At 42.8% G+C, this 132803-nt stretch overlaps 3 protein-coding genes and 1 pseudogene across 6 annotated transcripts; 2 read left to right on the forward strand and 2 right to left on the reverse strand.

The window, feature by feature from the left end:
* Positions 1–10747: 10747 nt before the first annotated feature.
* FOXC2 (forkhead box C2) lies at positions 10748–81409 on the reverse strand. The gene is made up of 2 exons (XM_038368366.2): positions 79493–81409; positions 10748–11122 (listed from the first exon to the last, which is right to left on the reverse strand). Exons 1-2 carry the CDS (start codon positions 80801–80803, stop codon positions 11084–11086), a joined length of 1350 nt encoding a protein of 449 aa, XP_038224294.2. The 5' UTR covers positions 80804–81409; the 3' UTR covers positions 10748–11083.
* FOXL1 (forkhead box L1) lies at positions 67389–70448 on the reverse strand. Its single transcript, XM_038368367.2, has one exon. It carries the CDS (start codon positions 69656–69658, stop codon positions 68405–68407), a length of 1254 nt encoding a protein of 417 aa, XP_038224295.1. The 5' UTR covers positions 69659–70448; the 3' UTR covers positions 67389–68404.
* A 5225-nt stretch (positions 81410–86634) lies between the features above and the next one.
* LOC119841501 lies at positions 86635–86788 on the forward strand (annotated as a pseudogene).
* Positions 86789–89350: 2562 nt separating this feature from the next.
* Positions 89351–113631, forward strand: MTHFSD (methenyltetrahydrofolate synthetase domain containing). Of its 4 annotated transcripts, none has more exons than XM_038368258.2 (8): positions 89351–89520; positions 90148–90251; positions 91907–92020; positions 92834–92947; positions 96140–96230; positions 96937–97049; positions 97768–97893; positions 111801–113631. In XM_038368258.2, the coding sequence occupies exons 2-8, from the start codon at positions 90189–90191 to the stop codon at positions 112320–112322; spliced, it is 1143 nt and encodes a 380-aa protein (XP_038224186.1). In that variant the 5' UTR covers positions 89351–89520; positions 90148–90188; the 3' UTR covers positions 112323–113631. The 4 variants fall into 4 exon arrangements, with proteins under 4 accessions (XP_038224186.1, XP_043350831.1, XP_038224183.1 ...); XM_043494896.1 differs by lacking the exon at positions 91907–92020 and adding an exon at positions 91743–91856 and having other exon boundaries at positions 89400–89520; XM_038368255.2 differs by having other exon boundaries at positions 89434–89591.
* The last annotated feature ends 19172 nt before the right edge of the window (positions 113632–132803 follow it).

The raw sequence follows: 132803 nt of genomic DNA on the forward strand, positions 1-132803 counted from the left end.
GCTGAAAGAGCTAATTCCCCAATGACCAACAGGAGGCGCTGCAGGGGTGAGTCCGCTCCTTTACATGGGCCCATCAGGAAGTTTGACTTCCGTCCCTTCGGCCTTCGTCATACAGCCCAAGAAAACATGGTGTTGAGTGTTTCCAGTACAAAACCTGCAGCAAATTGAACATGCAAATTTTAGGGGCAGGGTTGAAAAATGTTGACTTTATTACAATGACACAAAATGGCTGCCAATCACTGCCCACAGCAGTCTCTTGAGATTCAAAAGTGTAGTGCACAGAAAGAGAGTCATACTGGTTAGATAGCTGCACCCATCACAGAATGAAATAACGGGATTGTGTCCTCAGTATTTAGTCCATGATTCCATTTCCTCCTCGTCACTTGCTGATCCTCATTAAGGTTTAATCCAAAACTCCCATTGACTTCACTACCCTTTAGATTGGCCCCAGGCACCAGTCCTGCAACTACAGGTGGACTCCTGAGTTTTCACAGTACCACACTGAAGTCAATAGGGTTCACTGCAGGTGCAGGGGTTTGCCCATGCAGATGGAGGATTCGGGACTATGGGTCTGTGATGGGGTGGCCTAATTTAACCTGCTCAGCTGCACCTAGGAGGAGATTTAGGCTTGAAGGACTAGCACTAAATGAAGATGAAGCCCAGGTGGGAAGGAGCAGGTTGGGCCTGTTTAAAGGAAGGAAGCTGAGAACAGAAGAGGGCCATGGGGAAGTAGTGTGCAGTTGTCCTCTAGGAGAAGGGAGGAGTGTTTGTGGCTATAAAGTCTGGCAAGAAGCCAAAGAAAGGAGTAGTCTACACTAACTCCCTGGGAGGAGGAAGTTTGGGCTGGTAAACTGGAGGCAGAGGAGAGAGTAGGGAAGTAGCAAGGAGTCCAGGGAAATAGTGACAGTGTCTGGGAGAAAGCAGACTAGAATTGCTAAGTCTAGGGTCCCTAGACTGGAACCTGGAGTATAGGTGGGCCTGAGTTCCCTACCAGCAGCTGGAAAAGTGGTCCCAGACCTGGCCTGGCCAACTGTCTGGAAAGGCAGGTGGACAACTGATGTGTGGGACTTTCATAGCCCAGAACAGGGGGACTATAGTGACCTGACTGGAGGGATGAGTCACGAAGAGGGAGCACCCAGTGTCCCAGAGAAGGGCCACAGTGCGAGGAAGGGGGCATCAGACCCGAGTGGAGTTTATCCCAGACCCAACCACAAGGAGGCACCTGCACCCAACAGGGTTCTATTCAGCTTCCATTTAAATCAATGGTAATCGTTCAGTTGACCTTAATCACCACTATAAGGGACCCCTAAAGGTTTTCCTCTTTAGGCACGTCATTTAGTATCTCAATCCACACTCCCCTTATCTTTATTCCCTTGGTTTGCTTTCCTCTTGCTCACATTCAGAGTTCAGAATTGGGCTGTAGGGGGGTAGGTACCCTGCTCCTAAAAATAAAAGGGGTTAAAAGCAGCCCTGGAGAGGGCTGTGGCTGGGGATGGCTGATTGGGGAAGCGGCTGCAGCTAGGCCATGCCCCAATCAGGCCCCAGCTGGCCTGTATAAAAAGGCAGTTAGCCAGAGGCCCAAGGAGTCTCTCTCTAGGCTGGGAGAGAGCAGGGCCTGGCTGCCTGACAGGGTACTGAGGGTGGTGCCGTGCTGGGGAAGGAGAAGGCTGAGCGGGGGGCACTCCAGGCTGGCAACTCCCTAGGCTGTAGGTCCTGGTCCAAGGCCCGTAGAGGTACTGAGAGGCAGAGTAAGGCAACAGGTCCGAACCCCCTTGCCTATGATTGAGTGGCCTTTACATTGCAGTCGGCCCCAGGGAGCAGGGGCTTGGTGATGACTGGCAGTAGCCCAGACTGAGGAAAGGTGGGAATAGTGGGTTGGGGGTTCCCCAGGAAGGGGAGACCCAGAGGCAGAGTGTGGGGGTGCTGCCAGGGGGCAGAACCCTGAGAAAGGGACACGGGGGGCCAGAGCTGTGCGGATCACCGGCCTGCAGAGGGCGCTCCGTGCTGAAAGAGCTAATTCCCCAGTGACCAACAGGAGGCGCGGCAGGGGTGAGTTCGCTCCTTTACATGGACCCATCAGGAAGTTTGACTTCCGTCCCTTCGGCCTTCCTCGTACAACCCAAGAAAACATGGTGTTGAGTGTTTCCAGTACAAAACATGCAGCAAACTGAACATGCAAATTTTAGGGGCAGGGTTGAAAAATGTTGACTTTATTACAATGACACAAAGGAAGGAATTCTGTACTGCTTGCTTTATGCCCTTTAATAGGTAGCTCAATGTAAGTTTAATTTTTACCTGCCGCTGCCGCAGAATTTCCAGCTTGATGCACTCAAGTACCACACAACACAAAGAACCATGGTGCAGAAACTAGATCGTTTGCTGTAGAAAACACAAAGCCTGGAGTATGTTGCTTTTGGCCTTTGTAGGAATGTTACCTTAAAGGAGGAATGTGGCTAATATTAGCATAATGAATTCTGCCCTCTAGTGCTGGATGTGGTATATGAAGTAAGGAGGAGTTTGGCCTGCATGAAGCTAGGGATAAAGAAGTCTATTATTGTTTCCTGTATTCAGGAAGATATGCCGCTGAATTTTTAAAGTTCAGTGTCGAGCCCATAATCTGTTACCATCAGAAAATGAAGATTGTTATATCTCTTTGTATACCATAAGCAATAATCCAGAAAATAACTCTAATGGTGGAAGGGTAAAGGCTGACCTTTCATTATGGGGAGGTGACAGGAATTTAGATTGGCCACCCCCAGACCAGAATAAAAAGGAGGGTTTACCAGGTAAATGGCATCAATTTAACAAGCTGGGGCAGGGGAGACAGTCTCTGAAAAGTGCCCCTCTGACCAAACAGTTCACTGCAGCTGGATACAGCGATTCTACAAAGAACTCAGCAGGTTCAACACCAGGTTACTTTCCCACACATAATGTTCTCTGTTTGCACAGACAGATCCGTCTGTCTGCATCTATATTTAACTAGCCCAGAAACAAAGTGAGATAACTAGTTTAAAGTTAGTAGTGTGTGTTGTATGTGTGTCAAATACGGTATCCTGATTACATAATTAAATGTTTTCCTGTTAGAGCAATTAGGAGAGACATGTGGAGATTTATAGACCGCTACTCATGCTAGACATTCTCAACCTAGTATCTATGGACCTGGGCCTGTAATTATGCCAGATTCACTTTTCAGCTGTGTTCTCATGATTGTAAAATAACTTTTAAAAATACAACAGATGCAGTGCAGTGGCACAGCTTTGCTCATGTGGTAGAGAGAGTTGTTTGTGTTCTCCATTTGCACTGTTCTCTTCAATTTAAAGTGACCAGATAGCAAGTGTAAAAAATTGGGACAGGGGGTGTGGGGGGTAATAGGTGCCTATATAAGAAAAATTGGGACATCCGGTCACCCTATTTCAATTGCTTTTATGGACTTTGTTTATGTCTTGTTACTTTTTAAATCATTCTCTTTTTTCCCTCTCCTCTCAGTGAATAAGCTTAAGGCCAGATGCAGCTACCCTTACTTCAGCGGTAGTATTCAGCTGGAGTGAGGGTGACAGAATCTGGACTGGGCCTGTCTCTTGAGTATTAGAGAGAAACTGAAGATCGGCATTCTTATAAATTCAGCTGGGCAAACTGGAAATACATAGAGCAGGGATGTTCATGCTTGCACTTAGGGTCTGACATAAAGTCCATGGAAACCTAGAGAAAGATTCACATTGAATGGGCTTTGGATCAAGCTTTAAATAGCACCTTTCACTCAAAGATGTCAGAGGCTGCAGCTACTCAAGAGCATTTACAGCGGTGCAGCTATGCTGATGCAGCTGCACTGTTGTAAGCTCTCTGATGTAGCCACTCTAAGCCCCCATGAGCAGCAGTAGCTATGTTGGCAGGAGACACTCTCCCACCAACATAGCACTGTCCACATCAGCACTTAAGTTGGTATAATTTATGTCACTCGGGGGGTGATTTAGTCACAAGTTACGCTGATATAAGCTGCAGTGTAGACTTAGCCAGAATGGTTTATTTCCTCCATTTTACAAATGGGGAAATTGAGGCTCAGAGAGGTTAAATCCAAGATGTTTCAAAAATGAGTGCCCAATATTAGGCTGTTAAGTCCATATTTAGGCATCAAATAAGAACATTCAATGGGAACTTCTGGGATCTCAGCACTTCTGAAAATCAGACTACTTAAGTAGGTGCCTAAATATGGACTTAGGATCCTAGCCTTAGGCATCCATCACTGAAAATCCAAGTGACTTCCCCAAAGTTATACAGGAAACCAGTGAAAGGGCTGGAAATAGAACCCTATTCTCCTGATTCCATGCCGCCTGCTCTCACCACTAGAGCACACTGTCTCATGTGTTTTTCTTCATGTGTGAACATTAATTCCCATGAGGCTTAGTAGCAATGGCATTTCTCTCATTTTTAAACTTAATTCAAGACTGGGGCCTGATTCTGGCCTCACTTTGGCGAGTGAAAATAAGGAATAATTCCATTGGCTCCAGTGAAGTTACACTGGCAATTAATGCAGTATAAAAGGAGAATCTGTCCCACAGTATGTGTGTGTATGTTGTGGAGTGAGAGTTCTTTGTGTAATTTTGAATTCTGAAATCTTCTGGGTCTGTTTTGGTGCTCTAGTGTGGGTTTGATCTAGTTTGATATATGAAAACAGATGTAGTCAGGACTTTCCTACTTCTCTTTGCAGGCTGACTTCTGAAATCCTCAGTGCACTGATGTTTCTTTCTTTTCCTTATATACATGTAACATCTGCCAAGTTATTGAAATTTGATTTAATTTCTCCTGCATGTGATCCTGACATTAGTATTCCGCATCAGTGCCAAAAGCTTCAGATTATGCCAAGTGGTTCCTGGAACCCAACGGTTAATTGAGAAAAAGTCATCTTGGCAGCATAAATAGACTAATAGGCTGGTTAGAATATATTAAAGGTGAAATGCTTTGCAGTGGGGAGGATGCCTCTTTCCAGCACAAGCTTTCAAGGTTGAGTTTCCTGATTTGCATTCGTTTGAAAATATAGATAAAAGGTTGGAGCATTTTCTGCTTCCTTTGCTATTTTGAAAAATCCAGTGTGCAGGCATGTCGACACCAAGCAGTGTAGCCAGCCCCCCCGCCCCAAATAAAAACACAAGAGGAAAGGAAGCTTGTAAGGATTCCTGCCCCGCTTGCCTTTCCTTTTCTTTTTCTAATGCTGCGTGCTTTGCCTGAAATGTAAACTAACCTCTTCAGAAGAATCTCTGATCCCACACCACAGTAATTCCATCAACTTTGGTCAAATATCTCCTGGTGTGAATGAGAGAAGAATCTGGACTGTTGGGTCCAAATTGTCCCAGTGCTGTCAGTGGAGTTCCATGAGGAATAAAGCTGGACCCCTGAGTTGTTTTCAATCATGAATTTATCTTGGCTGCATCTCTTGTTGCATTTCACCCTTCCAACTGAAGCATGTGGATGCTGTGTGTAGGAAGAGCAGAGTCCCTGTGCAATGGTTCATTGGCTTCTACGCTAAGTGAGATTGCCCTGGCTTTTCCAGAAGATTTATTAGGGGGTAGTTACTATAGAAGAAAAAGTTCCTGTTTAAAATGTTTCAGAGTAGCAGCCGTGTTAGTCTGTATTCGCAAAAAGAAAAGGAGTACGTGTGGCACCTTAGAGACTAACAAATTTATTAGAGCATAAGCTTTCGTGAGCTACAGCTCACTTCATCGGATGCATTTGGTCAATGCAAATGCATCCGATGAAGTGAGCTGTAGCTCACGAAAGCTTATGCTCTAATAAATTTGTTAGTCTCTAAGGTGCCACACGTACTCCTTTTCTTTTTGTTTAAAATGTTGTAATTTACTTTTTAGCGTCAGAGTCTTGCTGGCCTATTTTCACACATTCAATAGTGGAATATGATAAGTAATAATCATTCTTTCAAGCCTGATTATTTGGCTCTCTCCTATCTTATTGGCAGCCTCCCTGTTCTTCTCCTTTGAAGTGTATCTAAGCTTCTAGTAGCTATAAGATGACACTTAAGTTACACCTCTTCTGCATTCTTATCTCAGTCAGCGGTCTTTGAATTGCTGACACTTTGGCAGCCCGATGGCCCTTCTGCTGAGGAAATTGTCCCTTATGTGACCTTTTGGCTTTCTGAAGAAGACACCTGAAACCTCAAATGGAAGGGATCAGAGGAAGGGGGATCCCACCTCTTCTTCGCCTGCCAAAGAGCAGTTTCTCATTCCACAGGAAGCAGCATCTGTCTTATCTCTTCCTTTGTCTCTCCTTTTATACATTTTCCTTTGGACACAGGGTCTTTTGAAATACTTTTTTTTCTGCCCAACATGTCTTTGAATCCTCTCTCTCTCTCTCTCTGCGCCTGTATGCATGCGTGCACATGCTGTATAAAAAGGGAAAAAACGAGTGTATGTTACTCAGGGAGACAAAGCTAAAGATGTGATTCCAACATCTTCTGGAATCATTAGCAAAGTGGAAATATTTGGCGCTGAAAATGTGGAGGTTTGCTTGAGACAAATGTGGGAATTCTGATTCTCCCCAGGAAAGAAGTCATACTTTGTTTGACATCCCATTGGGTAGCTTCCAAATGGGACTGCTTGAAAATAATATCTGCATATGAAAGTCTCCTATGTTTTCATTATTTTATTTTTTTAAAAGTCCGTTCTGCCTTGGGTTATTCTGTATACAGCAGAATTAGTCTCCTCTGTGTACCTACCTAAAACCATATCTAGGTTCTTATACCATGCCCATAACCATGATATCTCTAAGTAGCTTTTCTCAGAAAAGTTTGGGGATATTCCAACTGGAAAATATGGCCCTTTTTTCCCATTGTTGCATCTGCAACATTTCCATTTTGTTTGGTGACACTGAAATTCATAAAGAGCCAAAACTCAATCTTCCTGAAGAAAAGGTTTATGGCGAAGTCACTTGAAGCCTACAAATGAGCCAAGGGTCTGATTCTGGCCATGCAAACTCTTATCACCAGGCATAGTGCGTCTGACCATGAGATGCCCCAGTGACTGCTGGCAGTATAGCAAGCCCGTTGGCTGGTGATAAGAGTTTGTGTGGCTGGGCCTTAAAGGTTTGGTTCATCTACAGAAAGTGACTGGTAGTTAGCAATCTAAGGGCTCAATTGTGGAGTTACCGTGAGGCCTGGATAAGAGGCAGCACATAGCTGCACTGCCCCAGAAGCAGACCAGGGACTGAATTGTAACTCACAGTCCCAGAAAGGAAGGAACTATACCATGTCTTTACCTGGAGTAGATTACTTGCTCTGTCATTGCAGTTCCCCTGCACTAGGTAAGGCACTGGGAGAGGAGTAGACTCGAGGTAACACATGGTCTATAACACACCATATGCTCTCTTACCTGTGCGTGAGCATAGGGCAAGCCACAACTTCACCTTAAATTAACAACTTTACTAACAGCATTATACTGGCACATGGTGCACATCAATGCCATTTGCTGCTGTCAATGTCTAGCTCCTTAATCCGGTCACAAACCTGTGTGTAAACTTCTTCTGGTGCTGGAGAGCTTCAGCAGAGTAACAAAGAACAGAGAAGCTGCAGTGACTGGCAGCATTGATTCAACTCTTGATGAATTTTGATGAAAGGGAACTAGACTTTCATGGCCAAGTTATTTAATGAGCCTTTAAAATTATAACCACAAATTATGCACATGCAAAACTATGCATCTGTGCACTAAAGAGGCAAATATTTCATACAGGAAGCCAAAGGTCCACATTAAAAACATGTATGTGTAAGTACATCCCCACATTTGTGCATATGATTATTTAATCTACACAACAAATCAATTGATTGAATGCACAAATGGCTCTTTAGTTGCCTAGCTAAGCATTTGCACATACACTTGCCTCCATTACATGTACATTGCAGAATTTGTGTGCACAAACACAGCTCCTCATACAAGTCTCTTTTCAAAATATGGCCCTAAGAGTGCTTTATGTCTGTGAATCAAGCTATTAGCCATAAAGTTGTCTAATTTGCCTGTTTCCTCTGTCCGATGGGAATTTCTGCACACAGAGACAGGCACATGCTAGCATTTCCATTGCTAAATAACATGATTTGTGGTTGCAGCTAGGTAGCAAGAGATTTAACTGCCATGATTTGTGCCACCAATCAACTTCACCCATAACTATTTGCAAGTGCAAAATGGGAAACAGGTTTAGAAAATTAGGCCCTTCATACGTAGTCTTCTCCAAAGCCCAGTGCAGTCAACAGAAAAAACTATAATTGACTTCCATTCTCTTATTCACAAGCCCACAACTTGTGAATAAAAGAAGAATTGTCCCCCAAGAGCTTACAGTCTAAGTTGCAAAGCAAAAACATTAAGTGTTCCGTTTTCTTTCCACAGAGGATAGGGTATCTGGCTACTTGAAGAACCCACACCCAAAACATTTTGTCCCTCTTACCCTATTTGCCTTTGACAATGTGAATTGCATAGTGCAATATGAGAGTGGTTGTGTGATGAATTTGCAATAACAACCTGTCACCAACCTGAATTAAAGGGGCAAAATTAGCGATTTGGGGTTATAATTCTACTTCCCGATCATTTTACATGTATTTACCATATATATTACTTTGCTTAAAGGGTATACATGAGGTAAAGGGTATACATGAGGTACAGAAATCAACCATTCAAATCCCAGCTACTAGTCCATTGGGAACCTGAATACATAAGAATAAGTTAATGATTTACAGACAGAAACTGGCATTTTCATTTCATGATGCATTTGAATTCAATTGAAAAAGTAAAACTGTTAGTGTAAAAATTCCAGTAGGGATCCTATTTTTGTCTCTCTATTTATTTGTATTGCGGGAGCACCTAAGCCGAGCAATAGTGTTGCCATTGTCCTGGGTGCTGTGCAAGCACATTAAAAAACAGCCCCTGCCCCAAAGATCCTAAGTGTGTTAGGAAAAAAAAAAAGCTATCTAGATGAATAGAGAGAGGGGCTTGGGTACAATATACAAGCAATGTCGTTGAGAGGTGAGGCAATGATAAACACACGTTAATGCCATTATTTTTAATCATGAAACACCATCTTTCACTTTTCTTGAATGGTTAAAGTGAATCTGTCATCAGGAAGGGATTCAGTTGTTTCTCCCCTTATCTGTTAATCTATTTGCTTCTCTTCTTCAGGTTAAAAAAAAGGCATTTTAAAAATCTGATTGGACATTAATGACAACTTACCTGTTTTCTTGTCTCAGTTTAAGTGGGTTGTTTAAATGCTTTTCAAGATTAGCACAAAAGCACTTTGTATACAGGCCTGTTATTTTACACCTGGCAGGCAATCTAACAAGATCAGATCAATTTCCAACATCCCTCCACTTCCATGGCTCCATACTTCATATTTCATAATGTCACCCTAAACACAGTGTCAGGGTCTCATCAAACTAGAGCACAATCGTGGTACATATTGTCTTCAATCCTCCACTCTATCCTTGCTTCCTAGGATTAAGTCAATTTAAAACAAAGAAATAAAGGCTTGGATTAGCTGTCAGAGCTGGGTTTTTTCTCATGTTCCTTTTTGTTCTTCTGAACTCAAAAACCCCATTTAAAACCTCTTAGAAATAGAAGAGGAAATCAATTCTGCTTTCAAAAGTGAATTTAGTGCCAGAGAACAGTGCTGGATTGACAGCTCTGAGGACTGAAGACTTCTGACTCCATAGAACATGTGAAGCATGGGGACAGCACAAGCCAATATACACTATCCTGCCAATGTACATGAACTCCTCTCATATTCTTGCCTCGATTCCTTTTCTGGAGAGACCATAGCTGTGAGATGCTAGTTTCTTTTTCATTCCTATTTAATCCTTGGCATCTTTGCTGAGGCTGCCAACAAGCATTGAAAGAGTACAAGTCTGTCACGCAAATATTATCCTGTTAAGAAAATGTCGACATTGGCCACATTTTTCATGAAACTGGATCATTTCTGCAAATTCATCTTGGAGTTCCTAAGTTTTCAAACTTTGTTTGAGTATTTTACACAGCCCTAATTGGCGTACAGTAGCGTATATCATTAAAGCAACATGACACACTATGATATATGATATATGATATGTATGATATAGAGAGCTGTAATTTTTATTTTGTTGTCTACCACACTGTGCTATTGTACAACAGATCATAGCTGTTTCTTTCATTATATATCTCCTAATTAAATGTATATTTTTATTCAATCATATTTTTTCCTTTTGACCCGTTCTTTGCATATTTCGACAATTTGCTTCCACAGTACAGTTGTTATACAATCAAAATCCCAAAAATGTAGCTGCCACTCCTTTTGGGACAAAATCCAAAACTAGAGCTAGCTAGAAACCAGAATTTCCATTCTGTGGGATAGTCTGACATTTCAAATATTTTTTTGTTTCAATAATGTCAAATAACTTTGCTTTCATATAGTTGACATTTCAAATATTTTTTCAATATGTCAAATAACTTTGCTTTCATGTTTAAACCTTTTCTTTCAAAAGGTAAAAGTTTAATTTAGACTATCATAGTGATTATTTTATTTGCACTTACATAATATTGTGTAAAGATTAAACATTAATTTATACTATATTACTATATTACTATTAGTATATTACTATACTATATTAATTATAACAATAATTTATTTATTTATACTATATTTTAATATAATATAAAAGTCCAAACAAAATGAATGGAAATGAAGTCAAAATGACATTATCAAAACATTGCAACTTTATTTAAATGAAACACAAAAGTTGAAAGAACTCATTTTCATTTTTTCCCATTGAAAATTTCATCAAATCTATATGTTCCTGTGAAACATTTGATTTCAATGAAACAGTATCTTTTTTTTTTTTGCTACTTTAAACTGTCATGTCAAAAATTTTGATTAGCGCTACCTAAAACCCAATGAAGTCAACAGACTCCCATCAATTTCAAATGGGCTTTGGATCAGCATCTTACTGAACAAAAATCCATATCAGTTCCAGTCTGTTACTTGTGGCCATGTTGGATTCTAATATGCAAATCTGCCATCACCTAAGCACCACTTCAATGCCAGTGCCAATCCTCATTTATGAACATCTTCAGTTTTGCTTCTGAATCATGCATTCACAGCCATGCACCTGTGAAAAGAGAAAAGGGCACTGTTTGTATAAGCATTTCGAAGGAATCCAGTTCAATAGAATGTGAATGTAATGTGGGATGTTTGAGACCGCAGGGGGAAAAAAGGCAATTAAGGTACTAGTTAGTATGTGCCAAATATTTACCACCATGTAATAAGAATGGGAGTGGATTTTAATTTGAAGGATGTTTGAAGCCATGCTGTGTGCTTCTCTAAATAAGGAAAACCCAGAGGCACAAGTACTTCAGGATGTATAAAATGTGGATTTTCCTCCCAATAGTTGATGTTCATAATAGTGTTTATGGCTCTTACAATACTGCATGGGCTTAGTATGAGAAGGAAAAAGTTTCACTTATTTCCAGAAAACTTGCCAGCTTCCTATAACTTTCCATTTCTTTTAACACTAAGCTCAGGAACAATAGCCTAGAAGTAACAGCAACAACAACACCACAAAGCTGTTGGACTTTGAACCATGCTGTTCCTAAATGTTGCATATAGACTGATTCCCCATATTTATTACAGAACAGCGTAAATTTGCTCAAAACTGTCCGTTCAGCAACTTCTGAATCATAATAATTAGCGCTCTTCTAGCACTTTACATCTTCAAAGCACTTTACAAACATGAACTAACACCCCTAAAATGTAGATATTGTAAATATTATCATCCTGATTGTTCGTGACCAGCTCAAGATCACAAAGTCTGTTCCAGAGTCTGCGTTAGAAGTTAGCAATTGCCAGGGGTTCAAATAAGCAAGAATGGGGGATAGAGGCTGAGGAGCTGTGCTCTCCCCTTGTTTAAAAGAAAAAGCAAAACACAGAGAGATCTCCTCCCCTCTCTGGGTGGGGAAAGCAGTTCCCTTCTTTGGCTGTTGCAGTCAGAGTTCCCCTTTTTGTCTTAGTCTACTTCAATGCCTGGGAATTCCTAATTCTCATTCCTGTGAGATTCTGCTCTCACTTGCACGAGTGTTAAACCACAACAACCTCCTTAACTTCGGTGGCATTACTCCCGACCAGATCAGAATCTTAGTCCATCTCTCTCTCTCTCTCTCTCTCTCTCTCTCTCTCTCTCTTAATTTCCTTTCCCTTCCCTCTCTCAAGCTTACAAAAATAAATTGAACTTAGCTTTCATAAATGCTGTTGATAGGCCTTCGTGTCATTCAAATGGCTGGGATGGCATCTCAATTAAATCATGATTGACTCACATTTTTCTGTTCTGAAAGAAATGAGCTCTGTTGCTGTATTCATTGAGATATAAGGGAATGAGTTGCCACATTTTAGGAGTTTATTTAATTCCCAGCCAAGTGGGCAACGGGTTGGGGGGAACCTGATGTGGGATTTGGGCACGTACAAAACATCTGAAACCCAACGTTTTTGGAACGTCTAGTTAATAAATAAAAAAAGAAGTGATTTTTCAGTGTTTATATTTGCTTGTGTCTGTGAGGATGTTTTTGGACTTTCATCGCTTTTTGAAGGTGTGTCACCTAATTATGGTCTTTCATCCTTCTATTCCCTAGTTAGAACATGCCAATCCCTTTTATGGCAATTGATTATGACTTGGAGATTTCCACATTCCAGCCAGTTCAGAGAGTTTGGATATTTGTTAGTACCTGAATAAACTCCTTTAATCCAAAAACAAACTCCACCTGAAAAAGACTGCATGAAAAGGCCTTTCATATGGTGTTTTCAAACTTACTGGTTCATGATTTCTTTGGATTTGACCCTGCTTCCTGTACTAATGGTCTCTGAATGCATTCCCAATTGTGGCTTCTTGGTCTATAAGGTACCCAGCATTAATGGGGAAGAGGAAAAAGAGTCATACAGCAACTGCTTACACAGAAAATGCTGTCTGCATGAGCAAAAATGGACATGAAGGTGAATGGAAACAAAGTGATATGAATGTCAGGCTACTTCAGCTAAATTTTTTAAACAAACTATTTCCTTGATATTAATGCTTTTAAAAGTTTTTGGCTTCTAACAGATTTACAATACCTTTAAAGTTGCCTTTAAAATTGTCTTTCCCAAGTGTGAGAATCTACACTTTGCTGATTAATGTGTTATTGTGTTTAAGAAATATGTAACAGGACTGTAAATGTGCTGATGAGGCCACATTGAAAGATTTCTGCTCCAGAGAGCTGAGTATATGGAACTGGATCCTATGATGGCTCTAAGTATCTCCACTTCCACTGAAACCAGAGACAGGTTTCAGAGTAGCAACCGTGTTAGTCTGTATTCGCAAAAAGAAAAGGAGAACTTGTGGTACCTTAAAGACTAACAAATTTATTCAGCATAAGCTTTCGTGAGCTACAGCTCCCTTCATCGGATGCATCCAATGAAGGAGCTGTAGCTCACGAAGCTTATGCTCAAATAAATTTGTTAGTCTCTAAGGTGCCACAAGTTCTCCTTTTCTTTTTGTGAAACCAGAGAGGCACTCAGCACCTAATAGGATCAGGCCTTTAGCTTGGCTATTTACATTCACTAAGACACAATCTTTCTTAGGTTTCAGAGTAGCAGCCGTGTTAGTCTGTATTCGCAAAAAGAAAAGGAGTACTTGTGGCACCTTAGAGACTAACAAATTTATTAGAGCATAAGCTTCCGTGAGCTACAGCTCACTTCATCGGAAGTGAGCTGTAGCTCACGAAAGCTTATGCTCTAATAAATTTGTTAGTCTCTAAGGTGCCACAAGTACTCCTAATCTTCCTTAGAAGTGTCATGTTTATTTTAATTTCATGTAATTGATAAGTTTAGGCCAAAATGTTCAAACTACTGCTGCAAATGAAGTCTATATTTTGGCACCTCAATAAAAGTTGTTTGTTTTAGCCCCCACAGTTCCCCCTGTAGTTAGCTGTCGTGTATTCAGCACCTCTGAAAATCAGGCTCTTTAGATTTAGGATCTTGAATATGATATTTAGTGCCTAGCATTAGTGCCCCAGATTTTAAAATATGGGCATTTTCTCTTCCTTACAAAAATGTTTTAGTTGACACATTGGATTATAAGATTTAGCGGGTGGAACTAATTCCTTTTGCTGCAATATGATCCTCTCCTACCATCCTGATCAGACCCTTTTCCTTCCTGTAAGTCAGTTGTGCTTAGTTTGATAAACTATGTTTATGGTGCAGGACTTGCCTCGACTAACTTTTTTTTTAATGAGTTATTAGGATTTTTTATCATTGATATAGCACCTACTGCTTCATAAAACTTGACCATAGAATGTCAAATGTAATGTCCGTGGATATTTGTCTACATTTCATTTCCACGATTTGGTGGTCTGAATTAATTTTATTTATCTGTGAACACACAGTGCCTTGATTTCAGTATCCTGTGAAACACAGCATCTAATGAGGCAGAGGAAAGAAGTGACAGACTTTGGCTTCCTGCAGCCCATCCTCAGAGATGGAAACTACCGGTGTTGACTGACTGGTTTGGCGGAGTGATAAGCCAAGCAGTGGGCTCTGAGCCAAGATGAGGACTGTAACTCCTTCAGTGCAAGATTAATGAGTGTCTGGAGGGCCAGATCCTGAACTTAATTACTCCAGTTACTCCTGATTTATACTGGTGTAACGGATTCAAATTTAGCTGAAGGGGTCTTTACATCACATGCGCACATGCTTCCTGGTTGCCATCTGACTTTGTATTGCAAATGACAAGCCAAAAAACCCATCCCTGGAATATAGACATTCCAGCCAGGAGCTGGCAGTCCTTCACAGACAATATTGGTGCAGTAGATTTTGTTGGATCATTTACCTACCATTACTTGCTGGTAGTGGCTGTTTGCCTTCAAGATCAACAGTACTAGAAAATGCCTCATTACAGTCACACAGCGGGTTTTATTTTTCCTTGACGTTCAAGAGGTGCAGCAGAAAATGAGATTCTCTCCAGATTGATTCACACACTGTCCAAAGAGGTCACTGCGGCTGACAGTAAACTGTGTGACCTACCCATTTCCCAGTAACATTCCAGTTGTTGGTGCCAGCACCCAGACAACGGGAAAAGGGATGGTTGGGTCTCCAAAGAGTGTGGATTAGAGGTTTTGGTTTGGAATGTCTACGTTTGGATAATCTCTGAATTTAAAAAAAAAAAAAAAACAACTCTGAGACAAAGTTTAAATTAAAAAACCCAAACCAGCCTTTGATTTCTTCTCTGAAATGACCTCACTGCGTACCCAGTGCAGCCACAAAGCACGACTGCCTTCATGGGCTTGACTCTGGGAAGATGTATCACTTCCCTTTGAGAAATATGGAAGGTATTGTCACTAATCACAGTCTATTCTGAGCCAGCTTTTTTCCAGTGGGATCCTTCTGCGCTTTTTTTGGGTTTTTTTCTTTCACACAAATTGTACTACTCCATGTAAACTGGAAAGCTACCCGCAGTGGCTAAGCGTGTCCACAATCATAAAGCAGAGGAAGGTCAGAAGAGGATGAGATTTTTAGAAAAAAAGGCCTGATTAATGCGGATGTGGCTGCTAGCGTTCCGAGATGACTGGAACTATGTCGCCTGATGCCATCTGTTACTCACTGGCAGTCACATTTGATCTCCTTGCTGGTTAACCCCCTGTGTGCCAAGCCTTGGCTATGTTCTCCCTCTCGCCATCCATTCATGACTAAACCCCATTATTTCCTTTGGTCTCCAGTGTGTAATATTAATAGCATATGTTCCAGTGGTAGAGAGTTTATTCTTAGTCAGGGGCAACCAGGAAATGCATTTATTTGTATGGTGAGGCAGTGAGGGAGGCTCAATTTTATTTCTACAAAACATCTTGTATCAATGCCAAAACAGGACACAGCAGAGCATGGAAAGTAATATGCAGTTCTAGGGGCAGTAAAATAACTTTGGTCCAGTGCTTCAGACACCCTTTAAAGTAGCATTCTCATCCAATCTCAGTTTGGCTATAAGATTACAAACAAACCCCTCTCAAAATCATGTTCTTTACTTGGTCATTCGCCTCTGGTCACTAATCTGCAAGAACATGCATCTATTGTCACTTGAATGACGAGAGCTAGGTCAAGGGAAGTTCACGTCAACATGAGCAGGATTCGGCCCTTACCCACTCCACACACTGCAGTCTGTGCAAACAGATGGACATGGGCATAAAACAATAAAGATGGACATAGGAATCTGCATCTGCAAGATTTAGGAGGTGCGCAGATCGTATTTCATTCTTCCAAATCAGCTGCATTACTGAAATCATACTTCATAGTTTAATAGCTTCTAAGGCCAGAAGGGACCATTAAATGTCTAGTCTGACCTCCTGTATAACGCACACCGTCGGATTTCATCCAGTTATTCCTGTATTGAGTCCAGTAACTTGTCTGACTAAGTTAACATAAAATGTTAATCAGAACACTTTTAAAATCTGTTATACTTTAATGATCCATATTTTAGGAAGGCTTTAATAGTAACTTTTTCCCTGTGTCAATAGTAGCTTGATTTTTATAAATGGCAGTGCTGCACAAAAAGGACAAAGGTAGGTTAAAAGTCTGTTTTGAATGCAACTTGGCATTTGGCAGGCTAAAGTGAAACCTGAAAAATAAAAACTCGTCACCTCCCAAACATATGTTCAAGGTACAGCTTTGCAGCGAAAGGAGACTGAACATGACCTGTGAGCAGTGGCGGGTTAGCCACTGGGCCAACAGGGCCCATACCCAGGGGCCCTGGCCAATTGGGGGGCCCCCAGAAAAATGGGCACCCCCATGACCTGACCTGCTCTGACTGCCCAGCGCTCCTGCCGGGGAGCGGGGGAAGCCCCACACCCCAACCCCACTCTCTGGCAGGAATGCTAGGCAAGGGGGTGGGGCAAGCCCCCGTGCCCCAACCCCATTTCCCCAGAAGGGGGGTGAGGGCGGAACTGCAGGTGGAAGGGTTGAGGAGGGGCCTCCACTTGCTCTGGCCCAGGGCCCCACAAAGGTACAACGTTGCTTGTGTGAGTGCCTTTTATAACTTGCATTTGTTTCTTTCCAATTTAGCATAAGGTACACAAATGCTGTGGCAGTGAGCATTGAAGGAATCTTCCAAATAAACTATCATTATGATCGCTATTTAGTCATATAAAAGTAGCACTTACTGGCACCAGATCAAGGCCCCATTTTGCTAAGCACAATAAAGACATATAAAACAGTCACTGCCCAAGGAGCTAACAATCTACATAGATAAGACTGACAAATAGTTGGAGAAACAAAACATTATTAGGGTTGGTTGAAAATTTTAGTATTTTGAACCTTGAAAAATCAGGAGAAATTTCCACACATTTTTCAAAAAAAATTTCCACCAACTGATCAACATTTATTGGACTTTAGGGGATGGGGGGAATCTGGAAAATTTTCCAAAAAAAATGATTTTTTCCAATCCCCTCTAACTTTTCTTATCCCCATTTTACAGATGGAAAACTGAGGTACGGAAGGACTTTGCCTACAATTAAATGCACAAATGCATTTGCATGTGCAAAATCCATAATCCATACACAAATGGGTGCTGTTGAAAATATGTAGGAGGCTTAATTTCTTTTGATTAATGGGACAGTCTTTCACAAATGACTATCAATTTTTCAACCACTCTTCCAGTACTGCTTCTGCTTTGAAAATGGTTGTATACATTAGACCCTGGCTATTGCCTGCTAGTCATTACCAGTGGGAAGCATGATCAGAAAGAGAGCATTTAACCTCACAGCCAGTGGTTGGTTACTGTCTGATGGCCATTCAATTGCCTATTTGAAATGATGTGGTCATTTCAGCCCAGTTCCTTACAGACAGGACTAATTGACGCTAATTTGCAAGGTTGTCCAGGGTTCTCATTCTGGCAAGTTCATCCAACAATGGAATCACCCCTTCAGCCCAGCTCAAAAAAAAAAAACCTGTAAATACCATTCAGCATAGCAGTAGACTGAAGAAACTAGCTTTTACCACCAGAAGTGCCTTTAAAAGTGATAGGTTTTAGTTGCTCTCAATCAACTTGGGGGGGATTAATTCTCAGTTATCATGAAATGTGACAGAGTTGTCTTGCTTATGAACTGCTGCTGATTCTGTGTGTACTGATCTGTCGAGCAGAAAAGAGCCAGAAGCCTTTATTGGCTTTAGCATGCCTAGCGAAAGTGTCTGCCCTCTTACAGAAGATAAGTTCAGCCTTGTTTATTTTCATTTTGGCTATTCAGAATGCTCTGTTATGCGCTGTACCAGACAATAATCCTGTGCCTTTAAAAAAGGAAAGGAAGTGTGGTCCTGGCAAACGTAACTAGAGCAATAAAATATAGATCTTTGTAATTGTTGTGGAGACAAAAAGCAAAACAAACTGCATTTAAGTACATTGTAAGAAAATGTCAGAGATTTGAGGGAATGGTTATTAGCATAAAAAATCATTTATCTCCCATGAGTTAGGCAGTTGGATGGAGACCAACTCAATTAATTTTCTGTATTTTTTCCTTTTGGGATTTCTTGGAATGTCAAAACTACTATTTTTCTTCAGAAGGACGATATACTTTTAAGATGATGGCAAAACACTACTGAAACAAGTTGCACAGAACTGCCAGCTTCTACAGTAACTTTGTGCATGTGTATAATGTACATATGAAGAAATACATGTGTGTACAAGCATAGGTTCCTGTGCACATAAGTGTGTGCAGAAAGAAATGCTCAGCCTTTGTAGAAATATTCAGTCTGTGGCTTTAGAACAACACGTAATTTTCATGGGTCTTCTCTGCTCTACCTATTATATAGTGCATTTCATCAGTAGATCTCAAATCACTTTACAAAGGAGGTAAGTATCATAACCCTCATGTTACAGATGGGGCAACAGAGGCATAGGGGTAAAATGGCTTGCCCAAGGTCACCCAGCAGGCCAGTGGCAGAGCCAGACACAAACCCAAGTCTCCAGAATCCCCACCCTTACTCGAGCCACTAGAATCTTATGTTAGTAGCTGTCGCTGTAGTATTTGAGCACCTGGAAAGATCTGATGTGGTTCCCTTAGCATGCCTGTAATATACCTTCCTTCCACACATGAGTGTCCCCAATGATGCACAACCATTATAGCAACCAGCTGTGTTAAATTTGCTTAGATCAATAAGACTCCTCTCGGTATACAATCCTTCATTGTGCCAGTCTCTACTAGTGTGGAAAGCTCACTGGTATAATAGCACCAAAGATACAAACAGTCCTTCCACAGTCATCTCAGAGGGTACCAGTCACTGCTTAGTTGGCATGTGTGACTCCTTTCTCTATTCCCCTGCCCAGGGGTAAGGTTGGCTGGAAGACACTCATGTGCATACTCAATTGCACACTATTTTCAAAGCAATCAACTTCTTCAGCTTGTTTGACTTAGTCTTATTCTAGCACTAGTATGTCTCAGAGGATGCCATAAGCATTTTTCATTTAATGCCCTATCCTCCTCCCATTGAAATTCATAGGGATAGGTTTATATCAAAGTGCACTGCAAGCACTATGAGATTGATTCATAAATTCGAAACTCTCTTAGTTGTATTGAAGTGAATAGTAATAAATGGCTTTCAGCACCTAACAGGATCAGGCCCTAATGATTAAAACCTCACAAAATGCCTGTGACATAGTTAAGTAATATATGCCCGTTTTGCAGATTGGGAAACTGAGACAGAGATATTAAGAGCTGGTCAAAAACTAGGAAACAAAATTGTGGCACTTTTGACAAATTTCAAAAATATTTGTAATTCCCTTTGTATTGTGTCATTTTCCAATTTTTCAATGAAAATGTTAGATGGATCATATTTTTTATTTTGAAAAAAAAAAAGCCACCGTGTAACTAACCTGACCAATCAAAACTGGCAATTCTCTCCCTATATAACCAATTGTAGAACAAAGTTTCTTTTTTTAAACATTTCCATTAAACTTTTTTTTAAGTGAAATGCAGAAAATTTCTTTTTTTTTTTTAGGCTAAATTTTGTTGGAAAAATTTCAACCAGCTGTAAGTTGTCTCTTGACCTAGGACACAAAGAGTCAGTGGCAGAACAAGGGATAAAATCTGGCCCGGAAGCTCCAGGTCAGCAAAGCACTTAAGCACATGCTTTATTTTAAGCAGATGAGTAGACCCACTAACTTCTAGGACACTAGTCATGTGTTTAAAGTTAAGCACATGCTTAGCTGAATTGGGGCCCAATAACTAAAACCAGTGGTTCCCAAACTTGTTCCGCCGCTTGTGCAGGGAAAGCCCTTGGTGGGCCGGGTCAGTTTGTTTACCTGCCGCATCCACAGGTTCAGCCAATCACGGCTCCCACTGGCCGCGGTTCGCTGCTCCAGGCCAATGGGAGCTGCGGGAAGCGGCAGCCAGCACGTCCCTCAGCCCACGCTGCTTCCTGCAGCTCCTATTGGCTTGCCAGCACCGCTTCCCGCAGCTCCCATTGGCTTGGAGCAGCGAACTGCGGTCACTGGGAGCCACGATCGGCCGAACCTGTGGACGCGGCAGGTAAACAAATCGGCCCAGCCCGCCAGGGGCTTTCCCTGCACAAGTGGCGGAACAAGTCTGGGAACCACTGCACAAGAACATACCCTCAGGGCTCAGTCATGGCTTTGCCGCAAACTTATAGGGGCAGTGCGTTGTTAAACTGCCCCTGGAGCAACCTAAGAGGCGGATTGTGACTCACTGACTTACAAACCTCTCATCTGGTCCCCACTGCTCCTGGGAAGCAGTATCTCACCCTTTCTGTACCAAGCCCAAGGCTGTAGCATAGCTGCATCTCCAGGCACATTGGCTTGGCTCCATTCACCTCCCACCAGCATGCACAGAGAGGAGATTAATAGATTTGTGGTATCTGCATCCCCTCCTTCCCTGATACCTGCAATACGGGTAGCCAGCACAGGAGAGTCGCCTCTAGACCATGTTTCAACCCTCAGTGGCAAGAGAAACTATGAATGGCAAAACTTGACATAAACTGAGAAGATGATGATGAAAACCCAACAAGGAGATCTTGCGCCTACTCCCACTGGAATCAATATCAATGAGATGAATTGGTGTCCTGCTGTCACCTCCCGTACATTTTGTACTGATCACAGGGGATTTATTGTCCTAGGCATTTGGCTGGCATAGAATTCAGTTATGGAAACCTTTGGATCTCCTGAGCCTTTCTCTGCTGGATTTCTGTCCCAATCAAAAAGAAAATGGAGCTCATCTTCTGGGATTAACATAATCAGAGATCAGCACTGAATCTGGTGGGAAAACTATACTTTTATTATTATTTTTATTACTATTTTGGTTCCACGGTTAACTAACTGCTTCCCTCACAGTACACACCATGATACCACGTCTCAAAGCCTAGCCAGCTTGGAGGTTTCATTAATAAGGTTTATTCTTTTAATTTCAGCACAGGAAAATCATGTTTCAGCTCCCTAGCAAGACCGTTCCTAGCAAGTAAGCACTGAACAGTATCAAATGCAAATATCATTTTAAAATATGAGGAGGTGGTTAAAAGGCGTGAGGGGAAGAAGGGATTTTGGAAGTCTGCATTAAGTCAACAGAACCGTTAGCAATGGGATAGTAAAATTTCACAGCTTTGCTTTGATCAGTATTTCAGAAAAATGAAGCTATAAAGGCAGAATGTCCTATGAACTGCAACTAAGGGAATCTTTATTTCAAACATCCATCAAGAAAATTAGAATGATATTGAAATGTTGTGCTGGTTACATTTTATTCCCAACTTTGCAAAATGAGTTGCATATGATTTCTCAATGATAGTAAAAAATCTTGGCATGCTTCAGTAGTTTGTATCATTTTAACAATGGTTCAAAGTAATTATAATCTTTACCATTTATTTACTGATTTAGACATGAATGGCAAAAATCTGTCCTCAGATACAAACCCTACAACTCCTTTGAAATTAAGGTTTCAGAGTAGCAGCCGTGTTAGTCTGTATCCGCAAAGAGAAAAGGAATATTTGTGGCAACTTAGAGACTAACAAATTTATCTTATGCTCAAATAAATTTGTTAGTCTCTAAGGTGCCACAAGTACTCCTTTTCTCTTTGAAATTAAGGGCATTCAATGTTGTTGGTTTCACTTTTCATTTAGAAGGGACTTTGAAAGACAGAGCAGCTAGGAATCCCAGGGAGTGGATTTGCGGGTGAGGGGATGTTTATTTTTCCTCACTAATTTTTTTTTTCTCTACTCTCACTTCTCTGCTCCTTTTTCACAGTCTCTCCTAAGGGGAATAGTAATTTATGATGATTGTATGAACTCAAATGCAAGCAAAATGAGTTCCTCCATATGAAGTAGAGCTGTGACAGAGACTCAAAGTTCAGATTGCATCTGGATCTAGAGTTTTGGACCTGACCCTTATTCAGGGAAACACTTCAGTGTGTGCTTAAATCTTCATTGGGGCTTTAAGACTTCAATGGGACTTAAGCACGTGCTTGAAATTAAGCATGTATTTAAACATCTTTCATTGATAGGGTTGTTTTCCTTGCTTCAACCCGTTCGAGATAGCAGCCAAGAGCAATGCTTAGATCCGGCTCTGAACCTTCCCAGCATTTGGAGATATTTGACTGTGGCTCTGGTTCAGGCCCATCAGTTTTATAATGGATGTTTATTTGCTCTCCAACCATGGTCAACATGTCCATCACAAGCATTTCCACTGTAAACCCCAGAATGCCTCTACGCTATTTGAAAGGCAGCATGAACTGATGAATAAATCATGATTGAGAGATTGGTTGACATCCCTTTTGTCATAACTCATTTATTCTAAAGGTCTCCATTGACTCTGTTACACATTTAGACATTTTGTGCTTCTTAAAAGTTTCTAAGGGGGTGAGAACCTTTTCTCACGGGGGAGAAACAGTGAACCAGGGATCAAGCCTGTATAAGGCAAGGGTGAAGAATTTTGCTCACCATGAAGAACAGCTTCAAGATTTGTAAAACAGAGGATTAGGAAATTAGTTAAAGGTCAGAAATGGACTTTTCTTCTCTCTTATTCCATTTCCATATACTCCATTTCAATTGGTTATTATGGACAGTGGAAAAGTTGCCAGTCACAATGGATATCAAAATGCCCACACCCCTACAAATGACTCAAGGGCAAATGCTAACCAGCTTCTCTATTTGGCAAGGGAGAATCTCAAGTGGCACAGTGGTTTTGGTTCTTATCCATGCCTCTTCGATCTTGAAAGAAGATTGGACTGTGCAGGAGGTCACATATACTTTTCTGACTGTCCAATGAGTCTTGTTAGCCAAGGCAGAAGTATCCGGAGAGCTGCGTTTGTCCAGGGTCTTCCAGCCACCAGAAGGGAACATACTCAGTGAAGAGTTGCAAAGGTTTGGTTTTTTAGTGACCCAACGTTTTTGAATCTTCTTTAAAGTTCAGGCTAAGCATCATTTATCCCAGAAGCACTTTGAGCAATGAACGACTAAGACAAACTTGTTACGGACAAACCTCCAAAAAATTCCAGAAAGAAAAAGAGACAACCAGGGACATTTCTAGAAAACCAGAAGACAAAGTTAAATAACAGCTAAAAGAATAAGTCTCGTCCTCCTTGAAACGCTTTGCTTCTAAACTTTAAACTTCATCAATCAATGCCTTTGCATATCAAACACCAGACTAAACCACGTTACAAAAAAGTGCACCAGGGAGAATAGGGAACAAAATCTATCTAGTTTGGTGGGGCAGTGTGATGGGGTGTCCCCCCACACAGGAGTGGAAGGGGTTAATGGAGGTCAGATGGACCAATTAACCTAGTAGATTGAACGCTGAGAGGAAAGCCCTGATTAGAGGAATAGGCTCACCTGTGCAGGAACAGGCAGAGCCTGTATAAAATCAGACAGCTCACTACAGTTAGGGGGTTGCTCCTGGGAAAGGTTGCTGGGAAGTAGGCTGCAGTCACTCCCTGAGTGGAGGGCATTGGTAAGTGGGTAAACCCAGAGAGTGGGGAAGTTAGGTAGGAAGAAGCCCAGGGAAACAGCAGCAAGGGGTAGGATGATACAGAGACCTTGACTGCCTGTTATAGTGTCCCTGGGCTGGAATCCAGTGTAGAAGGCAGGCCTGAATTCCCCTACGAACTGCTGGGGAGTGGCAAGGATGTTGGAGATGCTAGCCAGACAGTAGATCTGGAAAGACTGTTAATTCTCTGGAGGAGGAGAGACTGAGTGAACTGGCCAGAGGGTCAAGCCATGAAGAGGAGACAGAAGATCCAGGAATGAGCAGGACCACAGAGCAAGACAGTACAGGGGAAGATGGCACCAGAGGGGGAACGGCAAGCCTAGCAGAGCTAATTCTCAGGACGGTCAGTAGGAGGCACTGTGAGCGGGGAGTGGACCCAATGACAGGCAGCCTCTTTTCATTTGTGGCCATAGACTTTCTGTAGTCTTTTCTTAGATCACTTCACAAATCTACCATACGCCGGACCTGCTCTTGCCAACCCCTACTCATGCAAGCTGTCCTGGTGACTTCACACAGGCGAATCATGCAAGCACAGGCAAGGACTCCTCAGGAGAGAAAGGACTGGCAATATAGGATCCTTGCTCTGGTACCGTTCTACAGGATGAGTTATCTTCTTGAGAGAGGTCCAGAAATGATATAGTCCGGTGAGTATTCAAGCTCAGTCCTGAGGTCAGAGCTGGGCATATTTGCTTCCACAATCTTCAGTTGATTGAGTTTTACTAGCACAAAGGTTTACAAGAAAGCAAATTTCTACAATTGTAGGGCAAGCATTCAGGGAAACTGAATACTAAGTTCGAACTGCAATTATTCTCACACACAACTGCCTGCATGCTCATCTAGTCAGGGAACATACTTTGCATGGGTACTGTTTATCTGACAGCGCTCAATCCATTGAGTAAAATATTGAATAGACACTTGCTGAAATAAATTTGAACAAGTACATTTGAGAATCAGCTCATGGATACACTGCAATCAGCTTGTGGATATTCCATGAGCAGAAAAAGAGGTTAAATCTGACAAATGATTTGTTATCAATTATTGGCTCACTTCTAACTGAGATGCATCCACAACCCAGGGAGAACCCAGGAATAGAATAGCAAGAAGTGCTACAGATCATGATTGTAAAGCTTAATACAAGATGGTTTGCACATTGCTTGACGACACTATCCTTGGGTCAAGCCACAGCTCCTATCCATTCACTTCGTTGAGTACAAGTAAGCATTAAATGGAATATGTCAATGTTTTCCTTAAGTTTTTCATTTCATATTGAAAATTGCTATTCATAAGGGCTCTGTGCATGGAACTGCTTGCAGGTCAGTTCCATTCTGTCACATTTCACTTTTTTTTTAAATTAGATAATCAAGTTGGGTTTATAGAAACCTCCTAATAGCAGTGGAATCTAATGAAAACCTTTCTGTTGAGAAATTTTCCATCGCAGATGTTCTGGGATGACAGGGTTCTTTTGCCAGGGGTTTCGCCACAGTGGAAAATTCATTAATTCTAATTTAGCTTCACACCAAACTGTGGCCTCAGGTTTTGGATGAAATTCACCCCATCCTTTTACTTTTGTACCATATGCCCATTGTGAAAAGCTGGTTGGGGAAAGAATTAGTGTGTCACACTCTTCTAGCCAGAGTAATGGGTGACTTGCCCCTTTTAAGGCTGGTGACCTGGAGCCAGCCAGACCCAGATTCTAAGGAGGTACATCTGAGCAGGCATCACTTGCTTCCCCTATAAAGACCAGCAGGAAGGTGCAGAGAGGGATTCTTGGTGAGACCAGAGTTGGGATGGAAAGAAACATGGAAAGGGTTCAGAGGCTGCTATGGAGTCAAACAGACTTCAGCAGAACAGCCTGGGACTTGGTGACTGAGACTACAGGAAGAAAGGCCTGGGGTGGCCTGTAAGGAGGTAAATGGACAGACTTGAGAAGGACTTGAGAACTTTTATTTTGAATGTCGGTTGATTAAAAATAGAACCCAAGAAGGGGTTTCCATGGACAAAAGTGTTAGTGAGTTATTGAAGAAGCCCCTTGAAGTGGTAAACTAAGGCAGGGGCCACTTGGCAGGCTGCCATGAGGCACTGGTGGGTGGGAGGCATCTCATTTGATGGCAGTCAGTATTATCGGAATTCACAAAGTACTGATTAAGGCACGTACTGTTTCAGCAAGACACTTAGGAACATGCTTAACTTGACTTTCAAATCCCATCTAATTCAATGGGACTATTCACACACTTAGAGTTAAGTACGTGCTTAAGTGCTTTGCTGAATCAGGGCCTACAAACATGATCTAAAGCTCATTGAAGTCTACCCATTGATGATGTCAATGGTCTTCGAATGTATCTGGGGACACAATATTTTTTCCCTATAGCTTCATGGCTGTATGTGTGTATATGTTGAGATGGTTTGTATCAAGAGAGAAACATACTTACTGTAAAATCCAAACTACCAGCCACATAAAATACTCTCCCTCATCAGCTAGTCAGTGGTGTTGGGAGAAGCTCAGTTTAAAATGAAATAACAGTTGTAAATTAAGAAGCTAATGTACATGCACAGTGAGAAAAATATATCTCACTGTACCTCTCTTTTAAAAATGCAGATGAGCTAAAAAGAAAATCAGCAATGACTCTGCAAATAGTGACATTTTGATGCTCTTTAGCCCTCCAGCCATGGATGATCATAAAAACTTGTTCAGGTCATAAGAACAGTCATACTGGGTCAGACCAATGGTCCATCTAGCCCAGTATCCTGTCTTCTGACAGTGGCCAATGCCAGACGCTTCCAAGGGAATGAACAGAACAGGTAAACATCAAGTGATCCATCCCCTGTTGTCCACTCCCGGCTTCTGCCAAACAGAGGCTAGGGACACCATCCCTGCCCATCCTGGCTAATATTCATTGATGGGCCTATTCTTCCTGAATTTATCTAGTTATTTTTGAACCCTGTTATAGATTTGGCCTAGTATCCCATCCACCAGTGGACTGTGGAGCACATAGACAAAAGTCACTTGTACTTTTCCAGGCACAATTTCTTTCAGCAGAAAAATTATTTAGGACAGACATCAGTCAAATCAGCCATGCAGGAAAACCAGTGGCAATGATAGCACTTTGTGTATCATCTTGGTAAGTATGACATTAGTGACAGCTATAGCCAAACTTTAGTAACATAGTATAACAGTCTTCTCTTTCTTGTTACAGAACATGTGTATCTTTTGGATATGTTGGGTGTATGCCCTCAACAGTCCAATATTCTTCCATATTCCAAGCTGGCTCTTGGGAATTCACTTCACTATAATCAGTTTTGGTAGTAATAAAATAAAAATAAAGAAAGAAAAGCTTCCCATACTGCAAAGGCCCTTTGACAGCAGAATTCAGACAAACAGATAAGTAAATAAATAGCATCTTTTAGATTTAGTTGGGTGCCCGTGGTTTTTTTCATTCGATAAAATTAGCTGAGAGCAAGAGTCCGTGTACATTCACATTCCCAATCTCAACCCATACAAACGAAGTTGTTTCCTGGGAACAGAAACCACATGAAAACCCTGCGGATAGCTCCTTACTTCCTCTCTGTTTAGTGTGTTGCATGTAAACTCACCAATAGAATTAGGCACCTGGTCCCTGGTTCAAATTTACTAAACCAGCTGAAGGAAGAAAAAGAGGATTGTTGTCGATATTGCTCACAAGCCAGCAAACTCCCAGCCTCTATAACCAGATTCACCACTGCCCTAAATCCTAGAACCTGAAGACCTGTAGTGTTTCTGTTTCAGATGGGCTCCAATCATGGCAAGTCCAATGATGGTGGTGGTGGTGCGAGGTGTTTTATTTAAATAAACAAAGTAAAAAGGTATCTATCTCAATTCTGAGGTATCTGCCATTTATTAAAACTACAGTTCATACTAAAAACCCATCATTGTAGTGACTAGATCCAGTTTGTTTGTCTCCTTCTAGTAACACACATGAACTGAGCTGTGCAGTAGTCAATACTCACCTGGCATAGATTTGAATTATCAACCTAGTGGTGCAAGGCGTTATGTCTCATTACCAAGACCCTTAAGCTACTTGTTTCCCTAAAATATAATGCGTATTTAGAATTTCAGTGGGATAAAATAAAATATAAAACATTTCAGATATAAATTCTCCCTGGATGACAGTGGTTAAAAGACACTGAGGGAGTGAAAATTCCCATTAACTTCAATGGGGCCAGGATTACACTGTGAATGTCTAATGTGCTGCTATGTTAGTGTGACACTAGTATATGGCTTACCTGCTTTCAGGGTACAAAGTGCTTAAGTAAATGCTGTTTATGGATGTTATGGAAGCTTCATGAAGAAACAGATGGAATATGAATATATGATGAGATATGAATAATTGGTCAGCTATTAAAAAACTAAAGGATTCTCTTTCCAATATTTAAGCAACAAAGCCTTCCATTTTAAATATAAGCAGGTGGATTTTTTTGCTTTTTGTTACCACTTTCTGTTTTAAAAAATCGTAAGTTTCTATTTTGCACACTCATTTAAAAAAAAGTAAAATATAGTCAACTGACAACTTGAAATGTTAATGATCAATGTTTTTATATAGTCTTTTATATCTTGAAAATTAAGCCCTCGACATGTTTGAATCCTAGAAATTCAGCAGTTTCAGCTAATTAGAAAGCTAAAAAATGCAACTTAATGAATTCAATGCTTGTTTATGTTAAACTGCCAAGGAGTTTAGCAATGAAAAAGTGTGATTTGGGGAACATCTGATTACAGGCCATGTGGAATTCCATATGTCAGACAAGCTGGAAAGCATTTTTATTGAACTATTGTCTAGAATGTGAACTAATTTCCTACTACCTCATAAAGGCTTCTAAGCAGAGTTGACAAAGGATTTATCATAATTATTGCTCTGGCCAGGATCATGTTTATAAATGATACTTGTGTATATTTTGTTTTTAAAGTTTCCAATTCACAATTAAAACATCCTGCAATTTTTTCTTTTTTTTCTTCTCTTCAGAGACTGATCTTAAAATCTTCCATTTGTTTTCAAAATTAATACCTGTCAAATATTTCTTTTGATTTACAATGCCAAAAAAAGAAATGTTTGACAGATTTTAATATAATAACATAAGTATTGATATTGTAGATAATACGGATGCATGACATTTATTACAACAAAGGCTGCAAAAACTTTTAGTTAATAGTTACTTAAAATGTTAAGTGCCATATTCAGATTCCCTAATTCATGTTGCCCATGAGAGCAACCCTGGATTTTAATAGGATCACTTATGGGGTACGTGAATCTGACCTTACATGAATTAATTTTAAACATGCTTGCACCCTTTGTGTTGCCAAGTGCTAAATGCGTGTGCACACTTCCCATTAGAGAACAGAAACTATACTGTATAACGTATCTGACCAATGACAACTAACCGATGTGGATATTAAATACTCAGAGTATTTATTGTTCATGAATATTCACACATAAAATTGCAAAATTATTTCCAATAACAAATACATTTGAGGAAGTTGTGATCTGCTCAAAGAGATTCCATGAAAAGAATAGGTGGATAAACTGATCAAGGACTGTGTGAAGTCTGGATGGAATCTGAGTATGTAAGTGGCACTTGCATGTTGCATAGAACTTGTTCTGGCCCTCTGCACAGAAGTGAATGTAGTTGCTCAGCTCTACCGCTTATATAGTATCTATATACTATGGTATCTACATACTATAGGTATATAGTCCTGCCATGAGTGCAGACTAGACTAGTTGACCTCTTGAGGTTCCTTCCAGTCCTATGATTCTATGTGTGAATAGCTATATTTTACAGATGGAGAAAGTGAAATGAGGTTAAATGGTTTGCTCATAGCCATGGAAAGAGTTGGTGTCAGCTCTGGGATTAGAAATCAGGAGTCCCTGACACGAAATCCTATGCTCGTACTTTAGTGACGGCAGTATAGACACCTAAAGCTTCAGTCATCAGCCCTTATTATAAAGCCATTTACAGTAGCCAAGCATTTTAGATGCTCTCACAAGGAACACGTGAGGTAAGATACCACTGGCACCTAAAGTTATTTATCCTCAGAAAAAGTTCATCACAATTAGTGGAAGTGCAAGCTTCTCCGCTTTGTTAATGTGCTATAGCCTTGCCTTGGAGGACACCACTTCTATGGTTGAGTTTCCATGGTCAAAACAATCCTGGGCCTCCCTGCTGCGACCGCAACAAGGAAGACAGTTGGTCTGGTGGCTTCTGTGATGCAGAGATCAGCTTGCTAGAAACCAGATTTATACCACCTATTTGTTTTACAAAGGCACCAAATAGCCACAGTGAATTTGAAACCGTGATCTCTAGAGGCAAAAGGATCCATATTTCACCACTGATGCCAAGAGCCATCCAGTCCCTCCTGGCGACTGGGGTAAGGACAAAGCTTGTGAAAGGCAAGTTGAGGGGGAAAACTAATATCTTTTGGTATATTTAATTTTTTTAAGTGCACAAATTATTAACAAGACATGACCTAATTTTAGAGACCACCTTTCTCACCTTGCTATTCCTCAGCTATCAAAGTTAGCTTGAAAACTCGAACTGACAGCCGCCAGATTTGTGTATCTGGGGGGCCAAGGGCAGGAAGTTCTCTGTGAAGGGCTTAAAATCTATAATTTGTTCCCTCCTTGGTCAGAGAGATCCTGAGTTTACTGATTGGCAGCTCGCACTTCAAGGCCTAGCTGCTTGATTTGGAAGGTTTCTAAGGAGATCTCATTTGCAGTTTGAACATTAGGCCCAATCCATTAAAGCGCTCCTGTGAATAGCTGAGCACTTAAAATTTCAACTCCATTTGAAATCTGCATGCTAGTTTACAGGTTCAGGCCCATAAACTGGTGGCAGCATTATAGTGTTGCTGCTATTGGTTTTGTGGTTGACAGGTATTTCTTATAAATGTTAAAAATAATAAACATAAGTTAAATGTGAATCAAGTTTGGCAAAAGTATATGGTTGTGGTTCTGGAAAGAGCTGATATTTTCAATCCAAAATAGCATTATGAAAGCTGCATAATACCCACCACAGTGACAATTTTCTACTTTGTATACGGTAGCTTTGTGTCTTTCAAGTACATTTTACCTATTTGATAACATCTCTCATTTTGTAATGAAAGTTGCAGCCATCCAGTGCTACTTGATTAAGGTATAAGAACAAATATTTATCTAGACTAGGTCTAGATTACAAGTGACTTCTTTGTATGAGTACAGTTACAGAGATTCACAGATATGACATGAATGCTATTTTCATAATTACAGCACATGGGGTAATGAAGCAACTGCGGTATGTATAAAACCATAGTTCAGTATCCTGGAAAATACAACTTAAATATTACAGCAAAAATCAGTGATGATGCATATCCCCAACATGGTCCATTAAACATAATAAGCTTCTATGCAAAATATGTTTCCCCAGTAAATCAACTTCCACTTTTCCATGCACTGAATTTTTGTGTCTGTGTCATTTTGAAGTCAACTGCTTTGGATGGTGTTCAAACATCCATATATTTTTATCAGGTTTTTTTCCTTAAGAAAGTTAACAGCCTAATGGGATTGCAGAGCAGAGATTGAACGGTTCCAAGGGAGGAAGTAATATAGGATAAAAAGAGGGGTGTTTAATTTCAAAGACTTCTAACAGAAAGTTTCAGAAGACCATGAATAGAAAACACACTAATAATGCCAACTTACATTATGTATATCAAGTCAGATAAAGCATTTTTCTTTTTTAAGCGCTTGGGGGGAAATACAGAGGAATATACAATGTAACTGATTGTTTCATTCATATTTAATAGCAAAGTGGTGGAAATATGATTTCATATCAGCGTAGTAAAACAAGCTGGATGGATTTTGGTGCAGACATAAAGAGTGGGCCACATCCTGACCTCAGTACTGATGTTACTCCACTGATTTCACTGATTTACACCAGAATGGGATCGGAACCAAGCTTGAGACATAATGAAACCCTTTTTCATCATTTTCAACATGTGTGTCATTTTTAAATGCACATCTCATTCCTTTCCTTTCTTATTTGAAGTGATGTTTTGCAGAGCATTTTTACGTGGTTGGGTTTCTGAGTTCCCCCTGGAAATGGGATCACGTCCATTTTCCTGTGAACATTTCTTGTTAGTTTCTTAACTCTGTTCATTCCATCTCCATAAGCTCATACAGGCTTGTAAACCATACTTTATGGCAGGCCAGGCTTTCTGTCTGGGGAAACGATATTTTTAGCTTCTATGGAAATGATAAATAAAAGGTATTTTTGTATATTTTTTTCAGGGAAATGGACCAATATGTGTGAAATTGGATTATGTTCTGTGGCATTCTCTGAAATGTTCCTGAAATTCTGCATTTGGAGGCATTTGAAATGGTTGTACAAATTGTTCAACTTATTGGACTATTTAATTTTTCTATAGTCAGAGCTGGGTGGAAATTACTGTACAAACTTGCTTTCTCCTGTGCATAAAAGTGATCTGCAAAGGGAAAAGATGGGGTTCTGCTCCTTTTGATGCTTTGAGTATGTTTTTTAAGCCTGAAACTAGGTTTGTTTGAATTTATAGAAGTGCTCGTCCAGAGCTCCGAGGACTGTACAATCATAAAATCTTCAACTGGGATAATCAAAGAAGTCCATAAAACGAACTCCTCCCCCCAGCCGCCGCCTTGATACTGACTGATACTCTTCTTTCCACCCCAAACCCTAAATAAATTCCCCCAGAGAAAGCATAGGGAAGGTCATGACCTTTGTAACATGTACACATATGGGTTCTGGCAGGATAAGAGGGAAAGTCAATTCCCGAATACAGGGACCCTCCCCAACAGCACCTTACCATCAGCCCCTTCCTACTGAAACCAAAGAGATGTTAGCTCTAGTGCACCAGCTGGCTTCAAGTTCTGCAATATCACAGGAGAGGAAAGAGCTGGTTTCTAAGGCATCAAGCACACAAATCAATTGGTGTTATAGGGTCAATAAACCAAGAAATCAACCGTCAATTAGTAATCAACAGTCTTTCTGGTGATGTAGTCCGCTGGGCATCTCAGCTGTTACTGTCTGGAACTCAGTGCCTAGAATTTGAAACTTTGTGTCTGGCATTGGAAATCAGCAACCTCACTCTCAGTAGGAAGATCCAGTTTTGGAAACTCACTCCTCCTGATAGGTAGTCACAGCCCAAGGTTGTCAAGCTGGCTGCAATGCTGGGTTTCAGACAAGCTTTATGGTTGCATGTTATTATTTTGTTTCTGTATTTTTTTTCCAGATTATGTGGATGGTTTAGGCTATATCACTCTCTACAAAGAGCAGGCTTGTTTATAAGTTTGGAGTTCTGTGCCAGCCAAATCCTGAAGTCCTAGCTCAGTTTTCACTCAGTCCTTGCAAACACGAAGTCCCACTATGAAATTACCAATTGCTGTGAGAGCCACCCTAAAAACTGTGCAAAGATGTCCACATGCAGAATTATGCTTTTTAATTAGTATTGGTTAGCATATAACTACTGTCGTGATGGGCATAAAACAATAAGCAAATGAAATAGTCAGATGATACCTGAAAAACAGATTTTTCTCCATTGTGGTATGATGTAGTAAGATAGTTATTCATGTAGGTCCTATGTAAATAGCACAAAAATATATTCACAAACATGTTGCTAAATCTGACCTGCAGTTACAGTCAAGTATTTTTCATAGGCTTTTTTTTAATCATTTTTCTGCTAATTATACTGTGACCAGTATTTGTTTTGCATGAATGATTGGGGAGAAATTTTATTCATGTGAATATGAGTGTTCAACTTGCATAAATGAGGACTGTAAATTCTTACCCAGTCTCCTACGTATGCATACAGTTAACTGATGGGAATGTGACAAGAGGAAATAAAATATAAAGTCTGCTGGACAGCCAATAAACCAGGTTTATATCTTTCTCCCTGCCTCAATCAGGAAGGAACACAGCTATTTTTAATTCTGATAGAGAGAAATATGTAGCCAGTGCTGTTTCTTGAGCAAAAGAGAATAAGATTTTTAAATTATAATTTCTTTCATATCTCCCATGTCTCTCTATAAAACACTCCCCTCCTTGTTCCTGAGAGATTCAATATCCTAATAATCTATTCAAGTACTGTTTCTGTTTATAGAGATTAGATCAGACAGTCAGGATACAGAAACCTTACCATTTCACTTCAGTGGCCCATCAGACAGACCAATCCCCCAGATTCTGAATACTCAAACAGCAGTCACTATGAACAGTTTGCTAAAGCCTATAGGCACAAATACATTAATAAAACTATTTCTAAAACCATCACAAATACTCTAAGAAGCAAAATTGTAAAAATCTACTTGAAAATCAGGAAAAAATGTCTAAATATGACAAATTGTTTTCAACAAAGAATGTGACCAGTTTTAAGTCTCTTTAAAGTAACATTGCTTTTTCATAGGATATTTGTAATTCATGTAATATGTTATTCATACATGACCTCATAAAGACTGCTCAGTAGAATTAAATCAGTCCAAGTATAACTAGTTGCAAACAATCCCCCAAAGTGAATCTTTATTGATTAACATTTTCATTGGTCTTCACTTTAACAAGCAACTTGCAGCTGATGAGAAGTTTGGGAATTCTTAAGTTTCTGAAAAAATAAATTAAACATTCCTATTCAATTTGCTCTGGGTGGACTTACATTGTATTACCCTCAAGGTTGCTAATTTGAAAACTTGCTCTTGTGATTTTTTTTCCCTGATAGAGCTCCAAGTGCTAACAAGGAGTTAAGTTACATTAAAGAGTAAGGTTTCTTCACTGCCAATGCTGGTTGTTACTTGAACAGTTTAGAGAGATTGTTGATTATGTCAGCTTGAATATTATTGTATTGAATTCCCTTCATAATAACTGGAGCTTTCATTCTAGAGTTTTGCACCATATCCCTAGCTTCATTTAAATTGGCTACCATAATAACTACATGGATTAGGATAGAAATTAGATATACCAGTACCATGGTGCCTCTCCTGTGGATACCTCATTGTGAGGCTTTGCAAAATGGGTTTTGTTTAACAAGCATTCCTATTTTCCAATAATTACAGGGTAGATTTTTCAAAAGCACCAATGGGAGGTAAGCATTGAACTCCCATTGATTTTTTTTCCCCCCAACAAACATTGGACACCTCATTGCCTTTTTTGGCCTTTGAAAATCTTTTCCCCGTTATACTTTGTGGGATTTTCAAAAGCGCCTAATGGACTTTGAAAGTCAATGGGACTTGTGCCTCTAAATCATTGGGATTTGTGCTCCTAAGTCACTTAGGTGTTTTTCAAAATCTGACCCTGCATGTCTATAGCACCTTCCATATGAGGCTTCAAAGTGTTTGAATAATAAATAATAATAATGGTTAAAATAGAGCTCTTCTTTCATAGCTCTCAAACATAGTTGAAGCACTTAGAAATGAATCCTCAATATGCCTGTGACTACTGTTGCCTTCTGATTAAGGGAATTGAGACATCAAAGGTGAATCCCCAAATGTTCAATAATGGCTTCTAATTTTGGGTTGCATTAGTTATAGAGTGGTCAGCTTGAGACAACAAGAGCCTGATTTTCCAAAGGTGCTGAGCACCCAGTTGTAGGTACTCTGTATCTTGACTATCAAGCCCTAGAAGTCCAATCCCAAGCCCACTGAAGTCAGTGGAAGACTCTCATTGATATCAGTGGCCTATGGTGTGATCCTCAGTGTCTCATATTTGGCACCTGAATACTAAGGCTCCCAAATTTAGGGTACATCTACATAGGGATAAAAAGACCTGTAGCACATCCGTGGTTGGCCTGGGTCAGCTGACTGAGGCTCTCAGGGCTCGGGCTGCGGGGTTAAAAATTGTATAGATGCTCAGGCTGGAGCACGACATCTGGGAGCCTCCACTCTCACAGAGTCCCAAGCGTTTACATAGCTAACCAGGATCTCCTGATCCCTACTGCAGCGCTTTGACCACAAGAACATCTTCTGCTAGCTAAAAAACACCAGAACTGTAGGAGAAGACTGAGTTATTCAGAGCTAAATGCTCCAGTCCACCAACAGGCTATGGATTTGCTACAAATGCCATGAAATTAGTGGGGTCCCAGCTGCCCAGCAATAGGGTAAGATGAAAAGAGCCTACACAGATATTGGTGCTCTTTCTGTATGTGGCTTGTAGTTTGTAAAGTTGATGAGATGTTTATAACCCTTTGTGACAAAAGACAATACATAAATAACAATTCTCACATTTACAATGTTGTATGCAAGAGATTTGGTAGTTTACTAGAAAAAATTATGAGATGAAATGCAGATTGACCTCTTTCGTAGAACTCCCATTCATGCTGAGTACTGGGAGGAAAGAAAGTACAGATTTTCACTCTACATGTAAAGAGCAGAATGCTTTTAGGGTCAAATTCACCTCTGTGCAGAGGCCAGGCACAAGGTCTATGTACTTGGAAGGCTTTAGTGGGATTAGTCTATGAAGCTGTTGGTGATTTTAAGTAACAAATCATGAGGCAGATCCTCAGCTGATGTAAATTGTCTTCAATGGAACTATGACCATTTAGACCAGTTGAGAATCTGTCCCCATATACCCGAATGCATTTTTAAAGCAAGCAGATACAATAGCCCTGTGCAATGGTGAATTTTGCCCTTTGAGAGAAATAGGGCCTCGCTCTAGTCTCACTGGCACCACTGATATCAGGACTAGCTCTGCTGAAATCACAAAACTTACATCAGCATAAAACCAATGTACCTAAGTTCAGAATCAGGTCTCCAGCATATTAATAGTATATTGTCCAGCTATCTCCTCAGTTATATATTTGCAATTTTCCATTTGCACACACTTGACATACGATCTGTCTCTTAAAATCACCAACAGCTTCGTAGACTATTTGTTCATTTTGAAAAATGGTGTCTCTGAATGTACAATATTACCTTAAGCTGCAGCTCTCATTTTCTCATATATCAGCTCATTAAGAATACAATTCCTTTTGATGGGGCTGATGCAGATGATAAGAGACATCAAGTAACAGGCCATGGCAGAAGCAGTGTGCATAATACAGTACAGTCTGATTGGACTCAGCTGTCATTTCATCCCAAGTCCTATGCTTTGAAAGGAGTTCAGAATCATTTTCATTGTTCATTTTAAAGTATTAGTCTCACCCAAGTTCAGGATGGTTTTTGAAGTGAATGTATGATTTTATTCCTATATTGGTTTATAAGTAGCTCTATGCCCAGAATGTGTAGTAGTTGAATTTGAACTCTTCCACCAAGGAAATGTGTTTCTAGTTTTGCTGGTGTCAGTGTCTCAGAAATAATTTTAGTATGAACTTTCCTCCCAACTTATCCTGCTGTTCTCTGTCTTGTTTTCAGAAGAAGAAGGATTGAAAACCTTGAAAATGTCAATTTTCTGATTTCCTTCTACGGTATAACAATCTTTTTAATAAATATGATAAGTACTAGTATTAAAGACAAGAAAAACCACTGCAGTCAGCTTCATATTTCCACTGTCTGGGGTAGGCGACAGGAAAGAACAAAAGATTGTTTATATCTCAAACAGCAGCAAAGAAGGTTTGATGGATCTATAAGACTAATGTAAATGCTAGGCATATACTATGGATACCATTAAAAATGGACATTTATCACACAGGTGTTACCATGTGTAACACATGGTAACACCAAAGTATCACACACTTTACCATGGTGTTAGCAATATTCCCTAATTCTATAGGTGTATAGTCTAGTTCCAGTTTGCAGACTGGGTTTTGTATATACCATTGTATCTTATGTCTTCCCTCCACGATAGGGGAAAAGAGGTGGCCTTGTGTCTAAAGCATTAGACTGGGAGTCTGGAGATCTGGATGAAATGGGCATTTTGGTGTTGATTTGCAATGAAAGCAGGATTTCACCCCGATTTCTGTTCCTAGCTCTGCTACTGTCTTCCATCGTGACCTTGGCCAAGTCACTTCACTCTCTATAACTCAGTTTCACCATCTATAAAATAGAGGTAAGGAAGCTGCATTAGTGCTAGAAAAGCAGGGTGAGATCCATGAATGGAAGGTGCTGCCTAACAGCAAAGTATCATAGTATTTATTTTATATGCACAGAAATATTTTGAACAAGAGAAATTGACTGGCATCACTTGGAAAAATAAGCACGCCCTTAGTGCAGGCGAGAGAGATCTGCTTTTCTCTTTTTCATTAATGGAATGATCTGTTAAGTCACTGATACAACTATTGACTCTGAGATTAAACTGTGTCATTCATTCAATTTATACACGAGGGTTTTAATATGGCAATTCAAGAGTTGCAGCCCTTCCGCCCTCCTGAATTGTAGACATGTCCACATACAGTATGTTCTCTGTGTGTATCTAGTACGTAAGTGCTGACTCCAAGAGTGCTCTAGGGCTCAAGCACCCATGGAGAAAAATAGGGGGCATTCAGTTCAGCACCCACCACCCACAGCTGTTGGGCAGGCCCTGGGGCTGGCCACTGATCAGCTGTTTGGCAGCTGATGGGAGGCGCTCGGGGGAGGGTGGAGAGGAGCGAGCAACAGGTAGGCATGGAGGTCTCGGGGAAGGGGGCAGAGCAGGGGTGGGAGAAGGCACAGTGAGGATGGGGCCTTGGGGGAAGGCGTGGGATGGGGCCTCGGGGCTCAGTGGGGGTGGAGTACCCACGAGGAAAAATAAAAGTCAGCCCCTCTGATCTATTAAACTTTTTTCAGTCGTGTTCCTCCTAAGATTCATGGATTCCAAAGCCAGAAGGGACCATTATAATAATCATCTAATCTGACCTCTTGTGTAGCACAAATCACTGATTTCACACAGTGCTTCCTGGTTGAATAGCTTGTGGTTGAAGTAAAGCATTTTTTTCATTTTTTTTTAGAAAAGCATCACGATAAAATTTTCAAAGCACCTAAGTCATGTTGTCAAAAGTGATATAGGAGCCTAAACCTCAGTGGGATTCAGGTTTTTAAAAGGGATGTAGGTGCCTAAAGATGCAGGGAGGCAAAATGCCCAGACACCTAACTCCCGGTGGACCCCAGAGGGTAGGTATATATGGGGATACAAGCCTCACAGGATGACCGCAGCTGGCCTGAATCAGCCGACTCCGGCTCATGGAGCTCGGGCTTCAGGGCTAAAACCTGTGGTGTAGACATGAAGGTTTGTGCTGGAACCTGAGATCTGGGACTCTCCACCCTTGCAGGATCCCAGAGCTTGGGCTATAGCCTGAGCCCAAACATCTACACAGCAGTATTTAGCTCTGCAGCAAAAGCCCTATGAGCCTGAGTCAGCTGATCCGTGCCAGCCGTGGGGTTTTTATCCCCATGAAGACATAAACCTAGGGTATGGCTACACTGCAATTCAAGCCCTGGGTTAATAGAACTCAAGTTAGCAGACCCTGGGTTTGTTAGCCTAGGGCTTGAGCATCTATACTCATTTAAAACGCTAAATTAGGAATTGATCAACCCTGGGTCCCAATCTCTGGCTCCAGTGTCTACACGACATTATGTAGGCCTGAGTCCAACCACTCATATCTCAGACTTCCTAGCACCCTCCCTAAATGTGGCCGCTCTAGCCCTTTGTTCATAGTGCTCTTTTGGCAAATGGCTCAGGCACAAGTCCAGTGGGGCTTCGTCTACACTGCAAGGCAACAGATTTTAAACACTGAGTCCCAGCTTGACTCTGGCTCTGATCCTTCACCCCCATGAAGTCCTGGGACCCAGGGTTAGCACAATTTGTCTGTAGACAGAAGGGGTGGGAGTCAGTATTGAGCCCGAGTTCAAATCCTGGACTTAAACTGCAGTGTAGACGCACCCAAAGTGCCAAAATTACTTCTGATAAGGGGACTTAAGTTCCTTAATTAGCCATAGCCATTTTTGAAAATATTGCCCCAATCTTCATTAAAGACTCCATGTGATGGAGATGTACCACTTCCCTTCATAATCCATTCCAATGTTTAATTACCCTCAGTATTAAAGAAGTGCATCTTATTTCCAGTTTGAATATTGCTGACGTCAACTTTCAGCCATCGGATCTTGCTAAAACTTTGTCAGCTAGATTAAAAAATCCTCTGGGATCAGACATCATCTCCCTGGGTAGACAATTTCCCAGGGTATGTATTTGTACACAAATATTATTATTGGTATTTTCTCTAAAAGTTTTTAAAAGACTTTTCTCAGGTTAAAAAAGTTCCACTGACAAATTTTTCCATCATGGGCCTAATCCTTCTGCAATTGAAATCGGTGGCAAAATTCCAGCTGACAGCTGGAAGCAGGATCAGATCTCATATAATGGTCTAATTTGTTTTACTGCTTTATTATTATTACCAGTGACTCCTGCACTACTGAGGGCTTATTCATGCTCCCTGCCGAAATTCTCTCTCTTCCTCTTTATTTTTTACTTCTCTACCCTATTCTTGGTTAACCAAGCGAGATCCCAGAGCTGACTGTGCACTTTTAAGTGTTGCTTTTGGACTATTTCACACCTTATCAGATTGGATCTGAATATTGTGTCTATTTGATGAAGCTGCAGCCAGCCATTTCATAGGCTCTGCTCTACTTTTAGCAGATTCTGAACTCTAATGATCAGACTATTTACTTTTATATTGATCTAGATGTGTATGTCCTGGGAAATCTTTGTGTCTGGAATGTTATATTTCCTTGACACATGATCCCATGCACCATGCTTTCTGCCCAGATTTGGAGAGAGCCTCTTTTAGGCTTTAGTTGGCCTGTGTAATAAGAAACTAGCACAGTCCAGGAAGTGAAAAAGGAAAGATGCCAAATTTGATTGCAAACTGTATGTAGCAGCAAATTCAGAGTGGTGTGCTTTTCAGTTCTGCTGGCATCTCTTTTCTCAAACTTTAACTAGGGATGGTAAAAAGGGGTGAAGGGTTGCTTTTTTGTCAAAATCCATAATATTTTGACCAACATTATTGTTAATGTATAAAATAAACGTGTGAAAACACTGCATAACCCATGGCAGTCTCTTAAAACAATGATCCTTTAAAAAGCTGAAACAAAATGGTTTCCCCATTTCTGCTTCTAAAAAAAACCCAACAACATAGGTCTAGATTCATGCTGGGTGTATACCAACTTTTGGTGTACACCTTAATATGGAGCTCTGGCTGTGCAAACTCCATCAGTAGACATTTCCCTGCACTGGAGGAGAGGAAAAAATAGGAGGCACTGACCAAAAAAGAGAACCAGAATACCTGAATAATGACAGGTTTCAGAGTAGCAGCCGTGTTAGTCTGTATTCGCAAAAAAAAAAGGAGTACACTTCATTAATGAAGTGAGCTGTAGCTCATGAAAGCTTATGCTCAAATAAATTTGTTCATCTCTAAGGTGCCACAAGTACGCCTTTTCTTTTTGAGAATTCTTGAAGAAATTCCCAAACTGTCTTTTGAGGAGCAAAGGTACTATTCAACAGGAATAAGGATGGCAGAATATGGCCTTCAGGGGCCTCACGTATCTGGCTGAAGTTAACAGATGCAAGAGATAAAAGCAAAATAATAATAATGTAGTAAAATCCTCTAACACAAATGGGGCAGCCCTGGAATGGCAGGAGAGCAGCAGGGAAACTGGCCAATGAGTTGGTCCACAATAGAAGGACCTCAGAAGGAACAGCCTTTGATGGAAAATCCACAAGACCTTTCAGTAGCTTAGCAAACAAAGGCAGCAAAGACTGGCTTTAGTTTTGTTAAAAGAAAAGGAGTACTTGTGGCACCTTAGAGGCTAACAAATTTATTAGAGCATAAGCTTTCGTGAGCTACAGCTCACTTCATCGCTTATGATTAATAAATTTGTTAGTCTCTAAGGTGCCACAAGTACTCCTTTTCTTTTTGCAAATACAGACTAACATGGCTGCTACTCTGAAACCTTTAGTTTTGTTAGTTTCTGATATCCTTGGATATAGCTAGCTATGTATCCTAGGATTTTGAACTGCTGCCCATCACCAAAGTATGAGCGCCTTCCATGTAATACAGATTGGCAACGGTGAAGTACCAAGTGGATCTCACAGTCTCTGGCTCTTCTCCCTTTTCAAGTTACAGGAAGCTCTGCTTGGGAGCAGAGTATCTTGCTGATGCTTTGAATGTTCTTCCAGTTTTGGTGGGAAAAGGTTTTGCAGCATTTTGGTGGGAAGAGGTTTTGCAAAAAAGGTTTTGCAGCATTTTGTAAAAGTGGACAGACTCTGGATTTGTCTAATATTCTTCAGAGCTTATATTAAGTGACTTACTAGAGGCAATATAGCTAGCAATTGGTGAACCTCACCCTCTACCCATCATCCAAAATTGACACCAAATAAAACCAAACTTTATTGGACATTCAATAATGTTCCACTTTGTTTCACACTAGCTCGGCATTTCCAACTCCCAGCAAAGACTGAAAGCACCAAAATGCCATAAGAAAGGCCCAGAAATGCTGTCTGAGGAATAAAGGCACTACTGAGCATGAATAAGAGGAGCAAAATGTGACCTTTAATGACTATACCCTGCAGCAAGCAAACTCGTCTTTCTGTCTCCATCTTTCCTCTGCTGTGATGCACCAGTTTCATTTTTCATAAGCAAAGAGCACATTCTACTTCCAGAATCCACATTTGCTTAAAAGATTTGCTTTTAATTGAAGTGCTAGCAAAAAGACCGATTTCACCAGCATTCGTTAACATATGCAGTTTAATTATTTGTAAAGAATATTCCAAAATAGAGCCCTGATTCTGCATTGACTTCAGTTGGACAACTCACAGTGCATAAAGTTAAGCATGCAAATAAGTCTTTACTGAATTAAGATCTAAGAAAGAGCATAATTGTTTGGTGCCTCTTTGCACTGATCATTAAGATGTGTGTGACTGGCTACTACATTTCCATGTCTCATATATACCAGTGATTGAGTCTTTATCAGGGCTGGCCCACAACATTTTGGCACCAGAGTTCAAATGATTCCCCCATACCCCTTCGCTTGGGCCAAAACTTTGAAAGTTCTCAATTCTGCCTTCTTCCTGTTCTACTCCTCTCATGGTACTGCTCTGCTACCTACCCCGATAAAGGAGAACTAACAACTTAAAATGCCTTGTTCAAAAATGTTAAGTAACACTTAACTTTCACAAGCCTGAACAGCAAATGTAACTTTTCTTGTCTGCAATAGTAAACACTGGCATTTTTATCTGTTTGAATAATCAAAGTGGTGTTTTCCGCGCCTTCTTGGTTGCAAAGATTTGAACTGCTTCCTGCTGAAGATCCACAGTCTGGGCCAGCACATGCTCTATTGAGATGGTTGCAAGGCTAACCAGCCTCTCCTCTGTCATTGTCGAGTGTAGATATGTTTTTATTAACTTCAGCTTGGAGAAGCTGCATTCTCCACTGGCAACTGTTACAGGAAGTGTTAGAAGTATGTGCAGAGCAACAAAAGCATTTGGAAAGAGGGTAGTCATCTTATTTGTGCACATATATTCCAGAACAGCCTTTGGAGTTGATCCTGCTGAAATGTATCTTGAAGGGGCTTTCAGTTCATCACCTAAATCACTCGCATCAATATCGCGCATGTCATCATGTGTCAACACTGTCTCTAGTACCCTGCATTGCTGGTGCAGGTCTTCTTCAGGTATAGTGAGGAGTTTTGGAATATCATACAACATCCAAAATATACTGCTGTGTTCCTTGAGCTGCATGAAACATTCTTCAACTGACTGTATGGAACAATCTAACACCTGGTTAAAGAATTCAACTTTGAATTGTTGTTTGGGGTCTCTTATGGGATTATCCCATACCTCGTAATCAAAATGTCTTCTTCGATGACTCTTGTATTCTTGAATGGGTGGGAAAATAGCTTCAGTGTGAAGTTCCTCTGCCAACTTCTGTGCACTCTTCAGAACGTTTTGAAATCCCTCATCTGACCGGTAAGATTGTAGGTATGGCTTTGGTTTGTCCAGATGTTCCATTGCTCCAGATATATCAAGGTGAACACCTTGGAGTCTCTTGCTTACAACATTTATTTCAAACAGTATGTTATGCCAGAACCCTAAGCCACACAGAAATTTGAAATTATGTATGTGTCTGGTGATTCCATTTCTCTCTGCCACTGTTCTCCAACGAACAGTTCCTGTCATAGCTTTATCCTCCATAATGGCAACTATGGCATCATCTATCTTCCCAATTTGGTGTTTGATAGGCTTTATCGCCTCCACTTGACTTTCCCATCGTGTGGCACTCAGTGGTTTCAGTGTCAGAGAGGATGTTCCCAGATGTTGCTTCAAAATTTGCCATCGATGAGTTGAAGCAAAGAAAAATACGTAGATGCTTTGAATTACATTAAAAAATTCAGCAGCCTCACTAGAATAGCTGATGTTGCATCACTGACCACCAAGTTCAATGAATGAGAACTGCATGGGAGAAAAAAAGCTCGAGGGTTTAACTCTTGGATCCATGTCTGCACTTCTCTGTTCTTTCTTCTCATGTTGGCACCATTACTGTAGACCTCTCATGTCAGTTATCGCAATTCCCGTATCTTCCAGCTTTTTAACAAAAACATTTGTCATACCAGCTCCTGTAGTATCATCAATGTCAATAAATTCTAGAAAATGCTCTCTGACAGTCACCATTGCAGGGACATTTTCAATAGGTTCTGTTATTGTTACAAAATGCACCATTAAAATCATTTGTTCCGTATGGCTGATGTCAGGTGTGCAGTTCAGAATAAAAGAGTAATATCTTGCTGACTTCAGATCTGCCACAATCTTCTGTTTGACTTTTGTTGCCAGTAACTGTATGATCTCATTTTGAATTGTTTTTCCAAGGTAGTGGTGTGTGTACATTTCTTCGGTGGTGACTCTTCTTAGATGCTCCTGGAGTACAGCATCAAACTCAGCTATCAGCTCCACAATTTTAAGGTATTTCCATTGTTTGGCACATACAGCTGATCTGAAGTGCCACGCAGTGCTAGCTTTTGGGTAGCAAGCATTCTCACAATGGCAATGAGCCTTTTCAGAACATTTTGCCAGTAAAGAGACTCTGATGCAATCTTCTCTTGCTGCTGATCATCTATGGTGGCCTTTAACCTTAGTCTCATCTCAAGCTCTTTCCACCTATGGAATGCTCTCTGGTGATTTGCTGCCTTCTCATGGCATGCCAGATTTCTAGTCAGATTTTTCCAGTCCTTTGTTCCTGTAGAACCCAGTGTTGCTGGAACATTAGACTGGAAGAGTTTGCAAAAAAAACAGTATGCAGCATTCTGGGTTTTTGAGTACATAAGCCATGGCCTCTCCACTTTGTCACCATTGGGGATTTCACGCCAATAACGTGTTGGATGGAAACTTCTATTTTCATTGTCTTTGGGGAACATGAAGTTTTTCACTTGCTGTGGCCCATGCAGTACAAGGAAGTCCCTCAGGCTACTGCTCAAGTGGGTCCACAGTCCTGGATCATCTAGACTTAAGGAACTAAACTCAGCAGCAGCTGTTTCTTGTGCCTCCACCACTCTCTTCTCTGATCTATTTTCTTCAGGAATGTGCTTGGTTCCATCCATTTGAGATGGAGATATGGATGCTGCAGTAGCTGCCAGGTCACCTGCACTCTGACTAACTGGAAGATCAGGCATCTCATCACCACTCACATCCTCACTGGGACCACCGTGAACATTTGTGTCTATGTATCTCAGGAGAGCTCCTTCCTGCTTAGATAGAAAAGCTTCCTTTGCTTTCTTTCTTTTTATGAATGCTGCCCCAGAGGGGAGTTTTCTTCTTTCACTCATGGCTGCTGTTCTGTGCCAGCTATAGTGGCTCTCAACACTCAGTTGAAGGTGACAAATAAGCAGGCTGGTAGCAGGGCCTGAGTGAGGGAAGATATCAGCGTCTTAAGGGCCCAACTGGCTCCTACTACTTCAGTTGACTGCCTATTCTCCTCAAGTGGGTTCAGGGAAGCAGCAGGAAACAGAACGCTCCCTGAGAAGCTGGTGTTAACAGGCCAGGATCCTGAGGGGGCTGGAGAGGTACATAAGAGGCTCCTCCTCCTCTCTCTCTCTGCAGTTCCTGCTGCTTTCTGTTATTCCCTCTCACCTTTTCTCCTGCCTGCCTGTTATGTCTCTTGTGCCCTCCTTCCTCCAGCACAGCACTCCACCATCTCTGTGCATCTAGAGCAGAGAGAATACATATGCACCAGCAGCAGACACAATTTTCTACACTCTGGATTCTAGTGGCACCCCCTCTCCCCCCAGTCTGGCACGTGAGGTGGCCACCTCAGTTCGCCTCATGGTAAGGCCAGCCCTGGCCTTTATACAAACACCACTACACCACTGTGCCCCAGCACCATCACCTGTCTATGTATGTATTTTTTCCTGAACCTATGAATTACGGTTAACACTACCCAAATCTTTATAGTTTTTGTGCTTATTAAAAATGCCTTAACATGCACATTTTTCCACTTCTATTTGTTTTTCAGTAGGAATAACTGAAGGGAGGGAGAGAGATGGCCTTTGGGCTTCTCGTTTGTTTCAACACGATTGGAAATGAAGGCAAATGTGAGATGACACTGTTCAATAAGGGATTTCCATGTATGCAGTAGATTTATTGATATAATTCCCATCTAAATCCACCAACACATTGCATAAATGGGAACTGATCACACTAAGTCAGTGCTTTTGAGGTTTGTACGAGTTTTCTTTTACTGCCGATACAATACAACTTTTAGATCGACACTCTACAAATTCAGGCTATGATTTTATCCAGTCTCTCAAACAAAGCAGGATTGGATTGGAGACCTCCAAAACTCCGGTAAGAAGAGATGCTGTTGACCCAGTAGGGGGCGTTCTTATCTGAGAAACCCTTGATGTTCAAGGGTTTTGTATTTCATTTCAAATTTGCTAACATGGTTCAATTTCAACAACAACCACAACAACAAATAGACTCATGTTAATCTCTCTAAAATGGTACCCAACTGAATAAAAACAAAAATTCATACTAGTCTTAAGTGAAAATCTCAACTTTTTTTTTTTAATTTAATATCATCCGGATGATTTTGGTTTCACATTAGAGCATGCAAAAATGTAAATGTTTCCACATTCAGAGCCAAATCAGCTATTTCACAAAATTATTTGTGTAGTGTATAGCAGCAGTTCTCAACCAGGAGTCCAGGGCATCCTGGGGGGCTACAAGCAGGTTTCAGGTGGTCCCCAAGCAAGGCCAGCATTAGATTCTCTGGGGCCCAGGGCAGAAAGCCAAAGCCCCGCCACATGGAGCTGAAGCCGGGGCTCCAAGCCCTGCCACCCAGCGCTGAAGCTGAAGCCTGAGCAACTTAGTTTTGCTGGGCCCCCTGTGGCATGGGGCCCCATCCAATCACCCTGTTTGCTACCCCCTAACATCAGCCCTGGGTTTTATATGCAGAAAAACAGTTGTTGTGGAACAAGTGGGGCCTGGAGATTTTATAGCGTGTTGAAGGGGCCTCAGAAGGAAAAAGGATGAGAACCTCTCGTGTATAAGAATTGTGCAGTGTCCCTTTAAACACTTTGTGATTGTACCACTGAGCCTTATATCCCGGTGTCAACTCCGACTGGCCCTATCACTATCAAGCAGAAGGATGTTGCTGATATAGCTACATTAGAAAGTAAATCCACTGTTCCAGATGCTGCTAGGATGCCTAGGAGAAGTTATCCAGAGAGAAGTCATAATCCATCTCTCAGACTAAACTTGTAGCGTGTTGTACTTTTAATGAGTAATGTATTTATAAGTTTTTAATGTCCTTTTGCATTGAAGGGGGAGGAGAATGTAGTATATAGGAATTCATAGTATCCTTTAAGTCATTTGTGAATTTTTTAGCAATGCTTACTGTGTTCTATGTTTAGAAACCTGCCAGAGCTGCAGTCTTTATAGTTAGCAAACACAGTTATTTGACCATTGTGTGGTCCCTTCATATTATGTTTGTTGCGTGAAAAGCAAAAGACATAACTGTTGATTAGTCCCAGGTGAATAATGGATTTTTTTGTTCTCTGTCAATTCAACAAAGAGAGAGAGTATATGGAGGGGTCAAAAAACTTGTTTGAGCAAAAACTAAATATTTCATTTCAATATCAAGCATTTCAAATGTTTTCAAAACAATAAATTAAAACATTTCACTTCAAAAATGTCAAATGAAACATTTTGATTTTTTCAGAAGTTTTGATTTCGCCCCCGAAGGTGAACAATTGAGCAAAAGTGAAATTAATTCATGAATAATTTCAGTGTCACCAAATTGGCATTTTTCACTGAAAAAATGTTTTAGCCAAAAATTATGCCCAGAACTACCGGTAATCCATTTTTTTGTTGATATGTTGCACTTATTTGTCACTTGAGTACAACTGCTATTACATGTTAGTGCTTAAAGTACTAGTTGACCATAATTAGTGTGTTTGCTCTCTTCACCACAGACTATCCAGAATGTAGAGACCCTGGGAAGCAAGACATTTAGCTTCACCCAGTTAGATGCTCCAAAAAGGGGGTGGGGCTGGCTGGGAACAGAAACATTGTTTTTGTGAGTTCTGCTGGAGCCTGCATGGATGGGAACAGGTCTGGAGTAAAGACTTTATCTAAACAAATCTCTGTTAACCATCATAAGCTCATTGCCTGATGTAGGAATGCCAAGAAATGGACCCTTCCAAGTTACAGGAGCCATTTCTCATCATTCAAAATTATTCCACCAATAGCTACCACTGAAATGACTCAATCACCCACCTAGTGGTTGTTCCTTTGGGGCATAATTTCAGACTTTCTTATTTTATTTTATTGTGTGTTTATTTTTTTTTTAATTTGGCATATGTTGGGAAACAAGTACATTATCTCTGGTTTTGGAAGTGCATACAAGACAATAGACATGAGTTGTGTGTGCCGCTAGAAACCTAAACCTAAGCCTGGACACCAGAAACTCCTGACTTCTAATCCTGACTATGATACCGACTTACCTTGTGACCTCAGACAAGTCCCTTCATCTCCCCGTGCCTCAGTTTCCCCATCTGCAAACTGGAAACGATTATACCTGTCCACCTCAGAGAAGCATTGTAAGAATTAATGTGTGTGTTTTAAAATGCTTGGCCATGATAGCTAAACACAAAGGATTATTACCAATAAACTATTTGGAGCTTGATCCAATCAAGGGAAAGTGGTCCATTTACTTCAGTGGACATTGGATCAGACTCCTGATTTTTTTAGTCTGCATACAGTTGACTAGCAAGTAGATTTTCTATAAATCTCAGAATATTACTTCATCTATCTTGCGTCTCAAATATCTTGGAACTGATCCGGCTACAACTACATTGCATGCTATGCCTTACCATCTACTACAAAGCATTGGCACAATCTGTTACCAGATGGCCACTCCCACCCCTAAGGAACACTCCCTCCCTCTCTCCCTCCCATTTTTATAAAGAAAAGAAAACAGTGGGAACTGAGTGAAAGTACAAATACATAAACCTTTGAAGTGTATTGTTAATCCCTCTGGTTCCCTAAGAACGTAAGGCACAGGTTCATAAAGTGACACTGCCTCCCTTGTGGATGTGTGGTTGTGTAGCTCATGTGTTTTGCTGAAGTTCCAGCTGCGCCAGCAAACAAGCCAGTGCTTGGGAGGAATTGGTTAATAATAATTAACGCTAATTCTGTGTGCATAAGTAACCAGTACACCCATTTATCACTTTCAGGCAGGCCCCTTTTCCCCACTTTGGCAGGGGAATGTCATAAACATTACACCCCTTTCACTGGCCTCCTTTGACACACAAACAGGGGTCAATAACAATTATAGACCCCGTCTGGCTATTTAGGTATGGCCCTGCCTTGGAGGTGACCAGGGGAGTATGCCCACTGCTACAGGGTTGTAACGTCATGCCTGGCTACCTGTGGTGGTTGGTGCATTGATGGATGCCATGGCTTTACCTCTTCTCTGCCCCTTCCCACTCCCTGCAGGGGGATGCGTGGAAGATGCAACCAGAAAGCACAGGGCCTATAGCTGTGCCTGCCTGGTGTATGAAGGGTGCACCCTGCACCTTCTCCCTTCCCATTCCCCTCCCCAAGCACATTGGCAGAACATCCTGCCCCAATCTGTTAACACAGCGCTTAACACCGTGGATGTCAATGTGGAGATTTGTTCATAACCCAATTAAATAGTTCATCCAGCTATGACAAATCAAGTCCAAAAGAATGGTGTGTGTTTCTTTATTGATCAGGATAGTCTAAGTCGGTGTTGCTCCATCTTACTGCATGTAAAATTATGTTCTTGTGGTTTACAGAGGTTAAACACAATGCAGTATAACTATGATGATAGGAGACAAACACAGTCTGCAGTAATTAAGCAATAACACCTAGAGGTTTCTTGGCATATTTTTTTCCTTTCGGATCCGTATGGGAGCTGTCTTCTAGTGAAGGGTTCGATTGGATTTATTAAATTACATGTGGCAGGGGATCCTCTGAACCTTTCCAGCTTCTGATCCACTAGATGGCAGAGAAGAAAGCCTGGGGACCCTTTGTGAAAAATTCTGCTCTTCAAACCAGAAGGGGGCAATTCACCTAGGGTGAAATTCATCCCTGAGTAGAGGGCAAAATAAACCTGTGCACTATCAAAGTCCTCCATAAGCCTCGTTTGAAGGTTTAAATGGGATGTCAGTGGTACATAGTCTTTGTCATACCCTGTGCACAGAGGTGATTTTCCCCCTAAAGACTGTTTACGCCCAGCTGAGATCAAGGCCAAGTTATTGTTATGCAGCAGAGCTTCTATCTGAGCTAGGAATATTCATGTCTACTCATTGTAAAGTCTCAGTCCCACCCATCCCAGCCAATGCTCTTTTTGATGAACTCCTCCATCAGTATTTGTGCCCATTTTCAGGGAGTATCAGGTCCAAATTCCATTATATCAACTACTGGGTACTTGGTGGTGGTAATGTGAATTGTTCTTTCGTGGTTTAAACTGGGAACAGCTTTTTATTTCTCTATATTCCCAATATTGTTCAATCATGGCATATCACTCATGATTTAAGAAGATTCAGTGTTGCCTAAAGTGATTTTTAATTTGCATTAAACAACTCTTGCATCCCTATTCTGCTGACTTCCGCAGAAGATCTAAGTTTTTAAATAGGCAAGGGACTAAAACATGGCATGTAATGGTTTATTCTTGGTTTGGGTGCAGAGGAAAATTAAAAATAACATTTGCTCCAATGCATTATTACATATCCCCCTGTGCAAAGGATGTGCTTGATATTTATGCAAGAAGTGAGTATACCTCAATGGCTAGCCAGTGCTACATACCAGGAACCAAAGACAAAAGGGGTGTGAGTATGTAATAGGCCCAAGGCTGAGCAATTCATACTACACACAAGACACCATCAAACACAGCATACAGGTTGCTCTGAGGAAAGCCATAAACACCACACAGCCTGTTGGGCCATCCAGATGTGCCATCATGCCTTGCTCTAGTTGGATTTCTCTTGCACCTATCTAGATTGCATACTGTTACCCGCACTGTGCTGGCTTTTAGGTGCATGTCCAAGATTTGGCCCATAAGGAAGTTGATTTCCCCCCCTCCCTTTTAGGAGAGGGGGATTTTATTTTTATAAAGCAAAAGTGAGATTCCCTCAATGCACTCTCCCTAAACATAACAAAAATGTCTTGCAAAACTTTTAAAACTATCTAGCTGCTAAACTTCTCTGTGTTCTAAACTGAAGGTTCTGGGCAAGATGCTCCACTGGTGTAAATCAGCATAGCTCAGTTGACTGCAAGGACCTTCAAGTATTGGGCTGAGGATCTGGCCGAAGAATTTGATAGCTCTATATGCTGAAAATAAAGCAGAGGTTTGTTGTCTGGCACTGCTGTACCAAAGGGAGATATTAAATAGCTATGGTTATGTGACTAATGTGTGAAAGGTCACATCAAAACTGAACTGTGTGAGAATTAAAAGCTCTTGTTATAAGATTAGGATTAATGGCAAGATCAAGGAAATTAAACAAACAGGGATTTTAGGGAGCCTGCTTCATGTGAAAATCAGTTCCAGCAAGTTCTTGTCAAATATAGAGTACTTATTTTAAAAAGCTTCTATTTGTTTGTACATATGCTTCAAAGTGGCCTGATTTCGGTATCACAGGGATCCCTTCACCACTGCCACAAATGGAAAGTCTTAACAAACATCTCATCATAAACTGCTTTGTCAGTGCTGACTCATGTGGTGTGATGACTAACGCACAACCCTGAGCTGCAGAAGCTTGTGGGGTCAATTCTGCTCTCCGTGTGTCAGCTTCTCCATTCATAAAACAGAGATGACGGTAATGCTTACCTGTCGCACAAGGTTGCTTGTGAGGCTGACCTTGTTCATGTTTGTAAAGTGAGCTGAGATCCTTTGGTGAGAGGATTCCCCCCCCCCACCCCCGCTCCCAAGTCTGAAAAGCTGGCTTTCTGTTTCTTCCTGTTGCTGGCAGTCAGTATTCTGGTGTTGGCTACTATTGATAGGAAGTGAGTCAGAGCTGGGTGTATGTAATTTATCATATGTATCTATTTGTGTATGTCAGTTTGTGTCATGCGTGTTCAAAATGCACTGTCTGAATTTGACTTGGATTGCAAATTCTCTGAGCCAGAACTGCTTCTTCCACTGTGGACCCAATCCTATGCGATACTGAGCATCTGCTACTCAGCTATACAGTCCGATGCAATCTCTTCCTAAACCAAAAGAATTGAAAGTCAGGTTATATGGCCTCAATTCAAGAAAGCATCCCTACTTTGGAAAGCATGTAACTATGTGCTTGAGTCCAATTGACTCCAATAAAGTTGAAGATTTAAAGTTAATATTAAGCAGGTGCTTAAGGGCTGTCCTGAATATAGGTATTGACTTAGGCACATCCTTAAGAGATTTATTGAATTGGGACTGTGACAATGGAAAAAGTCATTTTTCCCTATTTTTGCAAACAGAATTGCATTTTTATATAAATCCGTGATAATTGAAGTATTCTTAGATCTTTTCATTGGCTAGATACATCCGCTAATCATTAATAATTTGGATCAACTGTCTTAGCACTCTTTCATTCCCAAAGACTAGGAAAATATTCTTTTCTTTTTGTGAGGGTATTTGTGTTCCCCCAGAAGTTCTTCAGGTGATATATGAACTGTTTTCAGAGAGCTTAGCAAAGCTCTTAAACACAAATGAAAAAAAAAATCCTAAGTGAAAACATTGGGATAGCAATGTACCAGAGTGTGAATTTTTGTTGTTTGATTATTATTTCCATTCAAATTTCTTATATTCCTGGCCTTATATAAGCTTTCTGAATTTATATTTTTTATGTCCAGTATCTGCTTCGCTTTATGTTAAGACAGAATCTTTGGGATCTGTCAAGGTGATGACGTATTTTATGGTGACCAAATGAAAGATATGAAAGAAAGAATCTAACTTTGGAAGAAAGCAACATGCTTTTCTTCAACATAGGATTTCCTCCATGGAGGCATCATCACAGACTGTCAGAAGCTGGGCAAATCTCCAAAGGTTAGAGGCAAGGCCAAAACATATAATTTCTGCTTTACACAGGGCCATTTCTGTCTCTGAGATCTTAAATACTGTCTCACCGCAGATGTGAAATTCAGAACTCTGAGTGCAACTGAGAACAGTTCTTGCTAGTTACCACTTCAGTATATTTCTTTATCTAAAGTCTATACAGATGACTGCTATTAGCGTTGTTAAAAATGCATTTCAAAACACATAACATATTCATAAAAGCCTGTACCCAGAAGTTGTCAAATACGTTTCCACAAATAACATTTTTTTCTTTTCTTGCAGAACAAAGTGAGTGTGGTCCAACCATGAGGGCACATAGCTAGGAGCTGGGGTTCTGAGTTGTATTATTGTTATTAATTATTTGTATTGCCATCCAGAGCACTCCAAAGCCTGAATCAGGAACCCATTGGGTCAGGCACTGTACAAACACAAAGAAAAGCCTGCAGTTTGCCCCAGAGTGTTTATACTTGAAGCCTTCCTGGCAATGACTCTCAGCCTGTGGCAGCAAGCCTCTCAGCCACTGGCTGTATAGGCATACCCTGAGTGAACCTGGGGCAAGCCACCCAGATTTTTAAACACCACATGCAGATGTGTTTGTGTTGCACATGCAGGAGCTGCAGATGCGAAAGCCCCAATGCATGCATTAAAGTCAGAGATCTGCAAGTGCATGTAACTTGACACATGCATCTTTGACTTGCCCACATGTACCATGAGCCTCATCCAAAGCCCAGTGAAGTCAATTGAAAGACACTCCTTTACTTCAGTGGGTCTTGGATCAGGCCCCATGTGTTCTGAGCATGCACTTTAAGGTGTGAAGTTTGTAAATGGTCCCATTTATCCTTGTGGCACCTTAGAGACAAATAAATTTATTAGTCTCTAAGGTGCCACAAGTACTCCTTTTCTTTTTGCAAATACAGACTAACACGGCTGCTACTCTGAAACCTACCATTTATCCTTGATGCACCTCAATGGATCTGTGTAATGATGGATCCATTCACCCAGCACAGGCTATATTTCTTCCACACTTCCCACCACAAACTGCCCTGGAGTGACAGGAGCTACTGCTCCAGGCACACACACACACACAGATGAATCAGCAGTTCAACTGTATGCATGTTCCTTCATGATCTCCCAAGAGAGGGGTAGGATTTGCCCTTAGTCATTAATGATATGAGAAAGTTTGGGAGGGAAAGCACAGAGCCCCAGTTCTGATCTCATCAGGCAAGGAGGGGATAGGTTGCTTTTCATCTATTTTTTAAAATACATTTATTTAAAAAATTTCAGCCCAATGCATTAATGATTTGTGATCTTAAAGCATTTCCTTTTAGTTTTGGTTCACTTTTAAAAACTTGTCAAATCCCAAACAGTTGAAATGATGAATGTTCCCTTGTGTATCTGACCATTCCCAAAGATGAATTTTAACTCTTAGCCCTGTACAGATTTTTTTCCTTACATATTTGCTTTCTAACTGGAAAGAAAGATGATATCTGTTGAAGCAAGCAGCAAGAATATGCAAGGAAGATAAATTATGGAAATAGCATATCTCATTACGAGGCTGGATGCTAATATCCCAGTGTAAAAATCTGGAGGAGTGATGCTATAGTGACTTTAGCTGAGCTGTAATGTGATGTGTGCTGGAGTCTTGAACTCTGGTGAACTTGAAAGGTTATAAGGTCGCTGTCATTCATCATTAGGCTCAGAGTGACAAGCAAGTCAAAAATCCTGATGCAGAACTGAGGCCGTTGAGCCACCTGGGTGGAAAAAAATCTGTTTTCCTATGAAGTACTAATTTCAGTGAGGTTACTGTGTCAAGTGCCCATTCTGAACTGGATTAGGGTTGGGCGGATAGTGTGTGTGCGTGAGTTTGTATGAGAAGGAGAAGATAGTGTGATGATAGCTAACTGGATAAATAGAGAGAGAGAGAGAGAGAGAGAGAGAGAGGAGGTTAAATCATTAGAGGCTGAAAGAGTAAAGCAGGGAAAAGATTAAAGCCAGTAGAGAGGCTTAAATGAGAATTTTTAAATATAGAAATATATCTAGAGAAATAACTGACCTTCTAGGCTAGTGGTTTTCAAACTTTTTTTCTGGCACCCCAATTGAAGAAAATTGTTGATGCCCATGACCCAGTGGAGCTGGGCATGAGGGGTTTGGGGTGTGGCACGGGCTCCGGACTGGGCCAGAGGGTTCAGGTGTGGGGGTGAGGGCTGTGAGGTGGGGCCAGGAATGAAGGGTTCAGGGTGTCGGAGGGGGCTCAGGGCTGGGGCACGGGGTGGGGGTGCAGTGAGGGTGAGGGCTCTGGAATGGGGCTTCAGGCTCTGGGGTGGGGCCGGGGATGAGGGGTTTGCGGTGCAGGAGGGGGCTCCAGATTTTAGGGGGGCTCAGGTCTGGGGCAGGAGATTGGGGCAGGGGGGTGGGGTGTGGGCTTACTTCGGGCGGCTCCCAGTCAGCGGCACAGCAGGGGTGCTAAGGCAGGCTTCCTGCCTGTCCTGGCACCGCAGACCATGCTGCGCCCTAGAAGCGGCCAGCAGCAGGTCCGGCTCCTGGACGGAGGCACGCACATGGCTCCGTGTGGCTCTCGCCCACTGGCATCGCCCCCTCCCCCCCACACACACACACACACACACTGCGCACCCTAAAACGGCACAGCTGTGCCACTGCAGCCGCCCCATTGTAAGGCACGCAGTTTAGCCGCTCTTTGTCACCTGAGGGATCTCCTGGTGACAAAATAAAACCACCCCCAACCAGGGATGGTAGCGTCATTGATGGGAGAGCAGCTCCCGCCAACGAAGCGCTGTCCACACCGGCACATTTCATTGTTAAAACTTCTGTCGTTCTTTTCACTTCCTGAACCAACAAAAGTTTTAATGACGGAAGTGCAGTGTAGACACGGCCTAAGGCTAGATCTTTTGTCAGTCAAATTTTTGTCGGTCAGGGATGTGAAAAAAACACACCCCTGACTGACATAAGTTTCACCGATAAAAGTGCTGGTGTGGACAGCGCTATCTCAGTGGGAGACGCTCTCCCACCCACATAGCTACCACCGCTCGTTAGGTGTGAGTTAATTATGCCAGCAGGAGAGCTCTCTTCTGCAGGCAAAGAGCAGCTACACGGGAGACCTTGCAGATGTCTCCCACAAATGTCTGTTTCTTCCATGCTGCCCTTTACACAATGAATGTCCTCCTTGAATTAACCACTACACTACTACTCTCCCTCCCTTCGAGCGCTTCAGGATGCACCTCTGCTGCAATGCCAATGAATGATGGCTGGGTTTTGCACCTTTCGGGCTAGATGCCAGGGGGGTTTTCTCTTAATGATTTAGAACCATCTAGTGGTGCACCTAGCTAATCTCTGAATCCATGTGATCTTAAGGCTGCTATCTTCCTCCTCCTCCCTCCTTTGGTTTGTTACGCTTATGGCTCATCTACCCACAGGTTTTGCACTGATATGACTATACTGGTTTAGAAAATAATCAAGTTACATCAGTACAACCCCTGGTGTGGAGTCAGTTGTGCCAATATAAAAAATGTTTTGATCATTACCGATCTAAACACTGTGGATTCAGTTATACCAATGACCACCTTTATACTGGCCTAGCTACATCCACACTAGGGGTTGCCTTAACATAACAATATGAGTTCCTAAACCAGTGTAGTCAAATCAGTACAAAAATCACATAAAGAAGCCCTTCCTTGTTGCATCTTGTTTCAAATTGGACCCTGAGCTTTCTGGAGCAGGAACTGTGTTTGCACCTAGTTTAAGGCAATGGGGCCCTGATGGTCTTGTTGCCCTTGGGCACTACCAAATTAATAATAATGGCTTCCAATTCAGCAAGCACATGCCGCATTTTATGGACTTACTGAAGTTAATGGGACTACTCAGATACTTAAAGTTAGGTGCGTGCTTCATTACCTTGTTGAATAAGGGCCAATAGGAGCCAAATTTCAAGCAGCTTGTCTCAGGGATGCTGTTATCATTACAGAATCTTATTGATTACTTAAGCCCTGATCCTGTAAGGGACTCCATGTATAAACAGAGATCCATGCACATGGAGCTCTTTGCAGAATCAGAGCCTTAGAAGAAGAAAAAATTCTTTCCCACATGATATGGCATTTTCTGTTGTTCAATTAAAATACATTTAAAAATACACTGGAAGTTGCTCAGGTCTAGATCCCCCTTAACTAAATGTCTTCCAGTCTCCTTAGCTTCTTGTGTCATTGCTGAGTTCCACACTTAAGAGGTAAGACAGAGAGAGAAGGAATCAAACCTGAATCTTGGGTTCCCAACTTTCTAAGACACCCAGATGTCACTATAAGGGACACAATATAAAAACTAACCAGATCTTTCTCATGGTAGTGATGGTCACTAGGCCACTGGCCTAGAGCCTAACCCTAGGCCTGGCTTAGCCTGAAGTGTTTTTCCAAAGTATTTAGGCACCTAACTCCTATTGATTTCAATTTTTATTTGTCTGGTACCGCAGATACCACAGTGATGAGTCTGGAACAAGAGCCTGAATAGAACAGAACAAATTATAGTTATTAAATACTAGCATTATATTATTATATGTAATTGGGGGGAGATAATCCCTATTGCTTGTGAATTTAGTCCACTGGCATATTGAGAAATAGAAATAAAGTGTGATGATTAATGTGAGTATTAGAAGCCTAAACAAGCAGAAATACAATGCTAGCATTTGCTAAAGATGAAAAACCGTTCTTTAGCATTGTAAGATTGCAAATCTATTACATACATGAAGTCTAATGAGAGGGACTGAGCCAAGATAAATACATCTATTTAACAGTTTATTTTAACCATCCAATGGGAATGGAGATACTTAAATGGACTCACATTGCCAATTACTTTTTGTTGTTGTTGTTGCTTACATGGTATTTGTTAGAAATCAGGATTTTCCTTAACTAAATGTCTTGTGGTCTCCTTAGCTTTGTTTCTTAACTGGGTTGTCTTTATGTTAGTTTTCTTTGGCTTCCCAATAGAAGAGTAACAGATTTCTTTTGAAGTTTTTATTGATGAATGAGCTCCTATAAATAACTCTCTGTGGCAGCAGCCTGCCTGATCTCAGAGTTTACTCTGGAATAATAGTAGCAATGGGAATGAAGGAAATTTATGGCAGCATGACATGAAATAGTTTAATGGGCCTCATACTGTTTAAGTTAATCTTTACAGATGTAAAAACAGAAATACAATTATTGTAACAACTATTATTACATATTGCTTTTCTAATGAAAACAGCGACTTAGTAAGCAGTTTAAGAGATGTAGTCAAGAATTAAGGTGGCCACCTCCCCCTAGATTCGGGAATTAGAGTGTTCGTACAGTGTGTTTTCAAACATTCAGCTGAAGATCTGGACAAAACTCAAATGTAATAGAAAAGGAAACGCCCACACACACAGCATTCTGCAGACACAAAGTGAAACCTCTAGCTAGTTGTGAATGTTCACTGTTTTAGACCAGATTATGTATTATGTTGACTGAGGCAGCCATTATAAAGGAGAGCTAACGGGAACATGGCCTTCACAGGATCCTTTGTGTGGATGGGGAATCCCCACATCCAACAGAGCTCACAACATTTCATTCAATATTCCCTCATTGTATGTGTTCACTCACTTTGGGCTGGATCCAAAGCCCATTGAGGTCAATGGGAGTCTTTTCATTTACTTCAGAGGGTTTTGGATTAGGCCCTTTACCTCTTCCATCCTGGGAACAAAACAGGACTTTCTTATTCTATTAATGATTCTCCTGTGATTGCTGAGCTGCCAGACTTAAGAGGTGAGAAGGAGCGTAAGACAGATAATCAAACCTGGCTGTTGGGTTCCCAGCCTGCTAAATCAGCCTAAATGTCCATCCTTAACTACATATCTTGCAGTCTCCTTATATTTTCATGTCATGGCTGAGGAAAGACACTGAGAGAGAGCGGGAATCAAACCTGAATCTTGGGTTCCCAATCTTCCAAGACACCCAGAATGTCACTGGAGGGGATGCAGTTCAAAAACTAGACTGATCTTTCACATGGCAATGTTGGTGACTAAGCCACTGAGCTAAAGTCTAACCCTAGCCGTGGCTTTGCCTGATGTGTTTTTCCAGAACAGATTTTTTACCACCCAGAGCCCAGAGGTTAGACAAACACCTGTAGGGATGGTCTAGATAATACTTAGTCCTACTACGAGGGCAGGGGACTGGACTAGATGACCTCTCGAGGTCCCTTCCAGTCCTATGATTCTATATCTCCACCCTCATCCTGAACAACTAACAAGTACCTATGGCCTCGATGTTAATGTTTATCAGAGTGAATAGACCTAAACATCCAGGCATTTCAACTTTAAAAACTGAATGTGTTTGGAGGGCATGGTGGGGACTGGGGCTATGTGGAATGAGGATGGCAATATGTAGGAGAGCATGGGGGCGCTGTCTGGGAGGAGTAATGGGTGGGGAGAAGCAGGACTGAGTGGGGATCTCTTTGACAAAGTTCCTCTTGTCTGATGAACTGTTCAGTTTCCTCAGAGAGCAGCTGACTCTACCCTCTGGCCCAGTTCTCCATTCCTGAGGCCAAGGAGCGAGTGCAGTCAAGGAGACGGGTGGGTGGCTGTGTATGCTCTTCCTCCACCTATGCTTCCCCACATCTATGCCCCCTGAGGCTCCCTGGCAGGCTCTGATGCAAGGGGTTCAAATCTGGCAACCTGCTCAGGTCCACTAGAGAAGACTCAGCTCCTAGCAAATCACAGAAGATTCCTGAGAGGAAGACGCTGCCTACAAAAGCAGGCAAGCACTTGGGTTGTTGTCACAAGTCTGTGATCACTGCATGGCTCCTGAGTGACAAAAGGAAGCAGAACAACTGGTGAGCTGCTCAGTCACCCTCAGTAGGTGAAAATTTAGAGCACCACTCCATGTTCCACCAGCTTGAGTTGGTTGGTTTAGCTGGACATGGGGAAGTTCTCAGCTTCTTTCATGAGCAATACTTTTATCTGCTGGCAGAGACCATTTGCTTGCTCAGAGTGCTATAGCAGCCATAACTAGTTAACAGAATTGGAATTTCAACCTACTGCTTTCAGCGCACAACAGATAATGTTGCTGTTATATCAGGCAGAATTCTGCTCTACCTTGCCCAAGTTTTTTCCGCGAGGGAGTGAAGGAGACTGCCAGGTAGAAGGCCTAGGAATTATCTTGCCTTTACACAGCAGAATGGATGAACACTTGGGGGAGGGAGCGGGGCTGAGGCCAACATCTGAACACACCTTTAAAAAGGATGTCCCCCCACCTTAGCACCTGCTGCCAATTGCAACGTGTACGCTGGGTGCCTAGAAATCTTGGTCATGCCCTCAAGTGAGGTGTTTATGCCCCTTTAAGGCCATGGATTGCCTTCAAGCATGTTAGCCAGCCCCCTCCCTGCTCAACATCAGTACAGTGCTAAGAGTTTATCCTACCCACATGGATACAGTATGGTAGACTGGGGGAGGGAGATAAGATTTCTTATGCCTTTTTCCATTTGTACAAAAGAGAGCAGGATTTTGCCAATGTATGAACTGTGTTTAAATTTCCTGGCACCTAACTGATAGGTGACATTGGCTTAAATATTCTGTGAGTGTGTGTGTGTGAGAGAGAAAGACAGATTCATGGTATGTCACACAGCCTCATCTTACATGTCTAAGTCCTGATGTCTTTACCAGTGAAGGAGCTCTCAAATGCTAGAATCCCAAATTAGCTTTTCTTTCTATAACTCATTTGCTTGTTTCTTCAAGGCACTATACACTGTAGTATAAGGATGGGCTAGTCACACCACTTATCTCAAAATATACCCAGCAAAACAATGCTGGGGGTGGGGGCAGAGAAGCAGGACAGAGCATTAAAAATAATTGGTGTCTTTGGTCTACATAGATTGACTATTGTAATTTCCAGTGCAATTACCTTGCAAGTACCTTGCAAGTACCTTGGTTTGGCACTTTGAGCACTGTACAACTGAATTAGATCACTGTAATGTGATTTAAGTCCTTGTACAGTTGATTGACCTGCATTTAGTGGTTCCAGTATTGTGAACAAGAGCTGGCATGAACTACCATGAGTTTCTGATCCTCTCCCCTTCAGGTGAACTTTGCTACAGAGAAAAATTGCAAAGGGGCAGATTCTCTGGTGTAAATCACTGTTGCACTGTTGACTTCAATGGAGTGATGCTGATTCACACCAGCTAGGGATCTAGCCCAAGGAGTTTATTCGTCCATCAAAATACCAGAGATGCCTGAAAGCTTCACTATTACCATTAAAGGGAATTACACAGGACCTCAATCAAAGCCCATTGATGCCAATGGAAAAATTCCCATTGACTACAATTGGCTTTGGATCAGGCCCATAACCATGTTCATTTGGATAATGCATATCCTTTTAAAAGTCATATAATTTACTCCTTGCCTTAGCCCTGCTACAAGTATACAATGTAGGAATATGAGACTTGTGTATTTACATCTCTCCAAGCAAAGGAATTTACTTAATTGGGTTTGAAGAATAATACATGTTGTTATAATGCCCACAACAAGTGAAGCAAACCCAACGTAACCAAAAAATCTGCTTTAGTATTCCTTCCTCTGGCCTGCCCTGCATTTTCTGCTTTCATAAGACTGTGAGCTTCTTAGGGCAAGGACTTTATTCGGTCTTTATATTATACTTTGTAAAGTGCCATGCACATTTTCAGTGCTTAACAAATAATAATAATGAAAATTAGTGATATGTTTGTATTTTGCATAATTTTTTAACAATAGCTGGCTGTTGCTCTAGTGGTTGTTGTTTTGTCCTTAAAATTACATTGTTGTGATGAAATTATAATGAAAATTATCATTTTGTTCTTGCAATGTGTATTTATTTTTAGTGGGAAACATGCATTATTCATAATGTTGTCCAAGCTGTAGAAGTTACTCATGCAAGAAATGACTTGCAAATCCTGACCTGATTTCAAAAAATGTGGGAAAGTTTATTTATTTCTCAGTGCATTCCTGATTTGCAGTGTACTATCTAAAAATGTCACTAAGATTTAAGCTGACGGAGCTCATGCTAAATTTAGCCACTATATTATAAATAAACATTCTTTATGCATTACTGAACTGACTTTGAAGCTGGGTTAAAACAAATTGCATTTTCAAGAGCCTTAACAATGTTTTACTCTGGAGCAAGCTCATATCTCAATTAGTAATAATGTCTTATCCTATGTAATCTGAAAATGTGATTTAGGGCCCAGCCCTGAATTCCTTTAAGGAATACAGAATCAGACCCTGCATTTATCTTCTACGGGGCCAGTTCTCTCCTTAATCGAACAAAACTTCCTGTGTGCCCTTGATTATATAATGGGCCCCATTCTGAAAGCCCTCTAAGCAATAAACTCATATTGAAGTCCACTGGAATTCAGCATGTATAAAGCTTGAAAGGTCTGGCCTATTATAAAGAAAGCACTTAATGGCTTGTCTGGCTAAAGCACTAAAAATAAAGTGTAGGGAGCAATTATGCAATAGCCAGACTGATGAATTACATAACCTAATAGTCCTTTTCCATCTGCAACTTCTCTGATTCTGTGATCTCTTTTTCTCAGTCTTTAGGCTAAGATCAGATGTGTTGTCTTCTTAATATCTCATGCGTTGTCTCTCAGGGGACTACGTCCTAATTTGCAAAGAGTATGGATTTGGTAATCTGCTAGCTCCTTCCCACCTCTAACATCTGTGTTCCTATGACCTTTATAAACAGCTAAAGAGCAATTAGCAGAAAACTTCTGGCCTTCTGGCTTGAAAAAAGACATCATCTTATGTAATGAAACCAAGTATCTTGCTTAGGATAGGAAGGAAAGAAGAAGTAACTAATATTTTAAATTGTAAAAAAAAAAAAAAAAAAAAAAAGTGTTGAAAAAAGATCTGTTATTATTACTATTATTTGTTATTTTATTGTCTTTGAAAGCAGCCAGGGTAGGACACGCATTCCCTTTGCTAACTGAGGGTGCCCAAAAACATCTTCTATTTGTACATAAATATATAAAATGCCTTGGAACCAATTCTAAGCAAACACACACACAGTATTTAATGATGAGAAACCCCACTTAAAAGGAATTAAATTCCTGGATTGTTGCAATGGACTCCTATGTGCAAATTTCAGTTCCCTATAGGAAACCTGTGTTTGAAATTGTTGTTCTGTGAACCAGGTAACTTCACTGTATACTCTGTGTGTTCCTGCAAGTTAGAAGTGGCTGCATAACTCAAGAGACATGAAACCTTGATGAGTCATGATATAGGTCATTCCTATCCAGTGGAATGGAAAGACAGATACACTGCCCACATAAGCAATATTCTGTTCTGTGTCATAGAATATTTTCTACTTTGTTCCCAGTATTTCAGACTTAAATTTATTGCCAGGCCAGAGAGGTTGAGAACTCTGGGCTGAAGATTCCACAGATGTGTCAAATACTGGGTGGTAATTTTCAGCATTGGCAGCTGCTCCTTTGCCTATAGAACAGGCGTGAAACTTTTGACAACAAATTCCAGGAGTCCATCAAGATGCCCATCTTTGTATGACATTTTAGGATATCAGTAAAATTTGTAAACATGAATTCTTATTGGAGTAGTAATAGCATGTTCAACTATATACAAGTTGTGTGTGTGAGAGAGAGAGAATATGCACATAAGTTCACATTGGAGTCTGCATATATTACATAGTTCTCATTTTATTATTGGTTTCAGAGTAGCAGCTGTGTTAGTCTGTATTCGCAAAAAGAAAAGGAGTACTTGTGGCACCTTAGAGACTAACAAATTTATTTGAGTATAAGCTTTTGTGAGCTACAGCTCACTTCATCGGATGCATTATTGTTTTTCTTATCTTATGTACAAATGGATGACATACAAAGGGAGTGTACAAATAAATAATTCTATCAGCCCATCATGCTTTATTATACATACGCTTTCTCTGTCACATACATTAGTCAACTGTCAGTGCTAGCTAATTCCAAATTGTGGCTCAAAATAATTTGCCTCATTCTGATTTCACTCCAATTGGTGTCATACCAGTATGTCTATTGACATCACCAGAGTAGGTGTGATCAAAATTAGGCCCAGTGTAGCTTTTAAAAACAGCAGCAGTGTGTTGGCCACATTCCACCCCCAGGGGAAAAAAAGGGGCAGGGGGTGTCACACCCCACAGAAAATAAACCTCCACAAAATATAAAAATTAACAATACTCCAAAAATCTGCCTGTGGACAAAAGACACCTACTGTATATGTTGGGCTAAATTCTAGTTTCATTTTCAGCCATTAAGATGGCTGCCTGACTGTGGCTCAGCCCTGAACTACTCACTGGCACAGAGAAAGAACTCAGCCACATTTCTTAATTCTTTCTAATGATACAAGGGTAAGGGGACGGCCAACAGCATTGGAAGAAAGATCATTTTAAACAATGAAAGGAAGCAATCTCTTTTACAGAATTCACAGTTAACCTGTGGAACTCCGTTCCAAAAAATATCAGTGAAGCCCAGAGCTTGGCTGGATTTGACAAAGGATTTGCCTAGCAGTTTCCAATTTGTGGTCCATAGACAAGCAGTGGTCCACAAAATCTTTCTCTGTTCTCCACAAAGAGTTGGGTTGCTGGCTTAACAGCCCTGATCCACTCCAGCCGGGACACCTGTAGAAGGAAGGAAAATGGTGGATCTGCCGCTAGAGGCTGCTCTTTTATCAAAGGGGCTGCTGTTTCACTCTCTCAAAGCCAAAGAGAAGCCACCTACCCCGTCACACCCAGATATACCATATGCTGGAGAAAAAGGAACTGGGATAAAAGTGGGTATCTTGGGGCCTAGGCTGAGTGCTGAGGAGCCGCAGAACGAGAGTGCTACGAGGCCAAGGGAGTAGGCTGAGAGCCGGGGCAAAGATAGGACTGAAAATCCAAGAAGTGAGTGAAATGGAATTGATTATTGGTGGGGATGTTTAGTTTGTGTAAGAGTGGGTGGGGTGGGATATTTCTGTGTGTGGCAATTCACAGTCCTATACCAAAGACAATCACTCCCTCCCACCCCCACCCCAGGAGATTACTGTAGCTCCTAGAGGTGGGATGTTGCCTAATCTTGATGTGCAGCCTGATTTGGAGGAGGGCGATTATAGGATCTCTCTACTGAGAGGGGGCCCACACTTCAAAAACTATGGGAACCTTTCAGATTAAGCATTGATAGGGCTAATAAGAACATTGACAGTTAGTTACAGCGGTTAGATGTTTTTGGTTTTGGTTTGGTTTGGTTGTTTGGATTTTTTTAGAGATATAAACTCTCATGATTCAGGGCATAAACCAACCGCTAAGTGAGGGGACTAGGGGGGAAATTACCATATGGGCAGGGTGTTCCATAATTGAATGCCATGTACCTTCCTCTGAAGCATCTGATACTGGACACCACTGGAGGCAGGATATTGAACTAGATGGACCACTGATCTGGTCTGGCAATACCTATTTTCCCATGGATCCTATTCCCATCTCAGCCAAAGGCAAAACACTCATTGACTTCCATGGGTGGAACTGATATGATATGAACTTCTCAGTTCATACACATGTGAAACTGCCTTTGACTGCAGTGGGAGCTACGGCTGAGTCAGAACTGTGCAAGGCCTAACTGATACAGGCATCATCCTGGCTCTTTTGTGCCGCTGACATCGCCACCCCTGAGCCCTGAAAGACTTCCGTGATGTCATCCGCCATCGCTGACACTTCACAAGGTGGCCATGTATTGAGTTTGCTGTAATGCTTGTATCGAGTTACACATGTGACCAGCAAATCAGACGACTAAGTGGGAAAGCAAATCAGACGACTAAGTGGGAAAGTAAAAATATTAACCCTTTCAGTCTCAAGGGATCAGAATAAAATACTGTGGGGCTGTCCTGGTTAAAAAGAAGTGGGCAAACTAAGCTTACCTAAATCCAGACTGAAGTGTTTAAAAAAAGTGGGTAAACTAAACTAAACTAAACTAAACTCCATGTTGCCCAAACGAGAAGAGAGTAAACCCAGTTTATCCTTGGCTACACTACTGTGTCTGAATTTTACAGATCTGTGGCGGCTGTAACTCCTTCACAGTTGTAATGGCTCCCCTATGAACTACAGGATTAGACAGTGCCATAAATTTTTTGAACAGCTTTATCTACAGTTGGCATCATACTCAGCAGGGTTTTAAAATAAATAAATAAATAAGGTTGTCATGCTTACCTGAAATCCCTTTTTGCCATTCAATGGCAGGCATAAAAAGCAACTTTTCGGTGGGTTTTGAGATTTTTAGAGAAAAGGTTTGTACACTGGATGCATATGTTAGTTTAAAAATGTAGCTAAGCCTCTCTCTAGGTCAGCACTACCTCCCACGGCTCCGTGACTTTTTGTACTTTCCCACATCAGATAAGCTGAGAGTTATTTGCAGATTCTGGATGTTCAGCTCCTGAACTCCACGTCTAAATGCAAACAGCCCCGGAATCAGGAGCTGCTCGGACATTTCAAAGAAAACCCCAGACCACTCTGTGGGGAATAGCGAATGAGTCTGAATCAGAGCTGTATCGACAAGCCCAGCTCTTCCTCGGCAGTCTCTGGTCAAGGGGTTTATTTAAAGACAGACTCCGCTTTGTGTGAGGGACATGTTATCTCTGTTGTCCGACAACAATTTTACTGACCCCTTCTTCAGCCTCTTATGCACTGGACAGTTAAAGGCGTTGAACTAATTTCTCTCTGAGCCTCTACTGTTCCTCAAGCAGCCTCTGAGAATTAAATATTAATAGTTCTGTAAAAATGCATCTCTTCTAGCGTTTTTACAGCGTCTTATTCCCTTTCTTCCCTCCCCGCCACTCTCTCCCTCACCCCCCCCCCAAAAACCAACATTTCTTTAGGCAACAGCAACTGGGGGTGATTTTTAAATAATCAGCCATATCATTGAACAAAATACTTTATTGAATATAGGTTCGGCTTCATAATGAAAGCTGATTATATAAAAGATTTCCAAAGGGCATTTGCCCACTAATATACAAAGAAAGCCTCAATATTTATTGAAAGAATAAAAAAAATGCTCTTGTCTATAACTCATCTAGGAGAAAATAAAAACCTACGGGGACAGGGGTTAGTTGATTGCTCTTGGTAGACGTCCAGTTTGTAACAAGGTAACTCCAAGATTAATGTATATTATTGTGATCAGTGTGGTTTTATGTTTAGAGCATCGGATTCCATATATATAAAAAATGGCAGTTTCTCCAGTCCACGTCCTTCAAAATCGGGTGTTCTCTGTAACCAGCTTCAGTGACACAGACACTATCAAAATACGCTAAAAAGGCAAGCACTATGCAGTAAACCAGCTTGAATGCACGCCATGAATTGTATACCGTGCTGATTCCAAGCAAGTCGGATTGTACCGAAGGAAATTCCATTTGTGACTCTTTTTATGTCATTTATCTATTCGATTTATTTAAATTACCAGGTTGGGGTTTATTAGGCAGCGTGGCAGCGATTGTATATATGTGTGCGGGAAAATATATGTATTCACTGCAAAATAACATAAGCACAAGAAAAACACATGATTAAATTGGGGTGCATGGGGAGGGTTGTTTTTTAACGTGAAAGCAAAGCAGTTGGACAAAACCAGGTCTTAAATGCATGATGGACGGCAAGAATAAACCATCAGGCTGCTGTACTGTTTGTGAGATTTTTGTTACAGCCAACGTAAAAAAAAAAAAAAAAAAAAAAAAAAAAAAAGTTACCTTAAAGTATATTTGGAAGAAAAAATATCTAGTCAAGAAATCTGCTGAGAAAGAAACGGTTGAAAATGCCATAAAATCCTAATATTCTTAACCCATGTAATTCATTCTTGGTATATATATATATATATATATATATATATATATTCGATCCAATTCCGTGTGTGTATATAATTGGATATCAAATTGCATTTGGGGGTTTTTGTTACTGAAAATTAAATACCGTCTCGGACAAGTGAAGAGGAAAATAAGAGAGAAAGGGAATCCCGATCTGATAAAATCTACCTTGAATTTGGGAATCGAGCATCAGGGAAGCACTGAAAGCTGGACAGACATTAGCATTAGCTGCCAGCGACCCACTGATGTATCCAGCTGGCAGGCTTTCCAAAGCCAACTTGGAGGCGCTCGGGTCCCAGCCTCCCTCTGCCTGCGCGTCCTCTTTGGCTGGCGTTTGGAGAGTTTTGTGAGCTAAGATGCTGTCTATACTGAAGCTTTTGGACTTCTCTGAGCTTTTCGGAGGCATTTGATCTGTCCCGGCTGCGGAGCCCACCTGGCTCTGATTGGCACTTGGGGAGAGCAGGCGTGCACCAGAGGTGGGCATATGCTGACATGCCCTGGCCTCTGCCAGCGCCTTCTCCTCCGCCTCTCCCTCCGAAGAGCTCACCACCCTTTCCCCCTCGGGAATGCTTCCCTCCTTGGAGGCAGGCGCAGGGACCTGAGGACCTGCGCACCTGGATGGATGGGGATGGCCCCAAGGGGCAGGGGGCGCCTCTGGCTGCGGAGGATCTGCTGCTGCCCGGTTGCATCTCACAGAGCTCGCCTTGCTCTCGCCTTCCTCTGCTGGGGCCAGTGCATCCCCAGGGGCGCAGGCTGGCTCCAGGGTCTCTCCTCCTGCGGATGCAGCCTGGCTCCCCCGGAATCTCTTCGGTTGCACATCAGCTCGGTTGCCAGCGGGCTGCTCCTTCCCCTCCTCCGCCTCTGCCTTGCCCTTGGTCTCCTGGGATCCTGAGGCTTTGGGCTTCCTTTTCCTCCGCCGGTAGTTCCCGTTTTCAAACATATCCAGGCACCTGGGGTCTAAAGTCCAGTAGCTGCCTTTGCCAGGTCTGCCTTTCTCCCGGGGCACCTTGATGAAGCAGTCGTTGAGGGAGAGATTGTGCCGGATGGAATTCTGCCAGCCCTGCCTGTTGTCGTGGTAGAAAGGGAACCGCTCCATGATGAACTGGTAGATGCCGTTGAGAGTCACCTTCTGGTCTGGAGCCTCCTTGATGGCCATGGCAATGAGAGCGATGTAGCTATAAGGAGGCTTCTGGGGAGGTTCCTGCCTGGAGATCACGCTAGTGGAAGCGAAGCCTAAAGCAGCAGGCAGTCCAGCCCTGTCGGCCCCGTACAGATAGACCATGGAGGAGCCATTTAGCGGGCTGCTCACTGGAGGTAGATGGCTGCCGAAAATGTGGCTCATCGCGGATGTGGTTTTAGCTCCGGGTCTTTCCCCTGGCAGTTCAGAGACGGGAAAGGACAAGGAAGAAACCCTCCAAGAGTCCACCGGGGAGCTATTTGTGTGAGCTCAGACCCCAACCCTGCCTCAACGAGTTTGTTCTCCCTCTGTCCCGGCTTCATCGCTCTTTTTTTTTTTTTTTAAAGAAAAAAAAATGTTAAATAATTGTTGTAAGTTTGCTATTATATGTTGACTTAGCACTGGAAAATAAATTGTCTCCGATAAACAGTCGCTTGTGTTCTCAGCCCACCCACATTAATTAAAATATCATTGCTACAAAACTCCAAGCTCCCTCCACGTGTCTCTCTGGTACCAGCCAATGGTTCGCCGGGTTTGTCCTTCATTTGTTTATAGCATTAGTCTGTTGATAAGTCTGCCCACCCAAGTTGAATCAAGCTGTGTTTATTTGGAAAAATTTCCGGGCACCCAATATATAAACGCACTGATCTGATGTTTGAAATATCACGTCCACCCTTTGACGCTGTAAGCACACAGTCAGCAAAGCAGGATGTACACGGCTGGAGCTCAGGGGGAGAAGGGGCAGAAACCCCCGGGTAAAGGAGGATTTGGTTTTTTGAAAGGATCAATGCTGAGGAAACCAGGCAATTAACTGGAGCTGCAAGGAAGAACCTAGGGGTCTGCCTCGCTCTCTCTCTCCAAGTGGCGAACAGGGTTGAATCCTCAACTGGTGTAAATCAACGCAGCTCCACTGATTTGCACCCGCTGTGGACCTGGTTTTTTGCCTTCAAACCTGCAGTCAGAGAAGATGAGAGTTGGAAGAGACCTCAGGAGGTCATCTAGTCCAATCCCCTGCTCAAAGCAGGACCAACCCCACCTAAATCAAAATCAGTGCAGGGATTGCTCCTGACACATAAGATAGACATCCAAGCAACCAGGTTTGCATCAAAGATTCAGTAGAAAGCACGTCTGAAGACAGATGAAACAAAAGTCCGGGGAAGCGATCCAAGCCGGGGTATGCGCTAATCGTGTGTCTGCTGCCATTTGAACAGGCTGCTTGTACAGAGTGATGCTAATATTAGTCTCTCTAACCTCAAGGGTGAGAAGAGTCCCCCCACTGCCAGTGAAATCCACCAGGAGGAAATTCTGTCTTCGGACCTCAGGCCCCAGGCTAGTGCTGTGTGTATGCAGGGGGATGCGAGTTAAGCGATCCTTCTTTTCGAGGAACCAAAATCGAAGGGGATTTTGATTATTATTTGGGGGTCACAGTGGGATTGCAAGGAGCAACCGCGCTCCATAAAAGGCGAACTTGGCAGGCATGGGGGGAGGTTTCGTATTTGTGAATGCAGGCCTGTTGCTTTATATTATGTACTTTCCTGTTTATACCAAGGATGGGGATTATAACAACTTTACAAGTGCACACAGCTGGCCGGTGATTACATTAGGCATTTGTGATGCTCTTTTTTGTATAAACGTTCAGGGTTTTTTTTTTAATTGACTGATGTAATGATTTTAATCAAAGGTACTGGCTGAGTCGGACTCAGAAAGAGGTGTCAGCTCTTTAATGAGGGCGATGAACAGACCCCCACTAAGCGTGCCCTCTAATGTTGTGAAATGTCGACAATCAGTTCGCTCTTCTCTTTGTGGGTGAAAAGGACAGATGCTTAGGGCCCTGTTGTGTCCCCAGTTTTTAAAACAGTCAGTGGTGGGGCGGGGAAATCTGCTAAAAACCTATGACAAGAGATGGTCCATGGAAACTGACTAACATAGGAGCATTTTTAGGAAGCTGTGTAAAGGCAGATCTGAGTCATGAGTTTCTGTTCTGATTAGAGGCTGTTTGCCTGCCATCTCTTCTGGGAGCAAAATGTGCTCAGAAGGAAGCATGGGCCACGTCTCCTGTAGGGTCTGATCCAAACTTGAATGGCTTCCCTGGGCTTTGCATCGAGCCCAGACCGAGGGCCAATCAACTTGTAATGCCAGCACTCGTTTGAGTGGAGCAAGTGGGATTTGGCCACCACTGGTAACTTCCAAACATAATCGGGGAAATTAAGTGTGCCGTTAGAAACCAGAGTCCCGATCCTGTATACCTTGTCCAGATAAAACTATGGACTCGAATGGGACTTCTGTCTGACTGCAGGATCGGGCCCTTATTGCATCATAAACATCACACTACTTTTAAAAGGGCTAGTTGGGAATTCCCTGAGGGTTATTCCCCAGCTGCCCAGCAGGAGATCAGAAGCGGGGAAGAAACCTGATTTGATTTCTGCATTTTCAGATGAATCCAGCAGGGGTTCAGATTAACAGCTAGAGAAAGCAATCCTCTTGCTTTGGATTTGCAAATTACTTTTTTTTTTAAAGTGGATTTCTGATGTTCTCATTTGTTGTTATAGATTGGGACCTCGCTTCCACAAAGTCTGCTTATTGATAGGATCGTGACTCTTTGATTTCGGGCATAACTTCGTAGAATTAAACCAGAGGGAGCTAAATCGAGTCCCTAGTAACTCGGCACATTTCAGAGAGTCAAGAAACGGCAAACACTTTTATTTGATATAAATTATCACATGCCGGGGGTGGGGGGAGGGCGATCTATATTAGCAAGCGCCTTTCGCTCCCAGGGGCTGTTTGTCCACATTCAGCGAGTACCCCCCCCCAAAAAAAGTGGCCCTTGGTTGAGTTTAGACATCAGTTCTCCTAAGCATTTCTTCGTGAAACATTATTTCACATAAAACTTCCTTGTAAAGGGGGCTCTGCGCATCCGTGTCGGAGCCCAGCTGCTTTCACTCATCTGACACCTTATCGACATCTGCAGTGGGGATTTTAAACGGGAGATCAACGTTTAACATCGCCCCCCCCCCCCAGGCTTTATTTAAATTCTCACCGACTCTAGTGCGTCTCCTTGAGAAATCCAAGCAAGAAATATTAAAATAATAAATACTCCCCTGCGGTGGCAGCGGGCCCGGGATACAGACACAGGCTCACACGGCCCCACAGCGGTTTCTTGCCTCACGTTTTTGTACATCGCTGCGAGAAATCCCCTCGGGAGGCAAAGAAGAGACGTTCGTCTCGGGTTGAAAACCACCAGTCGGAGTTTCCCTAACAGCTCATTCGCTCCCTGGGTGCGCTACCCTCTTCGGATGCCCTGACCTCCTGACAGGGGCCGCTTGGGAGCAGCCATGGATGGGTCTGTAATCCGAGCCGCTCTCATTGCCACAGTCCGGGGCTGGGAGCGAGTGACCGAGAAGCTCCGTGGGGAACTTTCTTTCTCCATGCTGGGCACAAGAACCGAGACATGTGCCTCGTCCAGGCTCTTTAGAGACTCCGGGGTGTGCTTTCGCTTCCCGAAAGCCGGCACTCGCTTCCCTTCAAGGCAGCAGGACAGAGGGAGGCTGTCCTAGCAGAGACACACACTTGGCAGCCTAGAGGGTATTTAGCAGCTTCTGTGGTCCCGAGAAGGGAGCAGAGCCTGGGGTGTAACATCGGTAGCGTTTCCCCCACCCTTCCAGACAGGACCCCCTGCAAGTTATTAAAAACGGCTCATAGCCAAAATGTTCACACTTGGGGGCCTAAAGTAAGTCACCTAAACCCATACTTAGGCACCCCAATAAAACGATCTGATTTTTAAAGGTGTTTCACTTTAGGCACCCAGTCTTGCCCATTTTTAACCTATATGGTCCCATGTTGTTATTCCCTAGATCTCCAGGCCTTGACATCATTATACCTAATGCTTTGCATCTGAGTCCATGGTGCACTGGAGCAGCAGTCAAGTTTGTGCTCAGTGTCAAATGAGAACTAAAAACAGTTTGCCCTTTGCATGATGCAAAACGGGTGCTAGCGGCAGCTTTACAGCTGCGAATCTCTCTCACAGAGGCACTTTCTACCTAACGCCTTTTCATTTCTTTTTCCACGCCCTGCTCAGGGCTTTCAAGTTCTCCAGTGTCTACCCCAAGAAGGAAAAATAAAACACGAAGGAGGCTTGCAACAGATGCTAAAGGGGAAGCGATGCTAAACGGGGTGTTAATATATTTGTGCAAACCTGGCAGGTGACTAGAATGTGATCTTAATTGGTCTGGGTATGTTATATTTTTGGGAGTTCCTAAACGGACTGCATTTGAGTCCTGTAGCACAAAGGAAATTCGCTTATTTGTTGCTTGGATTGGCAGAGCTGGAACAGAAATACGCGGTATAAAGAGCTGTTGGTTTTCAACACGCACTTTTCTGATCGCAACTCATAGCCAACCTGTGGTACACTGTGCCAGGGGATGGTGTGAGGACAAAAGCATAACTGGGTTCAAAAAAATAATTAGATAAATTTAGGGAGGATAGGTCCATCAATGGCTATTAGCCAAGGGAGTCAACCCCATGCTCTGGGTGTCCCTAAACCGCTGACTGACAGAATCTGGGGATGGATCACTCGATAAATTGCCTTGTTCTGTTCAGTCCCTTTGAAGCGTCTGGCACTGGCCACTCTGGGAAGACAGGATGCTGGGCTAGATGGACCATTGGGCTGACTCGGCATGGCCGTTCTTATGAATTAAAGGTCATGGGAAGTGGGGAGGGATCAGTAAACTAGGCAGCAGACTTGAAGTCCCAAGCCATTTTGGCATTACAATGTATTGATAGTGCTAGGTGTCCACCCACCATCCTCATTAGCCAAAATAAACCCCAACCAAGGTTGGGTCCAGCAGAGGTGAACTCTGAAATACAGCGACTTCCCTGATAGACGCTGATCTTGGCCCCCGGTTAGTTTGTACTTGAGCACAATTGAAGGATTGGGCGCTGTGCCAGAGCAAAGATTATAATAGGATCGGCTCCTTAACGGTGCACTGGGATTTATGTTGGTCCCTCACCTGTAAGCAAGTACACTGTAGGGCCCGATCCTGCCAGGTGCTGAATCTGTCCCTGAATGAGGCTTACAGGTGAAGGTGGCGTCACACCATAACATGATTGGGGATGGGGGAGTATTTTGGCTGGCAGAATTATGAGATCATCAGCAACGGTTGCAACGGACGTGACTACTTTAAATGCTCTAAACACAAACACAAAACACACAAACAAACACACCCCGATTCTGCTCCCATCGAAACCAATGACAAAACTTTCATTGACTTCTGTAGGGTAGGATCCAGGCCCCCCACCCCCCAATAAAGCCACGTGAGTCAATCCTGTTGGAAAGAACTACAGTGTCCCACACTATTCTGTGAGGACTCTAGGGTGGGGTATTTGCTGTTGTTTTATTGCTCTTGCAAAGCAAGAGTCCAGACAATGTGACTGGACAGTTTAAAAATTTAAACTGTTATTTTTAGCACGGCTCTAATTCCCCTGGCTGGTTTAAACCACCTGGGAGACAATCATCCAGATCGGGTGAAAGCCCTTTTTTTGGCAAAAAAAACAAACAACAAAAACAACAAAAACGCGACTTTAAAAACAAACAAAGAAAACCCCGCACCAAAACCTGAGCAAACTGGGGATTAGATTCGCTTTTCCAGCAAGCATCTCAGACCAGATTCGGGAGAACACGCCGATTGCTTTTATAAACTATCAGGGACCTATTTCGCATGGAAAGAAACCGAGAAAAACGAAAGTTCTTGTTCTCTTTGACAAAAGTCTGTGTCTACAGATATAAATAATAGTGATTGTGATGTAGAGCTCTCCTTGCCTGGGGGGGGGATAGGGGGGAAATCTGTCAGAAGATGCTGGAGTCTGTTTTCTGCTTGAAGATTTTCGCATACAATGCAGAGGGGAAGGCGGGGGTAAAAACGCTACAGCTGTTTCCAAAGGGAGATAAGGGTGAAAGCGGATCGGTAGAGGGGGAAATATACGTATTGAAACACAAAATGTTACATGTTTCGCACCAAGATTCCCAGGGATAGATTTAACTCTTGGTGTTTTTCAGCAGAGCTCAGAGTTACTCTTGGTCGCTGCTATGGAAAATAGTACACCTACTTGGAATGTCTCCTCTGGTAAATGGGAAAAAACCATGCTTCGATTGTAAGTGTTTGCTAGGTGTTATTATTCTGTTAGGTTTTCCTTTTTTGAAGGAAAAAAAATAAGGAATCAAAATGAGCATGGCCGTATTATGCCCGAAAAAACTAAGGTTTAAAAAGTGAGTCCAACGCTGCAAATGAACACCCCTGCCCCCAGGCGTGCAATCGGTTGTGAGATCGACAGCTCAATCTCACAAACTTTATCCGGGAAACGCGTTTCTGGGCCCAAAATGCTGTCGCCAACAAATAGGAAATTAGCTAGCTGCTGAAACACTGCCATTTTCCAGGACCAGATCGTTGCAGCTTGGAGACAAGGAGCAGGGAGCCCTGTGAGAGAGACATTTAAGTGCTTTCTTTTCCTGAGGATTTTTATTTTATTGTTTAATGTGACATGGTCTTGCAGGAAGTCAGCCACCCGGAAAAGGGGGAACTTCAAGAGACGGAGACAAGGATGCATTTGACCTACCTGAGATCATTCCCTTCGAGTGGAAATCGAATAAAAATCATTAAAACGCCCTTTTTTTAAAAAAAATTGTTATTACTAATTCTTCTTTGGGGACTTTGGTTTTCTACCATAGCCGAGATCAGGCGGGTAGGACTCAATATTGGGTCTGGAAAACAGCTGGAGCCTGAGCGATCATGAAAATTTGGAAACGCAAACAAGAGGATGCTGCCCGCAGTCACTGTTTAACGGGGGCTCCGCGCTTTCCAGGGTCCAGTGTCACTCTGGAACTGTCCAGCAAAAGAGCAACTTTCCGGAGAGCCGCAGCAAGCGTGTCAAACAAATGCCAGCTGAGGGAAAGGACTGGTAGCAGCAGCAAGTGGCTGCCCTTTCGGGGGAAAGCACAAGCACCCGGCTCTGGCAGTAGCTTCGGGAGGTCGATATCAGCCACGGGGAAGTCCTTTATCCCGTCAGCTATTTGTAAAATGCGACTGCAATAAGATAATGTCGTGCGGCAAGCCTGGACCGCATGTTGGCGCATCAGCACTGAGGCGTCTCTATCTACACTATGCCAGCCTGAGAATCCCCGGAGTGGTCCTGGGTTATTCAGACCCCACTCCCTGCTAACCCCCCTCAAGGGTCTACTGCCCTTTAGACAAACCAGGAAAAGGCTCAAGCAGCAGATCACCTGTGCCTGCCACCCCACTCTCCGCCCCGGAGGCCCTATGTTGTAGAGAGAATCTGCCACTGGGAACTCTGGCTCAAGCAAGGAACCTGTTAGGGAGGAGAAGTGGCAAGTTTAATGTTAGTGGCCCTGGATATTCCTCTGTCTCCCTATCTCCCCCCCCCCCACACACACACACACACGCTTGCAGGGGATTCTCACACTCAGCCCTCCCTCTACCCACCCAAAAAAGAAGCAGCCTCAGTTTGAAAATCCAGCCTCAAGCCCCTGATTTTCAGCTTACAGGTACAGAACAACGCGATGAGGCGACTGTGAGTTGGGGGGGGGGGAAGCTATTAAGCGAAAAATCTCCCCGATTTAATTTGAAGAAGGGGCGAGGATTTGGGGAGGTCGGCGGGGAAGGAGAGTGTATTCTCTCCTCTTTTTTTCCTCCTTTCTCCCCGCCTTGCTCTTTTATGAATAGACAAAAAAACTGGAGAATTTGGCAAGAGCAGCTCGGGTTTTGTAGGAAGGCTGCTGAAATACAGCACCAATTAATCTGATGGGCCATGTTTCATTTCAACCAAGCGTTTCAATGCACGCTGCCAAAATTCGGCAGCATCTGGTATTTGCCAGATCAAAATCAGCCCAGGTAATATGTCTGCCACGAACTACGGTGTATCTTCTCCGTCCAGCTATTCACCTTTTCGTCCTAATAGGTGATTAGTGTTTTTTTATTTGTTTTTTATGGGAGGAGATTTGCCTCCTCAGCCGGTTTTATTGTGCTGCATTTATAGTCTGTGATTCCATATGTTAGCATCTGTATTTATTGACAATCTTTGCAGCTAGCACCTACATTCGTTGGGTACTTATGTTATTACCATTAAAATTAATTTGGTAGAAACAAGCTGTGTTTGAAAAGGGCTCCTAAGGCCATTTTTATCTAAAGGCTGCTTTATTCGTGACCAACGTGCTAGACAATCCTGTGATGGTATTTTTTTATTATTAATTATTATTATTATTATTACTATTACTAAGCAACAACGAGCCACTGCATTTCTGAAGCATGTTAAAGTTGTTTAGAAGAGATCTGAAGGAAGAGAAGGCTGGTAGTTTTCACATGTCCACTGTCAGCCCCAGGCATTTATAATGAGAGCTCAGATAGGGTATGGGAAGCAGAAGATGAAGTCAGATGAAGACAGATCTTTTGTACAAGAAACGAATAAAAAAGAGAATGCGTTCAGACAGTGCTGCAAAACCATCCTCATATGAACTTGCTGGGATAGTTAGTAGGACTTCCTAATGAGATCCAGATCAAATGTTATTTTTTATTATCCTCACAGGATGTTATAAATTTATTTTTCCTATATACTGTTGTTTTATCGGGGCAACCGCCTGTAGTATATTGCTGCTGAACTGAGAGGTAACTGACTACATTCAAAGCACCTCATAAGGCCTACATCTCAGTAGGTAAATAAAACTGTCAAGAAAAAGATTAAAATAAGAGTGATTAATCAGAACCTATCCTGATGAGGATTCTTTCATTCACATAATTTGCGGATTGGAGAATCTCACTCAAGTTTCAAGCCGGCCAATTGTCCTGGGTTTGCAAAGTGTTCTGCAAATCTTCAGATCCTGGGAAGCCCCTTTAAACAACCCAGGAATGCCTACATGGTTTCATTTCAACTATGCTATTTCGTCACGTGAACTGAGCCTTTGTTAAATAAATAATCAGAAAGAAGAGTAATAAACCTTTAGTCTCTAGGAAATCTATTTGGTTTTAACATCAACGTGTTCCACGTTTTCTGCCTGAAAAATGGGATCAGGAAAACCTGCAAACACACACACACATTCACACACACACACACATGCGCCAGACTTTGAGCAGAAGAAAACAACATGGATTTATTTTAAGGTAAGTACAACGATTAAGACCACATAAGACAAACAAGCGTGAAGTAGAATAAAAACAAATAGTTCTCAGGAATGGTCAGAGTGGAGACTATTATACAAAACATCACACTGTCGTAAATAAAAAAAACGAATCAGATACCTTGTCTTTTTTTCCCAAAAATCCACCAACAAAAATAAATTATTTCCTCGTCTTGTAAAAAGAACTAAAGAGAAAGAAATTCTCTTGCATAATTGTACAAAAAAAAAGGAAGGAAGAAGAAATCACTTGTAATTAATTGGGCTGCCAGGAATTGTTGGGCAACATAAAAAAAAATAATCCAGTGAACTCAACTTTAAATATTATATTAATGGCTCTGAAAATTAGCCTGATTAGAAATCCACACATTTTACAGCACAATAAGAGAACTTAAAATACCCAGGACATATATTTATATATATAATATATATAATTTTCTTTTTAATCGCATAATGGTCGCTGTGATATTGGTCCATAACTTATTTTCGGAGACCTCCTATACTTTAGCATATAACTTTGCCACTTTGTTTAGATAGCTCTCTCTATATTTTAAAGATATCCCTTTTCAAGTAGAATTTACTTGTTTGGAATTTAAAGACGATGGAAGAGGATTAAGGGTCTATAAACTCTTTGGTTCCCAGGTCCGCTTAGAGGTTGTAAAAGTATTTCCTTGTGCAGTCTTAAGTGTTTGCTTAATTGGCCTACCCAGGAGAGTCAATGCTAATCAATACTTAGTGCAGTCATAGGAATAGGGGGTGGCGTGGCGGTATATGGAGGGCGTGGATCTATAGGGGATCTGACAGCTTGTGTTGCCGCTCACCTGATGCTCGTTGAGGGTCGAGCTCTCAATCCCCAGCCGGTGAGAGTTGAACATGTCCCGGACGGTCGGGAAAGTCTGCTGCTGGGAGCCAAACGTGTGCCCGGAGAGGTGGTTGAGCTCGGTGCTGTGGTTGAGGTACCAGGAGGCTGCCGGCTGCCCGGGCCCGCCGCTGGGATGCGGGTGGCTGGGGGTCAGCGCGCTTTCCTGGTTGGAGGCCAGGTTCATGGTGGCCAGGGGCGAAGAGGTGCCGTTGGGATGCTCCGAGATGGCTTCTTCCAGCGCGGTGGGGACGCACATGTGGCCCGACCTGTCCCCGGTGTAGAGGCTCATGGCCCGCATGCTGCAGTGGTAGCTCCCGCTCGTGTCCACACTCTGGCTGCACGCCTGGCTGTAGATGGAGGGTTGCGCCTGGGGGTAGCCCAGCGGCAGCGAAGCCACCAGCCCTGCCCCTGTCCGGCCGGAGGCGGCGCTCCCGGGGCTCAGCTCCCCCGGGGGAGAAGTCCGCAGGGTCATGATGTTCTCCACGCTGAAGCCCGACAGCCCGTTGCCGGCCGGGTGGTGCTCCGGCAGGGAGCTCTCGGTGGACACTGACGGGGTGGAAGCCACGCTCCTGGGGCTGCCGCTGCCCGGGCTCAGCGTCTCCACCTTGGTGATGACCGGCAGGTCTGGCGAGGAGGCCTCGCTCTTGATGACCACCTTCTTCTCGGAGGCCTCCTTGGAGATGTCCGGGCTGGAGATGCCCGGCGCCTTGGGCGGCTCCTTGGCCTGCCTCTCCTCCTTCTCCTTGGGCACGTCTTTCTTCTTGAAGCGCCGGCGGCGGCGCAGGAAGCTGCCGTTCTCGAACATGTTGTAGGAGTCCGGGTCCAGGGTCCAGTAGCTGCCCTTGCCGGGCTTCTTGTCGTCCCGGGGCACCTTGACGAAGCACTCGTTGAGGGAGAGGTTGTGGCGGATGCTGTTCTGCCAGCCCTGCTTGTTCTCCCGGTAGAAGGGGAACCGGTCCATGATGAACTGGTAAATCCCATTCAGGGTGATCTTCTTGTCCGGGGCGTTCTGGATGGCCATGGTGATGAGAGCGATGTAGCTGTAGGGAGGCTTCACCAGGTCCTTGGGGGCTGCCGGCTGGTGGTGATGGTAAGGCCCATAGGAGCGGCCCATGCCGGCGGCGTACTGGTCAGGGTGGCCCGAATAGACGCTCATGGGGCTGGCCATGTTGCTGTAAGTCCCCGCGGTCCGGTAGTAGTTCTGCTCGCTCAAGTAAGGCACCACTCCCAAGGCGTTGGGGTCGGAGACAGAGTAGCGAGCCTGCATCATGGATGGGGCTCCCCCAAATCGCAAGGCGACGCGACGAAATCACCGGGGTCCGGGGGAGGGGGGCGAAGAGGGTAGGGGTTTGGGGGAGAGGGGCTCACCCCAAGGGGATTCCTCTGCAGAGGAGAAGGGCGAGGGAGGAAGGGGCGAGAGAGAGGGAGAGTCTCAAACACAAGCTGCCCAAATCCAAAAGGGTCCTTAGCAGCAGTAAATCAGCAGCATCCTTCGGAGTCGCCAGGCGGAGCGCGCAGTGCGGATAGCTAGTGATCTCTCTGGGTTGTTGGGTTTTTTTTCAGAGGTGGTAAAAGCTGCTGCTAAAAGGGAGGCAGAAGCAGGGAATAATTCTCGCAGGCAAAGAAAAGTCTTGAGGGGGAAAAAAGATAATTCTTGCAACAACAACAACAACAACAACAACAACAAATTCTTCTGGGAGGGAAACCACCAACCCTTCTTGCGAACTCGGAACCAAAATAAACTCTAGGGCTGTGGATGAGCGTGTGAGAGTCCAGTGTGTGTGTGTGTGTGTGTGTGTGCGTGTGTGCGCGCAGAGCCACCGGCGAGCCCCGCAAATGCTAACTCCCCTTATAGGGTTTGGGAAAGTTTCAAAACTTTTCTTGCTGAAGGCGAGTTTTTACTCCTCGCCGGCCACGCCTCTGCCCCCGACTTTGAGCCAATCGCCGCGCACTTTGGGGTGGCTTTGTCCAATCAATGGGCAGAGAGAGAGAGAGAGAGAGAGAGAGAGAGAGGCTGCGGCAGAGCAGCGGTGCTGGGACCAAGGTAGACGCACAGGGGCTGTATCTTTTTGAAGGCGTTGGAAGGTAACGAGCATCCAACGCGGCTCATTAGTGACTTTTGTTTGCTCGCAGTAGAACTGTAAAGGATGTGAAATGTAATGTATGAACGGAATGGGGTTTTAAGCAGTAAACCAGGCCAGTTTTATGAAGAGCAGATCGCAATGATCAGCGATCACTGAAAACACTTCCCCGAGTGCTGTATTATTCCTCCAGGTTTTTAACGGAGGAAACCTGGAATGCTGTATAAACACAGAGCTTCCCATTTAAAATACATTTTAGTTTAAAATCAAATCACCCTCCTGCTATTCAGAAGGGGCTGATCATTTTCTTGGGTTCTTTCTCACACGCTTTTTGTAGCTTAGCTACCTATAAAAGCATTAGCACTGAAAGCTAGGGGATGGCACACATCACGTTTCATAGCGTACGCTATCAGATCAAATAGCCGGCACTGGGATATTTGGAGGGTAGCAAGTTTGCAGCTTCCTCGCACACTTTCAAAAAAATTGAGCAAATAAAAATAAATTTAAAAAAAAAGACCCAGGAGAAAAAGACCCACATCGAGATGAGTTTTCTTGGGTTTGTGAAACTCACCCCTCCTGCTTTCCCTAATGATTTCATTACAGGCAATCAGATTCGGTTAATTAGGGACGCATGCTTGGGGAGTGCAAAGTCCTGTATTTGCAAAGCTTCTGCGAAGTGCACTGCATTGATCGTGGATAAAGTTTCTCTCCAACGCAGCCAGATGAAGAAAGAAATGACCTCTCCTCCCGCCCCCAAGTAAAATAAAAAGCAAAGAACAAAACCACCTCCCTTTGGATCCAAATTTCTGAAAGGTGAATTTAAATTAAAACGGAATAAAATAGCTACAAATAGTTGTGTCCGCTACCTACTGAAATAAGGCCCTCCGTCTACAATTTACTTCATGCGACTTTTGAAAAGATCATCTAACAATTTGTGCAGAGCAAAACCCGGTCTTCGGGAATCGGTAAAGCTTCAGACGGACACATTTAACAAAAAGCGAATTTCGTGTGTGTGTGTATGTGTGAGAGAGAGAGAGAGAGGTCTTCTTATTTATCTTAACAAATGCACTCAGTACATAACTATCAGGGATCCAAATGGGGTAAGTATTGCAGGGCTAATGGTCCTACCTGAGAATCACAAAAGCTATCTGTGAATGTCTTAATACAAAGGGGAAAGTTTTTTTACCCAACACTTGAAAATCCACCAAAAACTTGTAATGGAAATTGATTGTAAAATGCAGTTGATGTCTTGGAAACTTTCACCTTCGTTTTGATGGCAATAAATTCAAATGACACGCATCGATTTCTTTAGGTAGAATAAATGCCAGGGTGATTTTCACAAGAGCATAAAAAAACAAATTAGGTTAGCGTTGCTGGTGTCTCATTTAAATGTATTAACGGAGAAACGCGGTTTATTTAACAGGTTTTAAAACGACTTCCCATTTTTAAACTTCAGCTTTCTGTACAACAACACTTCTGATCAGCCCTAATTGTTTTAAAGCACACAATAAGCATATGGGGACTTTTTAAAAAAAATCATATACAATTTTAAAAAGTTGTAAACGTCCAATTCTTCCCAAAGAAACACTGGCGGGTTATAGCTCTTTAACCTATTATTTCCTAAAAGTTTAAATTTGTCTCAACAAATAGCCTGGTTACTAAACCTTACCTCCCATCAGTTCACCACTCTCAAAACTTTACGGAGCGTAAGTTTCTAAAGAAATCGAAAAGACGCCCTGTGCCCCCGCATCAGGCATTTGGAAAATCTGTGGAGTCTAAGTCCAAAGGATCTGAACAGCTACAAGAAAAACTAGTTTCAGCCCCAAATGAGAGAGAGCTAGAGAGATCCTTTCAACCAAGAACGCAAAGGTGGACAAGAAATTCTCTTTTCCTTGGAATGCTCCGGCTCTTTTTGGTTTCCCCTTCAGGACTCCCCGGAGCAATGTTTGTTTGAGTTATTTGAACAACAGCTTTTACCTGCCTAGAGGTTTTGTCTTTACATTTTTTATTTACCCTTGGTGGACACTATAAAACAATACTCTGAACCTTTCCACTACCAGATTTCCCCCCCCCCCCCCCTTGAAATGTCCTTGCAATCTTGGAGAATGTTTTTGAGAAACAAGAAAATTGCAAAGACCCGGTTGAAAAGACTGGGATAATCAGGCAGGAGATTTGTCCCATTGTTTTTCTACAAAGGCAACAACAGAACCAGTTGCTCTGGTAGCCAAGTGAAGCTCTCCTCAAACATCACCTGAACTGAGAGTCTAGTTTGCTCACTTTGTGGGTTTTGGCGCCCTCTAGGGGATACACAGGAGACTGTAAATATTTTTCTCTGCAAACGCTCAGTGCATTTAATGGTAAAAATGTCGGTGCTGACACCTTGTGGACTTATCCTGGCAGAGCTGTCGTAGTATCAAAAATTTATCAAATGTCAAACACGAACGTTGTATATTAGTTTTCGGGGGGGACTGTCCTACGAACGTGTGTCAGTAGGTGCCAGAAATGGGAGGCAAGAGTTTATTGCAAAGAAGAAACAAGCTTTGCACAGGCAATGAAAAACTAAGCTTAGCTGTTGCAGTGACTACATTTTCCCTGCAAAAATATATGCACATACTTGCCTTAACTCTAAGCATACGCATACGGCTTTGCAGGATCAGAAACGAACCCAGCAGAGGTAGCGACATCTGAAAATGGGTATGGGGACATGACCCAAATATACACACAGAGAATCGGTTCATAGCAGCAAATGAAGATCCAAATGTGCCTGACTCAAAGCAAGTTAGTTAGTTTCAACTTTGACTACCTTGAGGAGCCTCCGTTGTTTTATTGTTTCCTGTGCAAAACGTTATACAACCGTAGAGAGTTTACTAGCAAATAGAAACTTGTTTCATAACAAACCAGATCGAACATACAATTTCAGCAAAATGAAGCAACATAGCTCTGTTTTGGTTTTTTGTTTGTTTGCTTTTTGGAATTTAGTTTTTCTCTAACCAAATGATATAGAGATTCTAGAGTTGTCTTTACTTGTATTCTGTACAGTACTGCCTATGATAATAATTATTTGATTAATAATTCTTCAAACCAAAGCATTACAAGCAATTACCTTACTGTATTGGTTTCATCTCCAGGACAGAAAATAAAGCAAAGAAATGCATCTGCCCCTATTTTTCAGCTTTCATTTTCAAGGAATTTGCAAGTTTTCTTTAAGCTGTCCTTAATTTGTCTTTTCTGAGGCTGGAGAAATTTGCAATAAAAGGCACTTGCAAGAATTGCGGAGAGCAGGACAAAAATACAAAAGGGATTTGGAATCCAGGCTTTTAGAAGCATTCCTTGGTTTTCTTCTTCTAAAACACATCAAGAAAGATTTTTACATTTTCCCTTATAAATCAAATGCTTGAATTTTAACAGTTCTTATAAGACAATGGTTTATTTTTCACTATTTTTGTAAGCAGTGTTGTAGACTCCTGGGTAGCAGGAGATTAGAGAGAGGAGGTGGCTGGGGATATCTTTTATTGGACCAACTTCTGTTGATGAGAGAGACAAGTTTTGGAGCTTGAAGAGCTTGAAAGCTTATATCTCTCACCAACAGAAGTTGGCCCAGGAAAATATATTACCTCACCCACTTTGTCTATCTTTCTCTATACTATATTCAAATTTTTAAGCAAAATTATTATATACTCAGATACTACAGTGAAATGTGCAATGCAGGAATTATAGTAGTATAGACTAGAACACTCCCTTTTATTAGGGCTTTTTAGGGCCTGATCCAACTTCTATTGAAACCAAAGAGAGACTTTCCACTGACTTTAGTGGGAGTGGGTTGGGTCATTAGTGCTAAAGCTCGAGTTGGCAATATATGTATGACAGTGAGAAAAGAGATCTTGGAAAAGTGATTTTGAGCAAATGGGATTTCAGTCTTATGGGATCAAACAATAGCTGATGCACAAAACCAGTAGAAGAGGCCTCAATTGTTAGGCAAGTTGCTAATTTAAGAGCCCACCCCCAAATATTCCTAAATGTATCACGTCCAGTTCTGTTTCGCCTTTGTTAGAAGACCAACTCTTTTAAGCAACTATTTTTTGATGGCTTCTTAGATAGATTTCATTATCTATCTATCTATCTATCTATCTATCTATCTATCTATCTATCTAATATTATCTTGGATAATTATATGGCCTCCCTTTTGAGTGTCCCATAATCTTTAATGTATTTATCTTCACAGCACCATTGTGAGATAGGAAAGTACTATCAGCCCCATTTTATAGGTGGTAAACTGAGGCATTAAGCTGCTAACTAACTTGCTCAAAGTCACACAGGAAGTCTGTGGTGGTCCTGGGACACAGACCTCCAAAATCCTAGGCTTGCCCATGGGACCATACTTCTTCTCTGATATACAGTAAATTATTTCTAAGGGGGAAGGGGATAATTGTAGGCACTTCAGTCCACACAGAGGAATTATCCTTCCAAAGATTCTGCTTCACCAGATTTAGAGTATCATAATTACCCTGAATTAAAGAAAGGTTGTAAATAGCTCATCAAGGGCCCAATCCTGAACTCCCTACAAAGACAAGTAAATGAGCCATCAATGTTATTGGGAGTTTTGCATGAATTGAAAGTGGAGAGTTGGCCTCCAAATCCTCAAACATCTGATTTACGTGGACGGTCTGTTATGTCTGGATGGGGAACCATTGACTTCAACAGCACTCAGTTTTGGTGTACCAGTCTTCCTGGATGGATCCCATTGCCCATGGCCCTCATTGCTTGTATTGAAATCAGGGTGAGTCTCACCATGGACTTCAAGAGAAACAGCATCAGGCTCCAGGGTTATTGGGACTGTTCTGCATTTAGCCAAACATGTTCATATTAATCCATGTCCAAAAATGCCCGGTGAACTTTGAGCAGAAAAGGTTTCCTAATGACCTGACCTTTTTTTATGTTTATTTATACAGATTTGTCAGAGAAAACGCGTATGCAATCAACTGCCATAGCAAAGAGAGACTGCATTTGTACCTGCCCAGCGATACAGGGGAGATATCATGATCACCAAGGTGGTTTTCCCAGTGTGAGGATCATCCATTGCACTGCGGGCATGCTGACCCCTGTGATTTCCCCAAAAGCAGGAAACTCAACTGCATAATTTGTGGCAGTGGGGAACTGTGTCAGTGCTTTCCCCTGGAAAAAAATACATCTGTAACTGTTCAGAAAGGAGCATCCTAATTTGTTCTGCTTTCTGGTTGGCATAGTAACAGTCAGTTCTGACTGTGGATGTATATCAGTAGCATCCAACCCAAGCAGATTAGAACCTAAATTCATAAGCCTTCTCCCACCACCACCCTTTAAAATAAACCTAGGTTTCATTGTTCCCATGACCCTGTATTCCACTTGATACAGGAATGTTCAGATTCTTGAAACGCTGTCTTCCCTGAGTCATTTTTTGAATATTTTAATTCTATAAATAATAATAAATACTGTAATTTAATATCTCATTAAATTTAAAAGAGAAAAAATGCTACTTTGAATAGCATAGGGAAGTGAAATTCAGTGTAAAGATTTTACATTATTCTGTTCATAAAGGACTGGATTTAAATGAAAATGTAATTGGTTGTGGGGCTTTTTGATTACTGTGTTTTTCCAGATATAGCACGCAATCTAAAAGAAAGACCAAGATATTTCTATAACTCTTTGGACTACACTGTGTTCTCGGTTTTTAAGCACAATTCCCCACTGGCTTCCACTTTAAAATTTATGGCACAGCATGTCCCTTTGTACATTTAATTTCAGGAAGAATATCGCCATTGTTCATGAATTTGGGCCATGCAACCATTTATATTGTTCTTATTAAAACTGAGCTAAAAGACACCTTGTAATCCCCAGCTGCAGACTGCTGGATTATAACGTAACAGTTGCCCACCAATGAGGACACTTCAAAAAAAGAAAGCAGAGCCAAGAATATCATACCCAGAAACTCACAAGAGGATACTTAATTTAAATCAAACATTCCACTAAGGCTCCTTATTTGGAATAGGGCAGAATTCTATAACAACACTCCACTGCCCCAGAGCTTGAAGGCTCAGTAATTCTGCTGGTTTTGAGAACGGCATATACAGTAGAATTTGGCTGATGGATAGATCCATGACAGGGAAGTATCCCAATTAACAAAATGTCCTTTATAGCATAGGATCCCATCCTGTAATCCTTAATTCGGACTAAATCCCATTGACTGGAAGAACATACGTACTGACTCAGACCAATGATCCATCTAGCCCAGTACTCTGTCTTCTAACGGTGGCCAATACCAGGTGCTTCTGAGGGAAGGAACAGAACAGGCAACCATCAAGTGATCCATCCCCTGTTGTCCAGTCCCAGATTCTGGCAATCAGAGGCTAGGGACACTCAGAGCAAGGGGTGACATCCCTTACCGTCTTGGCTAATAACCATCCTCCATGAATGTATCTAGTTCTGTTTTGGCCTTCAGAACATTCCCTGATAATGAGTCCCACAGGTTGACTGTGCGCTGTGTGAAGAAGTAAACCTGAGTAAAAACATCAGGATCAGGATCAGAAATTAGTATTTTTATCAGATGCATAAATAAGTACAATGCTGTGTAAAGCAATCATGCAGCTTGATACATTGTATCCCCTGTGCACTTTATTTGCACTGGGGGTAATTGCAATTTAATTTTATGGCATGTAAGAGCATGCCTACTCTTCTCCCACCAAGGATTCGAGCCCAGACCCTTTCCCTACCTTCTATCATTTGCTGCTGTGAAGGTAGTTTTGCAGCTGAGTGCTGAATGTGAAATTGCTGTTACTTCACAGGGGCCAGAAATATGTGAGAGGAAGGAAGATCTTGTGCTTGAGCAGCTGGCCTGGGAAGCAGGAGAGCTGGATTTGATTCCTGGCTTTGCCACAGATTTCCTGGGTGACTTTGGGTAAACCACTTCCCACTCTTACAAGCATGTACTTAATATTTAGAGGACAACTGCAGTGTCGGGGTTTGAATCTCTGCATGGTTCACTTCCCCATCTGTGAAATGGGAATAATAAGGCTTCCTTCCTCAGAGAGCTCATTGCCGGAAGCCGGGTTAGAGTCCTAGGTGAACCAAAAGTGAAAGAACTTTTAAAATCTAATTATTTGCTCTCATGTTGGACAATGGCAATGAGTGATGCCAGCTTCTTTTTTCGTTTCACTTTTCCCCCTTGGTATTGCTGACTCCCGGGCTTCATCCGCGGCAGGGGATGTTCAGGGAGTGTCTCTGTTTGTCTTTACCACAACTGCTTGGGAGTGGATTCCTTGCCCGGGGTTTAGTGTTGCTAAGAGCTCCCTGTGACGCTCTTTCCATTGGGCACCCCGCAAATCCCCAGCTCTAGGCAGGGACATTTTGGGCCCTGTTGGAGACACCCAGAGGTGCCGGAACTCGGGTGCCACAGTGCGGCACCCCCCCCCCCCGGCTTGAAGTGGTTTCCATTATATCCAGGGTTTACAGTTTGGTTCAATGGCTCTCAGCCCCCACCCCCATACACATTGTCCCAGCCCCCCTGGAGACACCCCAGGGCCAGTGGCTTGAGCGGGGGAGGGGGGGGGTAGCGTCACAAAAAGAAAACCCTCCTCTTTTGCTGCCTGCCCTTGTGCAAGTCCCTTCAGCGCGGGTTCGCCTCCCACCCAGGCTGTGAGCTCTGCGGGGCGGGGGCTGGCTCTCCGGGATGGGGGGGGGGGTTGTACAGCGCCGCGCACTGGCGGGGGCGGGGTTCCGGGCGCCACTTGCAACCATCAGACGCGTTGGTTATTGCCCCGGGGGAAGGGTGGGGCGCTTCGCTGGAGATCCAAGCCAGCCCCACCGTCAGCGTGTCGGCCGGCCGCGTTGAGGCTTCTTGTCCTCTCCCGGCCGCCGTCGTCCCTGCTGACATGTGGGGCCGCCAGCTGATGGGCCCAGGAGGGGGGGCAGGGGGCATGGAGGCGGGGGTGCGGCTGAGCGCTGGTGGGAACGGCCGGGAGTCCCCCGGGGGGGGCTCACACTGGGGTGCTTGGAGGGGGCGATAGCCCCAGGGTGGGAGGCGAGAGGGGTGACCAGATGTCCCGTTTTGGGGGGTACTTTTTCTTATATAGGTGCCTATTACCCCCACCCCCTCTCCCGTTTTTTCACAGTTGCTAGCTGGTCACCCTGGGTGGGGTGGGGGGGGGATAGTCCCAGAGCCATGAAAGCTAGACCAGGAGGAAACGGGTGCCCCCATGTTGAAAAGGAGAAATTGTGCTGAGGGGGGGCCCATTCCCACATTGATGGTGGAGGACAGACCAGGGGGTGCAAAGCTTCCCAGCACCCTGATGCATAGAGCACTTTATGCATTTCAACAATCTCCCTTCCCCGTGGAATTAACTGGCGTAGCTGAGATGTGCAAGGGCTACTTTCACAGTGTGTCCTCAACACTGTTACGGTGAAACTCTAACGCTTATCTCCCTGGCCCGGCACAATGCTGTATAGTCTATTAATTCAGCCTTGCCTTGCTTTGATTCTGCTCCTTATTGCCTTTTGTGAGGTGTCTCCAAATGGGATGTCCGGGAGAAGATCTGGGACTACATGGAAGCAAATAACCTGGCTGATTTCCCAAGACCAGTGCATCACCGGATCCCCAATTTCAAGGTATTGTGGTTTCTCAGAAATGAACAATATATATTCCTGTCTTATGCCAAACTAAATGTTCTCTTGGCTGGAAATCCACTTCTTTAATGGTATGCTGCGTTTATGAAATACAAATGGGTTATTCTGGTGTATATCAGAAAATGTTTGTTAATCATGCATCCCAACAGTCTGCACAATTAGTGAATAACCATAGTGAATGGGATGGACTGGGGAAAAAACCACCAGAATAATAATTGGCAAATATAACTGAAAAACGTCAGAGGTTTTGTACAGTTCATATTCCTAAATACTGAATGGGATAATAATATCTCACTCGTATATAATGGTTTTTATCAGTAGATTTCAAAATGCTTTACAAAGGAGGTCAGTATCATGACCCCATTTTACACATGGGGAAACTGAGGCATCAAGTTGCCCTGCCCCAGGTCCTCCAGCAAGCCAGTGGTGGAGGCAAGAATAGAATCCAGGTCCCCTGAGTCCCAGTCCAGTGCTCTCTCCCCTAGGCCACACTGTCTATAATGTGGTGCTGAAATAGGGTTGTATAAATGATGGCAGCCAGAGGTATGTAGCGGTAACTGAGCAGCGGTGGCTGAGCCATTTTTTCAGCACAGGGAAGCTGCAGCCATAATGTACCCTGGTCACCGGGCAGGGAGAAATGAGAGTGTGGTCAGAAGTGGCACTTCACGTACCTGTAAAATATAGGATATCCAGTCCTAGCGTCAAAATGCACAAGGGCATGGGGCTATGGCCATTCTATCAGCCTGCCCAGTGACTTGCTGTTTTGATGTGCAGTCATTCTCATGGAGCGATGGCTGTAGCATTGTCTCTACTTCCAGTGTGGGTGTACTGAGTGGGAGAAAGCTCTTTCCATCCCCTAGTGCATCTGCACGGTGCATTTGGCCACTAAACATTCAGAGCTGTATTACAACTCTGGCTACAGTTCTGCTCAGGGAATAAGTAGGTGTAATGAGACCCCCGGGCTGCCTCTCATGGTAGCAGCACAAGGGGGAGAACTGCTGCCACCAAGCCACTACTTCCTCTCCCAGGCAGGTGGATGAAGAATGAGTGTGCAGGGGATGAACCCAAAGCACCAGCCTGTGCCGGTAAGTTGGTGCAGAGGGGGAAGCAACTTCTCCAGGAAGAGGGCTGGTGTGGCTTTACTTCCTCCTGAAACAAGGGGACTGAGGCACTATTCAGTCCCTGCTCTGTTTCTGGGGCAGCATCGCTGGTGCTAGCCCTTACTTGGGGTGGACTATGAGGTGCCCGTTGAGTTGTGGGTACCCAACGAGTCCCATGAGGCACTGGGATTTTAGTCTGCGTGCTTATGAGTATTTGAGACATCACCGATTTCGCACGACATTCTTGGTCCAGTAGGTCAGCATTAGAAGTAGGGAATTAAATTGCATTGCTTGATGGAAGGTGGGAGTTGCCCGTCTCGGATTTGGAAGGTTGTGAACAGTCTGATGACATGCCGCTGTCTTACAAAAACAGGGTGCTTCGCATGCTGCCAGTAGGCTCCCAGGTTTACAGGAATTCAAAACTGCCAAGACCATTAAAGTAAATCCCGATGCTCCCCAGAAGACTGCTCGCTTTCTAACACTGGAAGTAAGTGACCATATTCCTTTTCCTGTTTAATTACTGTTCCATTGATGCAGGGGTCTCACCAGGCTTGCCATGCTGTCCGAGAGCTTGACGTGTTCAACAGAACAAGTGAGGTTAAAGTGGACCCTGACAAACCACTAGAAGGAGTTCGGCTAGTGACCTTACAGGTAATTGAACCTCCCCTGAGTGAGGGTGATGCAACCACCAAGTGTTTGAGCAGACCACTTTGTCCAAGGGTTCTTGGCATTTATGTGGCACCAGCCACATGACAGCTTTACAAATAAGTGTTATTGCCACTTGTACAAATGGAGAAACTGAGGCACCCAGCAAGTCTGTGGGAGAGCTTGGAATAGAACTCAGGAAAACCCAGCCCTCTGCTCTCACCACTAGATACTTTCCCTCCTGCATACGCTACCTGGTACGACACTTTTCACAGCAGAATGAAAGTATTTTCTGTATAGCTGTAAGTTTTCAGGGTACAGCTACTACAATAGCTGTGGGATAAAAATGCCTCTCAAAAAGCCCCCATGGCTTTCTGTCATGTCATGATACAGATTTGCAAACGCCTAAATAAATAAAAAATCCAGGTTGAATTGCATCCATAATATTAATGTAACATCTCTCAATGTGCCCCATTTCACATTGACTGTCTGGAATCAGCACATGATGGAAACTAGATTCTTCCACTGTCGTCGTTGAGAATGATCTTACATTTAGATTAGTTCGTCCAATGTCTTGTTCATCTTCAAAATAAATAATCTTCTCTATTGTCATTGTCTTGCTTATTAGAAAGAATTCATTTACAAGTATTAAGAATTATTTATTTGTACAAATGGTAATTCTGTATTTTTGCCCAGAAGAGCATTGGTCTTTGTGCTCAAACACATGACAGTAAAGGATTTTTTAAATATATATTTAAAGAAAAATAAGCCTGTCCCCTAATTCTGGTGTGTAACTGTTCATGGTTTCTGTTATCACAGGCAAGGAAAACTTTGTTGGTTCCAACACCGCGACTGAGAACTGGGCTGTTTAATAAGATTGTCCCACCACCAGGAGCAACTAAAGAGATACTGAGAATATGTGCAACCTCTCAAGTAGGTGTCAGAAGTGTGGGGAACTATTTCAGAAGAGCGGAGCAGTGGTTTTATAGTTAAGATTCTGGACTGAGGCTAGGGAGATCTTCACTGTGTAGCCTTGGACAAACCATTTCATCTTTGCATGCCTCTGCTCCCGTTCTGTAAGAACAGAGATGATAATATTTCATTTCTGTCTTGTGTCTTTAGATTGTAAATTGCTCAGCGGTGGCCTAGCTCTTGCTAGATGAATGTGTAATGAGCGCAGTGGGGCCCCAATCCCCAGACGCAACCATAGCACAAATGACAAGAGAAAAGGCAAATCAAACTTTGCTGTTGAGATTCGGAAAAGGACAGTGAACATTTTTACGCTTGTTATTTTTCACTTTCATGCATTCCTCCACTCCCTGTTTGGGCCTGGGACTAGAAATATTGAAATAACACACACAAGACTATACTTACGATAATACCAGCCTAACCAGAAGTAGGACATTTCAGGCCTGTTACCGGATAGCTGGTGCACACAGGATTTTGGCCTTGGCTTTGCCTCCCCAAAAAGCGTGGATAAGCTTGAAATAAGCATCAACTTTTTGCGTATTCCTCTGAACCACACAACTATTTAGAGATGCGCCATCGCTTTGCTCTTTGTTGTTTTGGATTTTCAATTTTTCTTTTCTTTTTTTTAACTAAAATTGAAGTGGTGCAGACATATTCATTCTCAATGGCTTTATTTACCTGGATCACAGCAAGAAAGTTTCAGAGGCTGTATTTACACACTTAAAAACCTCAGAGTCTGACGCATATTGTTTCTGCCTTCTCTTGTGCAGTTGAAATTTTGTGCTTAAAAACCTAGAGGGGAGAGTATTTAATGTTTTTAACTTGTTGCTTAATCTGGGTAATAAAATGTTTATGGTGGTTCATACTTTTTTGGAGGGGGAGGGGGAAGGAAGGGGCAGATCTTTTACCCTTTTGACTCTTAAAGAAATGAACAAAAAGCATCCAGATTAACTAATTTCTGTCACTCAGTTGATGTGCGGAAAAAGGCAATTGGAGTGAATCATTTTTTGTTCTAAACTGTAAAGTGGTGCTTTGCTGCCCCCTCGTGTAAAAATGTCATATTCCATAGCTGAGTGAGTATGCCAGAGAATCCTGTATTATTTTATCTTTTTCTAGTATTTAAAACAAAAACAGCATTTTTCAATTAATTGTCCAGCCACACCTAGAGGTGAGGAAAGGAATAAAACTGAAAGATATCAATCCAAACATAGACTCCTACATATAATTTGGGGACTGAAAATGTGTGAAACTCTAAAGTGAGCGTCCCGGTTAAGAGTTCTCTTAAGACTGTTATTTTATTCAAACTGTTAAGAGTTGGAATTTGTACCCTATGTCATTCAAAAGATAACTTTCTCTTGACCTGCTGCCCGGTCTCATATCTGACCTATGCCCTTTCTATCACGTCAGTGCTATTTTTCAGGCAGACCTGTGCTAGTCGTAATGTGTCTCATGCACCTTGCATCCGCAAAGTACAGTACAAAAAATCCTCACCACACCTCTGGGAGATAGGCAAGTAAATATTATTGTCTCCAATTTTACAGATGAAGAATCTCAGCCACAAAGAGCTGGTCTTCACTGGCCTTATTTTATTCTAGACTGTAAACATTTGTTTTTTATTGTGGGTGTCAATCTAACATAAAGAAGAAAGGTTTGTCCCCTGGATCAGATGTGTGAGGAGTGTTCGCCTTATCCTTTACAAACGTATGAATTACCTTGAGTTCATCTTGAAGTAAAAATATCTAACAAAGACAAAACTGAAGAAGTGAGACCCCCCCACATTTTGAGTGCCTTCCATTTTTGGGTGTCCAGGTGGAGACACGTTGGCTCTGATTTTCAGAGAGGCTGAGTATCTACAGCTCCAGAAATCTGTCTTGAACAAATGCTGTAGAGAGGGAAGGGGGAATAAAACACTGTTCATTACGTTTGGCAGTAACATGTATCTCCATACCCTAGGCTCTGAAGTAGAAGGGCTTGCTTCAGGTAGTTCAGCTTGACATCATTACATCAGAGATGATGCAGACATCAAAATGTGACAAGGAAGAAAAGTTCAGGAGAAAGTGTGGGTCATACGGGAGCATGCATTAAGGGATAACTGGTGTGTAGAGACAGTCTGTCTAGTGGCTCATGCATAAGACAGGTAGCCAGGTGATCCAGATTCTATCCTTGGCTCTGCTACAGACGGGCTTCTTGTATGACCTGGGAAAAATAGTTTAGAGTTTGTCTACACATGAAAGTTAATCCAGAATAAGGTAATGTATGAATTGAAAGTGACTTATCTGTTCCTGATTAACTCTGGCCTACTCTACACTTAAAAATTAGATTGACCTGGCTTTTTCATTCAGGGCTGTGAACAGCTTCACTCCTGAGATACGTAGTTACGTGGACCTAATCCCTGATGGCGGAATAATTGTTCTGTTGACCTGGCTACTGATGGATTAACTACGTTGACTGAAAACTTCCTTCTGCCGACAGAGGAAGTGTCCACACTATGGTGCCAGAGCATAGATGCAGCATCATAGTTGTGCCGCTGTAGCATAGACATGCCCTATGTGTGTGGACATTCTTATTCCAAATAAGACTGCATTATTCCACATTAGTTAAAGCCACTTTTACATCTGCACACATAGTTAATCAGGAATAAATCCCCATGTAGACAAGGCTGTCTCTAAAGTTCAGCTGTCCCATTTGTAAACCAAAGTTAACACTTCCCTATTTCACAGATGTATTGTGAGGATTAATTTGTTAACAATGTTTAACACACTTTGCGATCCTTCTGTGACTGGAGCGATGCATTACATTTACTTGCCATCTGCCAAGATTTTCAAAAATAGGAGCCTGATGTTAGGCTTCAAATATAAATTTAGGCTGCTCAGTAACTAGCTAGGTTTTCAGAAGTGCTGAAAAGTCCAGCTTCTACAGAAGTATGCCAAAAGCATCAACATTTTAGTAGAAAATGTATTGCAGAATTCTAACTCGTTGGATCCTTGGAGAATAACTTCCCAGTCTTCTGATATTTGGCTGTGTATAGGAAGGGACATTTCAGAGCTTGGTTATTTATTTGGTTTGAGCAAAAGAGGCTTGATTATTTTTATAATGATGATGATATCTTATTGAATTGGAAGTGAAACATCCTTAAAATCATGTTTTTCTTCTTAGGGGGTAAAGGATTACAGTACACCTGTAGGACTGGATGCAAAAGTCCAAGTGGACCTGGTTGTTGTAGGATCGGTGGCTGTTTCTGAAAAAGGTAGGGGTAAAGGTTGTTAGACACGTTAGAGTTGGGGAGGTTTGGGGGGATAGGAGGATATCCATTTCTCTGTCTTATATTTAAGGGTAATCCCTTTCCACGTGAGGCATTAGTGGTCTCACTCCAGCTTCTGAAGGCTGGTGTCTACATTACTATGATGCCATCACTATTCGTTCCCTCTGCTGGGAGTCTGATAGTGGAGTTACGCCAGCCAATGTGTTGTATGTGCACAGTGCGCCTTCAACAAGGTTTTTCTGGGTGCGTTGCATTTTCAGTTGAACGGTCATGAGGGCAGATCTTCTCTGCCTGTAGAGATGGTTCCTCCAGGACAAAGCAGAGGCCTGTTGGGTGAGGGGGGCAGCATAAAGGTCTTAGACTTCAGCTGCCCATTCTCCAACTATTTGGGGGGGTGTCCTCAGTGTGGCAGTTGTCAGTGCAAGACCTTTCATCGGCATTACGTCCACTTGCAAAAAAAAGACAGTCCTCTCTTTATGAAGCCTAAGCTATTTTCTTCATACTTGGGTTAACTGGTACCGACTCCTGAATCCAGCCTGGTGCAGATGGGCTCTCAGAATATCACCGTGTGCTTGGTTCATGTGCCAGACATCTGTTGTCTTTTTATAAGCATTCCACTTAATTATTGTCCTCTCTTGCACTCTTCTGCCCTCCAGCATTAACTAGCTCACTTTTGATTTGTACATTTTAGGTTGGAGAATTGGGAAAGGGGAAGGTTTTGCAGATATGGAATATGCAATGATGGTGTCAATGGGAGCCATCAGAGAGAACACCCCAGTTGTGACTGTCGTGCATGATTGCCAGGTGAGCTGAAGAACCCACTCTGAAGGCACATCTGCAACCATTCAATACCTTGTATTATAGACGTGTATTAGGCAGCCACGATTAGAACTGGGTGGAATTTTTTGGAGAAATTATTTGCCCAAAAATGCAGTTTCAGGATGAGCGAAACTATTTGCAAATTCAGGTCAAATTCAGCTGAATAAAAAATGAAGTGTGGGGCGGAGGGGGAGTCAAAGTCAAAACGGTTCTTTTCGACCTTTTCAGAAGGAGACATTTCAACTTTTCATTTCAAACCAACATTTTGTTTCAGAAATCTAGCTTGATGCCTTTAGAAAATTAAAATAAGATAAAAAGAACTTCCAAACAAAGCAAAAAACAAAACAAAAATACTATTTTGGTTCTAATGAAACACTATTTTTTCAGTTTCTTATTTTGTCGACGAAAACCCCCAAAATTTCAGTTTTGGATCAACCTCAAATAAATTTTTCAGTTCAGCCCCTGAACTGAAAAAATCAAGTAGTCACTCCAGTTCCAGTTGTAACAGTTAAGTAGATGCAGAGCAGGACTGACTTGTGTCTAGATCTGGGGTTGTTTCAGTGTAATCTGCTTATCTTGTCATCTTAAGTGAAAGATTTTTGGTATCTGGGAAGCTGTCTGGAGTGAGACTTTCCATGCGAAGTCACAGTTCTGGTGGGGTTGTTTTAAATGCTTACCAAATTTCTCTTCCATCTGGTTGTAGGTGGTTGACATTGCAGAAGAGCTGCTTGATGACCATGATTTAACTGTGGATTACATCCTGACTCCAACAAGAACCATTAAAACAGGCTGCAAACGACCAAAACCACAAGGAATAATATGGCATAAGGTAGGTTACTTCCGCTAAAGATGACTTATTGATACCAAATCCTTGCTTCTGAAGCTAATGATGTACCTTCTCCTTCTGTACATCATTAATCCTTCTGGAATGTGTATTCTCTGAATATCTATGAGAACTGCATCTCCAACTAACAAACACTGTATATAGCCAGTGTGAACATTCCCGTGGCCTCTTGATGGTGATGATGAAATAAAAACAAGTAAACAAAGTGGAATCAGGTTGCTGTCTGTTGCAACACTAGGAAGGTCAGGGACATGTTTGGAAAATGGAAATGGGCAAAGACGTTGTTTTGAGCTGTCTCTGTGGTTGTTGTAAATGATAGTGGCAAAAACGAGACATGCGTTTGAAGGTGAGGTGTCCTATCCTGTGGATTTCAGGTTGCGCCATACAGGAACAGATTCTCAGATGACTTAAATAGTCCTAGGTCTGCTGAAGTCAGTAAAGCTGTGACAACTGACAGCAGCTCAGGATCTGCCCCACAGAGTTTGTCTTGCCTCTTGAATACTTGTTGAAGTTGATTCTGTTCCTTTTCATGAGACAATACAGCAGAGAGAGCTTAATGCTGTAAATCCAGAGTGGAATGTCTGCCAGTCCATCTTCGCAGGGAAAGTAAGTGTATGTTTTATGAATTAGTGGTAGGGATGTTGGTTTTTCATTGCTGCACGGTGGTTAGGTGTGGGATTTATTTTAAAATAATATATAGATCGAGCTTGTTGAATAGTGCAGAAAGGGATTTCTAAATACTTCCATGTACCAGCATGATGAATCCACGCTGCTGGAGTTATGTTGGTTGGTTGCTAATCTGGATGATCACCACTTTTTTTCCCAGAGATGTTCACAAATCCAAACAGGTTCATAAATGTTCACCCAAATGATTTTGTCTAAAAGTTCATATTGGAAAGGGCTTTATTTATAATCTGATTTTTATTGTTTTCTTCTTTAAGTCATCTGACCTGGAGAAGAGCTCTGTGTCACCTTGAAAGCTTGCTTCTCTCACCAACAGAAGTTGGTCCAATAAAAGATATTACCTCATCCAGCTTGTCTTTCTCAAGTCATCCAGTCAGGCAGCAGAAACAACACCATATGACTTAAGTGACAATTTGCACACTACAGCTAATGAATAGCAAATTGTTGTTTGCATAAACGATCCAGGAAATACCTGTAAGAAATTAGTACTTTTGTAGAAGCCAGGATCAGTTGGCAAACACTGCAAACAGAAGAAAGGGCTAAATTTGTAAAGCAACTTAGTTGCAACAAATAACTCCCAACAACTCTATCTATTTTTCTATCACGAGGAAGCATTCTAACCTGGTTGTGGGTGAGTTAAGGAGAGCTCCTTCTGTGTTAGTGCATTTCATAATTGAAATATTTTACATCGAGATTTTATTATACTCAAGCTCATTTAATGGAATTGTTTGAAGTCCCAGATCTTGTGCCCCATCCATCTTGCCAGCATGGCTTTGATCACGTTCTCCCTTCGTGTCGGAATTCAGCCTCAATAAATTACCTTGCTAACGTTTCTCTCCACTTCCCTTCACAAGCTAAATCCGCAAAGGTCTGGAGAAGACAAAATCTCTTGAAAAGTCCTTTAATCTTTGTGCTGCTTTTGACACTCTCACAGATGAGGTTGGTCTCTAGCTAACCTGTGTATCAAAATGGATGTGGTCTTTGCATTTCTTCTCTCTTCTTCACTTATCAGAGAGAGATTAAAGACCAGTCATATAACAGCACTTGGGACAAAGGGTTACCAGCACTTAAGGCACTTCCATCTGTTCACATTTGTAACTTGATCAGACATATTTGACCAAACCATACTTCTGCTATGCTTTGTCAGAAACCATTTTATTTTCAGTGGTGGTGTTCACACTTGTGTGTAATTACCTGTTTTCCCATCATTGCTTGATTTGACTTTATTCATTACTGTTTGTGTCTCTTCTCTCATGCGTTCAGCATGGACTGTATAGTTTTCACCACAAAGTGACATACAACTATTAGGAATGTTTTCAGTAGAACGGCAATTAATGCCTGATGCAAAGCCCCCGGAAGTCAACAGAAAGACTCTCATTGACATCAGTGGGCTTTGGATCAGGCCCTAATTCCACCAAGACGTGGGATGAAATTATCAAAGCTGGTGCTTGAATTTAGGCTTCTTGTCCATATTTGGGCACCTAAATGAAAGCGACCTGATTTTCAAAGGTGTTGAGCTCCCACAGATCTCAGAGATATTTTGGAGTGCTCATTTTCTCTGAAAATCAGGCCATTTTTAAGGCTCACTTTCTCAGGGTACTGAACACCCTTCTCCCATTGACTCCCCACCTCCCAGGAGCTCTAAGCATCTTGCAGGAAACAATCATTATTTAGGAACCTAAATTTTAATAAGGATCCAACCTTGATAGTTTTAACCAGAGTCCTTGTCCTGAAACGCTAACAACTGAGGTCAAATGGACTTGAAATGACACAGGAAAATATTGCATTGGACATGGGGATGGCGGGACAAGAAGGGACTTTGGAATGAAAGGGAAGATATTGAAGATGTACTGTACCGAAATGCTACTGCTTGTGTAGTTGTACCACCTATGATTCAGTGGTGGGAATATTACCCTTCCCTAACACATCATCAGTACTTGCACTATTAAGACATGAATGAGGACCAAGATCGGGGTGGGGGGAGGAATCTTTAGATTTCTGTTCCTCAGCGTGGTAACAACCATCCACGTTTCTGGTATGGCTAAAGAACTAAAAGGACAACAGATATCCGGGTTATTAATTCATTGGGAACAAAGTAACATGCATACTTGTTTTTGTTACTTTGTCATTATGGGCGTTTCCGTGTGAATTACTGCTACACACAGTGTCTCAGAGCTGGGAGGTCCAGTTAATCTACAGGTCTTAAACCTACAGGATTTTGTTGTGGCTATTTAAGAGTTTGTCCATAGGCTCATGACTACCAATCCTACATGCCTTTCTCCTCCTTCAAATCCTGGCTTTGCCATTGCATTCCTGTATCTCTGAGCAAAAATAAATTAGCCAAGCGGTAGTGGATAAAAGACTCAACTTCTAAACAGGATGTTTTGTCAATGGAATGTAGTTTAAGTGTATTTAGTAAGGGATGTCTGTTAGATGTGTAAATTGCCTTGTAACAAAAGTTTACCCTTCAGAAACATGGCTTGCTCAAGCAAAGACAACAACGGCTTAAGGGTTTATATAAAGTAGGGTATTCCTGCTTGCAAACACTAGGCTACTGCTAAGCATTGCCCTGGGAGATGTGCTTAATTTGGTGAAAAGAAAAGGAGGACTTGTGGCACCTTAGAGACTAGCAAATGTATTTGAGCATAAGCTTTCGTGAGCTACAGCTCACTTCATCGGACATCCAATGAAGTGAGCTGTAGCTCACGAAAGCTTATGCTCAAATAACTTTGTTAGTCTCTAAGGTGCCACAAGTATTCCTTTTCTTTTTGCGGATACAGACTAACACAGCTGCTACTCTGAAACATTAATTTGGTGAGAAGCTGTTAGGCTAGTAGCCATTAGCAAACACGCTCCATTTTCAGCATTCATACACTGTGTATGCTCTTAAAATTGAGAGGCAGGATGAGAAGCGTGCATGTCAAACAATGCACACCACGAAAATAAAAGTTAAATGCAGTGCTCAAACAGGTTTCAGATTTGCTTACCACTTTGATTATAGGCAAATGGAGGAAAATGTAATGATTCAGATCCTCATCTGGTGTAAATTGGCATTGCTCCATGAACCAATTGCTCCAATTTATTCCAGCCAAATACCTGGCCTGACAGATTTTCACCACAGCCTGCGTTCTACAACATGGTTTGTGGTTGTGGCCAAGATATTTGTTGTAATGAAGAGAAATGTGTTGCATGCACATTTCCAACAAGGAAAACATAACGAAATGCTGGGAGTGGTATCACAGAAATGATCATTCAATGTCTTTGAAAGACTTTTGGATCCTTTAGTCCAGTGGTTCTCGCAAGCCGGTCCGCCGCTTGTTCAGGGAAAGCCCCTGGCAGGCCGGACCGGTTTGTTTATCTGCCACGTCCACAGGTTCGGTCAATCGCGGCTCCCACTGGCCGCGGTTCACCGCTTCAGGCCAATGTGGGCTGCAGGAAGTGGCGTGGGCCAAGAGATGTGCTGGCCGTCCTTCCCACAGCCCCCATTGGCCTGGAGCGGCGAACCGTGGCCAGTGGGAGCCGTGATCGGCCGAACCTGCGGACGCAGCAGGTAAACAAACCGGACCAGCCCGCCAGGGGCTTTCTCTGACAAGTGGCAGACCGGCTTTGAGAACCACTGCTTTAGTCGTGCCTGACAGCCTACAATAGATACAATATAGCTCGATTCTCCTCCACTTACACCAGTTTAACATTAATATAGCATTATTCACTTCAAAGAAGCCACTTTTGACTTATTCCAGTGTAAGTGTAAACAGAACCAGCTCTACACTGTGGTGTGTATAGTGCTAGGTGCAGCAGTAACTTCTTATCTATCTCTGATAGATGCCATCTTGTGCCAGCAGTGCCCCTCTGTTATGTACATTGGCCAAACAGTACAGTCTCTATGCAATAGAATAAATGGATACAAATCAGACGTCAAGAATTATAACATTCAAAAACTAGTTGAAGAACACTTCATTCTCTCTGATCATTTGATTACAGACCTAAAAGTGACAATTCTTCAACAAAAAAACTTCAAAAACAGACTCCAACGAGAGACTGCCAAATTGGAATTAATTTGCAAACTGGACACAATTAACTTAGGCTCGAATAAAGACTGGGAGTGGATGTGTCATTACACAAAGTAAAACTATTTCCCCATGTTTATTTCCCACTTCCCCTCCCCCCCCCACTGTTCCTCACACATTCTTGTCAACTGCTGGCCCACCTTGATTATCACTACAAAAGGGTTTCCTCTGGCCCCCTCCTGCTTGTAATAGCTCACCTTACCTGATCACTCTCGTTACAGTGTGTATAGTAACACCCATTGTTTCATGTTCTCTGTGTATATAAAATCTCCCCACTGTATTTTCTACTGCATGCATCTGATGAAGTGAGCTGTAACTCACGAAAGCTTATGCTGAAATAAATTTGTTAGTCTCTAAGGTGCCACAAGTCCTCCTTTTCTTTTTGCGGATACAGACTGACATGGCTGCTCCTCTGAAACTTATCTATCTCTGTATCTTTATACACAACCCCTTTGGAAAACAATGGAAGCTGCTAGGAGCTGAGAAGTTTAGCCTTGTGATTCAGGTGCTTACATGGGAGCTGAGCCCTCTTGAAAACTTGGCAACTTACTTAGATGCCACAATGGGAGCTGTTGGCTCTTTTGAAAAGCTAGCCCAGTGTCTCCGAGGAGAACCCTAAATGCATGAGGTAACGCACTTTTTCTGGTGGCAGCTGTCATCTGAGACTAGGTATTTGTCAGTCTTTGTCACAGTTCTTTGCATTTTACTTTAAGAAAAAAACAGCACAAAATAACCAGCGGAATTAATATAATTATATATATTTGGGATGGTGGAAGGAGGGATAAGAATAGTTAGTGCAAAATAACAGCAATTTCATTTTTTTTTTAAAAAATAGAAAAGATTTAGAACATATTTGTGCCTGTGTGATTGAGAGTTTGAGAGAGAACCTTTGAATACACTACGCATCTTTTAGCAACACAGCGTGCCGCTACAGCTATGCTGCTAAAAGGCGTGCAGTGTAACTGCTGTTTGTCGGCGGGAAAGTTGGAGCTCTCTTGCTAACAAAAACATCCACCCCCAACGAGCAGCGGCAGCTTTTTCACCAGGAGAGCGCTTTAGTTCACACCGGTGCTTCGACGGTAAAACTTTTGTCGTTCGGAGAGGTTGTGTTTTTTTTAACACTCCTGAATGACAAAAGTTTTGCTGATGAAGTTCCAGTGTAGACAAAGCCGAACAGAAACAGCAAAAGAGTTCCTGCCAAAGAAACAAATTGTGGGGGTGAAGCGGGGAACCTTGGTATAAGGTTGGGGGCAAGAGGGAATGTAACTGAGGGCAGAAATAGCCATACGATATGTGACAGCCTGCTTCTGAATCAGAAATAGACAGTAATGTCAAATGGGCACATTGTACAAAGTCTTCCCCCCACCAACCGCCTATCACTGAGAAGCTATACTATAAAGGATGGGCCAGATTCTGATCCCAGTATGCACTGGTGTAACTCCATCAGCACCAATATAAAGGTCCGATCCTGCACCATTAAAGTCGATGAGCATTTTGCCATTTGCTACAGTGGTGAAGGATGGAACCTAAATGAGATTAAAAAAGAACAGGTACTTGTGGCACCTTAGAGACTAACAAATTTATTTGAGCATAAGCTTTATGAGATCAGACTCTAGTTGAAGAACTTAACGTGTAAGGCTTTGAACAATACTTAAGTACCTTGCTGAGCCAATGAAATGGCTAGGAATTGCTACGTGCCCTGCTACAATTGCTATGTGGTTCACTGATGTCCTTTGCTGAGTGTGTTTTGGAATAGCATCCACAGCTATCAGTTGTGTGGGTTTCTTTGTATCAGTCACCTTTGCTTCCTTTTCTCCACTGCTAGATGCTAGCAGGTTTTGCGACCTCCAAAAGGGGAAGGAGTGGGGCATTGCTTGGTGCTAACATTCTTTCTATTTTCTAGTACCTTCAGAGGAATTTGCTTGGGCAGTTAGGGCCAGATCTACAAAGGTATTTAGGTGCCTAAAATTCCATATAGGAATCTAATCATATTAGGTGCTTTTGAAAATTCCACTAAACCCTTAACTCCCATTGGAGTTCAGTGGGAGTTTGGGCACCAACTCATTTAATAGGCACTTAGCTGCATCTTTAGGCACCTAATTCCTTTGTAAATCTGGCTCTTAGCAAAATTTACTGCTGGGGGAATTCTCTGCTAAAAAAAATAAAAATTCTGCACACAATATTTTAAAATTCTGCATATTTTATTTGTCAAAATAACACCATATAATCATGCCAGTTTCAATTACTTTGGTAATTTATTTCAAAATATCTGTCAACAAATATGTCTGTAACAATACAGACAACAAAAAAGATTCAGAAAATGTTTTTTGCCAAATAGATTCCTTACTAGGCATATTTATACAGAACTTTGAGTAATAAATCATTTAAACTACAATATAAAAATCTATTTCTCGCACCCCTCCGAAGCAGTGCAAAGGTTTTGGGGAGTCACGGGTAACGGAGGAGCTGAGGGAAAGGGAAGTAATTGCTGGGAAGTGAATGTGGAGGGTTGTTGGGTGTGGGTGGGAGAAGTATGGAACAGGTTTTTGGGGGCAGGGAGGGATTGTTAAGGAGTTGGGGAGCCTCCCCCATGCAGACCCTGGGAAAGGCTAGGGGTCAGTCAATCAATCAGGCCCATCTGCTCCTATCTCCATCTAGCCCTGCACCCCCACTCAGCCACCCCCACCATGCCCCTTGCATCCGTCTCCTCATTCCCATGTGTCCCTGCACCCCCACTCAGCCACCCCTCCCATCCCCATGTGGCCCTGCTTCCCCTTCCTCCATATGGCCCTGCACTCACTGCCTCCCATCCACATGTCTCTGCATGCTCACTCCCATTCAGCCCCCGCTCTAGTCTGTGACCCCCCTCCCAGGAGCCATGTGTGTCCTGCTCAGTCTCCCCTCCCTCCCCTCCCCTTGCATGTCCTGTGCCTCCTCACCTGGCACTGCAGACAGGGTGCTGTGAGAAATGCAGTCACTGCTCTCTCCTTATCGGCTGCTGACTGCTCTGAGCGGTGTGCTGACAGCCTCTGTTCCTGTGCCATAGCAGAACAGGTGGGCGAAAGGCATAACTGCAGAGCCTCTCAGGCAGCATGTATTTTCTGCAGAGGAAAAAAAAAAATCTGCCAGACACATTCATTCTGCATGTGCGCAGTGGCACAGAGTTCCCCCAGGAGTAAAAAGTGCATCTATAGACTAAAGTAATGATGAGTCCCAAATGTGAGCTGCAGAAGTACATTCTCTGTAGAGACACTAGCAGGCTGCCTGGCTGCCCTCTCTCCTAACTGTGCCCCAGCAAGTGTTTTGACATTTTGTGGGTGCACGCGAATGATAAAATGTGTGTCTGCAGCAAGGCTGTGTCTGTGCCGTTGCTTTAAACCCGTGTAAACTTTAATGCACCCTGAACACAGGAAGTTCGCTAATGGTTTATCTATACTGCACAGCCAACTGGGCTCTGACCTGGGTTGTAGCCTTAACACCCCTACTATTCACACAGAAAAAACCTCTGACCCAGGTTTGGAGGTGCTTTAGGTCCAAGCTAGCTTGCCCAGGTGGAGTGGTGAGGTAGAACCTGGCTCTGCTTTTACTTGGACTGGGACCCTCCCCCTTTGCAGTGTAGACACAGGCGGGCCTCCAGTGCCCTTCCCACAGTTCCCCTGAGGGACAGACACGTTCTCCCCTGAGTGACAGGGAAAGAAAGCTAGCGCATCTCAGCCCGAAGAACCACGAGTTATGCAGATGCATGGGCGGGTGCGGAAACAGGGCGCAGTAGGGCTCTGCAGTGACATTCTCTAGGGATGCGCACAGTGAGGTGCCACTCAGGTTGGCTGCAAAGTGGAGACACAACCTAAGAGGTTACACCCACAGACACACAGCACAAGTAGCAGGGTGGAGCCCTGGGGAGCCCAGGGAGGGGGAGGCGTCCTCAGGCACAGGCAGTGGTGCGACTGCAGAGCTGCTCCTTGTAGATTACTTCAGCCCAATGGCCCAAGGCGCCGCCATCTTGAAGAAAGGACTGGCCAGCCTGTACTGTGAGGGATTGCTGGATCTTATTCCTACCCCTCTCCTGGGCAGCTCTTCCTGTCCAACCCAGCCCCATGTGCGGTGTGGCAGGCAGGGCCAGATTAAAGCATTTGGGGGGCCTGTGCAGTATGGAACTTGGGAAGCCCCCATCTTCCTTAAGCTAGACAGATCCCATCAGCTTGACCCCTTCCCCCACCAGGCATCCTCCACACACACCAGTCTAACCCCTCTGGCCTCTGAACCCCTACACCCACCCCCCTCCCAGGAGCCACAGTCCGCTAGCCACAGTTTCCTTCTAAGTTCCCAGGAGCCTCTGCCTTCCCCACCCCGGTCTCCGCTCCTTACTCCTCCCTGCTGGTGAACCTGGGTCCGTCCCGCTTTCTGGCACCAAGAGGGGCAGGAGCCACTGTGTCAGCATGTAGAGGGCCTGGCATGTGGAGTGGGACCCAGATGTCGTGCCAGCAGCAGTCCCAGTGGCTGTGTGACCTGGGCACCATAACAGAAGCAGTCACTGTTAGCCCCATGTGTTCACACAGCAACAGTTGGCAGTTGCATGGTGCTGGGGGGGGGCGGTTCAGTTCACGTGTAACTTGAACATTACAAGAGCACGGGGGAGGGAAGGCACCTTACAACCAGCCAGGCAGGAGTAAAATTGGCCAGGCCTGTTAAAATCTGGCCAGGTGGCAACTCTAGACCCAAACCTGGACAGAGGGCCACTTGAGCTTGGGGACTCTGTGCAAGTATACTGAGTGCACCTTGGTTAATCCGGTCCTGACGACAGGTGGATCTTTGCAAAGCTGAATTTACACTACTAATGAAGTACCTCCCTCCCCCTGTATACAGCTCCTTTCCTCCTCCACCCACACATCAGAACCGCACTGGCCCTGCTTCCAGGGGGACCATTGTGGCTTTGAACGTGGCACCTGGATTTGCCCCAAAATGTCACTGTGCTCTGTACTGTCTGTTTAAATGCACATATTTAAATGGCTACATTTACCGGGGTGCTGGCTGGAATGCCAGAGACCCCACTAGAATGAGCTGGTTCTGTTCAATGGGAAACTCCCAGCAGCCCATCTGTCAAGTCACAGACACTGGACTGAAGCAGGTGTCTCTAAGTGCGTGGTGGACTCTCAGGATTATGTTGAAGGAGATTTGTCTGGGCAGTCACCATGTCAGCAACTTCCTGCCTTCCGCAGGCTTCTAAAGGGGAAGGGAAATTTCCCCTTCTGAGCTGCTTTTCCATAAATCAATGCTTGTAGTAAAGAGGCCACCCATGAGCAGAATATAACTGTCAAATTTGTGTTCTCTGGCAGAAAATCTGATTTAGCTGGATATTGGCACAGCTGCCCTGTTAGCCTTACTGCAGTGGAGGGTTCGTACTTGCTGGAAGATCAGGATTATCAGGTAGTTTTCAAGGAAGCTTTGGATAATAGCTGAATTTTTTGGCAGGGTCTTGGATAGTTCTGCCGCGGTTCGCGGAAGCAAAATTCAGGATAGTTTCATCACGCTCTGACTCCAGCCATGCCAGCACATGGCATTAATCTGGCATGGTTAAGGCTCACAATGGGAGATGGGGTTGCGCCGCAGTGAACGTGTTGGGTAATGGCCACTATGCAGTTTGCCTGCACTTAAAAGGTGTCAGAATCCCAGAGCATACAAGCCATTATGCAGAGCATGGGTGTGCACAGGACTAAAAATGTGGTTGCTTTTGGAGGGGCACTTTCTGTGCTCCCCACCCGTGGCCGGAGCAGCTGACTCCCCCCTGGCAGCTGGAGGAGATGGTTCCAGGAGCTGGCTGTCTTCCTGTCCCAGACATACCCATTGCTGGAGGAGCTGGTTCTCCCTGCCACAGCCCCGGGGCTGGAGGAGCTGGCTCTCTCGCTTCCCCTCTCCCCCTGAGGCTGGTGGAGCTCACTTTCCCTCCCGGCAGCCGGATGAGCTGAACCTTCCCCGCAGTCCCAGAGCCAGAGGAGCTGGCATCTCCTGCCCCTGCCCAACGCCGGAGGAGTTCAGTCTCCTTGCCCCGGAGCAGTTCTGTGCCCCCCCTTGGGGGGGGGGTGAATATGCCCCTGCTTCGTCCTTTCCCCATGCAGAGAGATCTCAGAGCCCTTTGCACAGGTAAATAAATTATCACCATTTTACAGAGGGGAGAATCCTAGCCAGAAGGAGATTAAATGACTTACCCAGACCACCTACCGAGCCAGTGGCCATCCGAGTAGAACCCAAGTCTCAGTTCTGTGCTTTAACCACTAGATGAGGCTGGGAAGTTACTGCCCATGTCCAACCAGGAAATGGACAGTTTGGAGGAGGAGACTGTCCTCGGATTCCCTCCACTTCCAGACAAATCACTGCAGCCCTCAAGACAAAAGTAGCTTTTGCATTATTCTAATTAGCAACACATTGTCCTACCGCAGAAGAGTTCTTTGGTATTTTACAACCGAGCAAGCAGCTTATGTCCCTTCTCCTCCCTAGCTGCCCAGCCGCTGCACAATGGATTTGTTGGATGCATACACTGAAACCCCAAACTGCCTCTTCTTTTTTTTTTTTTTTTTTTTGGTGGGGGAGTTAGGAAATTTTGGTTGCACTCCCCTGGAAGTGACCAGCAAGACTCCCGTAGGATTAGGACTATATTCTTTAGGCAGATTGCGTTGCCCTGCTCCCGTTGTGGGCATGAAATGGGCAGTGGAAGGAGGGTGGTTCTTTGGGATGGGCAGGGATGGGGGAGTAGTAGGATATGAGGAGCCATTGTTGTGTCTGGATCTCGAGGAGGAAGGCTGGTTTGGGGGGCAGGACGGTGGATTTTCAGCTATGAGCACTTGTCTCATCTATCCTAGATGAGTTTATCACTGGTGTATCTCAGTGTGAGATCTACTGGTGCAAGGTGGAAGCTGTAGGCAGTATTCTATAGTGTCCATTGTACCAAGGTATAGGTACTTGCAGCCCCTGCAGTCACATGATGAATTCAGAATCCCTGGAAACAAAGAGAAGCTTGAAAACCTGACCCAAGTGTAAATGGTGCCTCATGGACTTTGGAGTAAGCCTGAAGCAATAACTCCAGGAGATATGAACTGCCCCATTTAATGTTAACTCTGAAATCTGTTGTCCCTCCCCCAAGGAGAGCTCGGGTCATGTCAGAACTGGGGGTTGGTCCTGGTAGCCGGCAGGGAAGTCCTCTTTGTGGGGTATCCCCATGGCTCTGGATTGCTTTAATTCAGTCTTGTCCGCAGAGTGTCCTGAAGGGCCTGGGAATTCTTTGCCCACCCCAGTGCCCATCTCATGTACGCAGGCTGTGTGAAGAGGTGAGGGTTTGCCCTTGGTACTACTTGATCTTTCTAAATAAAGATTGTGGGTGTATGTTTTGAGCTAAGTTTGACTTTAGGGTGAAAGAACCTGTACACTTGCTTCGTAATAGGCTGGGCTTGTTTCTGGGTACAGGAGTGATCAGTTACATGAGTGTAGAAAAATGTTTTTCCTGTTTGGTTTAATTAGCATAGAGCTTGTGTTTCACATGGAAACTTGACAGAGGACAACAAATGTTCCTAATTGTTGGCCAGGAAAAACAAAGGAAGATGGCTTCAGCCATTTGTCTAATGTCATATTGCCCAGCCCAGGGGAAGATTCTGTCAGTTTCAGCAGTCTGAAAGTACTTGGCAGAGAAAAACGCCTCTCTCCAAGAATCAGCAGAGTTATAATTCATCAAAATATGAAAATGGCATATACCTTTCAGAGTGCTACGGCTCCCATGGCTGCTATGGAAACATGTACATCTTTGAACTGCCAGCTTGTGTTTGCTTTTAGACGAATTACGGTACAGTAAAAAAAGTTTGCTTGTTAAGGGCCCAATTCCAGCACCTTTTACTCTCGACCGATGTGGGGCCAGAATGGAGGCAGTCTCTGTTTTAAACTAATTGTTCTCATTCTATCACTGGGTCGTATATGAACTATTAGGCCGAAATAAGAGGAAACCAGGCCTGACTTTTGGTCTGAGCCTGAAAGTAAAAAACTCTTTGAGGTTCACAAACCTGAAATCCTGCAGAGGCATGCACAAACCTTGGAGAGACCTCTGCTGAATTGCCTCCCCTATACCCTAGATGGGCCGTGATGCCCCATCTGCTCTCCTCTACCACCAGCAACTTCTTGGCAGCTGGCTGGCCCCTTTTTCCGTGTAGATCACTGAGTGAAGTCGACAAGGTGCTCTGGCACCCCACTAATTTCAGTGGGCAGGGTAAACATCTTGTTTGTGTCTGCAAGCTCATCAACAGCCAAGCAAGCAATGCTCCTTCACCTTTCAGCTACTGCAATGGCTTTGCTACATTTCAGAGGCTGAGAGCCCAACCATGTTATACAGTAACTAAGGAGTTCTTGAGTTTCTGGTAAGCCATGGGCTGTAGCCTGGGCCCTTTCATGGCCCAGACTGGTAGCATTCAGCAGTGAGAATAGGAGTCTTTCCTGGACCACTGCTGATGAGGCTTATGATAACTGGGGCATGATGGAGAGAGAGCAGGCCTCTTTCTAAAGACCAGCTGCCCCTAAAGATCCTGGCAAGATAGGAGAAGACCAACCCCACCCCATTGACTTTGAGTGGCCTCATGTGTTTTCCTCTCCCTATCCCTCTCAGAGTGCAACAGAAAGGAGGATGTGCCTGTGATGGGGAGAAATGATGTAAGGGAGATTTTGGGGCCAGGGCCAGGTGACTTGTCAGAGAAAAACATTAATACAGTTTTGGCCAATTTCCACCAGAGAAGCATGGTAGATTTTAACACACATAATATACGTCATATGCAGAATCTTGTATTGATGCAACATTAAAGTTGCAAATCCAAACATGCACAAGTCAGCAAATTCAGAAGTCCAGTAGCTCTGGGTTGGGTGGTTATTTTCTGCTGGATCCACATTGTGCAGCCTGCGTAGTGACTAGTGTTTTTTGTTGCCCTGCCACGTATATTTATGGAGTATCATCAGAAGTGAGCCCCACAGTTAGTAAAGTTTGTTGAATGCTCTGGGCACTTTGAAGGATGATGGCAAAACAAGATCAGAGTCTGATCTGACCGTATATGTTGGGTTAATTTAAAAAAAAAAACAACACCCTCAAACTTGTTTTTGTTTTTATTTTTTTAGATCAGCTACGAGATGCTGGAAAGAATCCCAATCCTAAAGAATCTTCGCTATAGAGAGAGGCAGGCAGGCAAAGATGTTATCCTGAAAGACGAACATCCAGACTTTCCAAATGCCAGGAAACCAGAAGACTCCGATGAAAATGCCAAGACTGGAAATACAAAACTCCAAACTGAGTCCACCTCGGCCCAAGTTGGACATTGTCATGTTGGAAATGATTCTTTAAGTACCAAATCAGAGACACATGGTGCACTCACCACTGTCTATATAGGTAATATACCTCCAGGCACAAGAGTGAGTGAGTTAAAAAGTGCTTTAAGAGAATTCCATGCATCCCCGATGCGGCTCAGTTGGCAGGGAACACAGTGCAGGGCTTTTCTTGATTACACGGATAAAACAACTGCTGAGAGTGTTGTATCCTCTTTGAAAGGCTTAAGCCTCAGGGGTCAGACATTGCGAGTTGAGATGGCCAAGAACCAGAGAAACAAAGGGCAAGTAGAAATCAATGGACAGAGAAACAAATAAGAATAGAAAAAATAGCTATATCTTCATTGCTCAGCAAGAATCCAACCTAGTTTTTCAAGGATCTCAGCACAGTCTCTAACTTTGTGGGCTAAGCATTGTCAAACAATAGAATTTAAAAGCCAGTTTTTCTAGGACATTAGGCATGCAGTTGCACAGCTGATTTGCTGATTGTTTCTACAAATGTTCATACAAATCAAGAAGTTGCCTATGCGGATGACAAATTGGCCCTTTCTGCATACAGTTACTCAGTTTATGTCTTCAGGGGCCAGTAGTTGAGGTGCACTAGACAGGTGTATCGTACACACATACACATTTATTTGCACACATGCCCCGTTTGAAAAACCGCCCTGAGGAATCTATGTGCTCACAATTTTAGCCAGATGCCTATATGCTGTCATCGGTGCTGGCAGTGAATTGTACCTGCACAGCTGTGCACACATATTTAGAGGTGAGCTTTTGAAAAATCTAGTCTGTGGGATGCAGCACTTCCCAGACAAGACCCAATCCTGTGAGGTGCTGAGGACAGCTGGCTAGGAAAATCTGCCCCCTCAACCACACACACAAAAAAAAGGCGTTTTGAGGTTTGCAACAAAATGTTGTGACAAATAGAAAAAAAAATTCACAGAAATGTTTTGTTGAAAAGCAATTTTTCAATGCCGTTTGATGGATTGTGATTTGTGGGGGAGCGGAGGTGTTTGTTTTGGTTTGCGTTGTTGGTGGTGTTTTTTTGCCATCTCTCCCGCTGAGCATCCTCAGTACCTGTCGACTTCATCTGAAACTGACAGCAGTGAGCACCCCACAGGGTCCCTCTCTTAACTCTCTCTCAAGTTTGTACATTTTATTCTGGTCTGGGAAATAAGATGAATATCACTTTTCTTTCTGGCTATTTTGGGTGCCTTTTTCATGGTTAGATTGGTATGTGGTATGTAATTGTTTTCAAGACAGTGGGCCTGATTCTTCTCTCACTGCTGCTGATGTAACGCAAGCATAACTCTGACATGAATGGAGTTATATTAGTGTAAAACAGATGTAAGGGAGAGACGATTCAGGGTCTCTACTGCAAAGACTGGTGGAAACTGATTAGGCATAAAGTTATTTGAAAAGTTACTAAGGTATCAACACAGCGTATTCATTCTGTGCCTTCTCATTACCATTACAGCTTTGCAGTCTTCCTTTGTAACCAGGATGCCAGATATTGATATGGGTTTGAGTACAGAGTGCTACGGGAAAGTTTTCCTGACAGGGAGGTGCTAGCTTGTACACGGATACACACACATGCTTTTACGGAATAAAGCAGAATTATGATTTATTTAGTATGGCTTTTATTTTTTTAAGTTCCTTATTCTTGAAAAACAAGTTGAATTTTGGCTGAACTATCCTTTCTAAACAGAAGCACTTTGCAATTGATCCTGGGCAAAAAGTCAAAATAAGCTTCTAAATGGATATTTTCTTTTTTTAAGTATAGGAGTTGGAAACATTTTTCTTAGCCAGAGGGTATTACTAAGTATATTTTAAGCAGATTATTCTGCTTCAAGTGGGGAAGACCTTTCATGCAGTATTAAAGAAAACGTTCTCAAAGCTGTCTGTGTAAGAGCTCAAAGAAAGCATTGCTTTAACTTTTTGCAGGGAAAACAAAGGAGAGACTTCTGAAGAAATAAAATTATGCTCTCAAGTGATGACTGTTCCTCAAACTCAGAATTATTGTCAATGGTGCTCAGGGTGAATTAAAGCTAAAATATGCAAAGCACTTCTCTTTGTTTTTTTGCATGGCCAGTTGTGCATTTAAAATATAAGGGGAAGGGGGGCTGTGTAACAATTTGCAAACATGTTCATTGCATAATCAGTTTAAAGAAGATCTGAAAAGCAAACTAAAAATAATCCAGTATCACTTCTTTCCAAAATCACTGGCAATTATGTGATGGTCTATGCCTGTACATCTTCACTGATGCCAATGAGGTTATATGAGTTTAAAAACAGCATAATTAGATAAACAAAGGTAATGGCATGACCTGGGTAATTACAGGCCCGTCAGCTTGATATTGTTGCTATGCAAGATAATGGAATGGCTGATATGAGACTCGATTAATAAATAATTAAAGGAGGATAATGTAATTAAAGCAAATCAACGAGGATTTATGGAAAATAGACACAGTCAAGTTAACTCAATGCCTTTTTTTTTAATGTTTTACACAGTTGATAAAGATAATAGTGTTGATGTAATATACTTAGACTTCTGTAAGTATTTGACTTGATACCACACAACATTTTGATTAAAAAAAACTAGAACAATATAAAATTAACATGGCCCACATTAAATGGATGAAAAACTGGCTAACTGATAAGTCTCAAAATGTAACTGTACATGTGGAATCGTCAGCGAGAGAGTGTGTTTCCAGAGGGGTCCCATAGGGATTGGTTCTTTGATAAAAATGTTAAATTGCATAGGACAGTGACCTAGAAGTAAACATAAAATCATCATCGATAAAGTTTGCAGATGACACAGAAACTGGGAGAGAGGTAAATAATAAAGTGGACAAGTCACTAACTCAAAGCGAGTTGGATTGCTTGTTAAACTGAGTGCAAGCAAATAATATGTTTTAATATGGCTAACTGTAAACATATACATCTAGGAACAAAAAATGTAGAGAGTCTGTATCCTGGGAACCAGTGACTCTGAAAAAGATTTTGGGGTTGTGTGGATAATCAGATGAACATGAGCTCCCAGTGTCACGCTGGCCAGAACAGCTAATTTAACCCTGGGATGCAAAAAGGGGGGAATCTCAAGTAGGAGTAGAGAGATTATTTAACCTCTATATTTGGCACTGGTGCAACTGCTGATGGAATACTCAGTCCATTTTTGATGCCCACAGTTTAAGAAGGATATTGATAAATTGGAGAGATTTCAGAGAAGAGCCACATGAATGATTAAAGGATTAGAAAAAATGCCTTATAGATAGGACCCTATCAAATTCATGGCCATGAAAAATGCATCACAGGCCGTGAAATCTGGTCTTTGGTCTTTTGTGTGCTTTTACCCTATTCTATACAGATTTCACAGGGGAGACCAGCGTTTCTCAAATACAGGGTCCTGACCCAAAAGGGAATTGCAGGGGGGTTGCAAGGTTATTTTAGGAGGTCACAGTATTGCAACACTTACTTCACTGCCTTCAGAGCTGGGCGGCCAGAGAGCAGCAGCTGTTGGCCGGGCGCCCAGCTCTGAAGGCAGAGCCTCCGCCAGTAGCAGCACAGAAGTAAGGATGGCATGGTATGGTATTACCACCCTTACTTCTGTGTTGCTGCCAAAGCAGCAAAACAAAGATCTGGGTGTCCGGAAAGTGGCGGCTGCTGACTGAGGGCCCAGCTGTGCAGGCAGCAGTGCAGAAGTAAGGGTGGCAATACCACACCATGTCATCCTTCAGAGCTGGGCTCCCAGCCAGCAGCCACTGCTCTCCAGCTGCCCAGCTCTGAAGGCAGTGCCACTGCCAGCAGCAGTGCAGAAGTAAGGGTAGCAGTGCTGCAACGCCCCTACAATAACCTTGTGACCACTCCCCAACTCCTTTTTGGGTCAGGACTCCTACAATTACAACACTGAAATTTCTGAGTTAAATAGCTGAACTCATGAAATTTATGATTTTTTAAATCCTATGACCGTGAAATTGACCAAAATGGACCGTGAATTTGGTAGGACCCTACTTATAGTGATAGATTTAAAAGCTCAATCTATTTATTTTAACAAAGAGATGGTTAAGGGGTGACTTGATTACAGTCTGTAAGTATCTACATGGAGAACAAGTATTTAATAATGAGCTCTTCCGTCTAGCAGTGAAAAGTATAACTTAATCAAATGGCTGGAAGATGAAGCAAGACTAATTTAGACTAGAAATAAGGGGTAACAATTTACCAAGGGTGGCGGTGGATTCTCCATTACTGACAATCTTTAAATCAAGACTGGATGTTTTTCTCAAAGATCTGCTCTAGGAATTATTTTGGGAAGTTTCATGGGCTGTGCTATTCAGGTGTCAGACTAGATGATCATAATGGTCCCTTTTGGCCTCACAAGCTGTGAATCTTTGAACTGGGAGCTAATTTTGCCCCACAAACTTGACCTGATTAATATTTGAAAAGTAAGTTGTCTTTCCAACACCCGCTCTCGCACCTCAATTTCCCATGGTGTATTTCTGATTTTGACTTGGCCACTTGAATTTGTGGTTACTCCTCACTCTAACTCATTTTCTTTCCTAAAATTTGAAGGTAATAAATTACTATTAAGAATAATCATGGCTGAGGTTTTTAATACTTTTGTCATAGCAGTTCTGCCTAGGTAAATGTTTATACGTGGCGTACTTTGTATTTATATATAACTGTGTAATTAAAGCTCATTTTTAACACTTTCATTGGTAATTTAGCAAATCCATGTTTTTCAAAAAATTGATGGAAACCATAAGACTTGATTTATGGTCAGATATATTCATAACATAGTGAAACAGAGCAATAAACTTAGGGCTTGTTATTATTCCCGCTGATAGTATAAAGCCCATAGCACAAAAAGATAGCTGTATCTCTATATGGTGTGATATGAGGCTCTTTTTTGTTTTGACAAGGTATACATAGATCTTGCTGTTGATTGGGTTTCCATATCCATGTAACTGTGCTCCATGTTTAACCCATATCTATGCCCTATGTTAAATCCTTTCTTAGAGAGAGACACCTAAATGAAGATCCATCTTTTTAAGTCTAACAAATTTATTTGAGCATAAGCTTGCATGGGCTAAAGCCCACTTCATCAGATGCATGCAGCGGAAAATACAGTAGGAAGATACCATTTTTTTCATGTTCTCTGTATGTATATCTTCCTATCATATTTTCCACTGCATGCATCTGATGAAGTGGGCTTTAGCCCACGAAAGCTTATGCTCAGATAAATTTGTTTGTCTCTAAACTGCCACAAGGACTCCTCGTTCTTTTTGCTGATACAGACTACCATGGCTACCACTCAGATCAAAGTGAGTAACAGACTTAAAAAGGTTTCAATCATAGGTATTGCTAAAGCAGAGATTGCAGTAGTGATTAACCCAGTTAGTGATTCGCTGGCCAGTTTGGAAGAGCCTTCTTGGAGATTTATCTACCAGACATAACATTAGATCTGTGGTTAGCACCATGAGAAAAATAAACAACCTTTAGCTGAAATATCAGGACCCAACAGTTTTAGCTAAGAATAAGCATTATTTAATGTTAGCATTGGAGTCAATGATGTTGTGTTGCTATCCTTCCACCCTCTGCACTCACTCCCAGTCTCTGCTGTGGATACGTGATCCATCTAGTAGGCCTTGTCTCCACTAAGAAGAAGGTGTGTTCTGAATTCTACTTTGCTAACATTTGGTTAGTAACACGAGGTAAAATCCTAAAGGGGACAAAGCAATGTGTAGTTTTCACACGAGTTAGCAGGACCCTACTCTTTAACTTCACCTGCTAACTGATGTGAAAATTGCAAACCGCCATGTCTTCACCAGGATTTGACTTTGTGTCAGCTAACTTGAGTTAAATACACACCTTTTTTTCTTACTGAATACAAGCTTGCACAGCATATTAGGTCAGGCATCTCTCATGGATAGTTGCTGTAAACTCATGCAAATAAGGAGTAGTTTGGCCAGAAATAAAAGAGTTTTCCTCAACATACCAGCACTTTATCCACTCAGGACCACATTTTGCAAGTGCAGAGGATGTCATACGCTTGCTGAAATACATGTCACCCAGAAGCCTCTTCAATTAAATATTCAACAGGAGCTTGATCCTGCACTCTTAAAGTTAGTGGGAGTTTTGCCATTGACACCCAAGGAATTACGGTCAGGGTCTAGGATGCAGTCTGTGATTTTACACTTCTTTCAGCTAAAGCAGAAATACAAATGCAAGACATAGTAACTACTGTTTATATAAATAACCCAAAGAACAGGGCTGAATTAAGGCAACGCAGGTCCATATGCACATCTGTAAGTGGGCCCCCATTTCTCTGCCCCCTGGTGTAGTCCTCCCCTTCATAACAGCCACCCCCTACTTGGGGAGGCAGCAGATTTTAGAATTAAGATGAATCTGGCAGTTCGTCCCCACTTGGGATCTGTTGTTTCAGGCTTTCTGCAGACTCAGGCAGTCATCAGTTATACTGTTTGCACTTTCAAGTTTTTCATTGCAACCACAAAAACTAGAAACATCATCTTTTTTAATGAATCATGAGAGTATGATCTCATCATATGACTCCAGGGAATGAAGCCATAGCAATGGGCTTCAATATAGCCCTGACCAAGGTCCCCACTCTGAACAGTTTACAATGAATTAACAGGCTTTGAAAAGGAAAAGATTTATGTAAATCCTAAGAATGATCATTACAGTGCCAGTCGCTGTGCATTCGTTGCTCTATAAATCAAAGCACAGGTTATGCTCATCTGCAGATGTAGTTCATTTCTAATTCATGATAGATACAATAATATTGGGAGTAAGGAGAGCATCTGCCCAGGACTCAGAAGATCCAGGTTCAAGTCGCTCTTCAGCCACAGACTTCCTGTGTGACCCTGGGCAGGTCACTTAACCTCTCTGTGCATCTCTTTCCCATCTGTACAAGGGGCATAATAGCATTTCCCTACCTCACATGGGTGTTGTGAGGATAAATGCATCAAAGATGGTGAGCCGTTCAACTACTACAATAATGGGGGGGCCACTCACGCACCTTAGATAGATATAATATAGATGATCTCCATACGTGATCAGTGCATGTCATTAATATGCAATTTTCATGTCTGTTTCACTCACAACCACACAACAGAATGCAACTCACTTTGATACACAATGGGAGGAAAAGTTCAACAACAGACTGAGACATACCCAACCAGAACCGAGGCCAGCATTGTTTAGCAGCAATTTAAAATGAAGTCTTTCTATTCTTTCTGCAGCCTGATGTCTCTATTGTGTCCTTGATTGTCATGTAGTTGGTGCATTCTTTCCAGCTACTTTCATGGCACAAACAAATCAGAGCCTTATTATTGCATGCTGTCATTGAAGGCTCAATCCTGCAAGATGCTGAGTAACTCCTAGAGCTGCTGAGTGCTATCAAATCACCTTGACCTTAATGGCAGCTGAAGGTGCAGAGAGCAAAGCAGGATCAGGCTCTGAATGTGCAAGCAACCACCCTAGGTGTTACAATAAATGAATAGTTTTCAAGAATGATTCCCCCTGGTTTTATCCATATTGGTGGGAGAGATGCTGAGGGTTGTCTTCATGGGGAATTATTCCAGAATAGCTAGTCCTGATGGATTAAGCTAATTCAGAATAAGGCACTCTAACTCCCTATGTGGATGTTCTTATTGTTGAATAAATCAACTTTAGAAGTGGATTTAGCTAATACAGAATAAGGCACTCTTATACCAGAATCAGGGAGTCCACACAAGGAGTTAATCAGGAATAGCTATTCAGCTTTAAATTCACACCCTACCTTAATCTGAATTAATTTCTCAATATAGACAAGCCATGATGGAAGCATGGTAGCAAAAAAATCCCGCAACTCTACCAGGGCCACGGGGTATTAGAACGCTGGGCCTCTGGAGTTGGTTTTCTTTTGTTAAACGATATTAGACAGAGCCCCGGTGTGTGGCACTATAATATGAAGCAGTGTTGTAATCTAACAGTCCAAATGAGGTGGCTCGCTGCCAGTCAGTGCCGAAACAATATGGTCATGAAAGTTTTCCTAGGTCCGTCTCTGGCCACACAGTTTCAATCAGAAAGTGACAGGGAGTCAGCGTGATCGATTGCTGTGAAGACTTCAGTAACTGAATGACAGATGCAAGCATTAGAGACTGTTCCAGAGACCACACACACACACAAAAAACAAAACAACCAACCAGAAACAAAACAGCCTCCTCATAAATTGGGAAGTCTTGTAAGCCCTGATCCTTTTCCATATAGGCAGACCTCCATGCAGCACCCCCACACTGACTTCATTGAGGTTACTCCTGTATCTGTCCCTCAGAAGCAGCTTGCAGGCTCAGGTTGCCACAGCTTGTCAACAAAAGGGCAACAATTTATCGTAAGAAATTTTGGAGGAAAAAACTGTCAGCAAAAATTTAAATTCTTGAAAACCATTCAACAGGTTTACATTGCTGGTAGGGAAAAACAGCAAATATTGTTTGCCTGTTAATTTTTTTAAATCAAAATCTCCAGAGTTTTGCACTGAAAACCACAACAGGGAGGGAGCTCTTTTGTGAGGAGTTTTGTTTTTCTCTGTAATTTCTCTAATTCAAGTTTTTGACCAAGAACAGTCTAAGATCATTTTCAGTGGAGGAAACATCTGTGTCGCTGGCCATCTGAAACCTCCGCTATTTAGTAAAGCATATACAGCCCTCCGCAACACTTATGGTCTGAAAGATTTTTATTTCCTCATTGCCACCTGCAGAAGATAATCGTCTCAACAGAAAAGTGAGCCGCTTCCCATCTTTTCATCTATATTGTTCTTACTGTCTATTATAAATAACACAAGTCCCTATTTCTTTCCCATCCTTACATAGGTAAAAAACTCAGTCCTTCTCATTTTTCAATTTTCAGTGTACTTCATAAATGTTTAGAGTGATGTATCCTGCCATTGTTCTGCGCATGGACATCTCACTGAAGTAAATAGGAGAAATGATTGCAGGATATGGTCCTACCTAATTAATCTTCACAGAGCTCCATGAAGATGGGAGATGGGACAGTAGATGGGGAGGGCTCTGAGTTAGTGCAGAGAATTCTTTCCCAGGTGTCTGGCTAATGGGGTTTGCCCATGTGCTCGGGGGTCTAACTGATTGTTATATTTGGGGCCAGGAATGAATCTTCCTCAAGGTCAGATTGGAAGAGACGTAAGGCAGGGATTTTCACCTTCCTCTTGCCACATGGAGCACAGGTCACTTGCTGGTTTGAACTAGAATAAATGATTTAAAGACTTCAGGTTACAGAGCATCCAAGTGTTGAGGACTTCAGTAACTGAGCCAGAAGTTATGGGCCTATTACACAAGTGAGTGACTGAGGTTCTGTGGCCTAAAATGTGCAAAAGGTTAAACTAGATGAACATAATGGTCACTTTTGGCCTTAAAGTCTATGCCTATTATTTGCATTTTACAGATGGGAGAACTGAAGCATTAAGGCCTAGATCAGTGGTCCCCAAAGCGGTGCCCGTGGGCACCATGGCGCCCGCTAGGGCAGTTTTGTGCGCCCGCAGGACACCGCACCACCAACATACCGCCACTAAGCGTGGCTACCGGAGAACCGCCCGGCGAAATGCCACCGAGAAGCATTGCCATTTCTCGGCGGCATTTCTGCAGTGGCCCTGCTTGCTCTGATTTGGTTGATGCCTGCCACAATGAAGAAGCATTATGTTGCTTTTCCTTGTGAAGCACTTTGAGATCTACTGATGACAAATGCTATGTAAGAGTTAGTTATTGTTTTGTTTTATCTTTCAGGTATTTTCTGTCAAAAAAATCAAGCACCTGGCTCACTTTATAAGGGTAAGAGCTTATCTACAGGCTTCTAACCAGATTCCCATTTGGGTCTTATTACATTTTCTTTGCATACAGTATTCTTCTCATCCTGACCTATCTGATCATGTAATGCTATTCTGCCTTGCAGATGGCAGTGCCTCAAGGATGGGCAAAGAAATTTGCTGGTGCAATTGGTAACCTACACAACATACTTTGAAATCCAGCAGGTATGAAAGTGGCTTTATCAATGTAAGAGCGTCATCATTTCAGTGAACCGTTCACAAAAAATTTTTAGAGCTGTGGTCTTTGCGCTTTTGCACTTTGATTCTAACTGCTCAGTCCGGAGCTCAAGGTGTTCCTGCTCAAACTATAGTCTTGGTTACACTACTAAGGAATATTAGGAGAGCTCTAAGGAGACGGGGGGTAATAAGTTCACTTCAATATGCTGGCTTCCGTAGCTTGGTTTCTTCCCTCCATTTTGTATATTGAGCTCTTTTATTTCCTGTTCCTAAGTATAGCGTTTTTCACTGAATAGATTCAAACCTCACCTCACTGTCTGCAACCCCAGAGCTGTGATGTTGCCAGGCCGTTTGGTAGCTTGGCTCTATCCTTCTCTGTGTTTGTGCCCCCTGCCAATTCTTGAGTCATCAGCAAATTTGAGTGCAGTTGAATTTTCTCCAAAGAAACATGCAACAAAGCCGGACTAAGAGTAGCTGCATAGGATACACAGTTCAGATGGTCCAAATAGCTTCTAGAAACTCTAAAATAGTACTGAACTGGGCTACTCTTAGCTGCAAGGATCCCTGCTCTGCTTACCAGTTTGACCAAATGGAAGACCATCATCCAGCAGCTGACCACGGCTGGAGAACCACAAGTATTGATACTATGGTATCCCTTACCTGTACAGCAAAGGCCAGCCTTCTCTAAGAATGGTGCATGAGAAAGCCCGAGAGAAAAGATGCAGTCACTAACAAACTTGCAAAAACATCTGTATTGCTGTTCATTAATGTTCAAAAATCCTTTGCTGTCACGTCACAGTGATTTTGAACAGTCTGCTAGGATGATTAGCTTAATCTTTTAAAGGAGATTAACTCTCACATTTTAAATTGAGGATCACATTTTCAGAGGCTTGCCAGTAATTTGTGCTGTTTAGGCTCCAGAAAGTAATGTTTTCATCTGCTGCAGGAAGTGATTACTCAGGCAGTTGATATATGGGGCCATTTCTTTACAAGCATACATAAATACAATTGTAGGAGCAATTCTTATTACGCATGAACTCCTGGCACTACAGGTTCCTTCCAAACTTCCCAGGCTCCTTGACATCTTGCTTTCCCAGGTATGTTTGCTTATTTTTTCAGTAATTAGAATGAAGCCAGGTGGTGCAATGAAATTTCAGCTTCTGATAAAATATGGTTGTATCTATTTCTGCATTCTCTGGGACAAATTCTAATCTCATTGACAAAGGTATAAATAAGAAACTATTGGGGTGACCATAGACATCCATGACGTCACACCAGTGGTAAAAGTGGTTTACGAAAGATTGGGTTCAGCATAGTGGTATTTAGGTGAAATTTAATGGCCTGTGATATACAGGTGGTGAGAGTAGCTATTCTAATGGTCCCTTTTGGACTAAAATCTCTAGGGTGTGTCTATACTGCAATGTAGCTCATTTTAAGCTTAAGCTTCTGTCTACACACATATCTTGCTAACCCAGGACTTGGACCAAGGGTCCTAGGACTCTCTAGGTGGAGGGTCTGAGCCTCAGACAAGTCAGGACCCAGGTTTCAAGCCCTATTGCTCTGCAGTGTGGATGCAGCCCCACTGGACTTGACAGACTCCCAGAGCACGAAAGTATTCCATAATCCCATGGGCCATTATGGAATAATGTATAATCAAGTTCAGTGAACAATCAAGTTTTCCCACACTGCACTTCAAACAAAGCCATATTTTGGAATGGCGCTAGGAAGTATGGCATATGGGTAGTTGGACTTGGGCCCTTAGAATGCAGTGTAGACACTGGAGCCCCAGGGTTGAACAATTCCTAACCTGGGATTACAAATGAGTGTAGTAGATGCTCAAGCCCTAGTTTAACAAACCCAGGATCTGCTAACTTGAGTTCTACTAACCCTGGGCTTACATTGCAGTGTCGACATACCCTATGAAACTATGAGATCAGAATCAAGCCTTCAGTGTCTAGTTCTTTCAGAACCATGCTGTGTTGTTCCAAAATCAAGTTAAAACTAACTTGGGGCTGGGATTGTCACTTGTTGTGTGTTGGTACAATGTCCAGGCCAATGGGGTCTTGAACCTGATTGGGACCACTACATGAGACAACAATACAAATAATACTAATAGTCTTTATTATTAAGAAGGATGAATTCAAACTGGAACAGATACAGAGAAGAGCTACTAGGATGATCTGAGGAATGGAAAACCTGTCTTATGAAAGGAGACTCAAGGAGCTTGGCTTGTTTAGCCTAACCAAAAGAAGGTTGAGGGGAGATATGATTGCTCTCTATAAATATATCAGAGGGATAAATACCAGAGAGGGAGAGGAATTATTTAGGCTCAGTACCAATGTGGACACAAGACCAAATGGATATAAACTGGCCATCGGGAAGTTTAGACTTGAAATGAGACGAAGGTTTCTAACTATCAGAGGAGTGAAGTTCTGGAATAGCCTTCCAAGGGAAGCAGTCGGGGCAAAAGACCTATCTGGCTTTAAGATTAAACGCGATAAGTTTATGGAGGAGATGGTATGATGGGGTAACATGATTTTGGCAATTAATTGATCTTTAACTATTCATGGTAAATCGTCCCAATGGGATGTTAGATGGCGTGGGATCTGAGTTACTACAGAGAATTCTTTCCTGGGTATCTGGCTGGTGAATCTTGCCCATATGCTCAGGGTTCAGCTGATCGCCATATTTGGGGTTGGGAAGGAATTTTCTTCCAGGGCAGATTGGAAGAGGTTCTGGGGGTTTTTCGCCTCCCTCTGTAGCATGGGGCACAGGTCACTTGCTGGAGGATTCTCTGCTCCTTGAAGTCTTTAAACCATGATTTCAATAGCTCAGACATAGGCTAGAGGTTTCTCGCAGGAATGGATTCTGTGGCCTGCATTGTGCAGGAGGTCAGACTAAATGATCATAATGGTCCCTTCTGACCTTAACATATATGAATCTATGAATCTATTAGCTGCCTCCCTAATGAAGAATATGCTGACATTTATACTTTCTTATAGACCTGGGTGAACTATTTGGAGTGGCCAGTTAATTTTAAAATAATCAACCAATAAATAAAGGCCTCTTCTTCTGATCACAAATTGTGAAAAGCATTTGAATTTTAGTCATTTATTCATTCCTCAAGTCTGTCCAGTGAATGGTTTATGTGAACAAATTATTAACCATCACTAATATTATTATATACCAATTGCATGCATTATTAACCACCACTAATGCTCTGAGCATTTGCTACTCATAATTCATTATCCGTGCTGTATGAATGGTCACCTAATGCACATATTATTGTTTCTTGTCCCTGATGATGACTCCCTAATCCACAAAGTTTTTACCATGACTGGGCAAACATTTCTGCTGGTCATATTTGCCTGAGCATTTGTAGCACCTTCTCTTTCAGCAGACATTTTTGCCAACAAAAATATGCATGGAAGAAAGCCACAGCAGGCCACATTTTTCAAAAGCATCTATCATCCAGCACCTCAAAGGTATTCAGGTGCCTAACTCTCATTGATTTCATTGGTATCCTTCAGGTTTCAGAGTAGCAGCCGTGTTAGTCTGTATTCGCAAAAAGAAAAGGAGTACTTGTGGCACCTTAGAGACTAACAAATTTAGCATAAGCTTTCATGAGCTACAGCTCACAACTGGGCCTGTGTGACTTAGGAGCCAAAATGCCATTTTCAAAAGGAACAGAAGTCTAACTGTCATTGATGTTCAATGAAATGTAGGCTTCTAAGCACCTAAATCACTTCTGAAAATTGAACTTAGGCTTGTCTCTTCGAGGCTATTTAAAAACTTACCGCTTGTCTAAAATTTCCCACTATGGATAACAGCATTGTAGCTCCATTAGTAGTGACAATGGCAGAATATAAACTAGGGCCAGTGAAAAAGAACCAATTTTATTTCTGTGAAAAATTTCAAATGAACCAGTTTCATTTGAGATTTTTTTTCCACACATATTTTAAGGGCTTTTGTTTAAATGATAAATCTGAAATGAAAGGAAACATGCACACACATATCTGGTTATTGGACACCAGAAATGCAATTCATTTTGCTCAGTTTAGTTTTGGATTGAAACATTTGTCTCATTTTGGTTTGGTTTGGGGGGTTTTGGGGGGTAGGGTGTGTGTGGAAAAACTGGTTTCAGAGTAGCAGCCGTGTTAGTCTGTATTCGCAAAAAGAAAAGGAGTACTTGTGGCACCTTAGAGACTAACAAATTTATTAGAGCAAGTGAGCTGTAGCTCACGAAAGCTTATGCTCTAATAAATTTGTTAGTCTCTAAGGTGCCACAAGTACTCCTTTTCTTTTTGTGGAAAAACTGAAAGTATCATCAGAATTGAACTGATTTTTGCAGAGCATTTTGCTTTTAATGAAAATGCATTATTGCTGGGGGAAATGGGGCGGGGGGGGGGGGGAATGCACAAAGAGCTGACTTCTCTGCCGAGTCTGAGAAGAGACCAGGTGGGGGAGGCAACCTCTTTTATTGGACCAACTTTCTCCCTCACCAACAGAAGTTGGTCCAATAAAAGATATTCCCTTTGCCCACCTTGTCTCTCTAATACCCTGGGACCAGCAGGGCTACAACAACTCTGCATAGGAGTCTGAACAAACATTTAACACCCCAGGAACTGCCCTGGTAATATTGCTACCCCTGCTGAAGCGGGCTGTGTAGACACAGCCTGAAAGACTAGCAGCCACCACTGAAACAAAGCCACGGTTTGTAGCTGAATGGACCTTCCTGGAGGCTTCCCCCTCACCCCCCAACCCCACTATACCACCTAGTCTACTGTTCTTCTTGGCTGGGTTGCGTGCTGGGCTTTCGTGCCAGGAGGGGAGCTGTGTTCGCGAGACCGTGTGACGGAGGGGGAAACACGCTCCGACAGCCCCAGCCACGTGTGGCTCCTTCCCCGCAGGGCCCTCGCCCTGAAGAACCGCGCCCCGAGCGGACGGCAGATGGCGCTAGCGCCGTGTTAAAGGGCTCTGCTGGAAGGCCTCTGCGCCAGGTAACCCTTGCGTTGCCGCCGGGTATTGCTGCTCCTAGAAAGGGACAGTCCCTAGTCGCTTTTAGCTCTGCTGCGCCCCTTTTCTCTTGGGGGGCGTACCCGGAAGCCATACCCCTCCAAGTCCCACCACGTCCTTTGAAATCATGCACTGGTTTATTTTCCTAATTTGCAAAAGGCCGCAGCCCCCCTCCTTTTCAAGGGGCCCTACAAGGCCCAGGGCTGGCTTGAAATACAGTGATCAGACTTGCTCATTGAGGCATGAGGCCATGCAACAAGGCTGGGGGGCCTAAAATACAGAGCAACAGCCCAAAACCTGAGGTCAAGGTGGCATTTTGCTCCTCTTTCCTAACCCTGTTTAATAGGCGCTTGGCTTCACTAGAGGTTTAACTCTGGCTCCATCGTCCCTGGGAACATGCCCTTATTCAAACTGAACCCCTCTATAAAACCAGGGGGTGGCTGATCTTGCTTTTTGCTAAGGGGGGTGGTGATTCCCCAGTTGTTTCTCCGCTGCGCAGGTCTGGGCTTAGCTGGAGAAGTGTATCCCCAACAGGCGAAAAGCTGGGCCTGACCTGCTAGAGTATATTTTTGGCATCCAAGTTCTGGCCTCACCTTCAATGAGCTATAAACAGACTCATTAGGCAGGACCTTTGCTGAGTGAAGAACATAGCAAGGGGAAACCCTTGCCCCTCAGCCAGGCATCCTGAGGGCATCTGATTCCCACTACCTTGGAGACGCCTGACCCAGAGACTATGTCCAAGCAATTAGGCCTGGATCCTCAAAAGTATTGATATAGGCTCCTAGTGAAATCAGTGGGCGTTGAGTCTAAATAGATCTGGGCCTTTGTGCATTTGGTGTCTGCTCATATCTGGACACAGTTGATCATGCGTGCATACCTATCGGGCCCATAAAGGGCATAGTTAATAGAAGATTGCCTGGATACTATCTTCTGGAGCAACTCATACAGGGGAAATGGCTGCCCTGATGCAGGGGAAGGGCCCAGAGATGTAGCAGCCTCCAGGGGTTTATCTTTTTGTTCCTGGCTGTAGGTATATGAGATGGAGTGCTGCCTGTCTGTTTAGACTGCGCTCACTGGCTTGAGGAATATGTGGCGTCCATGGTATGTGGTGGTTCTGTTTTTCCAGGTTTAAAAAAAAAAATTAACTGTGCAGAACTTTCCTGTCGAATGGACTTCAGGCCTCTGGGAGACGCGGCCTGCAGCCTGCAAGGTGCGTTCTCTCTCCCTCCACCCCACCCTCAGACCAGACTTTCCAGGGATTTATTGTATACACAAAAGGCAAGCCTGAAATGAAGCTGAAGACTGAAAATGAATCTTGCAGAAGATAAGGAGACTTCAAGGAAAAGAACCACTTGGTGGCGTTTGAACTTCTAACCTCAGGACTTTTATCTCGGACGCACCTGGTAAAGATATTTGCTTCGGAAGCAAAATCCCTGACCCTAGATTCTATGTTACATGGCCCAGTTCTAGCAGGGCTACTAAGGGAAATGCCATCAATAAATAGCTGTATCTATTTAGGGCTGAGATTTCTTCTGAATCTTTGTGGATTTTAGCAGCAGTTTAAAATAGACTATAGAGATCTAAGGTATGCAGATATTAAAGCTATGCCTGAGGGTAGATCTGTGAATAAATATTATGCATGTGTGTGTGTGTATGTGTGTGTGTACTCTTATTCTCTGTATAACTGGATTGATAACATCAGAATCATATGTGTCCAAATAAGTCCCATAAAGGGCACAGTAAAAGCTTGCCTTGATGATAATGATCAACCAGAGGAACTCACACAAGAGAAGGGGCTGGCCCAGAGATATAGCAGCCTCCGGGGTTGTTATTTTTTTCTCCCTGACTCTAGGTGTATGCGACAGAGTGATGCCTACCTGTGTAGACTGTTCTATACATCTCTACTTTCTGCATTAGAGGTCTGTGTATTATAGCCTCTACTTTCTGCATTCCCTCTTTCTTTACTGCAGAAAGTTGAAGATAATAATACATATATCTCTAATGCAGAAACACGCTCTCTCTCTTTCTTTATCTATCTATCCACAGATTAATTGACAGATCTATTTCCAAATACATGTATATACTTCTAGTTTCTGCCTAAGAGGTATATGAACTATATCCTCTAATGTACATACTATATTTATACCTACAAAGAGAGAGATAAATGAATTACAGCTCCATATAGATACTTATATTTATACAGAAGTAGTAATGTAGGTAACTATATACTGCTAATCTACTTATATAGCTATTGACCTATGGAGAATGGCTGTCTATATCTATTGCTGCTCTAGCTTTCCCCTGCTCTCTCGCTATTTAGCGAGAACTACAGGCATCCTATACATAGGTACATGCCTAGAGATATAATTTCTGGCTTCCACAATGCTGGGTGGGGTTGTAAATAGACGAGGAAGAGATCTCAGCCCTTGGTGTTATCCTCCACCGAGCCCTGGTGTTTAATATGAGCTATTAGTTTCGATTAAGATGTGTAAACTCGTGTTAGATTCAGCTCGATTCCTCCCCCTCCCTCCCCCCAGCACAGCCACACATGCAGCCCGGTTAGGGTGGATCTCTGACACTGGGCTGCTTTGTCCCTGCAACGAGATCCTTCAGGTGGCCGCTCAGCCCCTGGTCCCCCGGTGGGGTGGGGGTGGATTTAATAGCTACAGCTGCGAAGGTAGCAGGGTTAGCCTGCCGCCGTGTCCCTGCCTATGGGCGGGCCGGTGCTGGGACGACACTTGCAGTCAGCATCGTCCCCAACCGCAGGGCCAAGCGGATCCGCTGGGAAGGTTAAGGCTGGTGCGGGTCCAATTCCTTCCCACTGACCCTGCTCAGCATCGGGGCCCCTCACAGCGAAGCCGGGCTTCGGTGAGGCAGGGGAGACCTTTGAAGCGTGGGTTGCAAGTTATGGGAGCAAAATCTTTCGAGAGCGTAAAATGATTGGGCTGATTCTCTGTATGATTGGATTGATAACATCACACTCAGATATATAAGATCTAGCGACCTATGTGCCCTATACATCGGTAGATAAGACCGGTTTATTAGGGAATTGAGAAGCAAAAGGTAAACCGCTTTTATTTACCTCCGAATTATCCTGCAAACACCTACACTGATTCCCTGGCTAAGGAGAGGGGGAAAGCGACAGCAGCGCTGCTTTCTAACCGGCTAGCTTCAAGCCCGTCCGGTCCCACCCTGAGCTTTCCTGAAACTGAAAAATCTGGCCTGTTGCAGACAATTCTTTAGGTTGTTTTCGAAATCACGTAGCCAAGGCCTTTAGGGCGCTTGGTGCTTTTAACACAGCGGATTCAAGAGAGTGTGTGTGCGGGGTGGGGAGGGTCTTTTAGTTCTGTTAGTGTCTCCCCCCCCCCAAAAAAGCAGCATAAAACGCTTGGTAATTTACAGTTTATAAAAATGCCTGCAAGTCTCACTAGCAGCAGGAGGAAAGAACAATGCAAAACGTTAATGAGACGACACAACGAGCCATGCACCCCAAAGCAGAGAGGAAAAGAAACAGGGAGGTGGGGATGCAGAGCAAACAGACTTTTGCTAGCGCGGTTGCAACGCAGAAGCTCTCGCCTTTTACTGCTGTTTAGTGTTTATTCCTTCGGGCAATAAATCTGCAAGTTTCCTGAGCAGTGGCTGTTTTGCTGTTTGTTTTGCTATTGCTGGGTTTGAGGGTAAGTTTTTTTGGGGGGGGGGGTGATGGTGGAGAGTCGTGCTGAGTATTTTGTTTTTGAGGCGTTTTCTCTGCCTATTGATCTGATTTTTCTCTTTATTTCTCCACTACTTCTTTTTGCATTTCATTCTGTTATTTCTAATGCGGGGGAAGGGAGAGAAAGGGGGTTTACTTGGTCTTTACTGTGAAATAAAAGCCCCTTCGGATCAAGTGAATGTCGCTTTATTGAATTCACCCCGAATTACCAAAAAGAGACAAGAGTCCCTGGCTTTACCAGTCTGCCTTCTCTTTAGAGACAGCAGCTTGTGCCATTAATTGCGTTTATCGATAATTTCTGTGTAACCGAGCCCCAAATAAATTACCCCCCGCGTCCAAAATGTCAAGTTTGAAAAGAACCAGTTTCGGAAGATGTGGATCGCAAGAGCGAATGAAACTGCGGTGGATCCAGAGATCAGACCAAAGAGGAAAAGAAGTGTTATAAAAGTAAAGCTAGTTAGTTTCAAGTAATTCATTAAGGGCTTGATCCCAACCCCTTTAAGTCAGTTGGTTGTGGAGCTGGTCCTAAGCAAGAAAAACAGAACGTTTGATTTAGGACACCTCTGTCCATGAAATATATCGAGCTATTTCGCTCCTCCATTAGCTTCAGCTAATCCCAACATATGTTTTAAAAACGCACCATTTTAGTTCCTTATAATAGGAAAAGCAGACTGCAGTGCTGGCAGATAAAAATCCCACTGTCTAATGGGGAGAAAGGAAGCCTTAAATTATATTTATCTTCAACAGCACGAAATTCCTTCGACCAAAAAAACCCAAAGCCTGTCAAAAATCATATTCTCCTTGCAAAAATCGCCTCCGGGTATTTTTAAAATTATTACTATTATTATTTTAAAGATTTCTTTAAAACAAGGGGATTGAATTTAGACTGGGATAAAAGGACTTCTTGGAAGCAGAAGCCAAGAACAACAGAAGCTCCTTGCAAGTTTGCACTGAAATGTGAAATTGTTAAAAAAAAAACAACAACCCGTGAAGATATTCCAATAAATTATCCTGAACTGCAGGGATAGGAGCTATGGCCATTTGAAGAGGGGGAAGATCTCGTTGCAAATATAGGGTCCCATTATGCCGTTTTTGCTCACCCTACCATCGCATTGGCACCGCAAAAGGAATTGGGGAACCAAATAATGCACAGTTGGGCCCTCTATGGGCTGATCCAAAGCCTAATGCTGCCAATAGAAAGAGTCCCATCGACTTTGGATCGGGGGCCCTAGGTCCCCCATAGAGGTGTCGCAGACTCTTACCAAGTATTACACCGCATGATATTTTATTTGCTGTTCATACAATTGTGAAGACCATGTACAAATAACATACATGTTTTATTTGGGGTTCGGTTTTTTTTTAAAGGACAAACGTACACAAAGGGGGCAACAGATCATAATTACCATTTAATACAGTGCAGAAGAACATTAAAATAGGTGCCACCGAACTGTACAAAGGCGGGCCAAAATATAGGGGCGGGAGGAGGAAATAATCCTTCATTATATATATATTTATATAAAACACAGGGCGGATTGTCTTTACAGGCAGATCAGACATTTAAAAAAATGTACAATGGATAGCTAAAAAAAAATCTATATGGCAAATATTGCCAACAAAGTTACACCACTTTAATACTGATCAACTGAGGCTACTGGTGTCTCCATTATTAGCAAAAAAAAAATGTAGAATAAATAACACGATGAGCCTGGCTAATTGTTTTTTTCAAAGTGCCTTATTCTCTCTGCATAGGGTCTGGTCCTGCAGTATTAGGCAGGCAAATAACTAACTCCCTTTGGGAGAGTTTACCTAATGCGGGGTTGCAGGCAAAAACAAACAAACAAACAAACAAACAAAAGTACTTCTCTAAAGCAGGGGATAGAATGGAGACTAGGATAAAGCAAATGGGAGGGTTTTTGTCTTGTTTTGTTGCTCTTATTGAGACTCCAACACCCCCCCCCCCCCACCCCACACACACACACTTCCTCGGGAGCCCGTGTTTAGTCCTTAGTGTATAGCGCTG

This window comes from Dermochelys coriacea, chromosome 12 (assembly GCF_009764565.3).
Source record: "Dermochelys coriacea isolate rDerCor1 chromosome 12, rDerCor1.pri.v4, whole genome shotgun sequence".
Taxonomy (NCBI): domain Eukaryota; kingdom Metazoa; phylum Chordata; order Testudines; family Dermochelyidae; genus Dermochelys; species Dermochelys coriacea.

Excerpts from the sequence above, each read along its gene's own strand:
- FOXC2 (XM_038368366.2), bottom strand. The coding sequence starts at position 80,803 with ATGATGCAGGCTCGCTACTCTGTCTCCGACCCCAACGCCTTGGGAGTG. Across the intron at positions 11,123-79,492 it reads CGACCCTCAACGAGCATCAG|GTGCATGGCTGTGAATGCAT; the intron begins GTGAGCGGCAAC and ends CTCTTTTCACAG.
- MTHFSD (XM_038368255.2), top strand. The coding sequence starts at position 89,519 with ATGTGGGGCCGCCAGCTGATGGGCCCAGGAGGGGGGGCAGGGGGCATG. Across the intron at positions 90,252-91,906 it reads ACCGGATCCCCAATTTCAAG|GGGTCTCACCAGGCTTGCCA; the intron begins GTATTGTGGTTT and ends CCATTGATGCAG. Across the intron at positions 97,050-97,767 it reads CTGTCGTGCATGATTGCCAG|GTGGTTGACATTGCAGAAGA; the intron begins GTGAGCTGAAGA and ends ATCTGGTTGTAG.
- FOXL1 (XM_038368367.2), bottom strand. The coding sequence starts at position 69,658 with ATGAGCCACATTTTCGGCAGCCATCTACCTCCAGTGAGCAGCCCGCTA.